We start from the raw sequence: 137,767 nt of genomic DNA, 5'->3' as shown, positions 1-137,767 counted from the left end.
TGATTCTAATTAGAGAGATTTAAGCAGGGAATAAATGTTCTTGCCTCCCCCAACAGATTGCCTCCAAGATAATCTATATCACAAAAACAATGAAACCCCATGTCTGGTCGCATGCTGAGACTATACAAGATTGTGTGTAACAGTGTCACCAGCTGACTTCTGCCATAACATTATTGTAATCTTGACACAATCCTAAGAGTTTGACCAACTAATGAGAACCCATAGTAAACATCTCTTAGAGTTAGGTAGCATTACAGTATATCACTCAATATTTTTTCAAATCATTATTTAGTGTAACCCTTCTGCCCCTCTGAGTTGGCAGCAACAAGGGCCGGGTTCAGTATCCAGGGGTTCCGTTTCAATAACACCATGCATAACCGGCTCGAGCCCCCACCCAGTGACCTGGGACACTCACCTACCACGCCCCCCTGGGCGCTTCTAGGAGGCAACACTTCCCCTCTCGCAAGCACGGAGTCTGAGTGTAGCAAAATCTTTTTAATAAAGGAAGGAATCAATTCGGCATCCCATTGGAGAAACACCACAAACAGGGTTATAACACAAACCATAAACAAAAACCCACCTCCAAGTATGTTTGGCAATGTCCTTTTTCCCCTTAGGGTTTTAAGTCCAATCACCCCAAAGTCCAATAACCCAAAAGTCTCTGGTCAATGCCACCCCAGAGTTTATCTGTAGAGGTCACTCCCCCCAGCCTGGATAGAAAGGGACACCTTACGTGGTCCGGGGCCAACTGCCCTGCCTCTCCGTGGGTTCTGCTTCCGCCTTCTCCACAAACTGCTCCGCTTTACCAGCCACTCCACTCTGCTCCTCCAGCCGTCCTCTCTGCAAACTGCTCGGCTCCGCTCGCTCTGTGGGCTGCTCCAGTTCTCTCTGCAAACTGCTCAGCTCCGCTCGCTCTGTGGGCCGCTCCAACCGTCCCACAGCTACTCCGCTCTGCCAGCCGCTCTGCTGCCACCAGCTGTCCCGTGATCCGCTCCAGCCGTCCCCACAACTGCTCCACTCTGCCAGCCGCTCTGTTCCACAGCATATCTTCAGGCTCCCCCACTAGTTAGCACAGTACTCAGTGCTCTCAGCTCAGTTATTTCAGCTCTTAGTAGGGGAGCCCCAGTGCGAGTGCACCATTAGCCCAAAGTTCAGCTCAGTCACCTGTATCTAGATTCTTGAGGGAATAAAAAAATCAACTCTGACATTCCACAGTGGAGAGAGGAGGGGATGGAACTGGTGCTTCTGGCTCCACAGGGAGACTGCACCACCAGGCACAAATACCTGTCCCCAGTCTCTCTCTTCACTGGGTTTTGGAACCCAGGTCCCTTGTCTAGCAAGTACCACCCAACTGAGGGTGAGTCATTTGTCATCAAGCAGTCCCACAGCTCGGCAGTCTGGGATAGGGTAGGCGTGCCTATGCAAATACACTCTCTGAAATTCTTTCCACCAGATGTCAGGGTAGAGCTTATCCTGACTCTGCTTACATTAGTATAGATAAATCACAATAATAAAGACTTGACAATTTTTTGTTTTGTCAATGGAAGCTAAGAGTCTGATATCATCACGGAACTCCAGGAGCTGGGGATCTAGGCCTTGTTTACACTCACAAGCTGCATCTGTTTAAACAGAAGCAGTTTTAGCTCGACTCCTGCAAACCTCTGTATGTAAAATCAGTTTGCTGATATTTATGACTGTAGATTTTTATCTGTAAATGCCAGCGGACCTCGATTCCACCACACACACAAACCAATGACAAAATATTTCCGTTGATAATGAAAATTTACAGACAGGCAAAGTAAGCAAAATACAGCTTGCAAACTTAATAGAGTTCAATTGAAGGATATTGACTTTGTATGGTTTGACTTATAATGTTGACAGTTTGTGCTTTAACAGTTACAAAGCTTTAGCGTTTTGAATTTCAACGTTTACTGCCATTAATTAATTATTCTCTGACCCCCTTCATATTTTTGGGCAACTGTGAAAATTCAAATCAATACAAATAAAAGCTTAAAGCCCATAACTTTGCACAACTGTGAAAATTCAAATAGATAAAAATAGAAAAAAAATGCTAAAAATAAACATCAATATTATCCATCAAAATTATTTAAAAAAAGAAAATTGAATTCTGCCAAGCCTACTTATACTGTTTAATCTTGCATCTTTAAAGTTACAGAGATAAGCCAAACTGCTACAAATTAGAACAGGTTGGAAAATGGTTATTTTTTTTCCTCCCCACTGAAAATGTTGACAAAATTAAATTTCCATTTCAACCATTTCAGAAAAAAAATCGACTTTTTTTCAAGACAAAAAACGTTTCTCAGAACTGACCCTTCCCTGCAAAAGTTTTCGTTTTGACAGCTCGGTATATTTCCATGACAAAACAATTTGTTAACCAAAAGAAAATCGTGACTAGTGCTAACCATGAGTGTCAGACACTTCTCCCTGCTTACCAAGAAGTAAAGCGTGACCCAGGAATCAGCACATTCAGTGTGTGCATGGCAGGGGAAGCAGGAAGGAACTGTGTTTCTGTATTTTTGTTATTAAACAAAACCACAACGCTTTGACTCAAAATCAAAGGCTGAGAAAAGGAAACGTTTTATCAGCTTCCCCAGCCACCTTGACGAGACAGAGCCTCATTGGGCTACATCAGTGAGATCTGGGTGCAAACTGATTTAAAACAGTAACACCCAGTTTCACTAAACTGACTTAAAAATGATTTGTCTTAAACTGGTGCTACTTTTTGAGTTTAGGCAAGTGGACCTACAGAGAATTAGAGAGCAGCAAACCACAGCTCAAGGCTCACTTCGCCCCCTCCCCACTTACCTGAATGACACACGCCAGCAAACCTCAACCCGCTGCTTCCTTGCCGCTTGTTTTACTCTGTGTGCACACAGTCGTGTCTCAGAGGTCACGCTTCCTCTCCCCGGGTGCCCAAGCACATACAGTTGGGGAGACATATTTTTTAAAATGGCCACCTCTAGCCAGAGATTACAGGTGTGCGTAGTGCCCAGTGATAGGATAATTATTAATAATGTTAAGGGTAGAACGGACCATCAGCTCATCTGACTTCCTGTATATCCATCACAGGCCAGAGGATTTCACCTACTTACCCCTGTTTTGAGCCCAATGTTGGCTAAAGCACCTCTTCCAGAGTGGTATCCGATCTTGATTTGAAGACTTCAAGAGAGAGAGAAGCCACCACTGCCCTTGGGAGTTTTTCCAATGATTAATGATCCTCACTGTTAGACATCTCAGCCGTATTTCCAGTTTGAATTTCTTTGGCTTCAGCTACCAGTTCCCGTTCTGCCTTTTTCTGCTAGATTACAGATTCTGCTAGTATTTTCTCCACATGAAGGTACTTACACCTAGTAACCAAGTCACCTCGGTTTCCTTTTTCGTAATCTAAATAGATTAAGCTCTGTAAGTCTCTCTCATTAGGAAGCATTTTTTCCAAACCCCCATTGTCGGCAGGCAGAATCAAACTTGGGACCTCTGGAGCATCGTGCATGAGCACTACCGCATGAGCTAGAAGCCAACTCCTTACCTCAGATATTAGGAATGGCAATATACAAAAACCTGTAGGAGAACCCTTCAATCTTCCTGGCCACACTATAGCAGATCTTAAGGTGGCCATCCTGCAGCAAAAAAACTTCAGGACCAGACTTCAAAGAGAAACTGCTGAGCTTCAGTTCATCTGCAAATTTGACACCATCCGCTCAGGATTAAACAAAGACTGTGAATGGCTTGCCAGCTACAGAACCAGTTTCTCCTCCCTTGGTTTTCACACCTCAACTGCTAGAACAGGGCCTCATTCTCCCTGACTGAACTAAATACATTATCTCTAGCTTGCCTGCATATATATACCTGCCCCTGGAAATTTCCACTACATGCATCTGACGAAGTGGGTATTCACCCACGAAAGCTCATGCTCCAAAACGTCTGTTAGTCTATAAGGTGCCACAGGATTCTTTGCTGCTTTTACCTGGTAGCTAAGGCTTAGAGCAGACTCATTTTCTCTCTCTCTCTCTAAGTGGTCTCAATGCCACTGGATGGCACAGAACACCACACCCAGAAGGTGTGTGGGTTACACTTGGATCATTGTTCTGGTGCTTCACTGCACCCCCTCCAATTTTCCAAAGTCCTTTTGAAAATATGGACACCAGAACTGGCGCATTGTTGTTATCAGTCTCCCCAGTGCCATCCACAGAGGTGAAATAACCCCCTAGCCCTTGCTCACGTCCCCCTTCTTTATACATCCAAGAAGCATCTGTTTGGCCACAGCATCGCACCCAGGACTTCACGTTCAGCTGTTCGTCCATTATAACCCCTAAATTCTTTTCTGGGTCCCTTTGTGCTCAGGCCCTCCCCCACACACACTTTCCACATCCCTCCTCTCCTCCAGCCCCTTCTGCACAGAGGCAGGGCGTGAGGAGGGATGCAGCAAGTGGTGGGTCTCACTGGGGAGGATGGTGGGAGAGAGCTGCAGGAAGGGACTCAGCCAGGCAGTGGTGGGTGGTGGGGGCACTGGGGAAGGGGCAGATGAGGGAGGGGACGAGGCGGAGCACGGACGGGGCCACCATGGCCCAGGCATCCGGTGGCGGGACAGCAGCAGCTCCACCAAGGAAGGCTTAGCCTCCCCTGGCCTTTTATAGCTGCCACCCATGAACACCTCCATCCAATGATATTCCCCTTTGACAACTGCTTTTTGACAGCTGTCAGTTCACCCGGAAGCAGATACTTTATTAATGTTGCGTCATCCTAGATTTGTAGTGACACTGGGCCAGATTCAAGCTTCCAGGCACGTGGATGCAGCTATGCTTGGCAAATGTGTTTATCATGGCTAGAGATTACTCTCCCCAGAGTGAAGGCTAGAACTTGCTTTTTAATATGCTTCTGATTCTGACACCCATCATTTTCCTGGGAACAGAGTTTTAGCTTTCACCTTGCACCTGTACTGACAATAGGGAAAGGACCTTGCATGACTGATGCATGTGTAACCCAAGGTCCAGTGTGCTTCCCCAGCAGCCCTGGGAATGACAAGTTGTGGACTACAAATGATGGGAGAATGTCCTGGTTCCTGCCAGGATGTACCCTCTGCCCTCCCAGCCCGGGATCTCAGCCCTGACCGGGCTGGGAGCACGTAGCAGGCAAATAGAGAAGAGGCTGCTGGACTGTAATCCTGTTCTATGTTCCTTACAGAATAAAGCCTTTTCCTGGTGGTTTATCTGAGTGGGTCAGGTCTGAGGTGGACACACACTGACACACAACGCAGAGCACACAAAGGAGCCTAAGGCCCACTTCCCTTAAGTTGTGTAAAAAGTCACAAGGCAGGCCAGGCGTCCCTTCTCTTAAACAACCTCATACTGGGCCAGTGAACCAGAGGAAGGGGCTACGCATGCATGCTGCAAGATGCCAGGCACATGCATGGATGTGACCAGATGCAAGAGCCAGGAATGGAGGCTGTGAAATGCTAGGACCATGCATGGATGTAACGAGTTGTGAGGACCATGCTTGGAGGATGTGACATGCCAGGACCGTGGTAAGGACATGGCCTCACTAGGCATGACCATGGCACCTTTCCTTCATTAAACTTAGAATTAATTTGTCGTTCCATGGCTTGCATCATGCATGTGTGACCGCTGCACACTTGCCTGGAGGCAAATAGTGGGGGAATCTTCAACCCAACTCTTGTGGCCAAATTTTCATTTGATGCCTCAATTTAAAGTGTCCACCTTTGATAAGTATCAGAGGGGTAGCCATGTTAGTCTGGATCAGTAAAAGCAGCAAAGAGTCCTGTGGCACCTTATAGACTAACAGACGTTTTGGAGCATGAGCTTTTGTGGGTGAATACCCACTTCATCCGATGCATGTGGTGGAAATTTCCAGGGGCAGGTATATATATGCAGGCAAGCTAGAGATAATGAGGTAGTTCAATCAGGGAGGATGAGGCCCTGTTCTAGCAGTTGAGGTGTGAAAACCAAGGGAGGAGAAACTGGTTTTGTAATTGGCAAGCCATTCACAGTCTTTGTTTAATCCTGAGCTGATGGTGTCAAATTTGCAGATGAACTGAAGCTCAGCAGTTTCTCTTTGAAGTCTGGTCCTGAAGTTTTTTTGCTGCAGGATGGCCACCTTAAGGTCTGCTATAGTGTGGCCAGGGAGGTTGAAGTGTTCTCCTACAGGTTTTTGTATATTGCCATTCCTAATATCTGATTTGTGTCCATTTATCCTTTTCCCTAGCGACTGTCCAGTTTGGCCGATGTACATAGCAGAGGGGCATTGCTGGCATATGATGGCGTATATTACATTGGTGGACGTGCAGGTGAATGAACTGGTGATGGTTTGGCTGATCTGGTTAGGTCCTGTGATGGTGTCGCTGGTGTAGATATGTGGGCAGAGTTGGCATTGAGGTTTATTGCATGGATTGGTTCCTGAGCTAGAGTTACTATGGTGCGGTGTGCAGTTACTGGTGAGAATATGTTTCAGATTGGCAGGTTGCCTGTGGGCAAGGACTGGCCTGCCACCCAAGACCTGTGAAAGTGTGGGATCATTGCCCATATGGAAGGAGTGGGAGATTCAGAAAGACGAACATGGACAAGAGACAAAGAAAGAGAGAGACAAGGCTCCATTTGCTTCTTCAATGCAGACCACATCCAGGTGGACTTCAGTTTTCTAACAGGAATAAGCAGTTAGAGATGGAGATAAAAGATACAGTAAAGCACAAACACTAGAATCAGAGTCAGGACACCTGGGTTCTATTGTCTGTTCCCCCACCGACTCAGGCAAGCCATCGAAACTCTCTGTTCCTCATTTAACTCGTCCGGGGCTAATGTTAGCTTCCCTTTGCAAAACAAGCCGAGGTTCTCAGCTGGAAAGAGCAGAGCAGGAACAATGTTTTGGTTCTGTCTCTCAGCTCCGCATGACTGCAGACGTAGAGACCACAGACCTCCGTGCTAATTTGCCTGCGGTGGTCTCTGAGGTTTCCTAAGGCTGTATGAAGTCTTAAGAGAGGTTCGCTCTCGCAGCCCTGAAGACAGTTCCTGTAATACAGCAGCTCTCCGAAGCCAAAGCCATCCCTCTTTGCCCTCCCCCTGCCTTTCTCAAACAGGGAGTGTCCAAAATGCTGGTTCACAACTTCGTACAAGCAGGATTTTCTTTCCCACCTTAAGGGGCGTCTGATTTTGAGCCCAACCTCATGGGCGGTGGGTGTCAAAGGCCAGGACAGGCTACACCTCCCGTGAACCAAGCCGAGGCCCCGCCCATGCTCCCTCTCTACCCACAAGCCAGCAGGGGCTCACTCAGCTCCGGCCAGTGGCCCAGGATGGCACTGCGGCTGGCCCAGTACTGGGGCCAGTGGCTTGGGCTGGCACTGGGGGCTGGCCAGCATAGCTGGGGTGGGCAGGCTGAGGGTCCGCCAGCTGTGGTGGGGTGGAGGATGGGAACTTGGGGCTCTGGCAGGCAAAGGGGGTGGGGCCTCAGGACAAAGGGGCAAGGCCAGCTAGCCTCCCCAAAGTGGGGGGGTCACCCAGGACCATCCAGAGGGGAGGGACAAGTGGGGCAATTTGCCCCAGGCCCTGGGCCCCGCAGGGGCCCCCATGAGAATATAGTATTCTATAGTATTGCAACTTTTTTTGATGGAAGGAACCCCCGAAATTGCTTTGCCCCAGGCCCCTTGAATCCTCTGTGCGGCCCTGGGTTCACTCACTGTCAATGTCCAACCTCCACCCCACCACTCCATGCAATAAATAACAGCCCATCTCCTGATTCTGTCATTGACCATTAGAAGTTGCTCTGAGGTCTTCGAATAGATTGAGCTTTTTGAGGGGGTGAATTTTAGAGACAGGAAACAGATGAGTTAGAGCAAATGGCTCATTTTCATCAGGGCCAGGAGCTTAGCAGTGGGGATATCTCCTATCTAAGGGACTTATCTGTCGCCCATCTCTGTAGCCTCTGAGCAGCTTGCCGTCTTTAATGTATTGCCTCTCCCAATGCCCCTGGGAAGCAGGAAAGTGCTGCAAACTCAATTGTACACATGGGGCACTGAGCGAGGCTAAGAAACATGCCCAGGTTCATACAGGGAATCTGTGTCCCAGCAAAGACTTGAATCTCGGTTATCCAAGTCCTAGGCTAGTGCCTCAGACTATGTCTACACCGTACACGAAGCCCAGGCTGGAGCCTGGGGCCTTTTAGAGCAGAGATGGGCAAACTATGGCCCGTGAGTGACATCCGGCCCATGGGACCATTCTGCCAGGCTCCTGAGCGCCCGGCCTGGGAGGCTAGTCCCCCACTGTCCCCCTCCACCCCGCAGCCTCAGCTCACTGTGCCGCCGGCACAATGCTCTGGACGGTGGGGCTGTGAGCTCCTGGGGTAGCGCAGCTACTGAGCCCGGCTTGATCCGGTCTCTCTACTGCGCGGCGCAGCTGCCTGTCCTGGTGCAGCCATGCAGCCAGCCACCGGTGCTCCAGGCAGCGTGGTAAGGGGGCAGGGAGTGGGGGTGGGGGAGTTGGATAGAGGGCAGGGGAGTTCGGAGGGTGGTCAAGGGGCGGAGGTGTGTATAAGGGTCGGGGCGGTCAGATGGCGGGGAACAGAAGGGTTTAATGGGGGCAGGGATCCCAGGGGCGGTCAGGGAGAAGGAGTGGTTGGATGGGGCAGGAGGTCCAGGGGGGCAGTCTGGAAGAAGAGGGAGGGTTGGATGGGGTGGCGAGGGGCAGTTAGGGGCACGAGGTCTGGGGCGGTCAGGGGACAGAGACCAGGGGGGTGGATAGGGCAGGGGTCTCAGGGGGGCCGTCAAGGGGTGAGAAGCAGGGGGGGTCGGATAGGAAGCAGGGGCTGGGCCATGCCTGGCTCTTTGGGGAGGCACAGTCTCCCCTCACCAGCCCTCCATACAATTTCTGAAACCCGATGTGACCCTCAGGCCTGCCCCTGTTTTAGAGCTTTCTAAGTCAAACTCAGCACCTTCAACTCCATTCTGAACCTGGTCAACATCCAGTGCATCTCCCAGAGCACTGCTGTCACGCACTTCCGGTGCGTTCCTTCACTCCTTTCCCGAGTGGGTTGCTGTATTCTGCACCAGCTGCCTTTTGCAACTGAACTTTTGGTGGTCGAGCTAATCTGGAGGTGACAAAGACCTGGGTCACTGGAGCAAGGTCCATGTCGGAGAGAAACGCTACCTATGAGGTTCCAGGTAGCCATGGAGTCTGCAATGTCTTTGTAAAGACTCTAGTGAAAATTTAGGCCACTTTGGATGACCATTATAAAGATCTGACCTTGTATCTCATGAAGAGAAGAAAAAGAAATCAGTTTCATTTTCCCTCTGAGTCACTGATACAAGTGGTTCTCAAGCTCTGGTTTGCAGTAACACTCAGATCAGTCAAGGACACAGAGGCAGGACAAGAAACTGGAGTATATGGGATCTCTGGCTTACAAAGGTGTCTGGAGGATGGAAGACACGAATACAAACTGATCCACACGCAGTTGGAGTTCAACTGGTGCAAGGTAACAAGCTGAATTCAGGTCAAAGGCTGGATTCAGTCATTAGCTTCACTATACTTCCCTTCACTGTGTCTGTTGATAGTAGTAGATCCAGTTCTGTTCGGATTATTTTTTCCCTTTTATTACTAGATTTGCTGGGGGCACTTGGAGGAGAATCTTGAGACAATTCTCCCAACAAACTGACGGCTGTTTTGGGGTGATCTCTCCCTACCTCACATGGCATCACCATCTGTCTGGATGGTGCTAAGTCATCATTGGTATAAATCTCTTACCCAAAAGGTTTACTGGAATCATTCATCCGAAGAGCAATTTTTTGGTGCTGTTGAAATGATCAAATCAAGGGTCAGTAGTTTAAAAACCTTCCCCTTTAAGCCTCAACCAAGAAGAAGCCTTCCCCAGTTCAATCAAACAAAATAAACACTGTCCTATGCTCTCTATACACTTAAGAAATCCAAGATGACGGGAGTTTTGCTGTTGACGTCAATGGGACCAGAATTTCTCCCACGGGTGGTTGTATTTTCAGGATCAAAGTAGGAAATATTTGCAAGAGCTCTTAGCAGCTGCTGGTCCGTAGGCTGCTGTTGCTCTCTTATTCATCGTGGTTACGTCCAGAGAGTTTTTAGCAGAGAGGTTCAAAGCCAGCTGGGGGAGAATTTGGATTAACAAAATCAATAGGAATTGGAGGTGCAAATCCCTTCCCACTTGCGATTGACTGCAAAAAGTGAGTTCAAAGCAGTTTCAGCTCCTAAACCCAGCGCTGACAGGTTCCTTCTCTTTTTGATCAACATTGTGGCTTAATTATAATGACTCAGTTTTTGCTTTCAGGATATTACCTAACGCATCTCAGTGACTAATTCCAGTGTTGTGCTTTGCTGTCACTGATGGCGTATTCTATTTTGAGCTCGTGACACTGTTACTTTCACAACTGTTGATTTATTTGGGTGATTGTTCGGGGTGAGTGTCTGACATCAGTCGTTATGAATGACCGTGACGAAGTTAATTTCATGTTCACAACCTAAGGCTGTGGATTAAATGAAGTTTTTCCTTAGCAAGATGATGATGATAATAATAATCTCTAGCTCATATCTAGCATTTTGCATCAGTACATCTCAAAGTGCTTTACAAAGGAAATCAGTATCTTTATCCTCTGGGGGCGGGGGGGAACTGAGGCACAGAGTATGGCTGGTGACTTGCCCACAGTCCCCCAGCAGGCCCATGGCAGAGCCAGGAATAGGAGCCAGGTCCCCTGAGTAGCCGCCCATTTATTATTTACTCCCACTTTTCTGGAAGAGGGACCTTACCCCAGCTGGCTTCAGGCCTACCCGTTGCCTCAGTTTCCCTTGAGATGGGTCTCTCAGGTCCCAGCACTGTTAGGCCTTAACCCTCTTGCTAAGGGCTTGTCTGCCCATGGAAGTTTACCCACATAGTATTCCAGAATAGCTATTTTGGTATGACCCCCCGCCATGTAGACACTCTTGCTCAAAATAAAAGCTACCACACAGGGGTTGCTATTGAATCAGCCAGTCCAGTCCAGAATCATTATTCTAGAGTCATTACTTCAGTACATTTTCAAGTGGAAACAAGCCTTACCTGACAAAAAGCCCGTCCTTTCTGGAGTTCAAGTCCAAATGGTCAAACACACAATCAAAATATTCCATCTTAGCCCCTTCGTGACCCAGCCCTTCCTTCTTCCTCTTCCTCATTTGTCAGCAGCCTCTGTCCTGGGTTTGGCTTGCAGCCCACCTGCTCACCCCCTCCAGTCCACTCCTTCTTCTCCCCAGCACCGGGAAGCCTGCAAACCCCCACCTCCAAGGGAAACGTCCACCCACCTCTACGTCCCAACAGCTGGGCCTTTTGCATTCTCTAAGATTTCCTCTTTGAACTCTGGGTGGGACTCGCTGACTCCTTGGATTCCACAGAGCAATAGGTGCAATGTCCGGGATGCTTTGCTCGGCATTCATTGTCCAGTGCCTGTTTTTGAACTCTCCCATTCCTGTTTTTACTTTCCTTTTCTCTTCGTCCCACACGAACAGTTATCTTCTGTGGCCTGTAGCCCCATCCCCACTGAAAGGGGCGGGCCTTGAACTCTGGTGGGCTGTCCTGGGTTTCAAACAGGCCAGGAAGGAGAAGCGGGAATTCATGGGGGCTCTCTGTGAAGGGGGGTGGTCTTTCCCATTCACTGGTTCCCGCACACATCCGGACAGAGCTCCTCTGAGCAGCATCCACGGAAGTAGCTTTGCAAAGCAGCGGGCGTTGTCTGGGATTCTCTGCTCGGCGTTCCCATCCGGTTCCCCCGTTTTGTTCTCACACTCTATCCCAAGTATTTCATTTATTTCTGGGATCTATGGTGCCTCCTTCATCTCCCTTCTGTACTGATGGGGTGCTTAGGCTGCTCTGGAGGGTCATAGGTCAGCAGTGAGGGGGCTGACGGGAACGGTAGCTCGCAGCTTGGCAGATACATCAGATCTGTTTTTATTGTTGCATAACTCTAGAGAGTCCCACCTGTAGTTTTTTTTTAAATGGTCTCCTACTAACATTTGCTAAGACGAGTGGGGTACAAAGTGTCTCCATCCTGATAGCAACAAGTGCTTCTCAGACCCTCTTTCTGGGAAGCTCAGCCCATAAAGGCACATCCCCCACCGCACCACCCTCCTGCTCTAAGGATAGTGGTTTCAGGATGGATTCCCCGCCGTCTGAGCTCTTCTGCTGGTAGGAGCTGTTATTTAGTGGGATGCACAGTTACCTCATCCCCAGTTCACGTCACCGAGGCAGGGTGAGGTTAACAAAGAGAAGGTTAAGAGGTGACTTGATCCCAGGCTATGAGTACTTACACAGGGGGACAAATATTTGATAATCAGTCAGTCTAGCACAGAAAGGTCTGGCACGGTCGAAGTTGAAGGTGGACCAATTCAGACTGGAAGTAAGGTGTACTTTTTTTAACAGTGAGGGTAATGAACCAGCACAACCATTTAGCCAGGAGTCGGGGTGGATTCTCCAGCACTGGCAATTTTACCATCAAGATTGGATTTTTTTTTCTCTAGTTCAAACAGGAATTAATTGTAGGAAGTCCAGTGATCTCAGGAGTCTCTTGTGACTTATTAGAAATCTCTAAATCTCTCTGCGTGGCTGACATCGGCGGTAGGGAAGTACAGAGTCACGCAAGAGGAGTTTCCTCTTCCATATTTATTGATATTTAAAGCCAAGCAGCCGCCCCTTTCCAGTTTCCCTGTTCAAACACGGAACATTAACTTCAAGGGAGCTCTCTGGATCTGGGCGTACGACCGGCATCTGCACTAAACACAGGTAAGGGACCCCCATCACCGAATGACCCGATTCTCTGTCCCACACTCATTTTCCCTCCTCCAGCCCCGAAGCTGGGATGAGGGCACATAAGAAAAGGGAGGGACAAGCAACTTAGGGGGAACCACTGGGGAGGTAGTGATGTGTGGAGCTGGAAATGGGCAGTCGTGGGAGGCGGAAGAACAATGCAGAGGATGGGCAGTGGCAGATTACCGGTCCTGGGGCCATAGTGGGATAAGAATCTAGTGGGGGTGGGGAAGAATGTGGTGGGGCCCTGAGTGGCATGGGGGCAGGACTGTGGGGAAGGGAGAGAATGGGGTGGAATGGGGGCAGGGCCACAGATGAAAGGGCTGGGGTGGGGCCGCGGTTTTCTATCCCTCTCCCCCACTTGCTCCAGCCTAGGGCCTCAGGAGACCTTAATCCACTTCTGATCATGGGATGGCGCAAGCAGCCAGGACATGCAGCTCCCAAATCCAGTGGGTTGGATCCTCAGTGGGTGTTACTAAAGCTAATAAACGTACCTAGTGCTTTCCATCGGGAGATCTCAAAGCCTCATGAATAGCTGATCTTCCCTGGTTTTACTGGAAGTCTCCTGGGATGTTTCAGATATGGATTGGGAGTTTTCTCTGCCTGTAACTGAATGGGGCAGGGCTGTGACACCGTTAAAAGATTTTTTTCCAACTTCTTTCTCGGACACCCCCCCACCTCCAGGGAGGTGGGCCAACCCCCATGGCTTGGAAGTTTTCAAACAGGACTGTAACTGATGTAAATGAGAACTGGTCTGGAAGTGGCTCTCCCTCCCCTCAACATGGAAAATGTTGACTTTACTGAAAATCCAAAAAAGCTGTGTATAGTGGGGAGGGAGGAATCTGGTTTTGAGCAGCGGAAAATATTTTGCTTTTCTGAATTAAAAGTAAAAAATGTTCAGGGCAAACACCGCAAAAAAATCATTATGATGAAAATCCAATATTCCCTTGAAAGCCCGTTTTGATGGAAACTTTTAAACCAACCCTAATATGGAACCCAGCCTGACCCCATGGCAGTCAACGGAGGCCAGGGCTGGATTCTTAACTCGTTGCCCTCTCCACCCCAGTAAACCCAGAGTGACCCCAGTGGAGTTAATTGAGTCAGGGCTGGATGCTGATTTAATTTACCCTGGCACAAATCTGAAGTTACTCAATCTCCCATAAGTAGAAAAGATACTTGTTATATTTTCTTTATCATCCGCATTACACACACATTTTGCCAGTGAACAGCCCCAGTAACGTGGGTTGCTTTCTGTGACTTTCCATCTCTCCAGTAACACATCCAATTTCTGTTTTCGGTCTCTCTCTCCATCTAATATTTTGCGCTCCTTCTAGCGTCTAACGGGATTTTGGTTGTTCTCCTGTCCCAGGATCGGCTTATCCAGTTGAAGGATTCCAGCTCTCATCCCCTGCTATGGCTCCCGTGCACAGGGTTGCACAGGCGGGGCACTTCTGGATGACAATCCCCAAGGGTTTGCTGCTCAGCATGCTGATTTACAGTGCTGTCTCTGATATCCGATGTCCAGAGGAGGCGCCAAGTAAGGAGGAAGCTCGGTACAACGCCGATCCCTTGAGTCCACAGCACAGGCGCTGACTTTTATTTTTCCCTGGGGGTGCTCCACTCTGCTCTGCCCCCACTCTGCCCCTCCCCCTGAGTCCCCGCCCTTGCTCGCCTCTTCCTGCCCTGCTCCACCCCTTCCACCAAGGGCCCACCCTTGCTGCACCGCTTCCCACCCCTTCTGCTCCCTCCCCCTGAGGCCCTGTGCTCACTCTTCCCCGCTCCAACTCCTCCCTCGAGACCCCCGCCCACCGCTCACTGCTTTATGCCCTCCCCCAAGTGCCTCCCACAGCCGCCAAACAGCTGATTGGTGGCCCTGCCGAACAGCTGATCTGCAGCCCCACCAATCAACTGTGGCTGATTTTTTCTGTGGGTGCTTCAACCCCGGAGCATTCCCGAAGTCAGCACCTAGAGTCCACAGAGCCCAGACTCCCAGCCCCCTCACCCCCCACTCTAACCCAGTAGACCCCGGTCCCCTCCCAGATCCAGAGAGAGAATCCAGGAGTCCTGTCTCCCAGCCCCCCCCCCAACACATTAGACCCCACTGCCCTCCCAGAGCTCCAATTCGAACCCAGGACTCCAGAGTCCTGGTTCAGTGCCCTGTTGGTTCTACCATGTTCTCATCTATGTTCCAGCTGCCTGCAACAGGCTGTTTCTGCGCTGTCCCAGGCTTCCTCCAAGCAACCCAAACTCTGTTTTCGCTGTTCCGTCTAGGCTTTGGATATTGCTCCTATGTGTTCAACTCTGTCGCCCAAGGGGACTTGGTGAACATCTCACTTGGCACATCACAAACCACCCTGGATCTCTGCAAGCAGAACACGTTGACTTTAAAATGGGATCCTGTCTACAGTTTCTTTAAGGGGGGCCAGATGAAGCTCAGCAGCGACTTCCAGGAGCAAGTCTCGGTCTCCCGTGGCATCTTTGTGGTGCAGAACGTGAGCCAAGGGGCTGATGGGAATTATATATTTCAAGACAGCAATGGAAAGTGCCTGGTTGAGATAACGCTGACAGTGGGTAAGTTCTGCCTGCTGGACTCTGTGTCCCAGTTTAATCCTTGGCGTGGGGCTGGAAGTTGTGAATTTTCTGGAGTAAGTGGGGGGCTCCCAGCACTGGAACCATGGCCCTATCCCACCCCTTCTGCCTGCCATCCCGCCCCCACCCCACCCCTTCTACCTGCGACCCTGCCCGCAGCCCCACGCATCCCACCTGCCATCCTGCCCCCCTTCTGCTGGTAGCCCCACCCCCTTCCACATGAGGCCTAACCCACGGCCCCACTCTGTTCCACCCCTTCTACCTGCAACCCCATTTACTGTCCCATCCCATTCTACCTGCAGCCACCCCATCCCTCCCTTCCCCTGTGTCTCTGCCCACTGCTCCGCCCCATCCCACCCTTTCAATTTGCAGCCCCACCCATTGCCCCACTCTATTCCCCATGGCTCCATCTCTGTTCCACCCGCAGCCCTGCCCCATTCTGCCCCTTCCTCAAGGCCCCCCGCAACTCACTGTGTCCCCGAGACCTGAGGAGCTCTGTGTCCCCACCGCAGCCCCAGTGTTGCGGTGGAAAGAGAGAGATCCTCCAACCCCGGGGCCTCAATGGCAGAGGGAGATTTTTCCAGGGGCCCCAAATTGGCTGGGGCTCTTGGCCACAGGCCCTGTTAGCCCATGTGGCAATCCGCCACTGCCTTGCTGTATTCACTCCACTTGTGTTGTGCCTCCCGTGCAGCATGGAGAGCGTGTACAGCTCATGAAATCCTTTAATTCTCTCTGCCTACCTAACGCCACATCTGCCCTGCTCTCCCCTGCAGCGCTGCGTGGCGCCGAGCAGCCGCAGAGCCCTGCCTTGCACTAGGCAGGGCAAACTTGTGATCTTCCAGAACAAGAGGACCCCCTCCTGTCCAAGGCAGGCCGGGAGCCCAGTGAACTGACTGGAGAATCATTCATAGAATCATAGATCATTAGGGTTGGAAGGGACCTCAGGAGATCATCTAGTCCAACTCCCTGCTCAAAGCAGGACCAATCCCCAAATGGCCCCCTCAAGGATTGAACTCACAACCCTGGGTTTAGCAGGCCAATGCTCAAAGGACTGAGCTATCCCTGCCCCACCAGTTCAGTCTTAGTCCGTGGGATTCCTCCGGCTCCTCGTGATCGGACACGCCCTGAGACACCTCTGCTCCTTCTTGTCTCCTTCCAGGCTCTTCTGGCAGCTGGTCCCAAAGCAGTGCTCATCAGAAGGGTGAGTGAAACCGAGGGAGGGAGGGAGGGGAGAGCAAGGCGGGGGGCTCAGGGCAGTCAGGCTGGCTTTGTAATGAAGGCACCTGGGTCATGCCCAGCTCTGTTATAGGCACCTTCTATGATCTGGGGTAAATCACTTAATCTCTCTAGGCTGCAGTTCCATCCAGCTGTAAAGTGAGGAGAGGAATCCTTCCTTTATCTGTTCAGACTGGGGCAATTTACACCATGTCTGTGTGCAGCACCCGGCACAACGGGGCTCTGATCTCAGCTGGGGCAGGGACTGTCTCTCGCCGTACGTCTGTGCAGCGCCCAGCACAACGGAGCCCTGATCTCAGCTGGGGCAGGGACTATAGCACACAGTGTAAGAGATTTGCCCAAAGCTAAAAATAAACCAAGGTCACCCTGCCTGGATTTTTCCCTGCATTTGTATGTGGCATCCGCTCTAGGGGAAGATAACAGCTGGACCTGAGTCTCTGGCAAGAAGTAACATCAGCCAGAGGAAAAATACTGTCTCCCGCCCCCATAGTTCAAAGAGACGTAATGTCCTTCTTGCCAATGTGGTGTTCACTCTGAAGTCTACTACTGACAATTTAAATGACACCCTGGGTAAACACTTTGTGACTTAGCCCAGGTGGCCTCAGCAAGCCCAGACAAAAGAGAGAACTTGTGGCTAGGTAGACACCATTAAGGTACTTGCCGGTTTAGTTTCAAGAGTCAGGCTTGCAACGGCGCTCGTGCCCTTCTTCCTTTATCTGCAGGTGCCGTGGCGGCCTGGTACTGGTGTATGTTTCCTCTCTTGAGTCTGCTCCAATGGCCGTAGATTTGCATCTCTGCTCATGAGCTAAAGCATGAACCTGAGAAGCGTAACTGGGAGCAGCGTCACCGTACGAAGAGTTCATTCCTCGCCCACAAACACCCAGAGCAGTAACCAAACGACTCAGCAGGAGTCAGCTCCCTGCAGCCCATGGGCTTCCTGAAAGCTGATAACCACATATGGCCTGTGTCACACGGACTCTGTCTCATGCACAGGCCCTTTCACACTCACCTCCCAACACTGACTTGTATTATTATTGTTGTTACTACTCAATCCACGTGTATTCTCTGTCATTTTATTCTTTCAAAGGGTGCTATTTTAGTGTTTTGACTGCTCTGTGCATTTCATCATTTTTATTTCTCTCTTACACTTACATTTAATTCTTTGAGTAGTGAGTTCTAAAATGCCGAACCTGGCCTGGCCGGAGTAATTATCCTTCTGGTAAATTTTAATATATGTATATATATAATATCTAGGTTCTTTGTTTCCACTTGTGGCACACAATGTATTCTGCACATGGATGGAAAAAATTAGAGGCAACATTGATGACTGAGAGTCCTTAAAAAAACACGAAAACGTATTGTAAGAAAGCCCTGGCGGTCAGGTCTATATTGATTCACCGGCCACTCAGTACTTCACAGCAACCCTGAGGGAAGGAGGCCTGTTACTGGAGAACTGACCCGTGGAGCCAGGAGAATCTCTCAGAGCCATTAGCAGCTACACAGTAGTAGCTATCATGCACTTTTTGCAGATTCCTATTTCGTTCATTAGACTAGAGGGTGGTAGAGTAAACACTAATTATGTTAGTAATTACACATACACATACACAGACCAGGTCTGCTTCCTTCCAGCAGGGGACAGTAACCGACACAGAGTAAGTGCAGATGGCACACACACAGAAGGTCTGATTTCCCCAGCAGGGGGCAGTAACACAAACATACACACACAGTAGGGCTGATTTCCCCCAGCAAGGGGCAGTAACACACACAGAGCAGGTCCAATTTCCCCCAGCAGAGAGCAGTAGCACACACATACACACACAGACCGAGTAAGTCTGGGTGCGCACGGACACAGACGCGCACACGCACACAGCATGTCTGAGTCTGCCCACCAGGGGGCAGTAAGGCACACAGAGAAGCAGGCTGATTTCCCCCAGCGGAGGCGGGGGGGCAATAACACACAGGAAATCTGATCCCACCCTGGACACACACACACACACACACACACACACACACACACACACACACACACACACACACACACACACACATATATCCATCAGATGTTCTGCAGCTGCTGTATAGTTTCCAGTCCTGAACATACCTTGAGTTCGTGGCTTGATTTTGCAGCTTGGGTTTGTAGCTCGTGGCAGCTAACTGGCCAGGAAAGCCAGACACAAGGACGAGCTGGATCTTTGTTGGGCCTGCACCGATGCCCTTCCATGTTGGCCGCAGAATGTTACCCTCCAAAGTCTTCCAACTCACCCATCCTTTTTTGTAGGCTTTAGTTTGAATCCAGAGTCTATAGGTCTTGCTGTGTCACGCTGCCTCTGGGTTTGGTGATTGATCACCCATCAATTGCAGGCCTGGCTTTCAGCCTGGGACCTGACTTTGATCTTCCTTCTATTGTACCTTTTCTTTTTAGGGTGGAATCTTCTTACTTTGTTAGGGCTCTTGTCTGCATCTTCAGCCGGTGGGGTTTGAACTTTATTTCATCAGGACAGGCTTGGGCTGGAGGTTGATTCCATCATCCATACATACTTCAGTCACACGTCTAAACTAATAAGATTACAGCAGAGTTTGCAAAAATGAAGGTTGGAGGAAACTTTTACAAAATGGAGTGAGCGTTTTAAAATGGGGTTTGAATTACAATATGGCAAACAGTGAACAGAATTTACAATATAGACACGTTTAGTGAATGCCAAACAGTAGACAGAAGTTATATTGATAAAAGGAACAATTAAAAACAATTTCATTAATCCGTTCTACAGGGGCGGTTGGATGGGGCGGAGGTTCTGAGGCGGGGGCAATCAGGGGACAGGGAATAGGGGGGTTCGATAAGGGGCAGGGAGTCCCAGTGGTCTGTCAGGGGTCGGGGGGGTGGATAGGGGTCGGGGCAGTCAGGGAACAGGGAGCGGGGGGGGGGGGCTTGAGTAGGGAGTGAGGTCCTGGGGGGATTGTTAGTGTGGGGGGTCTTGGGAGGAGGTGGTCAAGGGACAAGGAGCAGGGGGGTTTAGGGGGCTGAGTCCTGGGGGGGTGGTTAGGGGCGGGGAGGTCTCAGGAGAGGGTGGTCAGGGGACAAGGAGCTGGGAGGGTTGGATGGGTCAGGGATTCTGAGAGGGGCAGTCAGGGGGTGGGAAATGAGAGGGGGGTTGGATAGGGGGCAGAGCCAGACTGTTTGGGGAGGCACAGCCTTCCGTACCCCGCCTTCCATACAGTTTTGGAACCCTGATGTAGCCCTCAGGCCAAAAAGTTTGCCCACCCCTGTGCTAGATCATCTCTTCCATCCCTGTTATACCATCAAGTAAACAATCTAACTGTAAGAGTGGGAATTACTCTGGCAATACCAGGAGTATAAAATAAAAATGAATGGATCACATGGAAAATGTTCTGGAGATACACAGAGTTCAAACTAAAATATCCAGCATCTGTCACATCAGAGTTGTTTTCATGAGGTGCAAACTGTGTATAAAAAAATGACCATATTTGTTCTTCATGTAACTCATTTTTCTTTTAGAAATCTCCCTGATTTTCCTGTAAACAATGCATTGTATCTGACTTTCCTCTCAAAGTGGTCTTTCTAAAATGCGGATTAATGCATATTTGGATGGTGTATGTTCATATTATTAAATTTGCTGACAGTAGAATTGTTACTGGTGTAACTGTTGCCTGGTACAAGTCACCACTGAGAGTGCACATTTCGGGACGGGGCACATACACCCCAAAAACTGATGGTTTATTCTATAACTAAATTCATCAAAACAGTAACAAAATGCACTCTTATATCGCCACACTGGTTAGCAGGAAACCAAAGCACAGTCCCCTCTCGACATTCCAGCTCTTCCTGGCCAGGGCCGGCTCTAGCTTTTTTGCCACCCCAAGCACCAAGAGCGCAAATGCTGAAGCCAAAAAAAGGGCAGCCGGAATGCCAAAGCGAAAAAAAAAAATGGGTGGCCGGAATGTGCCGCCCCAAGAATGGCTGGAATGCCGCCCCTTAAAATATACCACCCCAAGCACATGCCTAGAGCCGGCCCTGCTCCTGGCTTCTCTACCCAAACTGGTCTTTTGTGATAAATGATTATTGAAATCACAAATTACATATAAAGTTCTTCCAATCCCAAAACCACTGTCCTCAGGTCAATATACACTTTAGATCTTATCCAAAAATCACACTGCAGCCAATCCCCTTAATAATTAAAAACAAAAGTGATACATCTGATGAAGTTGTTTTAACCCACAGAAGCTTATGCCCAAATAAATTTGTTAGTCTCTAACGTGCCACAAGGGGACAATCTACACTCATTGCTATATTTGCTTTCCATGAGCTACTGTTAATATAACCTTTTATGAGTGATGTACCCAAATATTTGGATGCTAATATCTAAACTGTATCGTTAAATGTACTAACCTAATTTGAGATATAGCAGATTATGGACTATAACTATTTTAGGACTTTTAAATCAAACTTTGTACTTTTGGATAATTTAAGCATTATGGCCTGATGTATAAACACTTTCTTTAACCAGTGTATTAGATAATTTTAACATCAGTTCTCCTAGTAATTAATTTTCTATTTCTTACCATTAGAGGTTTCATCCATCTATATGTTTGTTCCTAATTCAGATATTTGCTCATTGTAGCAAGTTGTCTATCCTTCTGCTACCAGTAGATGTCCATGTCTATCCATATTCCATTAATCAAACCTATTTATTTATTTAGAGGAAACATTATTTGACCCAAAATGGTCTTCTTTCAAAGCTAGAATTCTTTTTAAAATATTTATATTTTTCTCAAAATTTTTCAATTTTCTATGCAAATTTGCTTTGTGTTTTAATTTCCTATTGCCAATTATGACTGGTTTTCTTAATCCCAAATTTCTTAATCCCTTCTAAAATCTATTTTTTTAAAAAAATGAATATATTAAAATAATTGCAAAAAAGGCAACAAAAATTGATAATGCGCAGGATGAAACAATTTTCAATTTTTTGTGAAAAATTTCTGTTTCTAACCAGGTAAATTTCAAAAAATGAGTTTTTGTTTGGTTTTGAAAATTGCTGGGATGAAACTATGGGCTGTGGGCATTGGAGGCTGGGGAGACTGTGCCTCCTGAAACAGCCTAGCGTGGCCCCGTCCATGCTCTGCCCTCACGCCAGGCCCCCTCCTGCTGTTCCCAGCACTCTGCCCTAGCTGGCCCAGGGACTCTGGCAGCTGGTGCTGGGGCCACATTACCTGCCCGGTGCTCAGACCATGCCTCCTGGAGCTCTGGGGCTTGCTGCCCAGAGTGCCGGGGCTGGGGGCGCTGCAGGCATGCCGCCCAGGGGTGGGGGCACTGCCACCAGATCCTTGCCCCCTGGCTGAGAGTCTATGAGAAAGGGGGGCTGAAGGGGAGTGGCAAGGCCTCAAGCACAAGGGGAGGTGCCGGGGCCAGCCTCCCCACAAAGCTGGGTCACCCGCCACCCATGGATGAAACCATTTTTGTATTTTAGGCCCTTTTGTAATGGGACTGTCTCTTGCTTTGTGTCTGGACAGCGCCCGGCACAACAGGGCCCTGATCTCAGCTGGGGCAGGGACTGTCTCTCGCTGTGTGTGTGTGCAGTGCTTGGCACAACAGGTCCCTGATCTCAGCTGGGGCAGGAACCGTCTCTCGCTGTGTGTCTGTGCAGCACCCGGCACAACAGGTCCCTGATCTCAGCTGGGGCAGGGACTGTCCCTCGCTGTGTGTCTGTGCAGCGCCCAGCACAACAGGGCCCTGATCTCAGCTGGGGCAGGGCCTGCCTCTTGCTGTGTGTCTGTGCAGCGCCCGGCACAATGGGGCCATGATCTCAGCTGGGGCAGGGACTGTCTCTCGCTGTGTGTCTGTGCAGCACCCGGCACAATGGGGCCCTGATCTCAGCTGGGGCAGGAACTCTCTCTCGCTGGACATCCTTCTGTGAGGTTGATTAATGCTTTACAATGCTTTTCTGCTCACATCCCTCCTCTAGACTCTGAGACCTAAACACCAGATAAATGGCATATCAAACAGCTAGAGGCCTTCCATATGCGATCTCCATTATGGGGATCCACTGGCAGGAAAAAATTTCCAACCTGGAGGTTCTCCAAAAGACAAATGCGATAAGCATCAAGGTCATGCTGATAAAAGTCCAACTACGCTGGATTGGACACGTCATTTGGATGCTTGAACATATACTCCTCAGAAAAATGTTCTATGGAGAATTGGCACAAGGACACTGGAATCAAGGCCACCCCAGAAAGTGTTACAAGGACGGCCTCAGGAACAGCACACACTTCGAGAAGGCTGCGTTAAATCGATCAGCCTGGCAGCACACAACACTCAGAGCTTTCCGAGCCTTTGAAGAGGACAGAAATAATCGATTGTTAGCTGCCAGGGAAAAGCGTCACACTATGGCTATAGCTACCAAGATGCTCATCTGTCTGCCTGATCTGCTCACGACACTGTGTGTCATGCTTTGGACTTCAGAGTCACTCCAGAATCCACAAAAAGAGGTAGCATGAAAATGTCATCGTCGAACCGATGGATTAAACGGAGCATAGCAAAGGACCATCCTTCCGCTCCACAGCTAGTCTGATGATGCCTCCCTGCCCCCCTTTTCCTCTCCACTTTTGCCCAAACTACACCCACATGCCTGAAATTTCTCAGAGGTCACATTTCAGGGAGCAACTTTCCAAACGAAGGCTGCTGTGAAAGTGCAGAGCATAACTGCATTGTTATTTTCTATCTTTCAGGCCTACAAATTGTAGAGAGAGAGAGAGAGAGAGAGAGAGAGTCCACAGCCAGACACCGACTCATCTGTGCAGCCAGCGCCGCTTTCTAAGCATTTGCAGAGTCACATGACCAGTTCATTCGCACAGCCTGAGTTAACACAAGCCTGTCTGAGCTCTGATGCTCAAAAGCTGTCTGCCTCTCGTCCTCCCACCACCCCGCTTTCTCACCAACCACATCAAAAATGCTGCTTCGAAACATCTTCAGAACGATCTGCTCTGCACATAAAAGCTGAGTCTGATTTCGAGTCCCAGGGTAATTCCAAGAAATCCTGGTGATTTTTAGGGTTAAATCTCACTAACAGCTGGATTGTGGTTAACAGATCAGGGCTATTTCAGCCCAAATGGGGACCCAGGTGCAAAGCTGAATATCCTACCAGCAGCAGCATGAACTTTATAATACTTGGTGTTTTTCTTAAAGCCCAGCTCCTGTGGGCTCATCTGATTAAGCGAGACTCAGGGCTGGTCTACACTACGGGAGAAAATCGATCTTAGATACGCAACTTCAGCTACGTGAATAACGTAGCTGAAGTCGAAGTATCTAAGATCGAATTACTCACCGTCCTCACAGCGCGGGATCGATGTCCACTGCTCCCCTGTCGATTCCACAACTCCATTCGGGTTGGTGGAGTTACGGAATCGATATAAGTGCGTTCAGGGATCGATATATCACGTCTAGATGAGACACGATATATCAATCCCCGAGCAATCGATTCCTACCCACCGATATGGAGGGTAGTGAAGATGTACCCTCAGTCTTAGCTTTCATTAAAATACCTCTCTAGGCTTCATAGTTGTGGGGAAAACCTGAAAACATGTGACTCTTAAAGGCTCAAAATCCAAGTGGCAAATAAACAGAAACTCATTGATTTTAAAAGAAAAATCTTGTGGGTTTTTTCCAGCCAATCTCATCATTTTTGAATGCTTAGGGCTGACCATTCTGATGCTCCCTTTTTAAAATTGCAGATGCAGCAGCATGGCAAAGGGTAGAGACGTCTCCCAGTCAAACAGTTTCCTTCTTCAAGGTGCATCCCCTCTGCTTACCCCACACAGGTCAGGATTGGTGATGTGGTTTAGCCCTCTGGCCATGTTTAACCCCTTCCAAGATAACAAAAGTCCAACCTAAAGTGGCTGGCAGTTAATTATGACCCAAGCAGGACTGACCCCATTTTGCCTTAAAGTGGCCATTCCCTCTGTGCTTATCATAAGCACAATGATACTGGTATCACTGCATTCACCCTGTGGGGTTCTACAGGTATAGTTATACCATCATAGCTACGCCAGCCAAACCTTCCTAGTATAGACGTGGCCTCAGGCGATGTCTACATTAGGAGCTCTCTCTAGGTATACGAATACCAGGATACTATACTGGCAATGTGCTTCTGGTATGGACGCAGCTAATAGCAGCAAACTACTCTTGGTATCCATTCAGTAAAACAACCCACCATGAGCAAAATCAGCTGTACTGTTTAAAGTGCAGTTTTGCCGATCTAGCTCGGTCTACACTAGGGACTTTTGCCAGCCCAGCTCTGTCGGTCACAAACCCACCTCTTCACTCCCGACTCAATTAGCTTTGCCAGCAGAAGTTTGTAGTGTTGACCAGCGGTTCTCAAACTGTGGGTCGGGACTCTAAAGTGGGTCACTACTCAATTTTAATGGGGTCACCCGGCTAGCTTAGACTTGCTGGGGTCCAGGGCTGAAAGCTGAGCCCCACCACCTGGGGCTGAAGCCCAAGCCTCGGGGCTTTAGCCCTGGGTGGTGGGGCTCAGGTTATAGGCCTCCTGCCTGGGGCAAACCTTGGAGCTAGTTGAATTATTCAGTATAAATAATACCCTGTGCCAGTGTGGGGCCTGATCTCCAGTACTGAGTTCAAATTCACTGTTTAACCATTCGCTGCCGACCATTTCAGAATAAAGACCCAGCTAAGATGATGTATTGCACAATTCTGCTTCCCAAGCATCAGAAATCCTAAATATCCTCTGTCCAGACAGCAAAACCTGCAGCTTTCCTTCAATATCCATTTGATAAGCAACATCCACCTATGCAGTCACCAATCATTTAAAAAACCCTGCAGTTCTTTGAAAGAAGAACATTTAGCATCAAAATATATAACCCAAAGGAAGCTTCACCAAACTGGATTATTTACATTCATGTTTTTCAGTGAAAAAGCATTTTTAATATGCAGAATCTGCTGCTGAACTTTTAACTCACCCACGCCTGTGGAACACTGCAGAAACCAAAGGCCCTTGCTTCCGCACTTAGGTTGAGTCTGCTGCTAAGTGTTGCAGCTCTTGTTTATACCCACACAGGAACGCACAAACACAGAAGTGAGAGAGGCAGAATTGATTGAAACATGACACATTTTTCCTTGAAGAACTCTTCTTACAGGGTTGGTTGTTATGGTCCTGATTTTACTGAACCAACTCAACCTTCCTCCTTCCCCTAATACAGGGGTTCTCAGACTTTTGTACGGGTGACCCCTTTCACACAGCAAGCCTCTGAATGCAACCCCCTTATACACTAAAAACACTTGTAAATATATTTAACACCATTATAAATTCTGGAGGCAAAGCAGGGTTTGGGGTGGAGGGTGACCGCCATTGACCCCCCATGTAATAACCTTGTGACCCCCTGAGGGGTGACAAGCCCCAGTTTGAGAACCCCTGCCCTAATACGTGCCACTGCCACCTATATACAGCAGCATCTTTCACTCTCATGAGGGTTCACACCAGATTTAGAACTTGATTTCATTATGCTGGTGCTTGCCCTCCTCTATCTTTGTATTTTTGCATGAGAAGACCTGGTGACATTTACTCAGTGCTCTTTTGGCTTGCAGGGCAAGTCTGAGGAGAACATTCTTAGTCGCCACCATCATGCTGTACACACTGCATAGCACATAGTTCCTGCTGGCTATTGTCCAACCCTGCTCTCTCTCCATTGTACCGCTGACCTCTATCTGCTCCTGCCTGCACTGCTACATGGAAGACAGGACATGAATTTCTAACACAGCAGCTATGGCTCAGCGAGGAGGGTACTTAAATGGCATGCTGGAATTGTGCGATCTGGTCCTGGTCCTGCAACTGACCTACTGTGTGACCTTGGTCAAGTCCCTTCATCCCTCTGTGCCCGTATAAAATGCAGCTAACAGTGCTTCATAACAGACCTGTGAAATAGTGCAGTATTGCGAAATGGGAGACTATTTTATATCGGTAATTAATAATTAGGAAAATGGCCACATTTGGTGGGATTTTCTATTAATATTTGAGAATTAGGATGGAAATGGGGCAAAATCTATGGCCATTTTACATCAATATTCAATTATTTGAAAGAGAAAGAACAAAATCTAAGGGCATTTTCTATCAGTTTTTGGAAATGAGACCAAATCTGATGGCCATTTTGTCAATAATCGATAATAGGAGTGACAAGGAGTTGAATCTGAGGAGATAGCTGATCGTTGGAGGATTAACCCCCTCCACACCATCTGTCCATAATGTGCAGTAATGACTCAGGCCAAAAGATTTGCTCCAAAACCTGAAATGGCTGCAGTTTATTGCTGGTGAGGGAAAAAAAGCCCCCAAAAGAGAGAATTTTTTAATCCATATTCAAGAGTTAGAGAGGAAAGTAGGTAACATTAGAATGGACTAAACAGTGTAAATATCTGAGGGGATTTGGGGTCAGTATTTGATCATTAAAGATAACAGTGGCAGTATCTGAGGTAGGGATTGTGGGAGTTTGAGAAGGTGATGTGTGTTATGTAGCTGGCTGGTTTTAACTCTTTATTGCCTGGCTTCTGTAGTTCTAAATTGGGAATTATTTGCTCTATGCAACTAGAACTATTTTAAACTAAGTTTTTTGTTTGTTTGAATAATGCAATGGGTTGCCAGGAGTGGTCACTGATGGAATCACCCCACCTAGAACATTTTTAAAAAGTTTAAATGGTTTAATCCACTTGATCTTCCTCATACAGTTAAAGCTTTGACACCCCTTTTGGTTGGCTGCGCAGGGTGTGGTGTGTGAAAGGGGAGGCCAGGTGGCCTGAGCCAAGAAGCCTGGAGCAGAAAGGGGTGGCGCCTGCCTCTCAGGTTGTTTACAGTTTTAGCAACTCACTTTAATTACCTGTTACCACCCTCACTGTTTTTAGTTCCTAGAGGAGCCATGGTACCGTCCCCTGTGGAGTCAGACACAATCATACATAAGCCATTTATAAATTTAATACAGTGGTCCCCAAAGATACTGAGTGGGGTTGCAATATATGTCACACATGATGTCTAATGGGCAGTCAGAACACAGGACTTTCTAAAACTGTTTTGTAATTTCCTTTAAATGATAGATTCACCCTTCTCCAAGGATAGGGATGGGCTGGACTTTAGCCTTCAGATTTGCAGCGATAAAGTGAGACGAAATCATAATGCCCATAAGCTCTTGCCAAGCCATATGATGGTTACTTGTCATATTAACTCGATCCTCAAAATGAAACCTCCTAACACAAAGTACAAAGTTGAATGACTTGTTTTAAAACTTGGAAGAGCAGCTCAGAGACCTCTCTCCTTAACCTACAGAATAGACGCTTGTGGCAGCCTGCATGAAAAAGTCCTCAGAGCAGACAAAAAATTGCAAACCACTGCCTATGGGATCCTCCTAGGAAAAAAAGAACAAAGCCACTCACCAGTGGTACTATGAGTTACAATTCATCCCAGTCAGCGTATCAAAGGCACGTGACAAATGTTAAAGAGTCAGCATGATTGATTTGATCTTCCCACATAATCAGAAGGTGGCCCTTTATCAATGTAGTCTGTGTACTAAATGCTGGTTAACAACCAGATTGACAACACTCAAGGAAATCACCTGAGTTGCTGTCATAAACAGATAAGTAAGAGTTAATAGAACAGAAGTACTTCATATCTCTTTTGCCTGTAAAGGGTTAACAAGATCAGTGAGCCTGGCTGTCACCTGACCAGAGCAGCAATCAGGGGACAGGAGACTTTCAAATCTTGAGGGAGGGAAGTTTATGTGTGTGCTGTGAGTGTTTGGTTGTTGTTCTCTCTGGGGGCTCAGGGGGACCAGACGTGCAACCAGGTTTCTCTCCAATCTCTCCGATACAGGCTCTTATAAGTTCAGACTAGTGAGTACTAGGTAGATAAAGCGAGTTAGGCTTATGTTTGTTTTCTTTATTTGCAAATGTGTATTTGGCTGAAAGGAGTTCAAATTTGTATTTTGCTAAAAGGATTTTAATTTGTACTTGTATACTTAGGCTGGGAGGGTATTCCCAGTGTCTGTAGCTGAAAGACCCTGTAACATATTCCATCTTAAATTTACAAAGATAATTTTTACTGTTTTTTCTTTCTTTAATTAAAAGCTTTTCTTGTTTAAGAACCTGATTGTTTTTTTACTCTGGTGAGACCCCAGGGGACGGGGTTTAGATTCACCAGGGAATTGGTGGGGAGAAAGGAGGGAAGGGGAAGAGAAAGGTTAATTTCTCTATGTGTTAGGATTACTTTCTCTCTCAGGGAGAGTCTGGGAGGGGGAGAGGGAAGGAGGAGGGAAGGTGAATTTTCCTCTCTGTTTAAAGATTCAAGGAGTTTGAATTACAGTGATCTTCCAGGGTAACCCAGGGAGGGGAAGCCTGGGAGAGGCAACGGTGGGGGAAAGGGTTTTCTTTCCTTTTGCTAAGATCCAGAGGGTCTGGGTCTTGGGGGCCCCCAAGCAAGGTTTTGGGGGGACCAGAGTGTACCAGGCACTGTAATTCCTGGTTGGTGGCAGCGCTACAAGTTCTAAGATGGTAATTGAGCTTAGAGGAATTCATGCTGGTACCCCATCTTTTGGACACTAAGGTTCAGAGTGGGGAATTATACCATGACAGTTGCCTTCAGAAAAAATTCTTCATAAAGTTTCCCTTAAAAAGGAGAATATGGACAGAGCAATAACAGAGAAGATTTTTACTGTCAAAATAAATTCTGTAGTAAGGCCCTAATGGTCACTTCCTTGCCCTAAATCTCTTCATATGGCCCAGTGTCTCCCAGCCAGATTTCATTAGACTCCAACTCACAGGTTATAACCCAAAGAGTGGTAGATACCTGTTACCTTGGCAAGTGACAGTGGCTCATACACAGGCAGAGATGACAGTGTTTGTCCCCCCAAAATAAATCCCACTACTCTGGAGTCTGATAATGTGATCTGAATCTGCATGTTATTTTCTGAGAAATGGGTTAAAAAACCTTCACAGTGAAAACTATTTGATTGCATATGTCACTGGAAGCAACACAGATCCACCAGCCCTTTTTGTCACTTGGAATAGCTTTGCCAATCAGGACTTTGCAGAAGTTAGATGGAGGCTAAGAAGCCATCTGTGCCTCATGCAAAGCCCTTGTCACAAGATTTCAACATGTTTTCGTGCTGCAGTTGGTAAGAATCAGGCAGTGACTCTGGCTCCCACGATTCCAGCCACACGTTTTCCCTCTTCCTCTGTCACAGACCATCTGTATATACCCTGCTGACCTGTGAGAACATGGCTAGGAAGACAGTATTTAGAAATTATAGTATCCATCACAGAGGGCAAATATTAAGCAGAAATAAAGATGTCAAACAACTGTTCTGCAGAGTGGCCAGGCTGCACCATTGCAGGGACCGACAGCGTCAGGTGCTGCCACTCCACAGTCTGTCATGGTGCTTCCTCCAGGTGCTAACTCAGATCAAAAGGAGTTTCCAGCCTCCCAAGAGTAATGAGGCAATGCATACACAGGAAACACCTGTTTGGTGTGCAAAGTTCAGAATCAGCCCCTTTCTGAGAACAGTAAAAGGAAACTAAATTTGTCTCTTCCCTGCAGAAGCAGCTATGGCTTCTGCGAATCCAGCAAAAATGCTTCTAGGTGAACTGGCTTGTTCGGTGTGTCTAGATTATTTTAAAGATCCAGTGTGTCTAGATTGTGGGCACAATTTCTGCCATGCCTGCATCACTCAGTGCTGGGAGGCATTGAGTACAAACTTCCACTGTCCTGAGTGCAGAGAAACCTTTTCCCAGAGAAACTTCAAACCAAACAGACAGCTAAGGAATATTGTAGAAGCTTCCAGAAAACTTACACTGGAGTCAACAAAAGAACCAGAAGTTGAGAGAGTGTGTGAAAAACACAAGAGGGCTTCAGATGTCTTCTGCCAAGTGGAAGAAATGCCCATTTGTATGGTTTGCCATGTGTCCCAAGATCACAGAGAACACACTGTGGTTCCCATAGAGGAGACTGCTGAAGATTACAAGGTAAGAAATCACGGGACGGTGTAAAGTCTGGAATGGCCAGGAACGGTATTTTAATTTAAAAAATTATGGCAAAAAACAGTGGATACGGTTAGACACCCTTACAATTAATACTTTAGCAATGAGAACAGACTTATAACACACTGTTATTAACCTCTTCAAACCCAAAACCATTTTTAACACCAATAAGGACCCAGACAAGTCAGTTCTGATGTGACCTGAGGGGTGAAATTTATACCTATAGCCCAGTACAATTACAGTGGAACTGCTGCTGACCTGGGACACATATTCTGCTAGAAATGAAAAAACATCTTGTGTGCATGTGTTGTGCGCTTGTCATGAGTCAGTGCAGCCACAGGAATTGCTGGATTTTCCTGAAAAAGGCACATTAAGGGGAGAGGAAAAGTCTCCTAGTTGAATCGTGGCATATGAAAAAGTGTAGTTGGCTTCAATATTGTCACCTCTTAAAAATACCGATAACTTCTGGAAGATCCAGACTTACAGAGATTTCAGGGACCTGGCAGTACTGACACACAAACCCTTCCAGGGCACAGTGAAGGCCACACCACATAAGTCATTGTGACTGATTCCGCTTTTCTGTTTTTCATACATTATTTTTCATTTGTTGTGTATTTTTGGGAAGAGTCACTCTCACATGTGCAGCTGAGACATTAGAGTCTGTTATTTTTCACTGGTAATTTTTAGATAGGCCTAAATGTTTCTGCTCCAGAACTTTTGACAGTACGGATGGCGTTGTATGAACATGAGATCTCAAAGGATCTTTTCTCCTATTCCTATGGGGCACACTTGAGTCAGGTGTTTCATCTTGTCCCAAATAACGAACAATCACTTTGTCCACATTTCCGTCAAGAACTTCATATCCGTATCTGTGACACAAAACCTCATCTATATTCATCTGTCTTCCAAAATATCTCTTCCTTACCAGGGAATCCTCTGTTGGGGAAAGATGTCTTCCTCTGTGGACCCATTTGTATTGATCACACCTCCAGTCATCTTTTTTGTCCTTTGGCCCCTTATAACTGTATGCAAGCAGCTGCCCATTTTTTGGCTTAGAAGCTGGAAGAGTCGATATTTTGTCTTTCATAGGATTTCTTAAAATATCCAGTGCTTCTTGCAGTGAAAGTGGTCCCAATTTATACATATAAACTAAACTACACATACTGGAGAAAAAAAAAGATTAAACAATCTATTTATTGTATTTGTGCACCTGTGAACTTTAGGTTTTGTTAAATCTTCTGCGCAGATCAGATTAGAGTTACGGGTGAGACATACACCCACTGGACAATTGTTGAGACGCAACTGATGATAGAGTAGGATGATTGAAGTAGAATAATGTATTGTATTTAAGCAACACACACTACCAAGTCAGTGATTGGCAACAATGAGAGGGACCTAGGAGGTTAGTGGCCTATTCTGAGCCTACTTATGTGCAATGGTGAGCTGGAGCCTCTTCAGACTGGTTCCCGGGAACCAGTTGTTAAATTTAGAAGCCTTTTTAGAACCGGTTGTCCTGCGCAGGACATCTGGTTCTAAAAGGGCTTTTAAATTTAACAACCAGTAAAGCTCCAGCAGCTCTCCCCTTGTCCCCAGCCCCAGTTCACCGCCGCCTCCTCCCCTGAACGCTCCACCCCTCTCCTACTCCCCCTCCCCTGCTTCTCACCAATCACCTGTTCACGCGGGAAGACTGGGAGGGCTGAGAAGCAAGCAGAGGCTTCACACAGGTGAGCTGGGGTAGGGGGCACGGGGAGGGTTCCACGGAGGTGCAGCCCGGCCTGGCCTGGCCGAGCGGCTCCAGCCCAGCCCCAGCCCCAGCCCCAGCCGACCTGCTCCGGCCCTGGCCCAATGGCCCCAGCCCAGCGGCTCCGAGCCTGGCCGACCTGTCCACATGCACCACAGTGGGGCTGCTGGTAAACAGCACCAAATCCATATTGGTACCGGTGCAACGCATAGAGTTCATTGGTGCGATTCTGGACGTGACATCAGCCAGAGCCTCCCTCCCACCGGACAGATTTGAAACCTTGAGGGAGCTCATCGGGTTGGTTATGAGGTTTCTGTGATGACCTCCAGAGTGTGCCTCCAACTCCTGGGTCATATGTCGGCGTGCACGTATGTGGTTTGTCACACCAGACTCAGGATGCGGCCACTTCAGGTCCGGTTGGCCTCAACATTGTCCCAGTCCAGAGACAGGATGGACAAAGTCCTCACTGTGTCGAAACCTGTGCTAGCCTCCCTCTGCTGGTGGTACACCCCGGGGAACATGTTCCATGGGGTTCCGTTCAGAGGCCGGCTCCCGTCTGTGGAATTGGTGTCCGATGTGTTCGGACTTGGGGTGGGGATCCCATGTGGGAAACCTCCAGACACCAGGTCTGTGGTCCGTGCAGGAACTAGCCCTGCACATAAATGTCAAGGAGCTCAGGGCGGTCTGTCTAGCCTGCGTGGCCTTTCGCTCATGCCTAGCAGGCAGGGTGGAAGAGTTCTCATGGACAACATGGTCTCGATGTTCTACATCAACAGGCAAGGCTGGGCTCGCTCTTCAGCCCTGTGCCAGAAAGCCCTCAGGTTGTGAGATTTCTGTATAGCCCACAATATCGACTTGGAAGCCCATCACTTACCAGGCGTCCAAAACTCTTGGGCAGATCTGCTGAGCCGGGACCTCTCCTCTCAGCACGAATGGTCGCTGCACCTGGAGGTGGTGCACAGGATTTTCCAAACACGGGGCACTCCCCAAGTGGATGTTTGCAACCCGGCAGAACTGCCGGTGTCCCCTTTTCTGCTCCAAGGGAGGGCTGGGCATGGGCGTGATCTCCAAAGCCTTTCTTCTTTCTTGGTCTGGTCAGCTTTTGTATGCCTTCCCCCGATTCTGCTGAGCAGCAAGGTCTTGGAGAAGATTAAGATAGACAGGGCTCACATCCTCCTGATCGCCCCAGCGTGGCCCAGACAGCATTTGTACGGGACTCTCACGAGCTTGGCAGTCACCCCCTTGTGGCAGGTGCCAGCCCACCCGGACCTTCTTGCCCAGGACCAGGGCTGCTTCCTCCACCCCAACTTAGCAGCCCTCCACCTCACGGCATGGTTGCTCAATGGTTAGGCCAAGAGGAGAGGCCTTGCTTAGAAGGAGTCCAGTGAGTCCTCCTGGAAAGCAGGAGGCCCTCCACGTGTCTGGCCTATCAGGCAAAGTGGTCTCAGTTTTCCCAGTGGGCTGCTGATAGGGGCATCTTGCCAGTGGCTGCTCCAATCCAACTTATATTGGAATAGCTCCTTCATCTCAGAGCCCAGGGCCTCACGCCCTCATCCATCAAGGTGCATCTGGCAGCCATATCGGCCTTTCACCCGCCAGTACAGGGCCACACAATATTCCCTCATGCCATGAGTGGTCGATTCCTTAAGGGCTTGTATCGCCTCTTTCCTTATGTTAGACCCCCTGGTCCCTCCGTGGGACCTAAACTTGGTTCTGGCCAGGCTAACAGGACATCCATTTGAGCTGCTTGCTACATGCTCCTGGTCCCACCTCTCATGGAAAGTAGCCTTTCTTGTGGCAATCATGTCTGCTAGAAGGGTCTTGGAGCTCCGGGCCCTGATCTCCGAAACTCCGTACACGGTATTCCATAAGGATAAGGTCCAGTTCTGCCCACACCCTTTGTTCCTCCCTAAGGTCGTCATATGGACCAGGACATTTTCCTGCCGGTGCTTTGTCCCAAGCCTCATGTGTCCAATGAGGAGCACTGCCTCCACATGCTGGATGTAAGATGGGCTTTGGCCTTTTACCTGGAACATACAAGACCCAGACACTCACAGACACTATGTCTCCAGAGCCCAGGGATCCAGAAGGAGAAACAGCTTGATGCTGGATCTCAGCTTGCAGAGTTTCCTGCTTGCTGCTGCCCCCTTCCTTCCCTCAGGGCATGCTGGCAACTGCAACAGCTGCTGGGAACACTCCAGTTCCCTCCCACTGGCATTGTCTTTTATTTGCGAGCTGGGCTCTGCCAAGTCCAGCAGCCCCTAGTGGCAGCCAACATCTCTGTAGCCCATTTCTGTGGGGAAAAACAGAAATTCTGCGTGCCCAATATTAATTTCTGCAAAATTCTGCATTGCGCAGTGGCGCAGAATTCCCCCAGGAGTACAATGTGTTATGTGTCTGTTCTCATTACTAAAATATTGTTCTTAACTGTCTGTACAAGTACCTGTTGGTTTTTGCAACAATTTTATTGACTAAAATCTTGTGCTGGGCCTTTCTGGCTCGTTCCAGCTTTAAAACCATCTCTATATTTCTAGGCATGCACACTGCAGTGCTGCCTCCCTCTAGGCATCCAAACACCTATTTCCCACCTAAGCCCTAGAGCGATTCAGTCTGGAGGAAGACAGGCATTTGGCTGCCGAAGTAGAGTGTGGGACCCAACCTGGTAGGTGGCCTCTGAACAGACCTGCCAGATCAGGCCCCACATAAGCTAATACACACAGAGGCAGCCCTCCCTGCTGACTTTTAGCCCTGGGGTTAGGGTACTCATCTGTGAAGTAGGAGACATTGGTTCAAGTCCCTTTTCTATCTGATGAGAAGAGATTCAAACAGGGATCTGCCACCTCTTGGGTGAGTGCCCTAAGCATGGGCTATTGTGATGTGGGGCTCCCTCCCTTTCCCCTGTAGAAGCTGTTCCACTGGGGATAAAGAGTCATTTGGGCCAAAGAGAGAGAAACCACAAACATGAGAATGACTGTATAGCCATGTGGTTAGAGCACTCATCCATTTTATTATGTATTTGATATTCTTGCAAACATAAATAAATGGGAGGAAAATCCTCCAAAAACAACCAAAACTACCCCAGTTTTTCTTTTGTCAGGACCAAATTCGGAGCCGTTTGGAGATTTTGAAGAAAGAGAGAGAAGAGATTCTGTCATTTAAACTGAGTGAGGAAAATAATAGCCATGAACTGCTGGTAGGTGCCGTTATTACTCAGAAGCAAATGTGCACAGGGATATTATCAACACACAGCTTAGTCTGAGTATCGTAAGAGGAACAGTGAGTAACACGCTCTCATCTGTGAAACGTGATCACTTCTTTCTTCTCATTGTAAAGAAAAACTTCTGCTTTAATTGAGAGTCAGCAGGAAAATGCTTCATTTAAGGAAGAGTTTTAATCACCCAAATATTTTCACTGATAATTTGAGTGTAATTTGTTTACTAAACAGTAGTTTCTCCTTTAGTCTTTCAACTAAAGCTGGTTGAAAATTTTCAACCAAAAAGATCTTCCTGCAGATAAAAGGGGTTTAGTAGAAAACAATTTTTTTCATGGGAATAAGTCACTTGCAACAAATTTTTCATTTTTTTGACAGGAAATTTCAGAATTAAACAAACATTTTTGTGTCATTTCAAACTGAAATTTTCATTTTGCTTTTTTTATCTCTTTCTTTCTCTTTTTCATCCTTTTTTCTACTGAGTGCACTAAAACGAATAATTTCCAGGGGTTTTTTTCCCTTCGTTTTTTCTTTTTCTTTTTGCCACTTTTTCAAAAGTGGGAGATCTTTTGAAGAGGTACAGAGAGGAAGTACTAAAAAGAAAAATGGGAGGAAATCAACATTATTTTGTTCCATTTTGGGAAAAGAGAGAAAGAAAAATGTGACATTTTTCAAAAGTTATTTTAAAATATTTTTCAAACAAATCAAAAGAAACTCCATTTTGAAAACTGAGAAATGGAAACAACTTTGAAATTCAATTATTTTTGCAAATTTCCCCACCCTCCATTTTTTGTCCAGCTGTACTTTCAACAGAGATAACCACAGCTGGACAATCGGTGCAGCTGCTATAGGAATCTGTTGCCCCAGAGGAGGAGGTTCACTTAGTGCAGGGCCGGCTCCAGTTCTCTAAACACCAGTTAGGACTCAAAAATCTATTGGAAAATCTTCCGTCTACTGAGCATAGAGTATGTTCTCCATAAAATGTCAGAAGATAAATTCTGTGGGATTGCAATGACATGCTGCCTCGTGCATAAAATGTCCCATGACTCTCTCCGTACTCTTGTCCTTGACCTGTGCTTTTCCTGTTCGTATCTCGTCATTTCAGAAAGAGCTAGAAACTGAGAAGCAGAAGATTGTGTCTGAATTTCAGCAATTGAGCCAGTTTTTGAAGGAACAAGAGCGACTCCTGCTGGCCCAGTTGGAAGAGCTGAATAAGGAAATTGAAAAGAGGAGGGATGAATATGTTGCCAAATTATCTGAGGAACTATCCTCTTTCAGTTCCCTGATCAGTGAGATGGAGGAGAAGTGCCAACTGCCAGCGAGTGAATTCCTGCAGGTGAGACAGTGTTAGAAACACCCCAGAAGCTTTCACAGTTGAAGAAAGTCTCCTAACTCTTCACTTTTGGAGTGTAGGAGTGAATGGTCAGAACATACAGTGTTGCTAAAATATACATTATATTTCCTTAAGGGTTTGATCCAATGCCCAGTAAAGTCAATGGAAATATACTTCCTGAGTACAACGAGCATTGGATTGATCACTAAATGAAAAGAAATTCTTCTTTTGAATTCTAGTGGGAGAAGACTCCTCCAAAAATGGCAGACTCCAAACTCTGTTCTCTCCGTCTCCTAATGCAAGAACAAAGGGACATTCAATAAAATCAGAAGGTTACAAAGTCAAAACTGATGCAATGAATGCTTTTTCACACATCACGTAATTAGACTGTGGAACTCATTGCCAACGGATGTTGTTGAGACCAAGCATTTAGCAAAACTCAAAAAGTGATTGAATTTTTATATGGATAACAAGAATATGCAGAATGATTTTAAGCCCCATGCTTCATTGCTTCAACCAGTTGCTAACTGTTAGAGAGAAGGATGAGAATGTGGGAAGTAGATCATCCTACACCTTCCTCTGAAGCATCTGGCACTGTTCACCTTTGGAGAAGAATACTGATTAGATGGACCTCCGGTCTGAGCCAATCTGGCATTTCCTGTGTTCCAAATACTAACTCCAAAAGATTAAAGATGGAACCAGTCTTTAATTATGGAAATAGCTAAGACTGAAGCTAAGATTCCATTTAAAGCCTGATTTTGCCACTTTTCCTACATATCACAAAAAGGGAAAATACAGGCCTTAAAATTGGTACATGAGGTCTGAGACTATGATGATTTTTCTGCCAGAACTGAAGTTAGTTAGGGAAGCTATTTGTTACTTATGGTAGCCTGAACGTGTAAGTAGTCGTTAGAATTCCAAGAGCCTTCTAATGATTTTATTTTTCAACAAAATGCCTCTAACTAGCAAAAAAAAGAATAAAAGGTGAGAAATAAAATGTAGCATGCTGGACTTCTCTAGCTAATATTTAGGGTCAAATTATCTGTTGCAACCAGTATCTGCTGTGTGCAGCATTCTTCACTCCTTACATTTCCTGCATTGAACCTGGGGTGTAGGATAGTGATTGGCCCTGTGTTACTCTATACCCCAAACCCATTGTTCTCACGCAGCCCCAGCTTCCTGTGGATGTCAGCTAGTCCCCAGGACAGGCCTTCATAATATTTGTGGGAGAGTGAAGGGAGAGTTTGCAGCATGGGGGCAGCACAGGATGGGGGCATCCCTCCCTCTGGACCCACTGGAGTCTGCAGGAGGGGATCTTCCCCACACCTGTGAGTGTTAGGAAGTTCCTTGTTCAACACATCGCAAGACTGAGCCCTCTGATTCCATGTGCCGGGTGGTCTTCCAAATGTCATTCCACAGAGAGCCTGTGTGCCTCCTTATACAAACTTCCTGGGCCCAGCTCCTGCAGTCAGAGCCCTTATCCAAAAGAGCAAAGGCAGCACATTTAATGCTTTTGTTTGCATTAATAAATAACAAATAATTTTCTCTTTGAACCTCAAACTGTGAAGACAAAGTGAGTCCCCTCCAGAGCAGGAGGGATCCTTAGTGTGAGAGATGGGACTGAATTTCCTTTTATCTCTCCTCTCTAGGACATCAAAGGCACCTTGAGCAGGTAGGTGGCTCCTTCTCACTCTCCCTTTCATTTCCCAATGCAGAGAGGTGATTTTAAACATGAGACATTGCTCCCCATGGTCCAACAATGCAGAACGTGGGGCTGGTTCCCAATCTCTCTCTGTTAAATCTAATCTTGAGCCTGTTGTCTTTTTGACTAGAGTCCAGAGTAGACCAGCCTGAGAAAAGAGTGACTGACCTACAGACGGGGTGTTATTTGTAGTGTGGCTGGTGGAATGGAGACCTCAGGAGATTGGGGCTGGAGAATGGGTCTCTCATTTCTAGGTCACAGACTCCAAACTCCACCTAGGTTGGTAGGGATGGAAAGTTAGTGCCACTTGAAGACTATTCAGTGAGCTGTTTATTAATTGTTTCTTATTATGCAGTGAGCTCTAGCCGTGTGCTGAGTGTGGCAAGAGATCTCATGGAAGAGACGTTCTCTGCTCTAAGGAGTTTATAACATGCTATTAACAGTAGCGCTATGGCAGTGCCTAGAGGCTCAAGACAAAATCAGGTCCCAACATGCTGCACAGACACACAGACACAGACAGTCCCTGCCCCAAGGAGTTTACAATCTAAATCAGAGGTGGGCAAACTACGGGCTGTGGGTCACATCTGGCCCGTTGGACCATCCTGCCTGGCCCCTGAGCTCTCAGCTGGGGAGGATAGTCCCTGGCCCCTCCCCTGCTGTCCCCCTTCCCCAGCAGCCTCAGCTCACCGGGCTGCCAGCGCTCTGGGCGGTGGGGCTGCAAGCTCCTGCCGGGTGGCATGGCTTCCAGTACTGCTATTCTGAGTGCCATGTTAAGGGGGCAGAAAGCGGGGGTATGGATAAGAGGCAGAGGGTCCCAGGGGCAGCCAGGAGACAAGGAGCGAGGGGGGTTGGATGGGTCGGAGGTTCTGAGGGGAGCAGTCAGGGGGCAGGAAGTGGGAGGGGGTGGATACAGAACGGGGGCCAGGCTGTTTGGGGAGGCACAGCCTTCACCACCCGGCCCTGCATACAGTTTTGCAACCCCGATATGGCCCTCAGGCCAAAAAGTTTGCCTACCTCTGGTTTAAATTAACACAATAGAAAAAGAGCAGAGGGAGGAAGGATTAAAATCATTTTAAGGAGACAGTCAATAAAGTCAAAATGCTGCACTTTGGAGGGAAAACTCAAACATACAACTACGAAACGGGAAATAACTGGCTAGGCAGCAGGACTGCAGAAAAACATCTGGGGGTTGAAGTGGATCACGCAGTGAGGGAGGCGGCAGTGTGATGCTCTTGTGGAAAAGGCAAATGTCATTGTGGGATGTTGTCCCAGGTTGCTGTAGTCACGGCAGGTGATGCCTCCTCCTGGCTGCTCTGGGGATTAGCTCTCTTCCAGGTCCAATCCCTCCCCTTGCGTCTCTCCCCGAGTTGTGCTCTCTCTCACTCTGGCCTGGTCTACACTACGCCGTTAAACCGATTTTAACAGCGTTAAATCGATTTAATGCTGCACCCGTCCACACTACACTGCTCTTTATATCGATTTAAAGGGCTCTTTAAATCGATTTCTGTACTCCTACGAAACGAGAGGAGTAATGCTAAAATCGATATTACTATATCGGATTAGGGTTAGTGTGGACGCAAATCGAAGTTATTGGCCTCATTATTTTACAGTAGCTACCCACAGTGCACCGCTCCAGAAATCGACGCTAGCCTTGGACCATGGATGCACACCACCGAATTAATGTGCCTAGTGTGGACGCGCACAATCGATTTTATAATATCTGTTTTATAAAATCGATTTAAGCTAATTCGAATTTATCCTGTAGTGTAGACGTAGCCTCTGCAGCCTCATCTCTCTCTCCAAGAGCTGCAGCTTCCTCTTCATGTCTCAGCCTCCAGCCAGGTCACTAAATGGTTTCCCCTTCTGGGGTACAGAGTCTCACTGGTCCCACTGTCCAGGCAATGCCACTCCATCAGTGGCTGGTAGGGGAACTCGAGTCATCCACTGTGCCAGGTCCCAGTCCAGGAACCCTCCACGTGCAGGCAATATCTGTTCAGTCCCCAAAGTTTGCTGCTTTCTCCCTAGGGTGCTTCCCACTTGCCTTCCACAGGGTGTCTTCTCAGTACACCCTTCTCTCAGGGCCAGGCTCCCAGCATCCTACTCTTTCCCTGGATTTCCTTCCTTCTCTCTCTAATGCATAGGAGGCTGCATATTTCCTCACCGTAACCATTTCTGTTGTCAGCTTCCTGGCTTTATACTAGCCCAGCCCCCACTTGCTCAGCTGAGCTTCATCGTCCGACCAGGGGTTACTTCTCCCGCCTAAACACTGCCTCATGTGTGGCCTGTCTCACTAACCTCCTCTTTCTCAGCTTCCTTCATACTTTTCGGGGGCTGATGTGGTGTGAACACCCACCACAGCTGTATTAACAGGAGTGTCATATGTAAGACACTTGCAGACATTGTTCCACCCTTCTTGCCACTGGGAGGCCTCAGCTGGAAAACTGTGTCCAGTTTTGGGCAGCGTACTTTCAGAAAGATGTGGACAAATTGGAGAAAGTTCAGAGCAGAGCAACAAAAATGATCCGAGGCTTAGAATGGATGAGCTGTGATGAAGGTTGAAATAAATAGGTGTGTTTAGTCTAGAGAAGAGAAGACTGAGGTAGGGCCTGATAACAGTCTTCAAATCTGTCTGAGGCTGTTCTGCAGAGAGGCAGGGCCTGATAACAGTCTTCAAATCTGTCTGAGGCTGTTCTGACCAGTTGTTCTTGAAGTCCCCTGAGGACAGGACACGAAGGAATCAGTTTAATTTCCACAAGGGAGATTTACATCAGTGTAACAGGTTCCCAGGGTGCAGCCTGGACTGTGGGACTGCTGAGCCCTCCAGATCCCCAACCTGGGCTGCCTGTCGCCCCGTGATGCTGATGTCAAGCTACAAGCCTGACAGGCCCTGTGCTGACACAGACACCTACAGGCAGGGACCCGCCCAGCTGTGTTACATGAATCATCTCCCAGCCATTGATGAACCAGCAATAGAAGGCACCAGCCAGTTCCCCCCAGCTCCAGCCCTGCCCCCCAGAACTGCACCGACTCGCACTGCTCAAGGCTCCCTGGGCACTGCAAGTTCATTCAGTCGTTTGCCGTTCCCCAGTGTGGAGTGGACACACACTGGCCTTTGTAAGCTGAGAACCCCTGTGCTAGTGGACCGACCATTGTATGTATCCAAAGAACTAGATAAGAACATAAATTATCTTTGAAATGGGTTAGTGGGTCTCACTCCAGGTCCTGGTACGATGGGTATCTACATCACCACAAGGATTGTCACTAATTATCTCCTTTCACTGGCGTACAGGATATGTTAGATGATCCTGCTTCCCACACTCACAATACAATACTGAGGGGATGGATGTTCAGTGCAACTGAAACCAACTAGTGTAAAGCTGAGAAAAGGAAATACTTTTTTTTACACAATTCATTATTAACCCACAGAACTCATAGCCACATGGTATTACTGAGTTTCATAAATGCATAAAGTTGAAGACCAGGGAGGACCGTAAGATCATCACATTTGACCTCCTGTATATCACAGCACAGACACCGACTTTCTCATTCCCCCAGGGCTGTTCGACCCCTGCTCTGCCCCAAGCCCTACCCCTACTCCACCCCATCCCCCAAGGCCCTGCCCCGCCTCTTCCTGCCCTTGCTCCAACCCCCCTCCCCCTCACCAGCGCATCCTGCTCTTTGCTGAACAGCTGATCCATGGTGGGTGGGAGGTGCTGGGAGGCAGCGGGAGGAGCTGATCGGCAGGGCCCGCTAGTGGGTGGGAGGCACTGGGGGAGAGGGAGAAGCTGATCTAAGGGGCTGCTAGTGCATGCTGAGCACCCATTATTTATTTTCCGTGGGTGCTCCAGTCTCAGAGCACCCACAGAGTCGGTGCCTATGTATCGCATTCGCAGGTCCTTAAATTTCACCCAGTTATTCCTGTGTTCAGCCCAATAACTTTTATTTGACTATATCCTCGCTTGCGTTGACTAAAGTACCTTCCAGAAAGCCAGTCAGTCTAGATTTGAACACATCAACAGACAGTAGCCCCTGAAACTCTCTAGAAGTGGGGGGGGGCACTGGTGCCCAAACCATGGCCCCACCCCTGCTCTGTCTCTTCCCCCAAGACCCCGCCCCCTCCTCACTCCTCTCTGCCCCCTTCCCCCATCACTTGCCTGTAAGGCAGGTACCAAGGCAGAGAGCAGAGCTCTCCCACTTTTAAAAGTGATGGGGCCACGGCCCCCCTGTTCTGGCGCCCCTGTCAGGAGATGGAGAATCCACCACTTCCCTTGGCAGTTTCTTCCAATGGTTAATCCACCCGCACTGCTAACAATGTCTGTCTGATTTCCCATGGGCATCTCTCTGGCTTCAGCTTCCAGCAATTGGTCCTTGTTGTGCCTTTGTTTGCTAAACTGAGGACCCCTTTAGTACCAAGTCTGTTCTCCCCGTGACGGTGTTTATACCCACACTCAAGTCCCAGGGTTCTCTCAGGGCAAGGCATTTTCACAAGCCCTCAAATCAGTTTTGTGGGTCTTCTCTGCACCATCTCCACTTTTTCAACATCCATTTTAAAATGGGGACACGGGAGCTGGATGCAGTTTTCCAATATCGGTCTCACCAAAATGAAGGGAAAGCTTGTAGTGTCCAAGCTGGTATTGTAACTATTCCTGGGGCAATAGAGAATGTAATCCTCCAGGATCTGCTGATCTACAGCCATTCACTACAATAAAATACATTTTAGTAAAAAATATGAACGAACTCCACAACGAGTAACACTGGGTTGTTCTTCAGATGCGAGAGGGAGACGTTTCAGAACCCAGCAGCCTTTTCTTCTGAACTGAAATGGAGAATCTGGGAATCGTCTCAAAGAAATGCATCTCTGGAGACCATAATGAAGAAATTCAAAGGTAATAAACAGTCACCTGGGGAATTTTCTCACCTATATTACATTGATAATAGATAGAGCTGGGGAAATCTCTGAGGGAAAATAACTGTGGATGGAGTTAGTCAACTAATCATTTGGAACCTATGAATTCCCTACTGTGACAAACTGGGAAAGTTCTTAAGTATCTGGCAGAGCAAAGGGCCAGTGCACCTAAATGCCTGACACTCTGTCTCTTAGCAACTGATGGACGGGGCCCCTCCTCTGCAAAGGTGCCAGCTGAAGGTGTTGGAGACAAAGGGATCAGGTGACCTCCTGGCCCGGGAAAGGGGCTGAGCAGAGAGGAGGGGCTGGGGGGGTGTTAGTCTGGAGCGGGCTGAGGGCAGACGTGGGGGTCTGGCTCACTGACCCCCAGAATGGACCCGGCCGAGGGGTCCGGTTCTCTGTACCTACAAGCTCTGTTTTAGACCCTGTTCCTGACATTGAATAAACCTCTGTGTTACTGGCTGGCTAAGAGTCACGTCTGACTGCAAAGTGGGGGTGCAGGACCCGATGGCTTCCCCAGGACCCCGCTGGGGTGGACTCACTGTGGGAAGCACACGGAGGGGCAGAGGATGCTGAATGCTCCAAGGAGAGACCCAGGAGGTGAAGCCGTGTGAGCTTCTTGCCCTGAACAAGTCTGCTCCAAGGGAGAGGAGGCTCCCCAAAGTCCTGACTGGCTTGGTGGTGAGCAGTTCCGGAGCATCGCCCGGGGACTCCGTGACAACTGGTGGCAGCGGTGGGATGTACTGCACCCCGTGAATGGCGCTGCTTGCAGTAAGTGACTGGGGAGCAGTAAAACAAAGGAGGGATAATGAGGACCAGGCGCGCTGAAGGCTCAGAGAGGGACGGTTTCAGGGGGCGGTTAACCTCTGGGAATGTGTGACCAGCGAGAAGGACTGTTGGAGTAACGGGGTCCCCCTGAGGACTGCAGCGAGCAGTCTCAGGGGCGGAAGAGCTTGCCGCTCGACCCTGGGAGAGAGAAGGATTTTGCAGTAGCAGGGTTCCCCTGGGGATTGCAGGAGCAGTCCCAGGGGCGGAGGAGTCTGCAGCTCGACCCTGGCAAAAAGGTGGTGATCACGAGAAGGGCTGGCACACCAGGGGTTCTTCCTGGAAACCATGGGGGAGCCAAGAGCACACAGGCCTGTGAGTCCAGAGCCACTTGGGAACGGTGAAGTGATGGCCTATCACCATCTCCTTGAGAAGAACATTGTGATCCTGTGCACAAAGAGAGGGTTATGCATGGGGAAATTCACCAAGGCACAGTTAATCGTGCAGTTGGAGGAGAAGCACCGCTCTGAGGAGCAGATTCCTGGCCCAGATGGGGCTACAAGAGGATCTGAGAGCAGCTGGAGCATCAGCCAGGCATCCCCGGGAGTCTGGTCCCCAATCAGACGAGGGTCTTCACGATTGGGTTCCCCATCAGGAGATTGGAGACGGATGGGATGGGAGCAGAGTCCGAGAGAGCGAGAGGATCATGAGAGAGAGCAAGAGCCCGAGGAAAAGCTGCAGGAGAAGCAGCAGCAACAGGGACTGCTGATGGTGGAGCGGAGAGACATAGGGGGCTGCCCAGGGGTCAGTGGGGAAACACGCCTGGGGGGGGGCGAGACCCTGGGACAGAGAGAACTGTAGTGGTGCAGCCCCAGATGCTGAGGGACTGTGGGACCTGGGTAAAGTTCCCTGGGGTGAAGCCCCTCGCCCTGCCTATGGCCCAGATCCCTGTGCAGACCCAGGAGGGGTCGGGCTGGCTGGTGGTTGGGGTTCTCCAAGATATCGGCTGGGAGGCCCTGTTGGGGGGTGACTGTCTCCCCATGGGACAGGATCCAGGCCCCGCTCCTGTAACGGCCGAGGGTTTGAATTCAAATCCAGGGAACCAATTGGCTAGGATGGAAATGGTCAGTGAAAATGCAAATGACCTGGCTGGCAGGGGGGAGGGGCTGCTGGGCTCAGGATACCTGCCTACCTGTAACCAGCCCCCTGGGGCTGAGTGGGAGGGAGAGATGCTCCCCACCCCCCTGCACACCGGAGAGGGGGCTCACACTGTCTCTGATGCTGGGACCAGAGCAGAGAGCTCACTGCCTGCCCCCACTGGGACAGCAAGGGCAGCGCTGAGCACAGGGGGAGCTGAGACCCCAGCTGAGTGGGGGGACACCCGGGCAGGGCAGGTCAGCTGCCAAACAGGTTTGCCTGGTTCAGACGTGCTGCTGGGAAGTGATTGCACAGCAGGGAGGGAGCTACCAGGGACAGGGCTCAGGAGGGCTGTGACCCCAGGTCCAGCCAGCGAGAGGGAGCAGGTCCCACTCCCTGCCCCAGCAGCTGGATCCCAGACCGAGCTGCAGAAGGATCCCTCCTTGGAGAAGCTGAGGGAACTTGCTGGCCACAGCATTGCAAACCCCCTTGGGGAAGGCTGCAGGGACAGAGTCCTGCAGGAGGAGGGATTCCTGTCTCGGGAATGGGCTCCCCAAGGGGAAGTAGAACTGGGGGGAATCGGGAGGCAGCTGGTGGTACCCCAGGAATCCACAAGGTTCTTCCCATTTGAGCTGCTGGATGGGAGGAGAGTGAGGGGACCCCTGGACCTGAAGAGGGAGGATTGGATGGAGAAGGGGGAAGACCTCCAGGGGGATCTCTTCCCTGAGGTGGGAGCCAATCTCCCCATCAGGTGTTCCCCATTCAGAGTCACTGGGAAAGCAGCCCAGAACCTGGAGAGAGAGGTCAAGGACCTGCTGGCTTTAGATGGGATCCAGCCATTTTACAGCCCATGGGCCTCACCCATGGGGCTGATCCCCAAGCGAGACAGGATGATCTGGTTTTATGGGGGCTATCAGAAGCTTAAAGCCATCACAGTGTCCGATGCCGACCCCATGCCTAGGCCTGGGGAGATTATAGACAAGCTGAGAGGGATGGAGAACTTGGCCCTGGCAGACACTGATAACGTGCATCTTTAGCCAGACCTGGGAGGAACAGGTGTCCCAGGTGAAGAGGGGGCTGGGCTGCCTCAAGGAGGTGGGACCTACGGTAAAAGCTGGAAAGTGCAAGGGGGGACGGCAGAGGTGTTGTGTCTGGGCCACAAAGTGGGAAGCGGCTGCCCAAGCCCAGAGCTGGCAAAGGCCAAGATGGGGGCTCTTAACCAAGGGAGCCCGAATCACAGACCAGAGTGCTGGGAAAAGACCCAATCCCAGCTTGAAGCCCAGGGGTACTGGGGTGGCAAAGGGTGTGGGCTGCATAAACCTTCCCACATGCAGCCTGCAAGTGCCATCAAGCACACCCGACCTAAGGGAGGGCGTAAGACTGGACTGTCCTGGTGTAACTCACACCAAGGGATGGGAGAGATGCTGGGGCATCCATGGGAACTTTGATGGGTTCGAACTTCCCCAGGTCACTGGCTGAAGTGACCTCGCTCAGTTCGGTCTCGAAGGGGGGAGAGATGTGACGAACTGGGAAAGTTCTTAAGTATCTGGCAGAGCAAAGGGCCAGTGCACCTAAATGCCTGGCACTCTGTCTCCTAGCAACTGATGGCCTGGGCCCCTCCTCTGCAAAGGTGCCAACTGAAGGTGTTGGAGACAAAGGGATCAGGTGACCTCCTGGCCCGGGAAAGGGGCTGAGCAGAGAGGAGGGGCTGGGGGGGTGTTAGTCTGGAGTGGGCTGAGGGCAGACGTGGGGGTCTGGCTCACTGACCCCCAGAATGGACCCGGCCGAGGGGTCCGGTTCTCTGTACCTACAAGCTCTGTTTTAGACCCTGTTCCTGTCATCGAATAAACCTCTGTGTTACTGGCTGGCTAAGAGTCACGTCTGACTGCAAAGTGGGGGTGCAGGACCCGGTGGCTTCCCCAGGACCCCGCTGGGGTGGACTCGCTGTGGGAAGCGCACGGAGGGGCAGAGGATGCTGAATGCTCCAAGGAGAGACCCAGGAGGTGAAGCCGTGTGAGCTTCTTGCCCTGAACAAGTCTGCTCCAAGGGAGAGGAGGCTCCCCAAAGTCCTGACTGGCTTGGTGGGGAGCAGTTCCGGAGCATCACCCGGGGTCTCCATGACACCTACTCAGCTCTCAATACAGCACATACACACTGGGTTAGGGTCCTAAATTCGGACTCCCTTTCTTAGCAGCTATGAACGTTAATTTCAGCTCGAGCCTTCTGCTGAATTAACTGTTTTTGAAGTAAGTTTGTTTGGATTTTTCGTCTGCAAGGCCTCCCGGGTCGTCATAGTCCCTCTCTTGCTTTAGAGAAGGAGTGGGGAATCTTTCTTCTATTATGGGCCATTTGCTCACATTAAAAAATCAATTCTGGGCCACTCACCCGCGGGGGGACAGAGAGGGGGCGTGGAGGCTCGAAGCTTCCCCTCCCGGAATGCTGAGCCAGCGCACGTGGCTCCAGCCCCACTGGCAGTGGCGCTGGAACAATTTTTACAGTGGGGGTGCTGAAAGCCAGTGGTCTCCAAACTTTTTACCTAGACCCCCTCTTACTCCTGTGTGTGCCCCCTCTCCTCAGAGCTGGTGCCAAGATTGGGCCATCGCTCTGGGAGGAGAGTGGCGAGACATGGAAAGGGGGTAAGAGGGCTGAGCCTAGGACCACAGCTAGGGGTGGAAGTAGAGCCCCTGGTGCAGGGCCAGCAGATGGGAACCCTCCTGCGGCGCCGGGGGCAGAGCCCAAGTGGGGGTCCAGCAGCCAACGCAAAACCTGGGGGGTGTTGCACCACCCTCTGCACTCCTAGTTCCCACAGCTCTTGACAGAGGCTCAGGGCTTTCCCCTGCAGTGGAGACAGGTGGTGGTGCCACAGGCCAGATGAAATTTAGCAACAGGCCAGATCTGGACCGTGGGCTGTCAGTTCCCCACCCCTGCTTTAGAGATTCTCCAACTTTTATCCTCCTAAGCTGGAGTCTGTCAGGAAGGATGAGCCAGTTTTACTAAGTACTAATGGTTCAGGGGCAGATTTAAAGTTGATTGAATGCTAATCAGTGAAAAAGTTTCTGTGTATTGGTCTGTCTGTGAATTATGTGTTGGTTTCAGAGGGTTTGTCTACACAGCAATTAAACACCTGTGGCTGGCCCATGTCTCCTGACTCAGGCTCACGAGGTTTGGGCTTGGGCTGGAGCCTGGGCTCTGCAACCCTCTCCCGTCACAGGGTCCCAGAGCCCAAGCTTCTGCCCAAGCCCGAGCATCTACACTGCAATTAAATAGCCCCATTGCCCGAGTCCTTGGGTTTTAACATCTGTGGTTATTTTTTAGTGATGTGTTTAATGGTTTGTATTGGTCTGAATTGCACTTAACCTCCCTAACTATAACTTAACAAAGTTTGTTTTCTTTTCATTTTGCTTTTGTGTTAGAACATGTAAGTATATTAATAAATATGACACGAGATTTTGTCTTTTTCACCCTTTTCTTCCTCTAGACTCACTGTCGTCTAGACAGAGGTTGGACAAAGGTAAATTTCTCGGATCAAAGGGGGAGTGAAAACTTTCATATGAATTATGGTAGCTCATTGGTAGCGCCATAGTTCAGGTTTTGTTTCAATTTTGCATTTGACAGGAGCTGAACACCATACTATTGGTGGCTGCACAAATCTTTCCTAAAAACAGAAAAGTAGATGCTTTTCTCTATTATAATTTAGAATGTTTAAGTAGTGATTGGCCTAACCAGATGGTCTGGGGTGGGGGAGAGAGGGCGAGCAGTATATCTCCATAGAGATCTAAAAGTTTAAAAATGAGCCTTTAGGAAAGTCAGAGAGGAACATCTCACCTCAGTTGAAGAACTCTTTAGGCACATACATCACATCCTCTGGCAATATTATTATTATTAGCAAGTGCACAAGAGGTACAATGAAGAATGGGAGAATTCAACATACAAAAAATAAGACATTTCTGTTTTATCTCTCCACTTTATAAGTCAAAAGAAAAAATGTTAAAAATGTCAAAAAGGGTAAGGTACACATCAGCTATTAGCAGACATGTCAACTCTCACGAATTAATTGTGAGAGATGCGATTTCTGAGTAAAACTAAGCCTCACTCACGGTCTCGCAATAGAACTGTGGCCAGAACAAAAATCCCAACATTTGAGAGTTCTAAAATTTAGTCTTGATTTTACTTAGAAATCCTATCAGTTACCCTGGGTGCGGCCGGAGCTCCCACTGTCAGCCACCCCACTGAGGCTGCTCCCCTGAGAAGTGGGAGAGGGGACCCCACTGTAGCCCCCAGGCTTAGGGAGAGCCCTAGGAGGAGCAGAGGTGAGGCTGGGAGGGCTTTATTATGGCCTGGGGGCTGCAGGGGGCCTGAAGTGAGCAGGGGGCTGATGGGCTGGGGAGGGGGCTGTATTGATGGTGGATTCTGAGCAGATAGGGTGTGTGCTAGGAGGGTGAACTGAGGGAAGTGGGGTAGGGGTGCTGAACTGATGACGAGTGATGATGGCGATTGCGGGACTGAATTGAGGGGGTTGGATGGGGCAGACCTGATGGGGATCTAGGGGACAGGATTAATTGCTGGGCAGAAGAGGGGCAGATGTGGGATGAGAGCTCCTGCAGAAAGAGCCAAAATCCCCTTCTCCAGTACATGTGGGAGAGTGGGCAGCACTAATTGTCACATGCGCACATCCTCTGGAGGGAGTTCAAACATCAAGAGGCTGACCTAAAAACCACAATAGAATCCTTCTTAAAATGTCATGATTTTTGGGCCAGTCTCATGACATTGGATCTCTTGAAGCTGGCAATACTGTATTAGCCATTGCATAGCCTTGGGGCCAGCAATGTGGAGTTTAGAAAGTCCCCGATAGACCAACAAAAGAAGAGCAGCCATTCAGGAAGTGTATGGAGTCCTCAGCCACATCACAGCTACACAGAGTCATGGGAGGCCAGTGATGTCTCTATAAAAGCAGTTTTTCTAGTGCTCGGCTGCCTGATTATTAGGCAGGAGGGGGCTCTGCAAGGAGACGAGCTGTGAAGAGGTGCATCATTGGACAGGGGGGCTTTGGATTCCCTGTAATCTGCTGGGAGCCTCCTATGATGCCAGGGTCTCTAATCACATCTGTGGGGAGAGGTGGGTGCAGATGGGGAAAGATTCCATGGGCCTGATTGTCAGGGGGGCCAGGACCATCCCTAGGGGGCTGCACAGCAGAAATGATGGATTTGTTTCTTCTGGTACCAACTATGCCAGCCAATTGCACCAGCCCTCAGGGCCCCCCAAAAGCTCGAGACCTGGAGTGGTCGCCCCGATTCGCTCTACCCAAGGGACGGCTCTTCTGGGGGCACAGACAGGATGCATCACACTCTGGCTGACTCTGCTTTGCAGCCCTGAGGCCCCTGGAACTAGGGGCCAGGGAGACTAAAGGAAGGACAAAGGTGGTTTAAAACCACCTCCTTCTAACCCCCCTTGTCTTTCCCCCAAGCACAAGGATGGAATCACTGAGACTCAGACTCTGGGTCTGGGGGCCTGGCTCAGCGGAGCTGATCCTTTCACTCTGTCCCTGAACTGGCTCTGTCAGGGGTGTGAATCTCCCCTGCCCATGGCTGAGATCTCAGCGCTGCTCCCCATGCAGAACTGGGTAAATCCTGGAGGCAGGAGGTTGCCTCATTCACCCCGCAGCTTGAGCAGGTTCTGTCACCGACATGATCAGACCCTCCTCCAGGGCTGAGCTCTGCCCCTCACGCTCTGATTCTCTCTCTGCAGCGAACGTGACTCTGGATCCAGACACGGCCCATCCCTACCTCATTGTGTCTGCGGATCGGAAAAGTGTGAGAAGGGGAGACACATGGCAGGATCTGCCCAACAACCCGGAGAGATTTGACACTGAGCTCTGTGTGCTGGGCTGTGAGGGATTCACCTCGGGCCGACATTACTGGGAGATAGAGAGAAAGGAAGGTGAAGTCTGTATTGTGGGGGTGGCCAGGGAGTCTGTGAGCAGGAAGGGAGATATTGATTTTAACCCTGAGCGGGGGATCTGGGCTGTGCTGTGCAATGCGGATCGGTACTGGGCTCTCACATCCCCTGACGAGCTCAGCCCCTTGTCCCTGCGCCAGGCGCCCCGCAGGATCCGGGTGTATCTGGACTATGAACCGGGGCAGGTGGCGTTTTTCGATGCCGGCACCGGGGACTGGATCTTCACTTTCCCGCCGGCCTCGTTCGCCGGGGAGAGAATCCGCCCGCTCTTCTCTGGCCCGTTGCTTTTCATTCCCCTTCCCTCCCCCCCGGGCCCATGTGCTTAGTGTGCGGTTCACACCGTGCCCCGCCTGTGCCCGTGAAACAGGCCCCTCTAGCCCCCACCCTCCTGATCTCTATGACCCTGGAGGACTCAGTCAGTCTTCCTCCGCACAGACAGGGCTGGAGGGGTGTGACTCTCTACCCGCAGCTCTATGGCTGTGGAGGTCTGTGTGAGGCTCTAGGCTGGGTCTCTATGCTCCAAAGAGGCCGACTCTGTGTGGAGTGGGGGGGGGGTCCCACCAAGGAAGGAGGGAGCCCCCTGTGGAGGGGGGAGGGAAAAGCAGGGGGGAGGCCTGGCTGAAGTGGCTGGAGGGAAGGGGGGGTGGGTGTTAGTGTGTGTATGAGGCCTGGTCCACACTACAGCGTTAAATCGATTTAAACAGCGTTAAATCGATTTAACGCTGTACCCGTCCACACTACAAGGCACTTTAAATCGATTTTAAGGGCTCTTAAAATCGATTTCTGTACTCCTCCCCAATGAGAGGAGTAACCCTAAAATCGATATTACTATATCGATTTAGGGTTAGTGTGGACGCAAATCGAAGTTATTGGTCTCATTCTTTTACTGAGCTACCCAGAGTGCACCGCGCCGGAAATCGATGGTAGCCTAGGACCATGGACGCACACCACCGAATTAATGTGCCCTAGTGTGGACGTGTAAAATCGATTTTATAAAACCAGTTTTATAAAACCGGTTTTAATAATTTCGATTTTATGCTGTAGTGTAGACGTGGCCTGAGGGGCAAAGGCTGGAATTTTCAAAAGAACCAAAGTGACATAAAACGAATTGATTTTCAGTGGAACTTGTGCTGCTAAGTAACTTCAGGTGGGATTTTCAAAAGCACCTAAGTCACGTTTACCATTGTGCTAGTTTTAATGGGTTAATATATTTTCTAGAATAATGAATTTTCCCTGTGTAGGCAAACTGCTTGTGATCTCCTGTTCTCCTTATTCACCCAGTAAATGGACCTGAGAGGGCAATTTGTCTATTAAAACTTTTTGGGAAGCTGTGGTTTGCTGTGTGAGCTGTATTTTGAGATAGAAACAAAACGTTGATTTCCACATGAATTTTACCAAAAGTTATTTAAAATGAACAGAGCCCTGAAAGCCCAATCAGTTCCCTTGTGTCTGCTGCCCGGTACAGGATGTCGAGGCAGAAACAGATGAGAAATGTAGGATTGATTCATAGATTCATAGACTCTAGGACAGGAAGGGACCTCGAGAGGTCATCAAGTCCAGTCCCCTGCCCTCATGGCAGGACCAAATACTGTCTAAACCATCCCTGATAGACATTTATCTAACCTACTCTTAAATATCTCCAGAGACAGAGATTCCGCAGCCTCCCTAGGCAATTTATTCCAGTGTTTAACTACCCTGACAGTTAGGAACTTTTTCCTAATGTCCAACCTAAATCTCCCTTGCTGCAGTTTAAGCCCATTGCTTCTTGTTCGATTCTTAGAGGCTAAGGTGAACAAGTTTTCTCCCTCCTCCTGATGACACCCTTTTAGATACCTGAAAACTGCTATCATGTCCCCTCAGTCTTCTCTTTTCCAAACTAAACAACCCCAATTCTTTCAGCCTTCCTTCATAGGTCATGTTCTCAAGACCTTTAATCATTCTTGTTGCTCTTCTCTGGACCCTCTCCAATTTCTCCACATCTTTCTTGAAATGTGGTGCCCAGAACTGGACACAATACTCCAGTTGAGGCCTGACCGGCGCAGAGTAGAGCGGAAGAATGACTTCTTGTGTCTTGCTCACAACACACCTGTTAATGCATCTCAGAATCATGTTTGCTTTTTTTGCAACAGCATCACACTGTTGACTTAGATGTGGTCCACTATAACCCCTAGATCCCTTTCCGCTGTACTCCTTCCTAGACAGTCTCTTCCCATTCTGTATGTGTGAAACTGATTGTTCCTTCCTAAGTGGAGCACTTTGCATTTGTCTTTATTAAACTTCATCCGGTTTACCTCAGACCATTTCTCCAATTTGTCCAGATCATTTTGAATTATGACCCTGTCCTCCAAAGCAGTTGCAATCTCTCCCAGTTTGGTATCATCTGCAAACTTAATAAGCGTACTTTCTATGCCAACCTCTAAGTCATTGATGAAGATATTGAACAGAGCTGGTCCCAAAACACATCCCTGCTGAACCCCACTTGTTATACCTTTCCAGCAGGATTGGGAACCATTAACAACTACTCTTTGAGTACGGTTATCCAGCCAGTTATGCACCCATAACTGACAAATATATGAATGATGCTGGATTCTATCATGCATGACATTTCCCGCTAGATCATCTCTTCCACCCCCGTTATCCTGTCAAGTAAATAATGTAACTGTAGGGGTGGGAATTACTCTGGCAATACCAGTGTAAGCAGAGTCAGGATAAGCTCTACACTGACATCTGTTGGAAAGAATTTCAGAGAGTGTATTTGCATAGGCACGCCTACCCTATCCCAGACTCCCAAGCTGTGGGACTGCTTGGTGACAAATTGCTCACCCTCAGTTGGATGGTCCTGGCTAGACATGAGACATGGGTTCCAAAACCCAGAGAATTGAGAGAGGCTGGGGGCAGGTATCTGTGCCTGGTGGTGCAGTCTCCTTGTGGAGCCAGAAGCACCAGTTGCACCCCCTCCTCTCTCCACTGTGGAATGTCAGAGTTGATTTTTTTATTCCCTTAAGGATTTAAATACAGGTTACTGAGCTGAAATCACTTTGGGCTAATGGTGCACTTGCACTGGGGCTCCCCCACTAAGAGTTGAAATCACTAAAGAGCTGAAATAACTGAGCTGAGAGCACTGAGTGCTGTGCTAACTAGTGGGGGAGCCTGAAGCTATACTGTGGAACAGAGCAGCTGGTGGAGTGAAGCAGTTGTGGGGATGGCTGGAGTGGATCACGGGACAGCTGGTGGCAGCAGAGCGGCTGGCAGAGTGGAGTAGCTGTGGGATGGGTGGAGTGGCCCACAGAGCGAGCGGAGCCGAGCAGTTTGCAGGGAGAACTGGAGCAGCTCATGGAGCCGAGCAGCTGGTGGAGTGGAGCAGTTTCTGAGGACGGCTGGAGGAGCAGCGTACAGCGGCTGGTAAAGCGGAGCAGTTCATGGAGAAGGCGGAAGCAGAACCCACGGAGAGGCAGGGCAGTTGGCCCCGGACCACGTAAGGTGTCCCTTTCTATCCAGGCTGGGGGGGAGTGACCTCTACAGATAAACGCTCGAACTCTGGGGTGGCATTGACCCGAGACTTTTGGGTTGTTGGACTTTGGGGTGATTGGACTTAAAACCCTAAGGGAAAAAAGGACATTGCCAAACGTACTTGGAGGTGGGTTTTTGTTTATGGTTTGTGTTATAGCCCTGTTTGTGGTGTTTCTCCAATGGGATGCTGCATTAATTCTTTCCTTTATTAAAAAGATTTTGCTACACTCAGACTCCGTGCTTGCGAGAGGGGAAGTATTGCCTCCTACAGGCACCCAGGGGGGTGTGGTATGTGAGTGTCCCAGGTCACTGGGTGGGGGCTCGAGCCGGTTATGCATTGTGTTACTGAAACGGAACCCCTGGATACTGAACCCGGCCCTTGTTGCTGCCAACTCAGAGGGGCAGAAGGGTTACACCAGGAATGTGAAATAAAAATGAACAGGCAGCAGGCAGTTACATGTCACCTCTGTTGCCCACCTAGGGTGACTAGATGTCTTGATTTTATAGGGAGAGTCCTGATATTTGGGGCTTTTTATTATATAAGCTTTTACCCCCCACCCACATCCTAATTTTTAACACTGGTCAGCCTATGCCCCCCCACCAGCCCTTTACATACTCCCCCTCTCACCATCCTCTCCCTGCTTTGCCCCCCACCTCAATGCTCCTCCATATCCAGTAGGACACATCCTGCTCCCAGTACTGGGTGGAGACGCAGGTCCTGATCAGAGCACTCAGCTCACCAGCAGCTGGGCCAATAGGCTCTTTCCTTCCTCCACTGCCTCTGTCTGAGCTGCCACCCCAGGAAAGCCCATGACCCTCTGGCTTAGGGTGCTGTCCATGAGGTGCTAAGATCTGCATGTGCCAAAGCTCCGCACAGCACTGGCTCGGGGATGTCTCTTCACCCCTCAGCTTAGCTCTGGACTGGCTGGGCAGAGTGGGTGAGGGGAAAGCCATTTCCAGCCTGTTCATGCCCCAAACCTGCCACCCTTGGGGCAGAGGCTGATCACCTGTGTTCCATCTAAGGTGCATGTGCCTGCGTGGCCGCACATCAAGGATCACGCACCCGATGAGAACCACAGAGGCGCACAGCCAGAGGGGTCTGGAAGGGGGAGAGGTGTAGGGTAAGCTGGGGAATAGGGGGTGAGCAGGGAGTTTGCAGCATGCAGGGCTCCAGCTGGGAGAGACACCTGTCTCGCAGCCCCAGTCCAGAGCTGCAGCGATCTGGGAAGAGATGCCTCTCCCACAGCTGCAGGGGCGGGGAGAGGGCTGGAGGCAGTTCTCTCCCTCTGCCACAGCCTTGGGCAGCCTGCACCCCAAACCTCTCATCCTCAGTCCCACCCCAGAGCCCACACCTGCAGCCAGAGCCTTCTCCCTCTGCCCCAGCCCTGATCCCCTCCCCACACTCCGAACCCCTTAGTCCCATCCCTGCCACTCGTCACCTCATTATCTGTGCACATAACAAAATTCATCTGCCCATTACTCCTGGGGGGATTCTGCATAACTGCGGGCGCACATAATTCATGTATCAGAGGGTAGCCGTGTTAGTCTGGATCTGTAAAAGCAGCAAAGAATCCTGTGGCACCTTATAGACTAACAGACGTTTTAGAGCATGAGCTTTCGTGGGTGAATACCCACTTCCTCAGATGCATGTAATGGAAATATCCAGGGGCAGGTATATATATATGTGTGCTAGCAAACAAGCTAGAGATAACGAGGTCAGTTCAATCAGGGGGGATGAGGCCCTGTTCTAGCAGTTGAGGTGTGAAAACCAAGAGAGGAGAAACTGGTTCTGTAATTGGCAAGCCATTCACAGTCTTTGTTCAATCCTGAGCTGATGGTGTCAAATTTGCAGATGAACTGAAGCTCAGCAGTTTCTCTTTGAAGTCTGGTCCTGAAGTTTTTTTGCTGCAGGATGGCCACCTTAAGGTCTGCTATAGTGTGGCCAGGGAGGTTGAAGTGCTCTCCTACAGGTTTTTGTATATTGCCATTCCTAATGTCTGATTTGTGTCCATTTATCCTTTTCCGTAGAGACTGTCCAGTTTGGCCGATGTACATAGCAGAGGGGCATTGCTGGCATATGATGGCGTATATTACATTGGTGGATGTGCAGGTGAATGAACCAGTGATGGTGTGGCTGATCTGGTTAGGTCCTGTAATGGTGTTGCTGGTGTAGATATGTGGGCAGAGTTGGCATCGAGGTTTGTTGCATGGATTGGTTCCTGAGCTAGAGTTATTACGGTGTGGTGTGCAGTTGCTGGTGAGAATATGTTTCAGGTTGGCAGGTTGTCTGTGGGCAAGGATTGGCCTGCCACCCAAGGCCTGTGAAAGTGTGGGATCATTGTCCAGGATGGGTTGTAGATCCTTGATGATGCGTTGGAGGGGTTTTAGCTGGGGGCTGTATGTGATGGCCAGTGGAGTCCTGTTGGTTTCTCTCTTGGGTTTGTCTTGCAGTAGGAGGCTTCTGGGTACACGTCTGGCTCTGTTGATCTGTTTCTTTATTTCCTCGTGTGGGTATTGTAGTTTTGAGAATGCTTGGTGGAGATTTTGTAGGTGTTGGTCTCTGTCTGAGGGGTCAGAGCAGATGCGGTTGTACCTCAGTGCTTGGCTGTAGACAATGGATCGTGTGATGTGCCCGGGATGGAAGCTGGAGGCATGAAGGTAGGCATAGCGGTCGGTGGGTTTTCGATATAGGGTGGTGTTAATGTGACCATCACTTATTTGCACCGTGGTGTCAAGAAAGTGGACCTCCCGTGTAGATTGGTCCAGGCTGAGGTTGATGGTGGGGTGGAAGCTGTTGAAATCATGGTGGAATTTTTCCAGAGTCTCCTTCCCATGGGTCCAGATGATGAAGATGTCATCAATGTAGCGTAGGTAGAGAAGAGGTGTGAGTGGACGAGACTTGAGGAAGCGTTGTTCCAGGTCAGCCATGAAGATATTGGCATATTGTGGGGCCATGCGGGTGCCCATAGCAGTGCCACTGATCTGGAGATATATATTGTCATCAAATTTGAAATAGTTGTGTGTAAGTATAAAGGCACAGAGCTCAGCAGCCAGTTGTGCTGTGGCATCATCAGGGATAGTGTTCCTGACAGCTTGTATTCCATCTGTGTGTGGGATGTTTGTGTAGAGAGCCTCTACATCCATGGTGGCTAGGATGGTGTTTTCTGGGAGGTCACCAATGCATTGTAGTTTCCTCAGGAAATCAGTGGTGTCACGGAGATAGCTGGGAGTGCTGGTGGCATAGGGTCTGAGTAGAGAGTCCATATATCCAGACAGTCCTTCAGTGAGAGTGCCAATGCCCGAGATGATGGGGCGTCCAGGATTGCCGGGTTTGTGGATCTTGGGTAGTAGATAGAATAACCCTGGTTGGGGCTCTAGGGGTATGTTGATTTCTTCTGGTGTTAGTGTAGGGAGTGTCCTGAGTAGATGCTGTAGTTTCTTTGTGTATTCCTCAGTGGGATCTGAGGGAAGTGGCCTGTAGAATTTGGTATTGGAGAGTTGTCTGGCTGCCTCCTTTTGATAGTCAGACCTGTTCATGATGACAACAGCACCTCCTTTATCAGCCTCTTTGATGATAATGTCAGGGTGGTTTCTGAGGCTGTGGATGGCATTGCGTTCTGCACGACTTAGGTTGTGAGGCAAGCGATGTTGTTGTTCCACGATTTCTGCCTGTGCACGCCGGCGGAAGCATTCAATGTATAGGTCCAGGCTGTCATTTCGACCCTCAGGAGGAGTCCATGTGGAGTTCTTTTTCTTGTGCTGTTGGTGGGAGGGCACCCGTGTATCAGTGCACTGTTCAGTGTTGTCCTGGAAGTATTCTTTGAGTCGGAGACGGCGAAAGTAGGCTTCCAGATCGCCACAGAACTGTATCATGTTGGTGGGGGTGGCAGGGCAGAAAGAGAGTCCCCGAGATAGAACAGACTTTTCTTCTGGGCTGAGTGTGTAGTTGGATAGATTGACGATATTGCTGGGTGGGTTAGGGGTACCACTGTTGTGGCCCCATGTGGCAGGTAGGAGTTTAGACAGCTTACAGTCCTTTTTCCTTTGAAGAGAGGTGAAGTGAGTAATGTAGATCTCCTGTCTTATTCTAGTGAAGTCCGTTTGTATAGAAGTTTGGTTATTAATGAGAGTCTCCAGGTTGGAGAGCTCTTTTTTGATGTTTTCCTGTTTGCTGTATAGGATGCTGATCAGGTGGTTCCTCAGTTTTTTTGATAGAGTATGACATAATCTCTCACTGTGGTCTGTGTAGTATGTAGATAGCAGTGGATTTTTTACCTTTAGTCCATTTGGTATGATGTCCATCCGTTTGCATTTGGAAAGGAAGATGATATCTGTCTGTATTTGTGCAAGTTTCTTCATGAGGTTGATGGTAATAAAGAAACAGATCAACAGAGCCAGACGTGTACCCAGAAGCCTCCTACTGCAAGACAAACCCAAGAGAGAAACCAACAGGACTCCACTGGCCATCACATACAGCCCCCAGCTAAAACCCCTCCAACGCATCATCAAGGATCTACAACCCATCCTGGACAATGATCCCACACTTTCACAGGCCTTGGGTGGCAGGCCAATCCTTGCCCACAGACAACCTGCCAACCTGAAACATATTCTCACCAGCAACTGCACACCACACCGTAATAACTCTAGCTCAGGAACCAATCCATGCAACAAACCTCGATGCCAACTCTGCCCACATATCTACACCAGCAACACCATTACAGGACCTAACCAGATCAGCCACACCATCACTGGTTCATTCACCTGCACATCCACCAATGTAATATACGCCATCATATGCCAGCAATGCCCCTCTGCTATGTACATCGGCCAAACTGGACAGTCTCTACGGAAAAGGATAAATGGACACAAATCAGACATTAGGAATGGCAATATACAAAAACCTGTAGGAGAGCACTTCAACCTCCCTGGCCACACTATAGCAGACCTTAAGGTGGCCATCCTGCAGCAAAAAAACTTCAGGACCAGACTTCAAAGAGAAACTGCTGAGCTTCAGTTCATCTGCAAATTTGACACCATCAGCTCAGGATTGAACAAAGACTGTGAATGGCTTGCCAATTACAGAACCAGTTTCTCCTCTCTTGGTTTTCACACCTCAACTGCTAGAACAGGGCCTCATCCCCCCTGATTGAACTGACCTCGTTATCTCTAGCTTGTTTGCTAGCATATATATACCTGCCCCTGGAAATTTCCATTACATGCATCTGAGGAAGTGGGTATTCACCCACGAAAGCTCATGCTCTAAAACGTCTGTTAGTCTATAAGGTGCCACAGGATTCTTTGCTGCTTTTACATAATTCATGTGTCTCACGTGCTGCAGTTCCATTTGTTCCCACCAGAGGCCGCTGTGCCGCAGAACAGCTGCATTCATGCTGCTGTTCTAGCGCCACAGCGTCCCCTGGTGGGCAAAAGGCGGAACCGCAGCACTTCTTAGGCAAAATGTATTTTATGCTGGAAAATGCAAAATTCTCTGCTGGGTGCTGCAGAATTTCACCAGGAGCAAAAGTTCATCGCAGCACCTGCCCATGAAGCCATGTTAGGACAGAGTGGGGCACATGGGGCTGCTGGGGGAGGGTGGGTCACAGGCGGGGGTTCAGAATGGTTGGTGGGGGGACAGACTGGGGCGTGGGCTCAGGAGCTAGTGGGGTGACAGCGTTGAGTCTGGGATGGCAGAGCGGCCTCCGGGGGCACATAGGGTTGGGGGAGGAGGCTGAAGAGACCCATGGGTGGGGGAGGGTGCAGGGACAGGGGCACAGGTGCCTGCCTGAGTAGGAGAGGCTTGGGGGTCAGTCAGGGTTTGCTTGTGGGAGGCTTCCCGACGCTCACAATCCCATCCTTCCCCCAAAGAAAAACCTCCCACCTCCACTCAACACCCTCCAGGTTCACTCCCAGTCACCTTCGCTCTCCCTCAGCTCCTCCCTTACCCCCGACTCCCCTCAAGCCTTTGCACTGCTTCTGAGGGGTGCAGGAAATACAGTTCTGCAGTGTCCTTTAAATGAATTACACAACGTTCTGTATTAATATGCCTCGTGAGGAATCTCTTTGTCAAAAAAAAAAAATCAGGTTTGTTTTTTTTGGTCTGTATGGTTACGGACAGACTCGCTGACAGATATTTTGAACTAAATCACCAAAATAATTGTGACTGGCATGATTATACTGTGTTTTTTTGACAAATAAAATATTCAGATTTTTGCAGAATTTTCAAACATCGCATGCAGAATTTTTTAATTTTTGGTGCAGAATTCCCCCAGGAATAGCACATGGATGTAAAAAATTCCAGGGAACATTGCTTAGCCCCCTCTTCACCCCCCAGCCTCCTGCCCCGGGTCCTGCTCCCAGTGAGTGCGGGGCTGCTCTGTCCCAAGGCATCCTTCCCTGTTGAATCACTTCTCTGGCTAGATTTATTGAAGCCTCTGCAGTCAGGTTCCCTGGACCCTAATGCACAATGCATCCTTAGGGCTTAGGCCTGGTCCACACTACAGCGTTAAATCGATTTAAACAGCGTTAAATCGATTTAACTCTGTACCTGTCCACACTACAAGGCACTTTAAATCGATTTTAAGGGCTCTTAAAATCGATTACTGTACTCCTCCCCAACGAGAGGAGTAACCCTAAAATCGATATTACTATATCGATTTAGGGTTAGTGTGGACGGAAATCGAAGTTATTGGTCTCATTCCTTTAATGTAGCTACCCAGAGCGCACTGCTCCGGAAATCGATGGTAGCCTGGGACTATAGACGCACACCACCGAATTAATGTGCCCTAGTGTGGACATGTAAAATCGATTTTATAAAACCTGTTTTATAAAACCAGTTTTAATAATTTCAATTTTATTCTGTAGTGTAGACATGGCCTTAATCTGTTTCTGCCTGCACTGTAGCCGGGGTGGGGAGGGGGGAACAGGAGGCAGCTGGGTTATGTCGGTGGCCAGCAGCAGACTGGAGGCGTTAGCTGCCTTTTGACACTCTGCAGGCCAGAAGGAACAAGCTGCTTCCAGCCACGAGGTGGGAGCAGAAGAAATGAGCTCTGCAAAGACATGGGCCAGGCCACCCCTTCCTCCTCCCCTGCAGCTGGAAGCAGATCCCTTCCCTTCCCTTGCACACAGTATCGAAAGGCTGCAGCTGGCCACATTCTGTGTGAACCCTGGCAGAAATCTGTGGGGGCATGTGACCCTGATGAAACCAAGACACTCCCCCCCACCCCCGCCGGTGTTGCCTTGGGAAGACAGCCCCAGGTATCAGGAGAGGCACATCCGTCCCGGGGGCCAGCCAGGCATGGAGAGTGGAGAGCGCCAGGCAGCGAGGGTCTGATCTGTCAGTCACTCCACGCGTGAGAGAGGAGTAGAGGAATGTGTGTGTGTGTGTGTCACCTCTTGTCATGTGCGTGTGGAGGAGTGGGGGTGGTAGGAGTGTGTGTGTCACCCTCCCTGTGTGAACCCCAATAGCTTAAAGATAAGAAAAGAAATAAAAAGAATCCAACTCCACAGTTTATTTTTAACGGGGGCTCAGTCAACTCAATGTTAATTTGAAGGTTTGTATGCAGAGTGCTGACTGATTGCTGTTGAACTCACTTGAATACAGGTAACTTTACCAGTGTCCTGTATTCAGGATAGGGAGATATGGTCACCCTATCTATGAACATTTTGCTTTAAGTGACTTGCCTAGAATCACACAAGAAGTCTGTGGCAGAGACAGAGATAGAATCAAATTCTCTAGGATGCCATTCAGCTTAACCACAAGATCGTCCTTTCTTTGCCTGTAGTCCCTGCTGCAATCATTACTCACCTTCTGACTTTTGCAACAAATGAGGCAGGGGCCCCACAGAAAATAGCTTCTATTCACTGTGCAACTCTGATTCATCTCCAAAGCACTGTCCATGCAGTGCACTGAGTGAGTCCTGGTCCACACTACGCTGTTAAACCGATTTTAACAGCGTTAAATCGATTTAACGCTGCACCCGTCCACACTACACTGCTCTTTATATCGACTTAAAGGGCTCTTTAAATTGATTTCTGTACTCCTACAAAACGAGAGGAGTAACGCCAAAATCGATATTACTATATTGATTTAGGGTTAGTGTGGATGCAAATCGACGTTATTGGCCTCATTCTTTTACAGTAGCTACTCACAGTGCACCGCTCCAGAAATCGACGCTAGCCTCGGACCACGGACGCACACCACCGAATTAATGTGCCTAGTGTGGACGCGCACAATCGACTTTATAATATTTGTTTTATAAAATCGGTTTAAGCTAATTCGAATTTATCCTGTAGTGTAGACGTACCCTAGGATGCCATTCAGCTTAACCACAAGATTGTCCTTTCTTTGCCTGTAGTCCCTGCTGCAATCATTACCCACCTTCTGATATTTGCAACAAATGAGGCAGGGGCCCCGCAGAAAATAGCTTCTATTCACTCTGCAACCCTGATTCATCTCCAAAGCACTGTCCATGCAGTGCACTGAGTGAGGCAGGGATCCTGTTTAAAAAAATAGAATTTAATCATGTGTAAGCAGAGTCAGGATGAGCGCTACCCTGACATCTGGTGGTGAATTGCAGGGAGTGTGGAAAAAATTCCAAGAATTTCAAAGAGTGGGGAAAGATTTGCATTTGCATCCACCCCCGACTTAGCATGAGCCCACAGCAGACTGGGATGGTTATTTTAACAGCTCTGGGATCCCCAATTTCTTTGTTATTGGGGCAGGAGGAAAAAAAAGTTTGTCACCCTGATTGTGTGAATGGGGAGCTGTGGGACTGCTTTGTGACAGAGATGACTCAACCTCAGTTGGGTGGTACTTGCTAAACATGGGATATGGGTTCCAAAACCCCCTGAATGGAGAGAGGTTTGGGTGCTTGCCTGATGGAATGGGCTGTTTTTGAGGGCCTGGAATACCAATTGCATGGTCTCTTCTCTCCACTGTTAAAGAGTAGAGCTAATTTTGCTTCCGTTAGATGGTCATCAACAGACTGCTGAGCTGAATTCATGTTGAGCCAATGGTGCACCAGCAGCAGGGCTCCCCTATTAAGAGCTGAGATCACTGAGTGCTGTGTTAACTAGTGGGGGAGCCTGAAGACCTATCGCTAAGCGGCTGGCAGAGTGGAGCAGTTTGCAGCATGTTGGAGCAGCTCATGGAATGGTGAGCAGAGTGAAGTGGTTTGCAGGGACAGCTGTGGGGTTAAAACTCTGCAGATAAACTCTTAGACATTTTGGAGCATGCATGAAAGCAGGGCCATCCTTAGGCATAGGCAGAATAGGCAGCCGCGTAGTCACTCTGCCTGGGGGCACCACTCTCCAGGCAGCCCAGACAGTGTAGAAGCAGGGCTGCTGGGTCCTAGAGAGAGCCGAATGCAGCACAGTCTGAGGGACGGGATTGGCTGCTGGGGTCTCTGGGAAGGGGAGGGGGTGGGGGTTGGGGAAGGAGGTCACCTGTGAGTGTGACTCTTTCCCCCCGGCTGAGGTCAGGTGAGGCAGGCTCTGTGGCTCTGGAACCAGTATCCTTTGTTGTGCCCCATAACATCCATTCTTCTCCCCCTTGCCCCACGGAGCACCCTCTCCTTTCCCCCTCCTCCCCAGGAGCACCCCTCTCTCTCTCCTCCCTCCCCTCCATCAGGGCTGGGTTGGGTGAGGTGCTGGGGGGGGAGGGGAGGCTGGCTGCCTGCTGAGGAATGAAAGTGAAAGTAACTCACTTCCTGGGCAGGCAGCCAGAATTGGAATGTCACACAGGGCTTGGCTGGGGTTAGCCAGATGTGTGACAAATCAGGAGAGGGGATTGGGGTAGGGTGAGCAGATATCCCTATTTTATAGGGACAGTCCCAATTTTGGGGTCTTTTTCTTATATAGGCTCCTTTTACCCCACGCCCCACCCCCACTCATCCCTGTCCTGATTTTACACACTTTCTGTCTGGTCACTCTAGGTGGGGATAATTGGTGCCTATATAAGACAAAGCCCCAAATATCGGGACTGGCCCTATAAAATCAGGACATCTGGATCTGGCCACCCTAGCTGGGAAGCGCCTCTCCCCTGGGCTGGCAGCGGCCAGCGATCCATCTCATCCGGGGGGAGCTGCACAGGGCAAGATGAGCTGCTGTGGCTCCATGGGTGCCCCGTCCCTGAGATCAGATGCTGTGCTAACTTCACCATGGCCTGTTGGGCTGGTGGCGGTGCCCATTGGTGTGTGATTGGACCTGAGGGTTTGCTGCTGCTGTTGCCACTCTGCACCCCAAGAGGTGGATTTTGGGGTCCTGCAGTTTTCCACCTATCTCCTCCTCTACTGCAGCTGTTGGACCAGCAGGCTGGGGGGTGAGCCAAGCATGAAAGCAGTACTGTGTTGCCATTTAGATTGTCATTTAACAACTTTGTTTGCCAAAAATTCTTGCTAACAATCCTGAATCCAATTTCAATGTTTTTTTTTAAATCAATATCTTAGCCAAAAACAGAAAATTAAGTTGTTGACAATTATTAGTGACAGGTTTGGTTTGAGGCAGGGAGTGGGTCAGTTTTCATCAGAGAAACAAAAATTGTTGACTGACTTTCCTATAGCCTGTTACTCCTGATAAGAGCCCTCCAACAACTGTAATATGCTCATCTCCTTACTAGTGTATAAAGCAGGGTTCGGCAACCTACAGCACACGTGTCAAAGGTGGCAGGTGAGCTGATTTTTGATGGTATGCAGCAGCAGGCTGAGCGGCTCAGCCCATCACTGCTCTGGGGTTCCGGCTGCTGCCCTATTGCCAGCTGGAATACCAGCCATCGGCCCCACTCAGCATCTACTGCTGGCCTGGGGACCCCCAAGGAATCCCAGGCTGGCAGCGGGCTGAGCAGGCCAGTTGAACCACTCAACCTGCTGTCAGCCTGGGGTTCCATTCACTCAGCCGGCAGCGGGCTGAGTGGGCTGGTGGCGGGCTGAGCAGGCTTGTGGCGGGCTGAGCAGGGCCGATGGGGGGTTGAGTGGCTCAGTCTGCTGCCAGTCTGGGATGCCAGCAGCACTCAGCCTACTGCTACTCTGGGGTTCCGGCTGCCGGGCCCTTGCCAGTCAGGAGCTCAGCCGCCAGCCCCACTCTTCTTCCTGCCAGCCTGGGTGAGCAGAATCCCAGGCTGGTAGCGGGCTGAGGGGGGGGGTTGGCAGCCGGGATCCTGGCTGGCAGGAGTTGGTGGTCAGAAACCCAGACCAGCAGCGGGCTGAGCAGGGCCTGGGATCCTTGTCTAGGGTTCCAGCCACCAACCCGCTGCCGGTTTGGGGTTTCATTTACTCAGCTGGCAGTGGCCTGAGCAGGACCGGTGGCCAAGACCTCAGATAATAACAATAGTTTATTTATATAATATAGACATAGAGAGAAACCTTCTACAAACATTAAAATGTATCACTGGCACAAGAAACCTTAAATTACAGTGAACTTGGCACACCACTTCTGAAAGGTTGCCGACCCCTGGTATAGAGTGACCATATGTTGTACTAAGATTCTCCTGCTTTTTTTTTTCCCTGTGAGTCAGTATAACTTTTGCCAGCCCAGAAGTTGGGCAGCCAATGTTTTACGTTTTCACAATGTTTTCTCCAACTTTCATAAAGGAAATACATAGTTAATATGAGTTAAAAAGGCCAGGGACACTTCTTTGTGAAGAATCTGTACAGCAGATCGTGCCCATAGATGATCCAGAAAAGAAATTTGAGGTTGAATTTTTTAATGTTGTGATGGATAAAGCAGTATCTGCTGTTGATGAAAGGTTTAATACCTTGCAAGTACACCATGAATAGTTTGGATTTTTGTATGACATAACTAAATTCAACAAAATAGGAAAACAAGAGCAACTAATGACAAAGTGCAAGAATCTAGAGAGCCTCCTGAAGCACGGTGATAGTTTTGATTTAAATGGACTTGAACTGTATGAAGAATTGAGTACACTGTCATCAATGTTGCCACATGCAAAATCGGTGATGGACATTGTACAGTTTATTCATACCCGCAAACTTGTTGACATATATCCTAACGTGTACATTGCCACTCATATTCTACTGACAATTCCTGTAACAGTAGCATCAGGAGAACGGAGTTTCTCAAAACTAAAGCTCATTAAAAACTATCTCCGCTCTACAATGAGTCAGGAACGCTTGACTGGTCTTGCTATTCTTGCGATCGAACAAGACACGACTTTGTCTTTGTCATACGATGACATTATTACTGATTTTTCAGCCAAAAAAGCCAGAAAGATTGCTTTTAATTAAAAACAAATCTTTATTTCAATACCTCTTCATATAAATTTCCAATAAAATTTTGATAAATTAAAAAAATATATTATTTGCATCATTCTGTCATATCAGAATTTTTTCTATAGTGCTGCTTCTTTAGTGCTAGTCCATCAGCATTACAGTGTGCTTAATTAAGTTAAACTGGTTTTAATAATGTGAATGTGGCAAGTTTTCCAATACTATAAGCTTATGTTTATGTTGCTAAGAGCAGATCAGGCACAGGGGCACCAGTTTAATAACCTCGCCTAGGGCACCATAAATCCTAAGGCCGGCCCTGCATGAAAGCTCATGCTCCAAAACGTCTGTTAGTCTATAAGGTGCCACAGGACTCTTTGCTGCTTTTGCAGATCCAGACTAACACGGCTACCCCTCTGATACGAGATAAACTCTTGAATTCTGGGGTGGCACTGACCAGAGACTTTTGGGTTGTTGGACTTTGGGGTAATTGGACTTAAGACCCTAAAGGGGAAAGGACAGATGTACTTGGAGGTGGGTTTTGTTTACGGTTTGTGTTATAATCCTGTTTGTGGTGTTTCTCCAATGGGATGTCGCATTGTTTCCTTCCTTTATTATAAGGATTTTGCTACACTCAGACTCCATGCGTGCGAGAGGGGAAGTATTGCCTCATAGAAGCGCCCAGGGGGGTGTGGTATGTAAGTGTCCCAGGTCACTGGGTGGGGGCTCGAGCCAGTTATGCATTGTATTACTGAAACGGAACCCCTGGATACTGAACCCGGCCCTTGTTGCTGCCAACTCAGAGGGGCAGAAGGGTTACGGAGATAACAGTGGCAGTATCTGAGGTAGGAATTGTGGGAGTTTGAGAAGGTGATGTGTGTTATGTAGCTGTCTGGTTTTAACTCTTTATTGCCTGGCTTCTGTAGTTCAAAATTGGGAATTATTTGCTCTTTACAACTTGAACTGGTTTAAACTAAGTTTTTTGTTTGTTTGACTAATGCAGTGGGTTGCCAGGAGTGGTCACTGATGGAATCACCCCACCTAGAACATTTTTTAAAAGTTTAAATGGTTTAATCCATTTGATCTTCCTCATACAGTTAAAGCTTTGACACCCCTTTTGGTTGGCTGCGCAGGGTGTGGTGTGTGAAAGGGGAGGCCAGGTGGCCTGAGCCAAGAAGCCCGGCGCAGAAACAGGTGGCGCCTGCCTCTCAGGTTGTTTACAGTTTTAGCAACTCACTTTAATCACCCGTTACCACCCTCACTGTTTTTAGTTCCTAGAGGAGCCATGGTACCGTCCCCTGTGGAGTCAGACACAATCATACATAAGCCATTTATAAATTTAATACAGTGGTCCCCAAAGATACTGAGTGGGGTTGCAATATATGTCACACATGATGTCTAATGGGCAGTCAGAACACAGGACTTCCTAAAACTGTTTTGTAATTTCCTTTAAATGATAGATTCACCCTTCTCCAAGGATAGGGATGGGCTGGACTTTAGCCTTCAGATTTGCAGCGATAAAGTGAGATGTAATCATAATGCCAATAAGCTCTTGCTACGCCATATGATGGTTATTCGCCATATTAACTCGATCCTCAGAATGAAACCTCTGAACACAAAGTACAAAGTTGAACAGCTTTTTTTTAAACTTGGAAGAGCAGCTCAAAGAGCCCTCTCCTTAGCCTAAAGAATAGAAGCTTGTGGCAGCCTGCATGAAAAAGTCCCCAGGGCAGACAAAAAATTGCAAAGCACGACTTATGGCAGAGGTGGGCAAACTACAGCCCGCAGGCCACATCCTGTCTGCGGGACCCTCCTGCCCGGCCCCTGAGCTCCTGGCCCAGGAGGGCAGCCCCCAGCCCCACTCCTGCTGTTCCCGCTCCCCTGCAGCCTCAGCTCACTCTGCCGTTGGCGCAATGCTCTGGACGGCAGGGCTGTGAGCTCTTGCCGGGCAGCAGAGCTGCAGAGCCGAGCTCTGTGCTGCGCAGTGGTGTGGCTGGCTCCAACCTGGCAGCACAGTTGACTGTCCTGGTGCTCTGGGAGGCGCGGCTGTAACACCACCAGCCACCAGTGCTCCAGACAGCATGGTAAGGGGGCAGAGAGCGGGGGAGGGGGATGTAAATAGAGGGTAGGGGAGTTCAGGATGGTGGTCAAGTAACAGGGGTGTGGATGGGGGTGGGGCAGTCGGGGGGGGGGGAACAGGGGACTTGAATAGGGCAGGGATCCCGGGGTGGCAGTCAGGAAGGAGATGCGGGATTGGATGGGGTGGCGGTGGGAAGTCAGTGGCAGGGCGTCTGGGGGCGGTCAGGTGAAAGGGAGGAGTGGATGGGGCAGGGTTCCCGGGGAGAGGATCGGGGACAGGGAACAGGGTGGGGGGTTGGATGGGTCAGGAGTCCCGGGGGAGCCGTCAAGAGGCGAAAAGCAGCGGGGCTCGGATAGGAGGCAGGGGCTGGGCCACGCCTGGCTGTTTGGGGAGGCACCGCCTCCCCTAACTGGCCCTCCATACAATTTCAGAAACTAGATGTGGCCCTGAGGCCAAAAAGTTTGCCCGCCCCTAACCTATGGGATTCTTCTAGAAAGAAAAGAGCAAAGCCACGCAAGATTAGCACTACACATTTTCATGATAGTTGTGCTATAAATTTTCATAAGAGAGTATCAAAGGTATCTGACAGATGTAAAAGAGTCAGCATGATTGACTTGATCTTCACCCATCATCAGGAGAAGATCCATTACCAATGTAGATTGTGTACGAAATGCTGGCAAGCAACCGGACTGACAATAGTCGAGGAAATCTGAGGTCCCCTAACTAGCACTAGAGCTGCCTTGACAAAAAATTCTTCATAAAGTGTCCCTTTGAAAGGGGATTATAGATAGGGTAATAACTGAGAAGATTTTTAGGTTAAAAAAATGGTTTTTTTTTAGAAAGGGCCTAGCAGTCGGTCCATCGCCCAAAATATCATCTGATAAGAGGCCCAATGTCTCCCAGTTGGGTCTAATTAGAGTACATCTAAGATTCTAACCCAGAGAATGGTAGGTATCTTGGTGAGAGACAGTGGCTGATACTCAAGCAGAGATGACCGTGTTTGTCCCTCAAAGATAAGTCCACTGCTCTGGAGTCTGAAAATCTGGTCTGAATCTGCATGTTATTTTCTGAGAAATGGGTTAGAAACTCCTCACAGTGAGAACCGCACTTGATTGTGTACGTCACTGGAAGCAACACAGATCCACCAGGCCTTTTTGTCACTCCGAACAGCTTGGTCCATGAGGACTTTACAGAAGTAGATGGAGGCTAAGGAGCCATCTTGCCTCATGCAAAGCCCTTGGCACAAGATATCAACATGTCTTTGTGCTGCAGTTGAGAAGAATCAGGCAGTGACTCCTGCCACCAGTGTTTCAGCCAGGGCCGGCTCCAGGCCACAGCACGCCAAACGCCTGCTTGGGACAGCACGCCATGGGAGGCGCTCTGCCGGTCACCGGGAGGGCCGCAGGGGGCTCCGATGGACCTGCCGCAGCTGGTCCCGTGGCTCCGGTGGAGCATCCGCAGCCATGCCTGCTGGAGGTCCACTGAAGCCGCAGGACCACCGGACCCCCCGCAGGGAAGCCTGCGGGAGGTCCACCGGAGCCGCGGGACCGGCAAGTGGCAGAGCGCCCCCTGCGGCGTGCCGCCGTGCTTAGGGCGGCAAAATTGCTAGAGCCGGCCTGGTTCCAGCCACCTGTTTTCCCTCTTCCTCTGTCACAAACCATCTGAATATACCCTGATGATCTGTGGGAACATGACTAGGAAGACAGTATTTAGAAATTATTGTATCAATCGCAGAGAGCAAACATTAAGCAGAAAAAAGATGGTTACTGTCACAGTTATTGGGTTGTGGGGGGGGAATGACTCTAGGATGTTCCCCCTTGTTACGCACACAAAATTCTCTGTCACTACACACTCTAGGGACACCCACCTTTACCCGCTCCTAGCATTCAGGCGTAACCCTGTTCATTTAAATACCCACCCATACCCAATTCTTAGGGCTCTCAGGGTGTAACTTCCTGTAAGTTTGCAGGACCTATTACCAGTGAAAGAGCCTGACACAGTAATATCTTTACTCTCTATTTATTAACAATTATCAAGCAAGCAGAATATACATGCTAAACATACAATGGTATGCGCACCAATCCTGATCAGGCAGGCAAACTTTCACTGTTGGCCTGGCAAGGTCAGTCTCATCTGGATTCTGGTTGCTGCACGTCACGGTCATGCAAAGGATTCTTGGCAGCTCTGATCTTAGGCTGTGTCTTGGAGGTGAGTTCTTCTTTTTCTTCTTCCAGGTCTTTTCTTATTATTCTTCTTCTGTTCCTCCTTTCTGCTGGTCTCCTTCTTGGACCCCAGTTTATATAGTGAAACTTGAGTCCTGCTTAGCTAGACCTTAGCCAATTACTTTACTAAATCTTACTAACGAATCCTAACTTATTGTAACATAATTCTCTAACCAGTTATACCTCACCACCTTAATTGATTTATACCTAGCAAAATTAATTATACAGCAGACAGAAATAATTAAAGGGCCAGATAGAAATCATACAGACAACCAATAAGGAAGTATGGACCATCACGGTAGAACAATAAAAAAATGAGGATTTCACAACCTCAACTATTGATAAGTGATTTCTTGCCAGACAGGATGCCATCAAACTAAGTTTTCTTTAACCATATTAAGATCTGTTTCTTTATCTGGTGATGGTGAGTGCCATTAGGAGGAGGTCTCCTTAACAGCCTGATATTACACTATTTTAATGTAATTTAGATGGAATGTGAGGATGTGACTTCCTGCTTCGCAGCTAATGGCTGCTGCTCTTTCAGTCTGGCTACAGACAAAGGCCATAGGCTTTAGGCCAGGGGTCGACAACCTTTGGCACGCAGCCTGTCAGGTATTACCAGAGTAATTGGCTGGCAGGCCATGAGAGTTTATTTACACTGACTGTCCGCAGGCACGGCCTCCCACAGCTCCCAGTGGCCACAGCTCCCACTCCACAGTCTGTCATGGTGCTTCCTCCAGGTGCTAACTCAGACCAAAAGGTGTCTCCAGCCTCCCAAAAGTAACACAAGACAATGTATACATAGGAAACGCCTGTTTGGTGTTCAAAGTTCAGAATCAGCCCAATTCTGAGAATAGCAAAAAGAAACTAAATTCCTCTTCTCTCTGCAGAAGCAGTCATGGCTGCTGCAGATCCAGCACAACTGTTCCTAGGTGAACTGACCTGTTCAGTGTGTCTGGATTATTTTCAAGATCCAGTGGCTTTAGATTGTGGGCACAATTTCTGCCAGGCCTGCATCAATGTGTGGTGGGCAGGAGTGAAGACAGACTTCTGCTGTCCAGAGTGCAGAGATACCTTTTCCCATAGAAACTACAAACGAAACAGGCAGCTGAAGAATATTGTGGAAGCCTCCAGAACACTTAGACTGGAGTCAACAAATGAACCAGAAGTCAGCAGAGTGTGTAAGAAACACAGTGAGGTTTTAAAAGTCTTCTGCCGAGAGGATCAAACCCCCATTTGTATGGTTTGCCATCTGTCCCGAGATCACAAAGACCACACTGTGGTTCCCATAGACGAAGCTGCCCAGGATTACAAGGTAAGCAATCACTAACCATGGATTATTAGAGAGAGTCAGCAGTGGCTCTGTAGCAAAGGTTACAAGTGAGTTTTCATGATAAGCGGAATTTGCCTCGTGTGTCTGAAAAGCTCACAAAAAGGGAATCTCATCTTCAAAATTGATAGCTATCTGTGGATGAGGTATAATTTTCACAAGGAGTTCAATAATTATGATACCTTAAATGATAAGCATTCAGAGCCAAAACATTTGACATGTTTGTGTATTTCCCTCCACCCCTCATCCTTTTCAAGGGATTCACATATATAGAAAAAAATCAAACCCTGTTTACTGGACTCACCTAGTTGAGATTCTAGTGCCCAGGGCCAAAGCCAAGTTCACCGAACACTGTCATTAAAAATATTAATATTATAGGCAGTGATGGTTAAGGTTAATGGATGGATAGTTAAGGTTGTTTCAAATAAATTTCTACAGAATGTTATACTGAAAGGGCATGAATTATTTTTAGCTCAATGATAGGTCTGCAGGCCTGAGCAGGTAGGTTGAGGAAGCCTGGAATTTTTCACTTGTCGTGTCAGATGCATAAAGCCCAGAGAGTCGGTTGGGCAGAAATTAGAGCAACAACAGACTGATTTGCCGGAGATTTGAGACGTTCAGCAAATGTCATTGTGTCAGCTCTCTTGGACATCCTGAGTCCTTCAGAAAGGAAGCAGAATTTGAAAATGACAGCTGTGGATTTCAATGTGAAAGTTTTGGCCCTGATTCTAGGATCTGTCCAAGATATCCTTGACGTAGGACTTGTTAGGGGGAGGGCAAAGGGAGCTATCTGCCACCTTTGCCTCCTGGGGGCTAGTTTGACCACCAGCATAATTTAGGGCTTGTCTACACAGGGAAATTGACCAACATAGTTGTTTCAGAATTACTATTCCTCTATAGCTATGCTGGAATACTCCCACATGTGGACACTCTGTTCTGGAATAGAGATAACATTATTTTGGAATAACTGTTCTGCTTCCAATGTGGAGCAATAATTCATGAATAAATTCACTTTTATTGCAGAATAGTGTCCACACAGGTAGTTATTGTGGAATAGTTTTTTTCCAGCATAGCCATGCCAGTTAGTTTCCCTGTATGGAAAAGCCCTTAGTGTTATTCTAATCAGAGCTGTCTGAAAAGAGGCAATTCCTTTTTGAAAAATATTTACTTATTTATTTATTTTGCATTTTTGGAAAAAGTATAATCCCCTGGAGTAAGGGAGAAGGCAGAACAGAGCTCCTCTGGCAGCAGGCTGGGAAAGCTTTTGTCAGTTTCACTGGATGAATGTGAAATTGACAAGAGCCTTCTAGGCAAGCAGCCTGGGATCTTCATTTCACCTTTTTCCTCCCCTCAGAACTGAAGTTCTCATGAAAAAATGGGTATTTTTACCAAATGGGTATTTTTCATGAAAAAAATTCAGTCCCATTAATTTTTTTTTACCAACTCGAATTCTAATATACTGGCTTATAATGACCCTAGTGGCTTTTATGCTGATAAGTCACTGCCAGAGCACAATGCAGTCCAGCCACATTCAGCACACTCCGATGCTGCTATAGGTGGTCCTATTATCAAATTATCATGGTTCTGTGCTAGCCAGGGATTCACCCACCTCAGAGGAAACCAGCTTTATGACTCTAGGCAAAAAAAGAAGCCAGGATCCACTGAGGTAAAATATATCTCAAAATACAATTAAAGCAAAAATATTTTCTCTTTTCTTAGGATCAGATTCTGAGCCATCTGGAGACTTTAAAGAAGAATCGAAAAGAGGTTCTGACATTCAGATCGAACGAGGAAAAGAAAAGCCAAGAACTACTGGTAGGTGTTATTCTTGCCCGTCGGAGTAGTGCACATGGACATTATTGACACTGAGTAGCCTGGGAATAATAATTCCCCTTCATGAATGAAATGTTATTTATTTATTCCTCTGTGCAAAGCAAAGCTCTGTTTTGGTTTAACAGAAGTTAAGCAGATAAATGGAAAATACAAGAAAATCTGCCTGCTTGATTCTCTCCATGGATGGAAGACAACATGGATTTCCAAAACATTGCAACAGCTCTTTCTTTAAAAGTAGTTATACATTTACAAAGAGAAAACAGTAAAAAATAATTATTCAGAAGCAAAGCAAATAAATGCATCTTTCTTGACTAGATTTGAGCTTTGCTATAAACTAGTGCTAGCCAAGTTCCTTTACCTTCAAGTTGCAATTTCAGAAACAAGATGAGCCCTAGGTGTCTCTGCAGTGGAGGCTCTCACCTCTGTAGCACCCCCCTCATATCCAGCTGCAGTGTTGCAGGGATTCTTTCAGTCTAGAATCCGCTTTTATTCATCCTGACTCCACAACCGTCTATGTCCATGGCCTAACCCTGCAGCCAGCTCAGCTCATTGTTCATTTCCCATTTCAGGGTTTACAGAAATATCCCAAATAAGAAACCCCAAAGTTTAGTGTCATTTAAGCCTGGTCCTCACCTGCTTCTGGGACTCACAGTTCTTGGCCCCTTTTTCTTTCTTGTTCTCCTACCTTCCTTCTTTGTCTGTGGACAAAGGCCCACCCTCTCCTCTGGGTTCCAGCCCAGGAACTTTGTTTTTAGGCAGATAAGGACTGTTTCTTTCATCCTTCGACTCCTTCTCTGGGCTGCTCACTCCTACCTTCGCCCTGCTGGTCAACATCATCACCAGATCTCTGGACTCTGCTATCCCAGCCTGGATCTACTCCCCCGCAGCTTATGACCCTGCTTCCTCAAAGCCCTTCTCTGCCGTAGCTGTGATATGTTGTAAGCAGTCCCTCTGTCTCTTCCCTTTAGAGCAGTGGAGAGCTCCTCCCCAGTCCAAACAGTTCCCCCTCAATTGTCTCTCTGGACTTGTGTGTCATGTACTTCTAGTACACAGTAGCTTGCAGGGCTGCTGCTAGTAGGTCAGGCTTCTGTACCAGATATGGACCAGTTAGCTTCCTTTATAGAGCAATACAGCAGATAGGTTCACTATAAGATCCTCTGTTGCACTGCCAGGAATGGCTGTTATGAGCTTAAGTAAGGTACGTTGCATACACCACCACCAATTAGTGAGCAGTGTAATACAGTTCAGCATCCATTGTAGGCTGGGAGCTGCATTCCATGCTGTTTCAAGCCATATTTCCCTCCTCCCTCAGCCCCCTCCCTGCAGCTGGAGTTATATCTCAGGCCTCTCGCCTTAGGATACTCTACTTGGTCCTCCCCCTTGTTGTATCCTTGGGGGCAGCCAGTTTAGGAAGAAAATCACTTAAGGCCAGAGATCAGACAGCTAACACAGCTATTTATTTACAGACACGGAACTCCCCTGACCAGCGCAAGCTAGCTGGGCTATCCCCTAATAATCTAACTCAGTTGGCATAGGAACAAAAACCATGACAACCAAATACACAACACCCCTCCTTCAATCAGTTCTCCCTCCACCCTCTCCCGGATGCTGGAGATGTGCCTCCAGTCAGCTGCACAGCCTTTGCCAGCTTCCTTCAGCTGAGCAACAGCCTTAGTGGCAGGCTCGGCTGTAGGTATTTTGCCGCCCCAAGCACGGCAGGCAGGCTGCCCTGGGGGCTTGCCTGCCTGCGAGAGGTTCCCGGTCCCACAGATTCGGCGGCGCGCCTGCGGGAGGTCCGCCGAAGCCGCGGGACCAGCAGACCCTACGCAGGCATGCCGCCAAAGGCAACCTGCCTGCCGCCCTCGCAGCAACTGGCAGAGCATTCCCTGCGGCTTGCCGCCCCCAAGCACGACGCCTGGAGCCGTCCCTGCTTAGCGATTAGCTTTCCAGCCTGGCAGGTTCAGCCAGACTTCCCATGTGAGGAAGGGGGGAGAAGCCACTCCGATTAGCAAGTATGAGGGAGGAAGTTTGAGCCATGCCTCAGGGGAGGAACTACACTAGCTGGCTCTAATGCTGGAGCAGTGAAGCTGCCTCGGCGTGTGCTTCAGCATGGTCCGGGGTGCTGGAGCAATTTCTATAGTGGGGGTGCAGTGAGTCACTGAACCAAACTGTAAACGCTGTATATAATGGAAACCACTCTAAGCCAGGGGGTGCTGCAGCCCTTCCAGCACCTATGGCACGGGCTATACAAGCCCATCTGGAGCCCTGGGAATTTACTCGCAGTGCATGGCGAGTCCATGCTGCAGTGCACGTAGCCATGCAGACCTGAGCTAGCTAGATTAAGGCTGGCTTGGGCACATCTACTCAAGCTGCAATCGCAGCCTGGGATTGCAGTATAGCCATACCTTTCGTCAGTCATGTAGGGTGCCCTGTCTGCTTATCATTGTCCTGTAAGAAACTGGCCTCTGCTTCATTCTCCTGGCCTGTTACTAGGGGCTTTCTTCACTTGTCTCGACCCATCCAGTTCTGAATTCCACTTTCTGCCAACGATTCTGAAGTCCCTGCTGGTCCAGCTCTAGGTTCCAGTTCCTGCTGCCCTTCCTGATTTACAATGACCTAACGACCTTGTTTTCTAGAGCCCACTGACATCTAAGCCTGAGATGCAAAGGTGTTTAGGTGCCTAATTCACATTGATTTTGGTAGAAGTTTGGCAGGTAAATGCCTTTGTATCCCACACTAAATATTCTAATCGTGTAAGAAAAATAACCTCCTATTTAAAGCACTCGGGGTTGCTAAGGAAGCTCTCTGCTGAATAGTAAGCATGTTTTCATGACACGTCAGGCACTGAATTCTTAGTGGTCACAGTGAACTAACCACTACGGCACATAGGGAGCTTTATGAAATATCCCATGACTCTCTGCCCTCTCTCTCTTTGTATCTGTCCCTTACAGAAGAAGACAGAAACCGAGAGGCAGAAGATTGTGTCTGAATTTCAGCAACTGCGTCAATTTCTGGAGAAACAAGAGAGATTCCAGCTTGCCCAGCTGGATGAGACGGAGCAGGACATTATAAAGAAGAGGGATGGATATATTGACAGACTAAATGAGGAAATATCACTTCTCAATAAGTTGATCTATGAGCTATACAAGAAGTGTCGGCAGTCAGCAAGTGAATTTCTGCAGGTGAGACTATGATGGAAATACCCGAGATCCCTATACAAGGAGGGGAGGGCCTGCATTATGTGTACTGGATTTCAGAGCCAGAGGTCTCAATATAACTTAATGTGTATTTTGTTGACATCTAAATTATATTATCCTGTGAAGGAAAGGTCACAGAAACATAGATCTGAGACATGGAAAAACCCTGTTAAAAAAGCCCATCTTCCTGGAGCTAGTAAAAGATCTGGACTTCATGTAGTAACTAAACTTTTCGTTATTTTTGTTTGTATTATTTATCCAGACCCTTACTGTCATGTTCAGGATCACTGCTATTTCTATACTTATGAATATCATATAAACATACAGAAATCGTACAATTTGCTGAACAAAAAAATTGTAACAAAATATTATTCAAAATGCAAATTGCAGGCAGCTTTACTTATTAAACTACATAAACTAAATACCCTAAAATGAGCTTTTGAAAATCTAATGCTCTTGTATGGCTACGTTGTGTGGTTCTCTGCCGTGTTCCACACTGCTCAGTAGCTAAATTCCAGTGGTCACTACTCCAAGATTTCCTTGTCACACTCAGACGAGTAAAAAAAAAAAAAATCTGCACATTTTGAGTGTTGGAGAAAAGTTCTCTAAAACACTAAACTCCAAAAGTGATCTCCAGGGCTGTGAAAAGTGAATAGAGTGAAATGGGAGTCAGAAAATAACGTAAAGCTGCCTCTTATATCTCAAGGCAAAGTAAATCCTCTTCGGTGCAGGATCCCAGTGTGTGGCATGTTGACTGAGGTTCCTTTTCTCTCTCTCTTTCCCCCAACAGGACATCAGAAGCACCTTGAGAAGGTATGTTGCTCCTTTGCACTCCCCCCTCACATGTCATGATTCTGGAAAGGTGCTTGGGCATGTTGATGAAAAGAGTGGGACCATCAATATACCCTACATTTTAAAATGCATTGAAGTGGTCAAGGTAATAGGTTTTAAGGCCAGAAGGAACCATTAGATCATCAAGTCTGTCTGACCTGAATAACATTGAGATAATTTCAACCAATTAGCCTGTGCTGAGCCTAACAACTTGTGTTTGGCTAAGGCATGTCTTTTAGAAAGGCATCTGGTCTTGACTTGAACAAGTCATGAGATTAAAGATTTATTACTTCCCGTGGTAGGTTGTTCCAAGGTTAATAAACCTCACTGTAGAGTGTACGTGATAAAAGTCCAGTAGGTTAGTCCCTACCTGTTCTGACACCTGGTTGAGCTCTGGAAGCAGCCAGCAGCAAGTCCGGTTCCTAGGTGGGGGGGCTCTGGGGCTCCGTGTGCTGCCCTGCCCCACCCCAAGCACCAACTCCACACTCCCATTGTCTGGCCTAGGAAACCTGCTGTAACAATCCCCACTGTGCCACTGCCCAGGAGCTGCCGGGGCTAAGCCTGCACCACACCCCCACACCTCAATCTCTTGCCCCAACCCTGAGCCCACCCTAAACACAGAGCCCCCTCGTGCGTCCCAAAGCCCTCATCCCTAGCCCCACCCTGGAGCCCTCACTCTAGACAAAAGATTTAATTATGTAGGGTCATGAGCATCAACAATTTTCTTCAACTGTATCACAAGAAAAAGAAGTTTGAAAAACACTGATTTATACTGATTGTTAAAGAATGGGCACTGTAATTCAGAGGGAAAAATGTCTCCTGCAGTTAATGCATTATCTAAAAATAAATTATAAGGGACATAACTTCAGTTAGACATTCCAAAACCAACCTTAACTCTGACCCAGAAGATGGAGATATTAAAAACTGTCACACACTTCACTTTTTGAGTGATACAACAGTAAAATTAAAGGACTTAAAATGCTTTCAGTTACAGATGGACTGGGAAATAAACACTCATCAGGAGAGCTGAGGAACTTAAATCTGGACTCGGCAGCTTTGATCACTGGAGACTGAAGATTCAGATAACATTCACTAATAATAGGTCATTTTCTCTAGATGTGAAAGAAAGACGTTTCAGAATCCTTTGTCTCTTTCTCCTGAACTGAAATGGGGCAGCTGGAATTTCTCTGAAAAATCCACAATTCTACACAACATACGGAAGAAATGCAGAGGTAAGGAGCCCTGTTACATAGACAGACACTGTTCGCTAGGGCTGAAAACGTATCACTGATCTTGCTTAAACCTGGCAGGTTATATGCATCCTCCTTCACAGCCATGCAGGGCCTTGGCTTTGAGATAATAAGAAATCAAGGGTTCATGTTACAGTTTTTGGGAAGAGCCCAGTTTAATTTGTAACTACAGGCAACAGTGCTTGTCAGGCCGCTACTGAGGTCATTGGGAGCAATAACAGGTCCCTCCAAGTTGATTTGCTATATTTGAGCCAGTTACGCTATTGAATAGCTACTGCACCTTCTAGTGACAGAGAATGGGCAGCTTAGTAGCATGAGACACCACACTGTCTTGTGAACTAAGCACAGGACTAACGCAGGGGTAGGCAACCTATGGTACAGATGCCGAAGGTGGCACGCGAGCTGATTTTCAGTGGCACTCACACTGCCTGGGTCCTGGCCACCAGTCCGGGGGCTCTGCATTTTAATTTAATTTTAAATGAAACATCTTAAACATTTTAAAAACCTTATTTACTTTACATACAACAATAGTTTAGTTCTATATTATAGATTTATAGAAAGAGACCTTCTAAAAATGTTAAAATGTATTACTGGCACACAAAACTTTAAATGAGAGTGAACAAATGAAGACTTGGCACACCACTTCTGAAAGGTTGCCAATCCCTGGACTAACGACAGACTCTTGCATTTCTAGTCCTGGCTCTGACACCTGCATGGATACATCTCTCATTGATGTCAATAGGAAATTGCACTAATGTCACTGATGGAAGAATTGTGTCCTTTGTGACTATGATTAAACACTGTCACTCTAAAGATCAGGCATAATCTTTCATTATGAAATGGCAGCAGTTGCTCCATAGTTACTACTACAATTTCTACAATAAACTCCATTTTGCTAACTCATCCACCTGTTCTTAAATCCACTAAAACTTTCATACTGATCTCAAAACCTGTAGACAACGATAGAATTTTTTCACACAATTTGACAGGTTTTAGACAATGGGTTTCTGAATTACATCACCTTAAAACAGAACAACCCAATTCTCTGTTTTCTCACTCTAGTGGGAATGGGGGTGGGTGAGCAAAGATGGCTTTAAGGAGATCACAAATCATACGCTGCCCACCACAATGAACATATTATTCTTACTAAGTATAAAGAAATGTATATTTAATCACAATAATCTTAAATGTGAAAGAATACTTTTCATTTTGGGTCAGAGTTGTTGTAGTGTGTGCATTACTAGACTTCATTAGATTATCTGTGTATTATGCAGGTAGGAGACTTTTGATATCTTTAGCTATTCATTTCCTTACTTTTAAGTAATCAGATTTTATAAAATGAAGTGATAGGCAAGTACATTGTTATCACTCAACAAGTTCTATTTGTTTGAAATAAAGTGTTTGATTGTATTAATATATACACCAGGTATACAATAAAACCAGTTATGTTCACAATAGGCATTTCACCATTATTGTGGCAACATGAAATCTCATCTTTCACCTTTTTTTCCTTCTTTTAGAGTCTTTCTCATCTGAATGGAAACTGCACAAAGGTAAATTTTTGGCAACTGAAGATTATAGGCATATTTTCCCAAAATAAAGAGAAAAGAAGTTAATTTAGGACTCTGGCTTTTTGGTAGATCAGCATCTAAAAATCACATTAGACAAAAAGCTGTGAGAATACATAGAGTAAAAGAAATAAAAGAGAAAGGAGATTGCCTCAGATCCATGTGTGACGATGTGCTTCTGGCAGGACCCAACTGAGAGTGCCAATTCAGGACCAATTGCTTAAACAGGGCAGTTACAGCCCTAGGCTAGGGTTTTTCCACCTCTAAGGCAAACCAAACCAGCCAGACAAAAATGACTTCAGTTTCACCCCACTGGCTAACCACAAGTCACACAAGCAATTTCCTGAGACACTCTAGTCTCCCAGTATCACCACCAGTGCCACTCGTCCTGGGCATGAATGGTTATGAAAACCAACATCCCAGTAAAAGAAAAAGGTTCTCTCGATCCCAAAGGACCAAGCCCCAGATCCAGGTCAATATACACATCAGATCTTACCCACAAATCACACTGTTGCCAATCCTTTAGAATCTAAAATCTAAAGGTTTATTCATAAAGGGAAAAAGGTAGAAATGAGAGCTAGAATTGGTTAAATGGAATCAATTACATACAGTAATGGCAAAGTTCTTAGTTCAGGCTTGTAGCAGTGATGGAGTAAACTGCAGGTTCAAATCAAGTCTCTGGAGAACATCCCCAGCTGGGATGGGTCATCAGTCCTTTGTGTAGAGCTTCAGTTTGTAGCAAAGTCCCTCCAGAGGTAGGAAGCAGGATTGAAGACAAGATGGAAATGAGGCATCAGCCTTATATAGGCACTTCCAGGTGTAAGAACACTTCTTTGTTCTTACTGTGGAAAATTACAGCAAAATGGAGTTTGCAGTCACATGGGCCAGTTTCTGCACACCCTGCTGAGTCACAAGGCGTATCTGCCTCCTCTCAATGGGTCAGTTGTGTAACTGATGGTCCTTAATGGGCCATCAAGCAGGCTAAGCAGAGCTAACACCCACTTGTCTGGGATCTTTCCCAGTAACACAGCACAAGTTTGAAATATAGACAGTATAGAGCCAATACTTATAACTTCAATTACAAAATGATACAGACATACAGACAGCATAATCATAACCAGTAACTCATAACTTGGTCTTAGACACCTTATATGACCCCCTTTACATAGGATTTGGTGCCACTACAGGACCTTGGTTGCAACCCATGTTCTATATGGTCCCAGTTTATATCAATAACGTCACACTATGGATATTTTCACATAACAGAGTAACCGTGAGGATACATTGAGGAATTAACATCTCCATAGTTCAGCTGTACAGTTGTACTGGGATTTCCACTCAGTGTCACTAAAGTTCTTAAGTTTTATATATATTGATTGAATTGAGTCTTCAAACGAGCACAATGGCTCTCTTCAGAGAGGAAATGAATTTTCTCTCTAATTTATTTAATAAAAGGTTTCATTATATTTGCAAATGAAACATTCAAAAGGTTTTCTTGGTAAATTGTGCCTTGTTTTGCTCACATGTCTTTGGGTTCCTCTAGCTATAAACTCCCACACCTACAGTCTGCTTTGAGAGCTCATTACACAGGCCCCTTTTGACTGTAAAATGATTAAACACATCTAGAGCTACTCCTCTAAACCCGAATAGCCTGAGTTTTGCAAAGATGAGCTAATGGACTTGCTCAGATCTACCACCTCTGATGGAAAGGAGAAACAAACTGAATTTTTTGTTGCCGTTTCCAACCTGACTCCCAGCCCGCTGTGACCTTGGTGAGCTAGGGACCCAGGCTGTCTAGAACTTGGGTCTATGGGAAGGAGAGCAAGCAGGGATGGGGCAGGATGGAATTAGTGACTCCCAGACCAGGTCAGGTCCCTATCCCTTAGACCACAGAATGGCCACGTAGGCGTTGAGCATGGCTTTGGAGGCACTGGGGGTGAGCAGGGATATTTGAGGGGCCTGGAAAGGGGAAGTTGTCTGTGTGAGTGGTAGCAAGGAATGAGGTTTGAGTCTGTGCAAGGCACTTGCAGGGTCTGTGTCCAGTGTCTCTGTGACAAGCAGAGGTGGCTGAAGAGCTCTCCGAATGGCTGGCTGGCTCTGCTCTCAGGTAGAACTAGGTGGCTTTTCTGGGGGATCCTGGAGTCTCTGTGCCAAGCCTCTGGCACATCCAGGCCTCACCATGGCACTGTTGCTTCATATGCTGGGAATCAGAGGCAGCTGTGTCAAGGGAATCCTCCAAGTGCTGAGGACAGCTCTCATCCCTGTTCCCCTGCATGAGCCTGGTCCCTATTAACACAATCCCTCTTCCTGCCTTCGGCTTCCCCAATACCCCTATTCAGTCTTCCCAGCTCAGTTTCCCCACTGGCACACCTGGCAGGGTGGGGCATAGTGCTGAGGAGGCAGGGTGGGGCATAGTGCTGTGAGAAGACTTGCAGAAATCAGCAATAATATGGAGGACTAAGAGGAAGGAGACAGGATTGTGGGAACAGCGCATGAGAGGAAAGTGGCATTTGAGCCAGCCAGCGTCTGGAGGTGGGGAGAGATGTGAATGGGAGGGGAGCTCTAATATGATGGACTATAGTTCAGGGGATGAGGATCACAATGAGGTGCTTGGAGAGACATTTGGTTTTACTACAATCTACTAGGATCTCCAGTCCCTTCCCTAGAGAGAAGTGGTGCAGACTGGGAAAGGCTCTGAGTCTCTGCCCTGGATTGATCCCCTGGCTCTGTCACTGACGCATCTCGGCCCAGAGGGTGGATCCCACCTGCACGTGGCTCAGATTTGCTCCCCATTCAGAGCAGGGTAAAGCCAGAAGGGAGGCCATTCTTTGATTCGCTCTCCAGCTGGGACAGGTTCTGTCCCTGATACAATCAGACTTTCCCACAGGGCTGAGCTCTGCCCCTAACCCTCTGATTTTCCCTCTCCAGTAAATGTGACTCTGGATCCAGACACGGCCCATCCCGAACTCATCGTGTCTGAGGATTGGAAAAGTGTGAGACGGGGAGACACAGGGCAGGCTCTGCCCAACAATCCTGAGAGATTTGATACCGAGCTCTGCGTGCTGGGCTGTGAGGGATTCACCTCTGGAAGGCACTGCTGGGAGGTGGAGGCAAAGGGACTCTGTGCTGTTGGGGTGGCCAGAAAGTCTGTAAGCAGGAAGGGAAAGATCAACTTTAGACCCAAATACGGGGTCTGGGCTGTGGAGTGGAGCGGGGAACAGTGGTGCCGAGCTCCTACCTCCCCTGTGACCTCCCTGTTCCTGATCAAGGCACCTAGCAGGATCCGGGTTTATCTGGACTATGAAAGGGGGAAGGTGGCATTTATCGATGCTGGTAAAGGGGACCCAATCTTCACTTTCCCAACAACTTTTTTCGCTGGTGAGAGAATCTGCCCATTCTTCCGAGTTGGATTCAGCAGCCTCTCTGGTCCGTTCCATCCCAGTTCCCAGCTCACACTGTGTCCCTGAGATGCCCTGTCAGGCCTAGGATGACCATCTTTGTTGGCTGGAAAGAAGGGAAAGCCCACATGAAAAATAAGGGACAAGGCTTTATTTTAAAGGACATGGAAGGGAAACGGTATTTCCTTTAACCTGTTATATATATTTCTCTCTTAAGTTTACCTCAAGAATACAATGCAATTATCATAAACTTCAATGTAATGTTTTAAATGGTCAGGGACATCTCTTAAAATAAGGAATGGGTGGTCACCCTAAGAGACAAATCGATGAAATAAGTAACAGTCCATTAAAAGAAGGGATGAGTGGTCATCCTAGTCAGACCCCATGCAGCATGCTCTGCTAGCCCCAGCTTCTAAGTCTGTATGACCCTGCAGAACACAGCCAGACCCTTTCCCGCCTGACTTCCAGCCATCAGCCACCCATCTGTACAACCATGGAGACAGGGATAAGAGAGGGCTGTGGAGCTCTGTGTGAGGGCAGAGAAGTGCTCTAGGCTGGGACTCTATGATCCAGGATGTCAAATCTGTCTGGAGTGAGACCCCGATGGAGAGGGAGACCCAGACAAGGCCCTGGGAGAGGGAGGCCTGGCTGAAGAGGGGTTGTGCTTAAGTATCAAATATGCAAGTTTTAGTATTTGGATCAAATCTCCTTACTTTTCCCCTGAACAAATTTGTCTCAAAATATTATGATTCTGCAATAGGAAATTAAGTGCTTCTGTGGCAGAAACTAGAAGAGATGATCCTTCTTTTATCTTTGACAGATCTTGCTGTACATATAGGGTCAAATTCCCTCCTTGGTTTTGTTTAAACTGGAAAAAGGCATCCTGGTTAAAAAAACACGTTAACTAATGTTTTTTAACTAACATGAAAGTAAACTTGGCTTTGTGCCTAGCGCAGACATGGGCGGTTGTGTTTAAAATCATGTTAGCTGCTCATTCATTAGCCACAAGCAGCTAATATATTTTAAATACAGCTATTGCTGTGTACATAACGTACTAAGGCTGAATTTTTCAAAAGAAACTAAGTGACTTAAATCTCATTGATTTTCAATGGAATTTGTGCTCCTAAATAACTTAGGATGGGATTTGCAAAAACACCTAAGTCATATGTATCAGGGTTAGTTTAAATGTGTTAATCTATTTTCTAACATAATGTGTAGACAAACTGCTTGTGTTCTCCTGTTCACCTATTAAAATTGCCCAATGGAGGCACCTGGGAGAAGAATTTGTCTGTTAAAACTTCCTGGAAAGCTCTGGTTTGCTGTGTGAGGTGTATTTTGAAATAGAAACAAAGGTTGGTTTCCACATGGATTTTCCCCAAAGAAATTTTAAATAAACAGAGACCTGAAAGCCCAATCAGGTCTGCTGCCCAGTATAAGATGTTTGGCATAACACGATGAGGAATGTAGGAGTGATACGAAATACAGGAGTGATTCTAAAGTTCCATCATGCACTGGTGTCCTAGGGTTACTGCCGAAACAGCAAATACCTGCACTGAATCAGTGAAGCCTTTTAAAAAGAAAATAGCATTTATTAGTCAACTGGAATACAGCATCTGGAAGTCCTTAGGTTTTACAGAGAAGCCAAGTTTCAGTCACAGTCTATAATGGTAGAAACAATCACCCATTCATACTAGCCAGATAGTCCATGTGCAGAGGGACTTCCTCAAAAGGCTCTTTGCCCTCTGGGAGCTCAGATGCGCTGAGAGAGCAGAACTATAAGTGGGAGGAAAAGGGGCACCTTCCCCTCTGGTGACATGAGGGCCAATAAAGGGGCAGAAATTGGAGCCATCTGTAGCCTCCCATACAAATACTCCCTATCCTTGTACAATTCCTACCTATGGCTGTGGTAGGGACTCAGGGGTTCCCCTTCCCCCCTCTGCTCCCCAGTTGGGGAAGGAACCCAGAAACCTGCTCCCTCCCCAGGCCACCCCCATCAGTTTGGAGAGAACTCCAGGCTCATCGTCCCAATCCCCCCTCTCCTCTCCATGAGGGCAGGGGACTGGACTCGATGACCTCTCGAGGTCCCTTCCAGTCCTAGAGTCTATGAGTCCTCCCACCATGCTGCTTCTCCTAGGCAAAGGGGGAGGTCAGAGCAGTGCAGAAGAGTAAATGGTGGGGGGTCAGAACTGTGGGGGAATGTAAGGGGCTTCAGCTCTGCCCCCCATTTCTTCTCCTCTTCTAAAAATGCTCCCATACACTCCTTGTCAGCCCCTCCATCCTCTGCCAAGCTGAGACCCCCAACCCCTGCCCCTCTGTGAAGAGTGAGGGCTGGGGCAGGCAGTGAGAGGGAGAGACCGGGATTATGCAAAGTGTGGGCCATTAATGGTGGTTTGGAATCTTGATGACTCCCATTAACCAGGACAATTGTCTGTAGATGGCTCTGTTTTACTGGTAAGTCTTCCTGTATACCTGTGTGCTGGCAAGTGAGTAATGAAGTCTTACAGTGACATATGATCATGTCACCTGAACTGGAATCCATCTTTAACCTGGTGCTTTTCCATTGCGAAGGAGGGGTGGGAACCCAGAGGGACAAAGGATGCCCTCCTTATGCAAAAGATATATAAATGGGTGGAAGAGAACAAAGGAGGCAGCCATCATGAGAAATCCCCTAGCTACCACCTGAGCTGGAACAAGGGCTGTACCAGGGGAAAGGACTGTGTCCAGACTAGGAAGGTGTCCAGTCTGTGAAAGAAACTTATTGAAACATCCCTGAGGATGAGATTTTATCTGTATTCAGTTTTATTACTGTATTAGACTTAGATTTGTGTATTTTATTTTATCTTACTTGGTAATTCACTTTGTTCTGTCTTTTACTACTTAGAACCACTTAAATCCTATTTTCTGTACTTAATAAAATCACTTTTTATTTATTAATTAACCCAGAGTATGTATTAATACCTGGAGGGGGGGCAAACAGCTGTGCATATCTATCAGTGTTATAGAGGGTGAACAATTTATGAGTTTACCCTATAAACAGACTTTATACAGCATAAAACAGATTTATTTGGGGTTTGGACCCCGCTGGGAGTTGAGCATCTGAGTGTTAAAGACAGGAACACTTCTGTAAGCTGTTTTCAGTTAAGTCTGCAGCTTTGGGGCATGTGGTTCAGACGCTGGGTCTGTGCTGGAGCAGACGGGCGTGTCTGGCTCAAAAAGATAGGGTGCTGGATTCCTGAGCTGCCAGAGAAAGCAGTGGCAGACGTAGTCTTGGTAGCTGGCAGTTCCCAAGAGGATTTCTGTGATCCAACCCGTCACAACCTGTTCCCAGATTGCCCATCTCCACACTTCTATTTCGTAGGATGCTACATGGGAGTGCTTTTTCTCATGGGGAATGGCAGATACAAGGGATAGGGGTGTTTCTGAAAATAAGAGGTGGGATCAGTCTGGGCTGACTCCAGACAAGAGTCCCACCTGCTCAAAACCCACCCTGATACCCAGACTAGTGCTCTTTATCCATTCAACATCCCAAGCCCTTAGAAGAAGCCAGTGTTCTGAGGGTTAGCAGGTTTTCCATTCACCCTTCAGATGGGAGATTTCTGATAGTTTGATAATGTTAGTATGGATATATAGTGACGGTTGGTAGTAGAAGGTATATCTTTTAGAAGCATAAGTAAAACATCAGTTGTGGAAAGAAATTCTTGGCTAGTACATTTGAAATTGATCCAAAGAAACTCTCCTTCCACATACATACAGTAGACTAAGTCACTGTTGCCACAGGTTATTAGTATTATTTAATGTTCATATTAATATAATGACCAGGTGTCTCTGACAGGATTGAACCCCATTGTGGTAGGTGCTGTATAAACATATGTAAAGACATTCTCCCAGCCCTTAAGAGTTTGTAGTCTAAGAAGACAAGTGACATAGGAAAAATGTAGGTGAGCATATGCAATCAAATATATACAATCATTATATACATAGATACATGTTAAGACAAATAAAACTATTATCATAAACAGATAAAGTGCCAGTTCACCCCACATGCCCATCAAATGATCTTTAATTAGTTGTTTTCTTAAAGGCATGATAGAGATGGATTTTGAGGAGCTATCTGAAGGAGGCTGCATTTATCTATTTGTTCCACGCATAAGGGAAAACAGGGAATGTCAAGGTGCTTGCGTGAGAAGCTAATCATAGATAGTTGTGAAGCATCAGCAATCTTAGTGTGTGCGTAATCCATTATATAATCAATGACAGCTGTAGCTAGGCACAAGCCAGGATAATCAATTCCGCCACTTCAGGACATAAAGTGATTGTTGCAGACATGAAGAAAATGCTATTTTATGTTTCCAACAAGTATGCTAGGGATCCCTTCTCCTATACACCACATATGGAAATTTGCCTAAGTGCATTATAGACATTTTCCTTCTTCTGGAGATGCTGGTTTTGCCAACTTTCAGAATCTGGACATTGGACTAGATGTTTCAATGGTCATTAGTGATGCAGGTTCTGCAGGAGTGAAAGTCTATCTAAAGTTGCTTGATGCTCTGATCAGGAACCATTCTTTGATGCACGCTGGAATGAATCGGGGCTTGGCATATTTACAGACTGGTGGAGAGCAGAACAATTATCAGATAACCTAGCCACCTAACATACAATGTGTGTTTGGACACTTCCCACTGTGATCTGTGTCTGGGCCTGTGCGAGAGATGGCAGAGTCCCCCGATATTCATGCTTCTTGCTAGATTAAGCAACATCATTCCCCTTTGGGGGAATTCTCTCCTCTTCTTTTATTTCCCCACTTCCCTTCATGGCCTTGCAGAGGGGTGAACCTGTCTAGCAGAAGAGAGCTGCAGTCAAAGGAGGGTGGAGCTTCCTTCCTTACCCCAAGATGAGCAGCTTGGTAGTAGCACCCCAGGTCTCTGCAGTCCAGATGCTCTGAACCTGGACTTGAATTCAGATCTCTCCCATGGTAACATGAGCATGGGTCAGGCCATAATCTAAACAAAACAGAGATGTCAAACTCATCCAAAATAACTAGGTCTCTGATTCAATGGGGTCTATTAAACAATGTGCAGACACTTGCAGTGGAGGGCAGTAATGGACCAGGGGTACAGTGTGTCCGTTACAGCTATTCCCCTATTCCATTTTGTTTCCCCAGACTCCATTTTGTTTTCTGTTCTCCTGTGGCCGCCCTTCCCTGGCTGTTAAGTTATTTACCAGGGCCACTGCCCTTCTCAAAGGGAGGGCCCCTTAAGTTGTTTAACAAGAGCCATTGCCCTTCTCAAAGGGATGGCCACTTGTGCTGCATGCTAAATGGGACCACTGCCCTTTTCAAAGGGTTAGTCCTGTTATCACCTCGTTGAACCTGGGCTTGGTGTAGGGTAGGCAATGTCCAGAGCTGCAAGGCCTATTGTGGTTTTAAGATCCTGGGCATGAGTCATAGTCTCATGTGCTCTTGAGTCACCTATTGCACAGGACTATGTCCAGGCATGTCTCTGGGCTTACCTTCAGTTTTTCCCCTGTGACAGAGGGAGCCTATCAGGATTACTGGTGGGAAACTGCCCAAGTTTGCCTTTAAAACCAGACATTTTTGAAACACACCTCAAAAAAGGTTCCTGCATTGCTGCCTGGTCTGATCAGCCAGGGGTTCTGGGGGGTCCTTTCTCCGCTCTCGTTTTATTTTTGAGCGTACCCCCGTTTTTGAAAACCCCTCCCCACGAAAAACGAATTGCTACCTGAGAGATCTCCTGATTATTGAGACTGTACCGAACCCTCCTTGCCTCTTCTGATGTTGCTGCTGCTTCTGCCTTTGCTGCTGCCTTGGGGACTGGTAAGAATCCCTCTGTAAAACTTTCTATACTTTTATTTTATTATTTTAGCTGCTGGCTCTGTTTCCCCAGCACACAGACTCAAGCTAAACCTTGGTCTGTGTCTTAAAACCTCTCTTAAACTACAGGGCTCTTTGCCACTGCTAAGCTCTGCTCCTGTGCGCTTTGCCTTGGGGCTCTCTGCTTTCAGCTGTATCCACCGCTGTAGCTACCATCCCTTGGCTTCCTTTGGAGCTGGGTCCTGGATACATACCACTCTGCCCTCTGTAACCTCCCCATAGCATAAGGTGCACCATAGGTCTTGTTTTTTTTTAATAAGTCATAGTTTGTTAAGATTGTAGAGCTTGTAAGTTTCTGTGATATTTGTTGTGTTGCCTAATTGTTGGTTAAGATAAGTTTAGAAAATCATTGCCTGGTTGTATTCTGTAGCTGCTTGTCATTTTATATAAGTTTGATTAAGTTAGGGGATAGATAAGGTTTTTACTATTTAAATTTGTCTTCCCACTGCCCCAATTTCCCCCCCCCGAGCTCCCCAGTCACTCATTGCAGTCTCTCTGCTGTTTAAACTTGCAGCCTGTCTGCTCTCTGTGTCTCCCTGAGTTTAAATCTCCCTCTGTAGCGCCTCTATCTTTGGTTTCTGCTCCACCACGTGCTCCTCTTCCCCCATCCCCTAACCTCATTCCTCTACCACTGCCTTTCTCTCTCTCTCTCTTTTAATCCCTTCCCCCATGTGTTCACCCCGCTCCTACTGCTGCCAAACCTCAATTGTATTACTGAAGTCTAGCATAAAACCCCATTGGTTACCCTTTTTCTCTCTCACACACCTCACATTTATATTTACACCACTGTGACACATTTTTACCTAAAGTTGTTGGTTATTTAACACATTTTACCCATAACTGTTAGTTGGTTATATGCTGCTGTGACACACCCTTTACCTAGAAATTGTTAGCTACCTGTTACATTTATACTTCAGTGTTAGTTGGTTACCAACTGTATTGTACCCCACTGTATTGTACCCCACTATTGAAACCCCCTATACTATACTAAAAGAACTCCCTCCCCAATTGCCTACCTTAACAAACCCCATACCCCTCACTATTAAATTTTCCCTGTTTTTGCATTTTCTTAATAAAGTTTATTTTGCACCCCACCTGTGTGGTAATTGCTCCCCAAGATCCCATATACCTGCAGGCAGGGACATGGCGTCACGAACAGGATCTTGGGGTAACAATTACTGCCCTCCCTGTCCCTGGAAAGAGGCCAAGACCTCTGGGACAGAGGAAGATCAGACCAACCACCTACAATACCACTTGCTGCAAAGTAAACAGCAGCCTAAGGCCCTAGAATGGGTCTGTACTATTGGCAAAGGCCAGAGCTCCAGGGTGTATACCACCCACCTGGGGCTCACTGATGTGGGGTGCCTCTTAACCTGCCACCCCACATTCAGGGCCAGCCCTGCTGATTCCAGCCTCCGGCCAGTCTGCACTAAGGCAGGAGAGCCAGCCGCAGATTCAGATCCCACTCGCCTCTGGAGAGAGGTGGGAAGGGTTGTGAAAGCCTGTGGCTGGGCTCCATCTAAGCTCGCCCCTGAACCTCGAATTTTGCAGGGGTCCCCCACCCACCAGATATTAACAGAACTGGTGCAGAAGCTGGATGAAATTCGAAAGCCCAAGAAACTGTGGCATGACATATATAAGCCCCAAAAGGTAGCCACAGTTACCTATGAGATCCTGGCTCAGGCCCTTGATAAACTAACTGTTTTCCATGGGGCCCTAATGACCTCAGCCAAGGAGGCCACTAGCCAGGCTAGCCAGGAGGGACCACCGCTGACCTGTAGCCTGGCCAGTCCCAATAAATCCCCTGAAAAACCACCCCCATATACCCACCCAGAGACCTCATCTCCCCTCAAGAAAACCCCACTATACCCAGCCCTACCTTCAGCCCCTCTAGAGGCCCAAGCCCATGAACCTGCACCCACTGTCACCTCTGGTGAAGCCCTGCCGGTATCCATCAGTCATATAAAGATTGATAACCAGGGCAATACCACACAGGTGACAGAACTCCGACCTCGCTCCAAAGCAGAGATGAAGGAGTTCATCTCGGACACCGCTAGGGGGGCCAATGAGCCACCACTACTGTGGCTAGGCCGCCTGGCTCTGGAAAACGGACAAGAGTTAGTGGATAGAGAAGAGGGCATAGTATTAGCCAGGACCAGTAGCTGGTCCAGGGGTCTCTCAGGGAGCCTGGTAATATCTAACACTGCATGGCCCCTGACCGCCCCAGCACTGGCCTTCCTCCATTTACAGCACTCCCTTCAAGGGATCCAAGTCCCCAGAGGAAGCGTCAAGGACATCTCTTCCCTCAGATGTGCCATCGCAGGGGGGTCCATCATGCTGTGGTCCCCTACCCAACACCCTCTGGGGCTCACTCAGGCTCAGATTAACCAGGTCAATGCCTTCAGACACGTTATTGACCCCACTGAGATACCCATAGACGAAGCTGCCATTGACTTAGCCATGGATAGCAGTACCACCCCTGACATTGGGGCAGTTCTGTGGCTAAGGGGGTATGCTAGGCGCCCCATTGGGCGACTCTATGAAGCCCTCAAGAAAATAAGATGGCCCTCAGCCCAAGCTCTACCCATCAGTCCACCCCCACCACACATCAGTCCACACCCCCCACATGCCAGTTCACAACCCAGGCCCCAGTACTCACAGCATTCATTTACAGAACGCAAAATTTTTGGGTTCTTATTGTACAAGGGCCTCACTAAGGAGGTTGTACGTAAGCTCAATAGTGAGCAGCAAAGAGCCTTGGCCATAGCTCTGGGATGGGAAGAGCGCTACAAGGGGTGGGACCGGGTCCTGCCTCAAGCCCTCATTTCCCTTAACACAGCATACAGCCGATGGCCAGAAATTGCTCCTAAACCACGGGAACCTTGGAAACCTGCCTATAGTATTTCTCAGCCAGTGTGGGTCTCTATTCCCAATGCCCAGGGAACCTGCACTCCACTAGCAGCCATCATCATCACACCTGGCTGGTTCCCTAACACCTATCATAATCAAATAGATGGACGGGGCAAGCCTGACCTGGTCCACCACAACTGGCTTAGTGTTCGGTCATAACAGGCCCTAAGAGGGGCCACCTTTCTTTTATGTCTCCGTAGGAATCAGTCGCCATGATTGCCACCCCGCCTTGAGAAAACCCTCTGGTTGCCTGGTTGAGAGCCTACGCCCTACAGGAGGTCCTCATCGGGAACCTGTCAGATGTCCCCCATCACACGATTGCGTTGCCTGTACAAGACCAAAGGCCTCAGAGGGAGGGTCCCCCTTCCTCTGGGAGTTCCTCCCCCTCACGAACCTGACTCCACAGCATCCAGCTTCAGCCTGCAACAACACAAACTGGGTTCATCGGCCTCTGTTCACATGCAACACCACCAGCGACGACCGAAGACCCAACTCATTCGCCCCTGTTGCGGTGACAGGACCACTCCCAGCAGCCCCCTGCATCGTGTTCTTTGGCTTCTCCAATCCCACTCCGTTGGGGCAGTATCCCAATTGCACCCAATGGTTCATAGGACCTCGGCCTAACTCAAACCCCAAGAAAGGAAGCTCAAGATACCGCACTGAGTTCACCAGGTTTATTAATCATCTTTCAACAAGTAGAGTGTTTAACCCCACCCAATACTTATCCACAGCTCAGACCCATGTAGAACTGAGACAGGTCAGAGCCGCCCACCTACTATGGATGGAGGTCGATATACCACCTGGCTAGAAATCCCCCCAGCGAAGCTCCATCCATGACCAGTTTTTACCCTCTTCCCCAGGACAAGTGTGGCTCTGTGGGAACAACATTGCCCGGACTGCTCTACCCGCATTCCCAAAGGGGGTATGTGCCATCGGGCAACTCGTCATAAAGGGAGGAGGGCTCTTTCACCACCGTCGCCCCTTCTTCTCCTCACCACGCAAACGACGAACAGCCACCGCATGGGAGCGACTCAAGTCAGCCACCGAGATGGTCATAGGAGGGTACATACAGTTTAACCCCCTCTCATACAGTTTAACTTTACAGCAAATCCGTGGACTGTCGCTTGGTCTGGAAGCCCTCACCAACATCACAGCAGAAGGACTTCGTCGAACCAGCGACGCCCTCACTATCCTAGCCAACTACGCCGAGAAGAACCGTCTTCTGATCCAGACCATCCTACAGAAGGACTTTTGTGTCGCCTTGGAGGACCTCGATCCTCGCTTTAAAGGACAATGTTGCCTGCGCCTTCAGCCTGGGTGGAACAATGTCTCAGCCGTGGCTGACCAACTATCCTCCCTCGCCGTCCAGATTCGTGAAGAGCGTAAGCAGTGGGATTGGTGGCAAGCTCAGTAGTCCAGCTGGGGGTTGGGGACCTGGGCTCAGTCCATCAAGCAGTGGCTTATCACTGTGGCTATTGTTCTAGTGGCCTTTCTGTTGGGGATAGCAGTGGTCAAGCAGCTAATTCATAAGGTTGTGTCAGCCCTGCCTTTGCAGGTGAGGTATTCCTCCATCCCCTTGGACAGCAGCAAACCACCACCTCCATACTACGAAGACGATGACTTGTAAAACCTTTTTTTTTCTCTTTTTTTTGTTCCTTTTTTTGGTCTTTGCATGGGACATCCCCCTCACAGCCCGTTCAGGTCGGCCAGGGGGGCATGTCCGTTACAGCTATTCCCCTATTCCATTTTGTTTCCCCAGACTCCATTTTGTTTTCTGTTCTCCTGTGGCCGCCCTTCCCTGGCTGTTAAGTTATTTACCAGGGCCACTGCCCTTCTCAAAGGGAGGGCCCCTTAAGTTGTTTAACAAGAGCCATTGCCCTTCTCAAAGGGATGGCCACTTGTGCTGCATGCTAAATGGGACCACTGCCCTTTTCAAAGGGTTAGTCCTGTTATCACCTCGTTGAACCTGGGCTTGGTGTAGGGTAGGCAATGTCCAGAGCTGCAAGGCCTATTGTGGTTTTAAGATCCTGGGCATGAGTCATAGTCTCATGTGCTCTTGAGTCACCTATTGCACAGGACTATGTCCAGGCATGTCTCTGGGCTTACCTTCAGTTTTTCCCCTGTGACAGAGGGAGCCTATCAGGATTACTGGTGGGAAACTGCCCAAGTTTGCCTTTAAAACCAGACATTTTTGAAACACACCTCAAAAAAGGTTCCTGCATTGCTGCCTGGTCTGATCAGCCAGGGGTTCTGGGGGGTCCTTTCTCCGCTCTCGTTTTATTTTTGAGCGTACCCCCGTTTTTGAAAACCCCTCCCCACGAAAAACGAATTGCTACCTGAGAGATCTCCTGATTATTGAGACTGTACCGAACCCTCCTTGCCTCTTCTGATGTTGCTGCTGCTTCTGCCTTTGCTGCTGCCTTGGGGACTGGTAAGAATCCCTCTGTAAAACTTTCTATACTTTTATTTTATTATTTTAGCTGCTGGCTCTGTTTCCCCAGCACACAGACTCAAGCTAAACCTTGGTCTGTGTCTTAAAACCTCTCTTAAACTACAGGGCTCTTTGCCACTGCTAAGCTCTGCTCCTGTGCGCTTTGCCTTGGGGCTCTCTGCTTTCAGCTGTATCCACCGCTGTAGCTACCATCCCTTGGCTTCCTTTGGAGCTGGGTCCTGGATACATACCACTCTGCCCTCTGTAACCTCCCCATAGCATAAGGTGCACCATAGGTCTTGTTTTTTTTTAATAAGTCATAGTTTGTTAAGATTGTAGAGCTTGTAAGTTTCTGTGATATTTGTTGTGTTGCCTAATTGTTGGTTAAGATAAGTTTAGAAAATCATTGCCTGGTTGTATTCTGTAGCTGCTTGTCATTTTATATAAGTTTGATTAAGTTAGGGGATAGATAAGGTTTTTACTATTTAAATTTGTCTTCCCACTGCCCCAATTTCCCCCCCCCGAGCTCCCCAGTCACTCATTGCAGTCTCTCTGCTGTTTAAACTTGCAGCCTGTCTGCTCTCTGTGTCTCCCTGAGTTTAAATCTCCCTCTGTAGCGCCTCTATCTTTGGTTTCTGCTCCACCACGTGCTCCTCTTCCCCCATCCCCTAACCTCATTCCTCTACCACTGCCTTTCTCTCTCTCTCTCTTTTAATCCCTTCCCCCATGTGTTCACCCCGCTCCTACTGCTGCCAAACCTCAATTGTATTACTGAAGTCTAGCATAAAACCCCATTGGTTACCCTTTTTCTCTCTCACACACCTCACATTTATATTTACACCACTGTGACACATTTTTACCTAAAGTTGTTGGTTATTTAACACATTTTACCCATAACTGTTAGTTGGTTATATGCTGCTGTGACACACCCTTTACCTAGAAATTGTTAGCTACCTGTTACATTTATACTTCAGTGTTAGTTGGTTACCAACTGTATTGTACCCCACTGTATTGTACCCCACTATTGAAACCCCCTATACTATACTAAAAGAACTCCCTCCCCAATTGCCTACCTTAACAAACCCCATACCCCTCACTATTAAATTTTCCCTGTTTTTGCATTTTCTTAATAAAGTTTATTTTGCACCCCACCTGTGTGGTAATTGCTCCCCAAGATCCCATATACCTGCAGGCAGGGACACAGTGATGCTGAGAGGGATTGGATATAGATAGTGGGAGTACTAAATCCAGATTCCTTGCTTCAAAAATCCAGGGTCCTGATGCATAAAACTGATTTAATGTGCCTCCCAGGTAAGAGCTCTTGTTACCAATACACCTATGGCACCTGCACACTTCATGTACTCTTTATATCCCTTCTAATGTATCTCACTAAGGACTGGAAAACCAGAGAGAAAACAACAGCAATCACTTACCTCTCTGACTAACCGCTCTAACAGGCAGAAAGCCAGGAAAGCTACTCCTAGCTGAGTGGCACTGGACATCATGCAGTTTCCCTTTCCTCTTCCTCCAGATAAGTCTGGTGGTCCAACCATGAAAAAGAGAGAGAGGGGGGTTTCTTTGAGTCATTTCACTGTATCTTTAAATTACCCAGCTCTAGGTCCTTGCATTTATCGCACAATGAATCAGAACTCAAAGAAAGGCGATGTAGGGAGAGAAAGAGGAAGTCTCTGAGTGTAGGGTACATAACTCCCAGTGTGTCCCTGGCTGTCATTGAGCACATTGAGTTGTCATTGCCATCATTATGCACCTCAGAAGAGGGAAAGAACAACCCACAAACACTGACGATCAGAAAGGAAAGCAGGACTGGGAAAGAGGAGCAAGACTGAGTAGTATTTTTAATAATTCCTTAAATATCCCTCCCTCTTTTTATCTTAACCAAGTAAACTTGTGGATTTATCTCAATATCCAATCTTCCTCCAAAAGATTTCAGCATAATTCTCTTCCTTTCCTCCATACTGCCACCATGTCTCCTTTCTTACCTGAGACCCTACACTGGCCTCCCATCTTCCTTCCTGTGAAATTTACACTTCTCTATTAAATTTACACCTCCCGCTCCCTTTGAACCTCTATTTTTCCTACTCCTTTCTTCTCTTTCCCTCTTTCCATCCCTTCACTAGCTTCTTTCTCTCTCTATCCTTTTCACTCTTTTCTTCCTCCCCTTCCCCTCTGTTTTTCTACTTTCTCTTCCATTCACCCCCACCCCTCTCTGATACCATGTAAACTGTGGCAAGTCTCTCTCTCCTTCCCCTTCCAATCTAGCTGTCCAACACTGCACAGCCCCCTTGTCCAATATTTACCTTCCACCACTGTCAGGTTCACTGTTGCATCTGCTGAGACATCTAAGCCTCGCACTATTACCCGGTACATCCCAGCGTCCTCAGGCTGCACACTCAGGAGCACCAGGGAAGCATTGTGGAAGCAGAGCGTTGCCCGCTGCTGATAAAAATCTGCCATTTCCATGCTGTGCTGGCAGGTGCGCTTCTGTGACTCAAGGGAGCTTGTGCAGCTGTCCACCATATAGACCAGGATGGGACGATTCCCTGTCATGAAATACCACTTGACATGGTAGAACTCCCACGCCGAGTTTGCAAATTGGAGGGAGATGGGCAGGACAGCAGTCTGGCCAGGGGAAACCCAGATTGGGTTCTGCAGTGTAAATACAGACAGCGCCGCTGTGGTGTCTGCATGGGAAAGAGAACAAGGAGGTTTAAAGGGAACATCAGCACCTTCAATAAGATGCCAGATTGATCTCCCCTGAAAACCAGGGCCAGCTGAAACAAACACAACTCCCCTGCAAACCATCCAGTTGGCTTCATGCTTGGATGGTTCCAGCAGCCACACACTGAGAGTCTGTGTCAGGCAGCTAGTCCTATGCACAGGGGCGGCTTTAGCTATTTTGCTGCCCCAAGCACGGCAGGCAGGCTGTCCCCGGTCCCGCAGATTTGGTGGCACATCTGCAGGAGGTCTGCCGGTCCCGCAGCTTTGGGGTACCCACCACTGATTCCCCACCTAATCTGCAGGACCGGCGGACCCTCCACAGGCAAGCCGCCGAAGGTTGCCTGACTGCCGCCCTCGCAGGGACCGGCAAGGTGCCCTTCATGGCTTGCCACCCCAAGCACGCGTGTGGAGCGCTGGTGCCTGGAGTCACCACTGCCTGTGCATAGTGGCAGCTAATTAAATGTCATTGGTAAAACCATAGCTTTTCTGACCTCAGTTGCATTTTAATTCTCATTGCCAAAAAAACTTTGCTGTTGCTATTATTTGGCTGGAGACATTTCTTTATGGAGTAGCATATATAATTTTAGACACTGAAAATGCTCAAACTGTGGATTATGACGAGGGTCCTTTGCATTTATCAGGCACCTACTAGCTGGAGGAGGATATAAAAGATGAGCCTCTGACCTAGATTCAGGACAGCTCCTGGGTAAACTTTCCCAAAAACTGGGGGCAGGCTGATTTTGGCTTCCTACAGCAGCAGTATTGCTGTGGTCAGAGGGTCTCCAGCCTTTGTCTTGTCCATTTAATACTCCGGTTCCTAGGTATCTCATCAAATTTCCAACCCCTCCCTCTATGTGAATGAATGTATGGATGGTGTGACAAAATGGCCAGTGCTAGTATGGTGGGTCACCAAGAGCCCTGCTAGTGACCCAGAAAAGTGGTAGAGAAGGGAAAGAGGGAAGGGGTCTGGGTTTGAACCCCAAACTCTCAACCCCTGAGGTTACCCTCAGTCCTTGATGCTGGGGACAGGGTCTTCCTTCCTCCAATTCTCTGGTCTCTCAGATATCAGCAGCATACCTCCAAGCTCCAGTCCTCTCTCCTCCTTCACTCCACACTGTCCGTCTGATGAGTGTGCGTGTGTATTGGGTTCCCTGCAGGGCCTTAATTGTCTATAGGTGCTTCAGCTGGTCTACAGGGAATCACATCTTAATTAGCATGCTGTATCATATTAGGTTCCTGACAGGGCCTTAATTGGCTACAGGTCCTTCAATTATCCTGTAGTAGCCTTCCCTAGTCTACAGGGAACCACACCTTAATTAGCCAATGTACATTGGTCAAATTGGATAATCTCTGCACAAAAGAATAAATGGAAACAAATCTGACATCAGGAATTTTAACATTCAAAAACCAGTAGGAGAGCACATCAGTCTCCCTGGTCACTCAATAACAGACCTAGAAGTGGCAATTCTTCAGCAAAAAAACTTCAAAAACAGACTCCAACATGAAACTGCAGAACAGGAATTAATTTGGGAACTGGACGCCATCAAATTAGGCCTGAATAAAGACTGGGAGTGGATGGGTCATTACAAAAACTAATTTCCCCATAGTAATTTCCCCCTACTGTTACTCACACCTTCTTGTCAACTGTTTGAAATGGGCCACCCTCATTACCACAACAAAAGTGATTTTTCCTCCCTTGGTATTCTACTGTTAATTGAATTGCCTCATTAGACTGACCCCCTACTTGGTAAGGCATCTCCCATCTTTTCATGTGCTGTGTATTTATACCTGTTACTGTATTTTCCACTCCAAGCATCTGATGAAGTGGGTTCTAGCTCACGAAGCTTATGCTCAAATAAATTTGTTAGTCTGTAAGGTGCCATAAGGACTCCTCATTGTTTTGGTTTTTTTTAATGTAGAGAAAGGGAAACCAGAGAGATAAAGAATTCAGAAAGAGTGAAGGAAAAGGACGCTAGACCATTCAAGAAATGATCCATAGTACTCTATTATAGGAAAGAAAAGAGAAAAAGAAGAATAAAGCCCAATAGAAAAGATGGTTAAACAAAGTAAATTACACTTTATAAAATTTTTTGAATAGAATGTTGAATAACAATATGTTACTGTTGAATACAGTGCACAACTTCAGTACCCCTTTAAATTGCAGTGGGAGAGGTGGATCCAGTATTTCTCACCGTGGCTACTGGGCTTAGTTCTTGGGCAATTTTTTCAAGCCTCAGCAGTAAGGTGATCAGGTTGTTAACCAGTCACTGGCAGAAATCAGACAGGATCCCCTCGATCCCTATTTACAGCTTTGGCCAGATGTAACAAGGAGGATTTCGTTAAACGCTGTACACTACCAGACATAGGATATGGGATTAGATAGAGCAGGGCTAGGCAATCTATGGCAAGCGTGCCGAAGATGGCACGCGAGCTGATTTTCAGTGACACTCACACTGCCTGGGTTCTGGCCACTGGTCTGGGGGGCTCTGCATTTTAATTTAATTTTAAATGAAGCTTCTTAAACATTTTAAAAACCTTATTTACTTTACATACAACAATAGTTTAGTTACATATAATAGACTTATAGAAAAATGTTCAAATGTATTACTGGCATGCGAAACCTTAAATTAGAGTGAATAAATGAAGACTCGGCACACCACTTCTGAAAGGTTGCCAACCCCTGAGATAGAGTCTGATATGCCAGTTCCTAGATAAATGGTGCAATGGAATTTAACTAATATTTATTTACATTAATAAGAAATCCTTCCCCATTTTCACTGCTGCTGTGTAACCATACTCTTCTGTGTCGCCACTTGTCCTCCTCCCACCCCTCCACTTGGCTTCACTCCAGGAGCATTGTAGCTTCCAACGCAACAATACTCACCTATAAGGGCCCAGAGAAGTAAGATTCTAGTCATTGCAGCAGGAGAGATCTTGGAATCCTGAATACAGCTATGAACTCTGCCTCCTGGCTTTCAAGGAGAAAGATTCATCTCTGTCCCCTCCCTTCCTTAATTCTGATCCTTGCAACTTGGAAAATCTTTGGGGGTATTTTAAAAGCCCTAAAAGCAGAAATAGCTGGTTGCTGACGTTAGTGTCCTTTACTTGCTGACTTGAAACAAAAAAACAAAAATATTGTTTCTTCTCTTGTGTCTTTAGGGAACTTGATAGGTACTTTCCAATCTCTCATTAAGAGTGGAAGTTTGGGATTTGCCTTCATCATGCCTCACCCTGTTAGCAATATGAATTTCTCTCTTTTTCTTTAATCACTTTGCTCCCTTCTGTGCCTTTGAGAGAAAGAAATAATATCCCAGTGCCAGCTGAGAGTGCTGAAATGGTAATATATCTGGTGGAAGACAATAAAACTCACATGCACTAAGAAATAGCTACATAACCACTAGACAGAGGGTTTTAGCCATTTTGGGCTCAAGACCCAGTTGTAAATGTTTATGGCCTGTCACAACCCAGTAAACAGCCTGGAGCTGGAGGCCCTGGGGTGGTTTCTGTCAGATCCTTCCCCCAGGGGAATCGGGTCCTGCCCGTCACTCACTCCACAGTGGCAGCTCCGGCAGCTCCTGTGCTGTGTGGCTAGCTGGTCTTGGCTCTCCGCTCTGGGTATTGCAACTTCCAGGGCTGCAGTGCCACTCATTTTTAGCCCTGTGCCCCTGACTGGACCAAGTTTGTGTGAGTGCAGTTGTGATCTGGGCCTGCAATGCCACTCACTTATATTTGGCCAACCCAGGCTCCCATCGTTATGACAGCTGGGTCTAATCTGAGTGGTGTGAGTACACCAGATGTTGCAGTGCCTGGAGCAGAGAGGTGAGCCCAGTCAGCCCCAGGGGACAGGAGCTGCCACATAACCCTTTGAAACATTCCGGCACCCCAATTTTGGATCCCAATCCATGGATTAAGAAACCCTGCACTAGAGGTGTCATAACCAGATAGTTAAGGGTTAATGTCTCTTTTACCTGTAAAGGGTTACAAGCAGTGAACCTGGACCACCTGACCAGAGGACCAATCAGAAGACCAGATACTTTCAAATCTCGGTGGAGGGAAGTCTTTGTTTTGTGTTGTTTGTTTGTCTGTCGTTCTCTCTGGGTTCTGAGAGTGACCAGACGTCCCTACAGGCTCTCTAATTTTCTGTTCAAATAGTGAGAACAAGTAGAAAGGCCGTTTAGTCTTTTTGATTGTTTTTTTTATTTGCAAATGTGTATTTGGCTGGAAGGATTTTAATTTGTATTTGTGCTGGGGGGAAGGCTTCTCTCTAGTGTCTATAAGCTGAAAGACCCTGTAACATTTACCATCTTAATTACAGAGACAACTTTTACTTTTTTCTTTCTTTTATTAAAAGCTTCTCTTTTTTAAGACCTGATTGATTTTTTCCCCTTGTTGAGGCTCAAGGGAATTGAGTCTGTACTCACCAGGGAATTGGTGGGAGAAAGGGAGAGAGAAGGGATGGGGGAAGGTGGAATTCCTCTGATTTTAGATTCACGGAGCTTGAATCTCTATTACCTCTTGGGGAGGGGGAAAGAGGAGGAGGTGGAGGTGGATTTTCCTCTCTGTTTTAAGATTCAAGGAGTTTGAATCACAGTGATCTTCCAGGGTAACCCAGGGAGGGAAAGCCTGGGAGAGGCAACGATGGGGGAAAGGGTTTACTTTCCTTGTGTAAGATCCAGGGGGTCTGGGTCTTGGAGTCTTCTGGGAAGGTTTTGGGGGGACCAGAGCGTACCAGGCACTGCAAGTCCTGGTTGGTGGCAGAACTACAAGATCTAAGCTGGTAATTAAGCTTAGGGGGATTCATGCTGGTACCCCATCTTTTGGACGCTAAGGTTCGGAGTGGGGGTTATACCATGACATGGGGCACCCAAGGAGCCATTATGCAGATACTGGAACAAGGCAAACAGGACACTTGAGTGCCACCTAACAGAGGAATACCAATCAACAAACCAAAGAAAAGTCTTGAGCCCCACTCTCCACACCTCCTTTGGCCCAGGAGGCCTTGGTATCTTTAGCATTTACCCTTTGGGACCATGTTCTCATAGTCAGCCTTTAGGTTTTTCCACCTGCAGGACAAGCACATATAGATCTACTGAACCTGTTACTGGAGGGAAACAAGGATGTGAGAGCTGACCAGCCAGAGTCTCCCATCAGAGCTTACTTTAGATCTCTGATATAAGAAAAGGGGCTTTACTCCAGCATCTGATTGTCCATTGTATTTACCCTGATTCTGGCCATTGTGGCTTTATCTTCACAATTGTTTCCCTCTTGGGCCTGGAGATTGACTTGATTTGGGTCTCTGTTCCCATTCCATTCCCTTTCAAGAGAGACCCCTCAAATGACACTGCTAGTTCACTTCATTATACAATGTGAAAGCTTAACCAGAGGATTAACAATTGCTGTGATTTTTTTAAAAGAAGTTTTCTTCCCCCCTTCACCTGCTCAAATCTTTCCTGACTTGACCATCATGGGAAGTTTTTTTTTTTCAATTACAAGTAGAACGCAGGAGAAGAGGAGATTATATTCATCCTAAAATTAAATGTAACAAGGATATAACTCCCACACGTGTGGCTTGATCTGTGGAACTTGCTGCAGTAGGAGGTTAAAGAATCAAATACTGTGGGAAGGTTTTTTAAAAGGCTGAATAAAACGAGGGGAAATAACATTTCTATGCCAACCTCATTTCATGATATATGGATAACTCCAGCTTCAGGACTTTAAATGATAGATTGGCTGCGAGCAGGAAGTAAAGAAATAATCATACACGGTGCACTATAGGCATTTTCCTCCTCTCTCTGAAGCATTTGGTGCTGGTCATTGTCCGTGGAAGGAAGCTGAAGTAGATGAAACAACAATTATGTGTTGTGTGGGCCCAACCAGGGTTGCACCTCCATCTGGCGTCTCGGGTGGACCCAGTGTCTCCTCACACTGAGTGATGTTGCTGCCTGATGCATGAATATACTGCAGAAGAGGAGAAATACTATCCGTTATATTTGACTATCAAACCTGTAATCTATGTCCAAGTGATTGGCAGCCTGCCCTGAATGACACTTCTGTCACCAGATAAACTTAAGCCCTTTCTCTTTAGGATGTCCCCTACTCCCATCCTCTTAATTTCTCAATCTATCTCCAGCCAAACAGCCTGATTCTTAGACTAACTCCTATCACCACAGTGTCTCAGCATCTCTCCTGTCCCTTTAACTCAGGGGGACTTGATGTGTCACTTGCACACATGCCAACCCATCACAGTTCATGGTTAAGATAGAGTCCTAGTCACCAAGGGTTTGTCTTCTCTAGATAAATCACATCAAGTTCTAACAGACACGGAAGGAATCAGATTAATGACTGAAATGTTGTGATCAAAATTTTGATAGTTCACATGACTTCTCAAAGTTGTGTTCTAACTTGATATAAGCCTTAGTGTGCAGTGGACTCACACACTCATTCAGTACAACACCCAGTGGGCCCCCCTCCATTATGTGTCTCTTCTGATCTCTTCCAACATGTTTTGCTGGGGATGGAAAGATGGCAGCAGCAATCACTCACCTCTCCCACTATCAGTGCCAAAATGCAGAGAACCAGGCAGGCAAAGACCATACGGATAGTGTTAATGGTGCTGAGGCTTTTCCAGGCAAATTTTCCTGCAAATAAGGAGAGGTGAGATCACCACAAAAAGACCAAGAAGATAATGGGTGTAAATGAATCATTCATTAAACCATACAGCTTCAGTTCTCTAAGAGTGTCACTTCAGCACACAGTGAATCAGGAATGGGTTGTGGGCGTATGAAGGGGATAATCTTGCTGGATCCTCTGGGTTAATCTTTCTCTGTGGTTAATGTATAGCTGTTAAAAGAGTAGTGTATAGGAACTGGGTAGTGTCCCACACGAAGTCACCAGTTGTTGGGACTTTTGCCTTTCAAAAAGTATACATAATACAGTGTGAAGGAACAACATGAGCGTGGTGAGGTCCAAAGAATAACCATGTTTACTAAACATATATAACACGAAGGCCTAGCACTGCGTCATATACACACTGCTGCTGTCTGTGATAGGGTTTTCCTGTAACATTTGTTAGCCTTCTTCAGCTCACCTTAGCTCCCCTCTCCTGTTGTATGTCTGCAAATGTGTTTCTCCTTGCCCCTGTACTGCACCGCCTCACCTCAGCCTCGGGCAGTCTGAGCAATTTATCATGGGACCATTTCTTTTGTCTGAAGACTCGAGCAGTGCTGTTGCCACCGTTTCACAGTCACAGTGAAATATGAGTACTCCACACCATCTCAGACTCCTCCACTTGCTCTCTCTCCCTTCTGCCCCATCAGTCTCCCTGTCTCCAATCCCACTTTTTACTCATCTTCTCTATTCTACCTTCTCTTTTTCTCATTGCACTGCTTCCTTTCTCTCCTCTGTTTTCTTCTCTTACCGTCCACTTCTCTCCGCTTCCCCTCTCTCTTCATTTCCTCACTTCCTCCAAGCCACTTCTGACTTCAATCTCCTTATTAAACAGATACTCTATCTCACCCCTAATCCTTTGATACCTTCAGTCACCATCAGGTTCACTGTCGCATTGGCCCATAAATCCAGGGTTCGTACTGTCACCAGGTACATCCCGGCATCCGCAGCCTGTACATCCCGTATCACCAACGTAGCATTCTGGCAGATGTCTGCCTGCTGCTGATATTTCTTTGCCACCTCCTTAGTCAGCTGGCAGGTTCTCTCCCACCAGTTGTGGGCGGTCCCAGTGCAGTTGTCCAACATATACACCAAGATAGGGTGATTCCCAATGCCTCTGATGAACTCCCACTTGATGTAAATGAATTCCCAGGCTGAGTTCAGGGATTGGAGGGAGAAGGGCAGCAAAGCTGTCTGATTGGTGATGGCATGGACTGGGTCCTTGGGTGTGATTATAGAGAGGGCAGGCAAGGCACCTAAGTGTGATAACAAGGGGGAAAATTGCATGGATCTTTACCTGTCTGAGGGGTGAAAGCCTCCCTAGCTGATTCCCCAATCACCTGACTTCCTGGAGTGCAGCTGGAATTGCCATCTACATGGAAGTCTTTGTAGCCCATTCCCCACCCTTCTAATCTATGCAATGTCCTTATATAAAAGTTACCAAGGGCGTATACTAGTGAACACAAACATGGTATTTATAACGTGGTCACTTTTTTACTTTACTATAACTAAGGCTGTATTTTAGTCATGAGTATTTTTAATAAACGTCATGGACAGGTCACAGGCAGTAAACAAAAATTCACGGCCCGTGACCTGTCCATGACTTGTACTATATACCCCTGATTAAATCCGGGGGGAGGGAAGGGGTGCTGCGGGTGCTGTGGGGGCAGTCTGGGGGTGACACAGGTGCTTGGGGGGCAGTCTGGGACCCCTGTTGGTGCTGAATGGGGTTGTATGGGCTGGCAGACTCCCTACCCAGGTCCTCACAGCTCCCCGGAAGCAGCAACATGTTCCTCTCTCAGCTCCTAGCTCCGCACGCTGCCCAGCCCCAAGCGCTGGCTCTGCAGCTCCCATTGGCCAGGAACTGTGGCCAGTGCAAGCTGCTGGGATGGTGCCTGCCGAGCAGAGACAGCACGTAGAGCCATCTGGCTGCGTCTCCATCTAGGAGCTGAGGGAGGGATATGTTGCCACTTCTGGGGAGCCCCCCCGAGGTAAGCACTGCCCAGAGCCCTCATCCCCTCCCACACTCCAACCCCCAGTCTCCTTTTACACCCAAACTGCTGCTGCTGCTGCTGGGAGGGCACGGTGGCCCTAGACTTCCCCAGCAGCAGCTGGTGCAGTTGGCCTAGGGGCTGCCCGAGCTGCACAGGTGGCCCCCAGGCCAGCTGCACTGGCCACTGCAGAAGTCACGAAGGTCTCGGAAAGTCACGGAATCTGTGACTTCCGTGACAAACTCACAGCCTTGACTATAATTCACATTAACAACTCATTACTACATATAAGGTAGAAGAATAGTTGAATTCACACCTTTGCTGTTGCTGTGGTTTGCTGGAGACAGCTTTCTGCAAGGTTAGATTCAACCACTGTATTGGTTTTATAGATCTCAAAGATTCTAGTTTGAAATTCAGAAAGGAATTAATTGCTGTTATTATATACAACACATTTCTGATTTTTGCTCTGCCTTGATGGTGCATTCTGGGCATCTTGACACCAGAAAGATGCCAACCAATTGTGAGGTAGTGCAGAGCAGAGCAACAAAAAATGATGAAAGGCCTGGAGGGATCGACTTGTGGGGAAGAGATTAAAAGAGCTAAGTAGACCAAAGCCTTGGCTGCAGTCAAACTTCACAGAGCATAGGTCAGTGGGTGCTGTGCACAGATGGCTCCAAGCTCACCGTTGTACTATCTGGACTCTACTGCTGCTCTTTGCAGGCTGTTCCTGATGCATTATATTAGAGCCGTGCCTGAGGAGGGCACAGTGCTTCATTTGTAATGAAAAAGGTGCCGGGACTAAAGCAATTTTTTTACATTCATAACTGATGTGGCAAGCCCAGAGATGCCGGGACTATGAACTGCCACGCCTGGAGGAGCTGGGGCTCAGCCGTGGCAAGTCCTGACACAAATTAAGCATTATGAGGGCATCTCCAGTTTATACCAGTTGTACTTGTCAGAGGGCTGCCAGCTGCAACTGTGCCCTCCAATTCCCTGAATACTGTGTGGAGACCTTAAGTCCCTCTCTGTGCCCTTCCCACCTAAATATCCTGATGTGGAACAAAAACCCATTCCCACCTTCTTCTTTGTTACCTCCTGTCACCAGTGGGCTGGCATCCCGTCGGTCACTTTTTCTCATCAGTGGGCTGGCCTCCTCTCTGTTACCATCAGTTGACAGTGTGGTAGTTTCCCCTTTGTTACCTCCCATCACCAGTGGGGTGCCTTCATCTCTGTTATCTTCTGTCACCGGTAGGGTGGTTTCCCCTATGTTACCTTCTGTCAACAGTGGGGTGGCTTCCCCTATGTTACCTCCTGTCACCGGTGAGTTGGCTCCCTCTCTGTCACCTTCTGTCACCAGTGGACTGGCTTCCCCTATGTCACCTTCTGTCACGGGTGGGCTCATTTCCCCTCTGTTACCTCCCATCACCAGTGGGCTGGCCTCCCCTCTGATACCTTCCATCACTGTTGGGCTTGCTTCCCCTCTGTTACCTTCCACAATCAGGTTCACTAGAGCAGTGCCCGATACGTCCAAACTTTGTACCGTTATCTGGTACGTCCCCGCATCCTCTGGCTGCACGCCCTTGAGCACTAGCGAAGCACTCTCGAAGGAGACATTCACTCGCTGCTGATAAAATCCTGCCAGCTCCAGACTGTGCTGGCAGGTGCGCTCCCGTGACCCTGGGGCTCCAGTACAGCGGTCCACCATGTAGACCAAGACAGGACGATTCCCTGTGATGAAATCCCACTTGACATGGTAGAATTCCCATGCTGGGTTCTGGAACTGGAGGGAGATGGGTAGGACAGCCGTCTGACCAGAGAAGACCCGGACTGGGTTCTGCAATGAAATTATAGAGAGTGCAGCTGAGGCGTCTGCATGGGAGAGAAAAGTGAAACAAGTTACCCAGGGAGGTTCCAAGGGAATCAGTTCAAACAAATACAGAGCCCCGTGAAGAAATTCCTCTGGGCACCAGGATGCAGCACCTAAAATGCAGTGAGATCTTTTTCCAGCCAATTGACTTCAAACTGCGCTGCCATTCCAGATGGGAGAAGGTTTTAGATCCATATGCTGGGGACTGGCAGGGAATGGGTCCTTAACTGGTGACTTAAACAGACCCCACAAGGGGAAAACTATCTCCCCAGAGCTCTCAGTCAGCTTGTATCCCACACTGGGAGGTAATAAAGAGATAAAATCCCACTACCATTTCAAGCCATCCCTGGTAGGGTGGAGTCCCTATGAATCAGGGATCATGCCACTGCCTGTTTGGCTGCACTGAGTGAACAAGCCCTGCTACAGATTGCGGCTGTCTACTTTTAGGGCTACGTGGTGGCTCTAAAGCTCATGCGGGACTATATTGAGTGCAAGCCCCTGGGGGGAACTGCAGCTGGCTGCATCAGAATTCCTTCTGCCTCTCCCTGGGCAGGTGGTGCAGGGTGCCCTCCCATGAAAGGAAACAAGTGGCTACCCCATCAATGGGGAGTTTAAACACTGAACAACAGGACAATGCCGCATTGGCCCCTGAGCAGCATGGATCAGAAAAGACCTGATGGGGTTTTCCCCATTTCCTAGAAATATTCTGAGCTTCCTCTTTTCCTCCGCTCAGCCCCCTGAAGCAGCAGCTACTGAGATATAGCCTCCTAGATCCCTTACTTACCTGTGAAAGCCCAGAGAAGTAGCATACCAGTCATTGCAGTGGAGGGACACATGGCCGAGCACCACATAATCCTCATTCAGACGATAGACTCAGCCTCTGAACTTCAGAGAGGCACAAGTCTTCCTCATTTTGTTTCATATCTTCTTTAAAAAAAAGGCATTTCTTTAAAGCTGTTTCATTATGAAAATGTCTCCACTTTATATATTTAATTCAGATTAATATCCTCACTGAGAGAAACTGGCAGTTCTGCAGTTCTAACGTTACGGTCAGTTCAGGTCTCAGCAAGAACGGATGTGGTCTCAGGCCCCCGTGACTTTTGTGTTCATGGCAGGCTATCCTGTGTCCTAATTTGGCCAGGTAGAGGCGGGGCAGAAATTATCACCAGCACTTTTTCAAAGAATTGTGTACTACAAACCGAGAATGTTGGAAAATTGTCAAAGCCTCACTGCCTCACTATTATATGTAATGAACAGCAGTTCCCAGAAGCAGGGAATTATGTTCTCTGTTGCTGATCTCCTTGCAATTACATGGCCTGGCAGGTGGGAGTAGATCTACTGGGAACCTGCAGAGGGCACCAGCAGGTATGGAGGTTGTTGGATATGTGGAGGGTGAGAAAGGATTAGGGGTAGGGGGTGGGTAAAGGGGAGCAGGGAGCAGAAGAAAGGTTCATTTTGACATTTCTTCCCAAAATTTTTTTTGTTTGTTTGTTTCAATGTAAACACCTTGTGAAAGTTGACATGAATCTGTAAAATGTTTCTGTCAACCCGGATCTGCAATTTTCATCTTAAAAATGTTTGCCTGGCTATATTTGGAGAAGTGTGGAAGGAGTAAACGTGCTAAGCAGACCAGGCCCTTGGATACAGCCAAACTGCACAGAGCACAGGTCAGCGGGTGCTGAGCAAAGGTGTCTCCAAGCTCACATTTGAGCTATCTCACTGCTGCCCTGTGTAGGCTGTTCCTACTGCATTATATTAGAGCCGTGCACAAGGGTTGCTCCAACTCATACCAGTTATATTGGCCACAGGGCTGCCAGCTGTAATAGAATCATAGCAACTGTGGCTGGAAGGGACCTTGAGAGTTCATCTAGTCCAGCCCCTGAACTAAGGCAGGGCCATGTTCACCAAGGCCACACCTGATAGGTGTTTGTCTAACCTGTTCTTAAACAAGCTCATTGTGAATTCTCATCCTATCCTCCAAAGTGTTTGCTCCTCTTTATAAGTATACTCTCCACTCCATTATCCCAGTCATTGATTAGTACAAGACCCAGGACACACCCTTGTTAGACTCCACTAGATACATCCTCCCAGTTTGACAGTAAGCCGCTGTTAAATACTCTTTGAATATGATTTTTTGCACCCTCCTTATAGTAATTTTATCAAGACGATATTTCCTTAGTTAGCCTATGAGAATGTCACGTGGAAATGTATCACAAGCCTTACTAAAGTCAAAATATAGCACGTCTACAACTTCCTCCCTATCCACTAGGCCTATAACTCCATCAAAGAAGGAAATTTAGGTTTATTTTGCATGATTTGTTCTTGATAAATCCATTTGGCTATTACCTATTAGCCTATTGCCCTCTAGGTGCTCACAGATTGATTGTTTTAACAATTTGTTCCAGAATTTTTCCAGGTGTAGAAGTTTAGATTGACTTGTCTATAATTCCCTGGATCCTCTTTGTTTCCCTTTTTCAAGATAGCTGTTATATTTGCCCATCTCCAGTTGTCTGGGACCTCACCATCTTTCATGAGTTCTCAAAGATAATTGCTAATGGTTCCGAGATTGCTTCAGCTAGTTTCTTTGTACCCTAATATGAATTTCATCAGGCCCTGATGAATATATCTAATTTATCTAAATATTTTAACCTGTTGTTTCCCTATTTTGCATTCCTTCCCCCTTGTTGTTAATATTAATTGTGTTAAATATCTGGTCACCATTAACCCTTTTAGTAAAGGCTGAAGTAAAGTAGGCATTAAACACCTCAGCCTCCTTGTTGTCATCAGTTATTAGCAATTCTTCCCTGCTAAGTAGTGGACCTACAATTTCCTTCATCTTTCTCTGGCTCCCAATGTATTTACAGAAGCTTTTCTTATTGCCTTTTATGTCCCTTGCTAGATGTAACTCACTTTATGCCTTAGCCTTTCTGATTTTCTCCCTATATGCTTGTGTCATTCTATTGTACTTCTCCTTATCAATTTGTCCATGTTTCCACTCTGTGTAGGATTCCTTTTTGATTTTCAGGTCATTAAAGAGCTCCCCATGGAGCCATATTGCCCTCTCACTATACTAGCCTTCTCAGTCAGAAGTTTCCTGTTATAACTTTAATAGTCTCTTTTTGACAAACTGCCAGCTATCCTGAATGCCTTTTTCTTTTAGATTTTCTTCATGTAGGAGTTTACCTACCCATTCTGAGTTTTAGTCTACTTCTTTGACATTCATTGTCCATATTCTGCTGCTCTCATTCCTTCCTTTCCTTAGAATTATGAAATCATATCATTTCATGATCACTTTCACACGAATTGTCTTCAACATTCAGATTTGCAACCAATTCCTCCCTGTTAGTCAGAATCAATTCTAAAATGGCTGCCTCCTGGTTACTTCCTCCATCATCTGAAACAAGTTATCCCCGATCCATTCCAAGAATTCACAGGACATTTTGTGTTTTACCATATTACTTTTCAATAGATGTCTGGGTAGTTAAAGTTCTCCATTACTGCCAGGTTGAGTGTTTGGGATATTTCTGTTATTTGCTCTAGAAATGCCTCATCCACCCCCTCTTTCTGAGTTGATGGCCTGTGGTAGACTCCTACCATGGCGTCACCCCTGTTTTTTCCCCTTCTATCTTCACCCAGTCTTCCTCCGACCTCTTTCTATTCTCAGTGTATAGTGGAACACCTCCTCCTTTTTCTCCTTGTCTGTCCTTCCTTAACAAGCTATATCCGTCTATACTAATATTCCAGTCATGAGAATTACCCCACCTAGTTTCAGCGATGCCAATTAAGTAATAATTTAGCTTATGTACTCTAATAGTTCCAGTTCTTCTGTTTATTCCCCAAACTTCTTGCATTTGTGTATAGACATCTAAGATATTAAGAGATTCACCCACTGATTTCCCTCTTATTGCTTCTGCATCCGACAAAGTGGGTATTCACCCACGAAAGCTCATGCTCCATAATGTCTGTCAGTCTATAAGGTGCCACAAGACTCTTTGCTGCTTTTACAGATCCAGATTAACATGGCTACCCCTCTGATACTTGCTCCTATGATTCTATTGTAATTTTCCATTACCCAATCCCCAACACATCTAGCCCCCTCTGTTAAGATCAGCTTTTTTATATATCTACCTGTAATGGCTCCCTCCAGCTACTGCACACTGTGTAGAGACCTCTGGTCCCCCTCTGGTCCCCTCCCCACCTAAATATACTGATGTTGAACAGAAATCCATTTCCTCCTTCCCCTCTGTCTCCTGCCATCACCAGTGGGCTGACTTCCCCTCTGTTATCTTCAGCTTCTCCTCTGAAGGAGCCATTGCTAACCTCCCAGACACCTTTACTCTCCCACAAATGTCCAGGGCAGTACCATACCTATTATTGCAATGATCATTGGAGGCCTCAGCGACAGAGGATGTGGTCTCAGGCCAAGCACAGGATACTCTGAACACTAATTCAGATAGGTGAGGGCAGAACGGAAATGGCCACTAACACCCATTTCAGAGAAGGACAGATTTCAAACAGAATGATGGAGAAACTGAAAAGCGCCCAGCATCTGAGGTGATAAAAAACATTTCCTGGCAGCAGAGTACTGTTGTCTCAGCGGCTGTTGTAATTTGTTTGCATATCAAGTGGTAGGAGACATTAAAGGATGCTGAGAGAAGAAACAGCAGTTGGAAGGTAGATTGGATCCAAATAAATAGCTGTGGGGGTGGTAAGTTAGGACATAAGTATACTGAGGGGGAGAGATAGACTCTCCAGCAGCAGAAAAGAGGTTGGTCTGGGTAGCTTTTACAGTTGCAGTGCAGTAAGCCAGAACTAGAAGAATTGAGGAGAGCAGGGATTCAGCCGTGCACCTGCCCAGCCCCTGGGATATGTTCTTTTTTCCAGCTTGCCCTGACGTGGATGATTTTTGGCCTCCTCCAGATGGATTCTGAGTTCTGTATTGCTTATTCTTTGCAGCCTGCAGCTCCCCAGGATTGGAAATTAGAAGTGGGAAGGCCTGTTAGGGTCACATGATTTCAATAGATAGATCCGTATCCATGAGCAATTCCTGGACAGTATCCATGTGGAGACAGCTGACGTAGCTGTCCCAATTCACAGGACTACCGACACACCAGTGGAGGTGGACATGGCTCAGGGTGTATCTGACACACCAGTGGAGGAGGAGATGGCTCAGGGTGGACACTGGCAGCTGGTTACTTCTGGCAGCAGGCAGTGCTCCACCCCTGCTGCGAACCCTCCTGCTGTGGTAATAGATAACGATTATGCTCTTCTTGATACAGGAGAGAAGGAATAACCCCCAACAGTTAAGGAGGCAAAGCCTCGTACCCCTAAGGCTGGGAGATCTGCTGCCACCACTGATAATAAGAAATGTAGGGTAGTGGTGGTTGGAGACTCTGCTGAGGGGGACGGAGACACCCATCTGTCGCCCTGACCATTCATCCCGGGAGGTATGCTGCCTGCCAGGGGCCCGTATCCGAGATGTTACAGAGGCATTGTCGAGGATTATCCGGCCTTCTGACTACTACCCCATGCTACTCATCTATGTGGGCACAAATGATACTGCGAGGTGTGACACTGAGCAGATCAAGAGTGACTACAGGGCTCTGGGAGTACGGGTTAAGGAGTTTGGAGTGCAGGTGGTATTCTCTTCGATTCTTCCTGTTGAAGGTAGGGGCCCGGCAGAGATAGATGCACCATGGAGGTGAATGCCTGACTGCGAAGATGGTGTCACCAGGAGGGCTTTGGCTTCCTTGACCACGGGATGCTATTCGAGGAAGGACTGCTAGGCACAGATGGCATTCACCTTTCGAGGAGGGGAAAGGCCTTATTTGTGCACAGACTGGCTAACCTAGTAAGGAGGGCTTTAAACTAGGTTAGACGGGCCAGGTGCGCAAACCCCACACGTAAGTGGGGAACAAGACCTGGGAGATGGGTTGGAAACAGGAGGGAGCACGGGCTATAATGGCAGAGAGAAAGGAGGGTCAGGGCAAAGCTGGGAGGCAAGATCAAACCAGTATCTTAGATGCCTATATACAAATGCAAGAAGTATGAGTAATAAGCAGGAAGAACTGGAAGTGCTAATAAATAAATACAACTATGACATTGTTGGCATTACTGAAACTTGGTGGGATAATACACACGACTGGAATGTTGGTGTGGATGGGTATAGTTTGCTCAGGAAGGATAGACAGGGGAAAAAGGGAGGAGGTGTTGCCTTATATATTAAAAATGTACACACTTAGACTGAGGTGGAGATGGACATAGGAGATGGAAATGTTGAGAGTCTCTGGGTTAGGCTAAAAGGGGTAAAAAACACGGGTGATGTCGTGCTGGGAGTCTACTACAGGCCACCTAATCAAGTGGAAGAGGTGGATGAGGCTTTTTTCAAACAACTAACAAAATCATCCAAAGCCCAAGATTTGGTGGTGATGGGGGACTTCAACTATCCAGATATATGTTGGGAAAATAACACTGCGGGGCACAGACTATCCAATAAGTTCCTGGACTGCATTGCAGACAACTTTTTATTTCAGAAAGTTGAAAAAGCTACTGGGGGGAAGCTGTTCTAGACTTGATTTTAACAAATAGGGAAGAACTCGTTGAGAATTTGAAAGTAGAAGGAAGCTTGGGTGAAAGTGATCATGAAATCATAGAGTTCACAATTCTAAGGAAGGGTAGAAGGGAGTACAGCAAAATAGAGACAATGGATTTCAGGAAGGCGGATTTTGGTAAGCTCAGAGAGCTGATAGGTAAGGTCCCATGGGAATCAAGACAGGGGAAAAACAACTGACGAGAGTTGGCAGTTTTTCAAAGGGACGCTATTAAGGGCCCAAAAGCAAGCTATTCCGATGGTTAGGAAAGATAGATAATGTGGCAAAAGACGACCTTGGCTTAACCACGAGATCTTGCGTGACCTACAAAATAAAAAGGCGTCATATCAAAAATGGAAACTAGGTCAGATCACGAAGGATGAATATAGGCAAATAACACAGGAATGCAGAGGCAAGATTAGAAAGGCAAAGGCACAAAATGAGCTCAAACTGGCTATGGGAATAAAGGGAAACAAGAAGACTTTTTATCAATACATTAGAAGCAAGAGGAAGACCAAGGACAGGGTAGGCCCACTACTCAGTGAGGAGGGGGAAACAGTAACGGGAGACTTGGAAATGGCAGAGATGCTTAATGACTTTGTTTCGGTCTTCGCTGAGAAGTCTGAAGGAATGTCTAATATAGTGAATGCTTACGGGAAGAGGGTAGGTTTAGAAGATAAAATAAGAAAAGAGCAAGTAAAAAATCACTTAGAAAAGTTAGATGCCTGCAAGTCACCAGGGCCTGATGAAATGCATCCTAAAATACTCAAGGAGTTAATAGAGGAGGTATCTGAGCCTCTAGCTATTACCTTTGGGAAATCATGGGAGACGGGGGAGATTCCAGAAGACTGGAAGGAGGCAAATATAGTGCCCATCTATAAAAAGGGAAATAAAAACAACCCAGGAAACTACAGACCAGTTAGTTTAACTTCTGTGCCAGGGAAGATAATGAAGCAAGTAATTAAAGAAATCATCTGCAAACACTTGGAAGTGGTAAGGTGATAGGGAATAGCCAGCATGGATTTGTAAAGAACAAATCGTGTCAAACTAATCTGATAGCATTCTTTGATAGGATAACGAGCCTTGTGGATAAGGGAGGAGCGGTGGATGTTATATACCTAGACTTTAGTAAGGCATTTGATACGGTCTCGCATGATATTCTTATAGATAAACTAGGAAAGTACAATTTAGATGGGGCTACTATAAGGTGGGTGCATAACTGGCTGGATAACCGTATTCAGAGAGTAGTTATTAATGGCTCCCAATCCTGCTGGAAAGGTATAACAAGTGGGGTTCTGCAGGGGTCTGTTTTGGGACCGGCTCTGTTCAATATCTTCATCAACCATTTAGATGTTGGCATAGAAAGTACGCTTATTAAGCTTGCGGACGATACCAAACTGGGAGGGATTGCAACTGCTTTGGAGGACAGGGTCAAAATTCAAAATGATCTGGACAAATTGGAGAAATGGTCTGAGGTAAACAGGATGAAGTTCAATAAGGATAAATGCAAAGTGCTCCACTTAGGAAGGAACAATCAGTTTCACACATACAGAATGGGAAGAGACTGTCTAGGAAGGAGTATGGCAGAAAGAGATCTAGGGGTCATAGTGGACCACAAGCTTAATATGAGTCAACAGTGTGATACTGTTGCAAAAAAAGCAAACGTGATTCTGGGATGCATTAACAGGTGTGTTGTAAACAAGACACGAGAAGTCATTCTTCTGCTTTACTCTGCGCTGGTTAGGCCTCAACTGGAGTATTGTGTCCAGTTCTGGGCACCACATTTCAAGAAAGATGTGGAGAAATTGGAGAGGGTCCAGAGAAGAGCAACAAGAATGATGAAAGGTCTTGAGAACATGACCTATGAAGGAAGGCTGAAGGAATTGGGTTTGTTTAGTTTGGAAAAGAGAAGACTGAGAGGGGACATGATAGCAGTTTTCAGGTATCTAAAAGGGTGTCATCAGGAGGAGGGAGAAAACTTGTTCACCTTAGCCTCCAATGATAGAACAAGAAGCAATGGGCTTAAACTGCAGCAAGGGAGATTTAGGTTGGACATTAGGAAAAAGTTCCTAACTGTCAGGGTAGTTCAACACTGGAATAGATTGCCTAGGGAAGTTGTGGAATCTCCATCTCTGGAGATATTTAAGAGTAGGTTAGATAAATGTCTATTAGGGATGGTCTAGACAGTATTTGGTCCTGCCATGAGGGCAGGGGACTGGACTCGATGACCTCTCGAGGTCCCTTCCAGTCCTAGAGTCTATGAGTCTATCGATGGAAGTACTAGTATATCTTACCTACCTCTGGGGCCTTGGGCTGGATTTTTCCTCCAGGGCTTGCCTGCTCCCAGTTTTGATCCCACAATAATAGCTTTCTTATAAATATCTCAGAGTTTATGTTGATTGACCATTTGAAACACATCCAGGATGGGGCTCCCAGTCTATGCCTTAGGCAGCTAGATGCTCACAGACCCTTAGAGCCAGGGGTCTTAACCTCTTACATGGCCCCCTTGAGTGTAGTATCTAAGCCACTGACAATCTTTAACATATTATCCTCACAACATCTCTGTGACATAGGGAAGCGCTATTGCCCCCCATTTTTTTACAAATGATGAACAAAGACAAAGAGAGAGTAAGGGCTGAATGCTTAGAAGGATTTAGGCATCACAACACCTAACTGGAAAAATCACTGTGATCCTGCAGATCTGAGTTTGGTGCCCAAATTCCATATACTATGAATGGGGAGAGATAGGCACCTTAGACTAAGCCAGCCAATGGGCAATGCTGACCACAGAGATGTGTGCTAAGCCCCACCCATGTCTCAGAGATAAATGCCTATCTCTGCTTGCGATCCGTCTCTCCTATTGAAGCTGTTGCACTTCAGATAAAGAATTAGAACCATCGGAGTGAGGAGACAGGATCCTGGATGTCCCACATGTTAGGTGTGTGCTGTAACCACTGGGCTAAAAGTTTTGAGGGAAGTCTTTCCCCTCCCCCCCCAGCTGTTTTGTGTGGAGCCAGGCAGCCCCTGAGCATGTCTGTCGGATTGGGCCTACCCATGACTTAGGCCAGTGGTCTCCAAAGTGGGATGCATGCACCCCAGGAGGTGCGCAAGAGGATCCTTGGGGGTGCGTGGCAGGAGGAGCACTTTTTTTTTTTTTTTGCTTCATCTGTTTGGGCAGCAAAAATGGTAGAGCCGGCATGGCAGGGAGTGCATGCTCAAAATTTTTTTACAGATAGGGATGCGTGATCAAAAAAGTTTGGAGACCACTGACTTAGGCGACCAAATGCCTATCTTCCCCCCGTTTGGGAATCACTCTGGGCCTTAGGCAGGAGGTAGGCCACTGGATGCCCCTAGGGGGCAGCAGTGTGCATGCCCAGAGGCAGAAACTTGGGCACCTTGGGAACATTTACTGCAAAATCTTAGGCCTTGTCTACACTACCAAGTTTTGTCTTTTAGTGACAAAATAGCCAAAGTGTACAGACTGCAATGCAACTTTTGTCTCAAAAAACACCCAGTTTTGGCAACAAAAAACTTCCATCCCTGCGAGAGACTTCTGTCTTTTCCCCTCCCCTTTCAAAGCTCCGGAAAGTGTCTGTGTGCTGCTCCATTTGGGAAACAAAGAAAGAGCAAATAATTGGAATGCTCCTGTTCTGCCCTGCGCTAGGAACAAAGCAGCAGGCAGACTGCTGTCCTGGGCTTTGCTGCTTTGAGATTCCTCAGCACGGAGAGCTCACAGAGCAACTCATGATGCTGCTCTCGGCAGCTGAGGGCGGGGGCTGTGGGAGAATTCGGAGAGAATCCCAAAATGCTCTTCCTTTCCACAACACTGCAGTGTGGAATACATACCCATAGTGCATTTCTCACCCTGTTGTCATAGCATTCCTTCTCAGATCTGAACCTTAGAGTTCAGAAAATGAGATACTAGCACCTGAATCCTCTAAGCTTAATTACCAGCTTAGATCTGATAGCCCTGCCACCACCCAAAGATATAGTGTTTTGGGGCACTCTGACCTCCCCAACCTTCCCTGGGGACCCCAAGAACCCAGATCCCTTGGGTTCTTAAAACAAGGAGAAATAAACCATTCCCCCACCTTTCCCCCTCCCAGAATTTCCCTCCCTGAGCTATCCTGAGAGATACTGATCCAACTTCTTAAATCACCATACAGAGAAGCATCTCCCTTCCCTTCCACAAAGAGGCAAACAGATTCAAGGAAAACAGAGAGAGATTCTATCTCTCCCCCCGTCCCATCTCCCCCACCTGTCCTTGTGAGTTATCCCAATCCCCTGGAATAAAACAAGGGAAACAAGGGGAAAAAATCAATCAGGTTCTCTAAAAAAGAAATCTTTTAATAAAAGAAAGGAAAAAGTAAAGAATTATCTCTGTAACTTCAAGATGTAAATATTACAGGGTCTTATAGCTTACAGCCACCAGAAAGAGACTTTCCCCCCAGTACCAATACAAATCAAAATATTCCCAGCAACTACACATATAAAAGTTAACCAGCCAGATCCACAATTGCAAATAGAGTAAAACAATCAAAAAGCCTAAACCGCCTGTTTTTACTTACTATTTGAAAAGAAACTTAGAGAGCCTGTAGTAATGTCTGGTCTCTCTCAGACCCTCTGAGAGAAGAACATCCAATGGACAAAGAACACACACAAAAGCTTCCCTCCACCCAAATTTAAAAGTATATTGTCTTCTGATTGGTCTTATGGGCAGGTGTCCAGTTCCCTGCTTGTAAGCCTTTACAGGGAGAAGAGACATTAACCCTTAACAATCTGTTTATGACACCTGTCAATAATGGTGCCCCCAATGTGGACAAGATCTGTCGACAGAGGAAGCAAGTGTGAACACCCTTTGGTGATTTTTGTTTTGTCAACTTTTGGGTGTCAACATAAGTTTTGTCAACAAAACTTGGTAGTGTAGACAAGCCTCCAGCCTCTGAGTGAGTTAAGGCACCTACCTACAGGGTTTGTGCATTGCAGTGGTGCCAAAACTGGGACTTAGGTGCCTTATTCCTTTTGAGCTATCAGCCCTAAGTGACTTGGGCAAAGCCACACAGGAAGTCTGGGGCAGAACACAGAATTGAACCCAGGGTACAGGCTTACACCCTAGCCACAGAATATCTTTTCTATCTGTTGGCCCAGATTTCTGCGCTAAATGCCCCTCCCTTTTGAATTCCACCTAGTTTTAACCCCTTGGCCGCCGTCTCTCTCCTTAGAGTTCACATGCTGAAGTGACTTAAGGATGGTGAACTTTGCCTGGAAGTCATTCAGCGCCTAGATCAGGAGTCGGCAACCTTTCAGAAGTGGTATGCCGAGTCTTCATTTATTCACTCTAATTTAAAATTTTGCGTGCCAGCAATACATTTTAATGTTTTTAGAAGGTATTTCTCTATCAGTCTATATTATATAACTAAACTATTGTATGTAAAGTAAATAAGGTTTTAAAAATGTTTAAGAAGCTTAATTTAAAATTAAATTAAAATGCAGAGCCCCTTGGACCGGTGGCCAGGACCCATGCAGTGTGAGTGCCACTGAAAACCAGCTTGTGTGCCGCCTTCGGCACACGTGCCATAGGTTGCCTACCCCTGGACATTTCTATATTTCAGTTGTCCTCATGGAACACATAGCTGCCCATCACCAGCACAATTGTGTAAAGAGCATTGAGATCTACAGATGAGAACCACTGTATACGAGCTAGGTATTGTATTCCACTCCTTTCCTAAACTTGGAATAGTTCAATGCAAGAAACTTCAGGCCCATGGCACAGACAGATCTTTATTGGTAACCATGATTTTTCCCTCGAAAGATAATGAACCTCTGTTATCAGAACATCATCAGCACCATAGCAAAGAGCCCAACAGGAATGGTCCATTTCAAAGCCTTCAATCCTGTAATTAGAAAAAAAGAGAGAGTCTGGTAGATTAACCGTAACTTACATTTCTCTAACACCTTAAACCCAATTGGATCCCAACATACTTAAACGTCACTAGAAAAGTCGAATGGGGGATTGGGCTTGTGTCCTTTTCTGCATCTTTATGATGGAAAAGGGCAGCCTGAAATGTTTTTACATGGAGGAAAACAAAAAACAAAACAAAACAAAAAAAGAGGTGATTGGCTTGGGGTTCTTTTAACATTAGAAATTCAGGAAGATTCTATTGTGAGAGGAGATATAGTGAAGTGATGACATCAGAGGAGTGAAAAGATTTCAGAAGATGAAGCTTGGCACATAGGAACAACTGACTGCCCTTGACAAGAAGAGAGCTGACAGGCCGTAAAAACCCTGCTTTCTTCACTTTGGGCCTCAGCACAGTTATGGAGATTCCTGAAGTTGCCTTGGGTGCTTGTGCCCATTTCTAGGAAAGGATTGTCTTCCTTTTCACTTACCCTCTTTTCCACTCTTAGTGGTGGGTTCCTCACTCACTCTGGGGGTTTGTGGTGTGGGAGGTGGGGATGAGGTGGGCTCTGGAATAAGAATGAGGAAAGGAAATTTAGTGAAGGTTCAAAATGCAATCACAAGGTACATCCCAACTCTGCAATCCTATGGTGTCTGGCTCTGCTTCGGGCATAGAGAACCACTCCTGACACCATCATTAAAAATGTGTTCCCTTCTGTGCAAGATATTGGTCACTGCACACAACTGGGAATGCCAGACGGACAGTGCTTTGTTCCTCCTTGGTTCAAAGTGGGTACTTAGCACAGATCACAGGAGCACAAACCTTATTGACAGAAATGTCATGTTTGTGGGATGAGTAGGAGGGTAAGAGGCAAGAGTGCAACTGGCAATTTGTTCACTCATTGACTTATCAGAACTTCCAGTAAGCTCTCTGGGGCATGGACTGTGACTTATACATAAAGTGCATGTGAGGATAGGAGAACAAAAATCTGCCAGCTATCATAAGAAGTGTTTCCATTAAGAAGTCATATTTATATGGCATATTCTGCATCTACATCCATGAGTAGAGTTAGTGAGTGGTACTGAACTGGAATCACCGACACTCCTGGGGGTAGAGACAGTGCATCTCCTGGAACATCAGAAACAGAACTAACCTGCACTCTCAGATGTATACAGGCCACACACTTTCCAGATAGTACCAATATCACCTTATAATATCCCTCAGCTGCTTTGCTCACGTTTTTCAGATTGAAATATCCCCCACACACAGAGACCTGCTCTTTGATGGGGCCATTGAGAGACTTTGAATTCCCCATAACAGAGATGATTACTTCATCCCATCGAGAAGTGAAGTTGTTCCATTTTTCCACACTGAAAGACACTTTGGAGATATTGAGGGGGACATGCCCAGACGATCTTTCTGTTACCAGCAAGTCAGTATAATTAGAACAAACTTCACAGCCTGTTTAAAAAGAAAAAGAAAAGTGAAATTTAGTTTGGAGGACACTGTGAAGCTGGCATGGGGCAGATGGAGACCAACATTATTATTAATTAGTTTTATAAAGCTCTAGGTTCTAGAATATATTAAATCGAAGAATTCCATGTTAGGCACCCAACCTAGTGGCCTGACTTTGAGGCGCTGATCTCTCCTCTTTTAATTGATCTCAGTTGGAGATGCTGGATACTCATTACTTCTGACAGTCAGCCCTGTGCTGGCTGCTTCACTGTGGGAAGGGTGTGCGGGGACTGTGTTTGAGAGTGGTTGTTGGCATCATCAAGTACCAGTGGCCTCTGATTCCAGTGCCATCTCAGTGAGAAACCTGATTGACCCATGTAGGGCCTCTGCATTGCTGTGGGGGTGATCAGTATGTTAAGACAAGCCCATCTTAACCCCATCCCACCCAGGATACTTACAGCAGAGGAAAACAGATTAGATGCAAAAATTAAAGATACCTTGCTTCCTTGAGTCCCACCCCTTCCTCATGTTGAATTTAAAACTGCATCCTTACTGACCCTGCAGTGTTACAAAGGCCATCTAAAAATTAATAACTATCCAGGACACACCATACATTGAGCATCCCCTTAAAAAGCTCACTCCCAAACATTTATCCTAGGCTTGCTACAGCAAACAATACCTCCTGCCAGTCTTCTCTCTTTGCTTCTGGATATCTCATCTCCACAGGCATGTCCTAATCCTGACCTTTTATTCACACAGGCAAACGCACCTCCAGGGGAGTGAGTCACTACTACCATGTTCCCCCTCCCCAGCCTCCTGAATCCCTCCAGCAATTGCGGTCCCACCCTAATGGGTCTCTCACATCCAAGTCACTGAGCTGATGCTCCCTCCCTCTGCCACTTGGGCAAAGGTGATTGCATATAGAATAAGGTGCAGATGCTGAAGATTCTCTTCTGAGTCTGAAAGCCTCTCATCTCATAAGTCAACACCTCTGTCTCACAGGGAGATGGGCCCAGCCCCGCCTGAGACTCATCAGCTGTCTCCCTTCTCAGGCTGTGGAGCTAGAACTCAGGTAATAACCTGAGGGACAACGAGTCCTTATAAAGGCCAGCATGAGTTCAACTGAACTAGAGAACTGTAGAGCAGGTAGGCTCTGGAGCAAGGGAGAGAACCTGGCTATTAGGTGACTTCCAGCAGATGGCTTGGAAAGCGAGAACTTCAGGGAGTAAAATGGCTTCTTTGGGAGTCCCTGGAAGGGCCGGCTCCAGGCACCAGCCAAGCAAGCTTGTGCTTGGACCGGCAGATTCTAAGGGGCGGCTTTCGCCCAATCCTAGGGCGGCACAGCTGCCCTATTTATTTATTTTTTTGCTTTGCCTCTGGGTCCGGCCGCCCTGTGCCTTGGGATTTATTTATTTATTGCTTTACCTCCAGGTCTGGCCGCCCTGCACCCAGGGTTTTTTTTGCTTTGCCTCTGGGTCCAGCCGCCCTGGGCCAAGGGGTTTTGTTGTTGTTTTTGCTTTGCCTCTGGGTCCAGCCGCCCTGCACCCAGGGGTTTTGTTTTTGTTTTTGCTTTGCCTCCGGGTCCAGCCGCCCTGCACCCTGGGGTTTATTTATTTATTTATGTATTGTTTTGCCTTCAGGTCCAGCGGTCCTGCACCCAGGATTTTGGGTTTTTTTTTGCTTTGCCTCCAGGTCCAGCCACCTGGTGCCCAGGGGTTTGGGTTGTTTTTTTTTGCTTTGCCTCTGGGTCTGGCTGTCCTGTGCCCTTGTTTTTTTGGTTTTTTTTTTTTTGCTTGGGACGGAAAAAAAGTCAGAGCTGGCCCTGGTCCCTGGATCAAGGGAATGATCTGGAGGGGCTGAGGTGATGGAAAAGCCTGTCAAACTATACTCCATGTTGGGCAGAGGAACTACCTTATTTTAGTATTTTTGCCTAAATTTTCTGTTTCACCAATACATCGGCAGGTGCAGGTTGTCTCTGAGCCCATGGGTATACGTCCCGAACCCAACCAACACTGAAAATCCTATCCCTTCTACACAGATCTCTCATTCCCATGTGGGTGAGGCCCCTCACTGCACCCCACCTGGGTCGGCGGAACAGCCAAATTTCCTGGGGCGTGAGGAAGAGAAACATCTTCTATGGCTATCTCATATTCATACATAATTAAATGAATGCCTCCCCTCCCCTCCTTGTCCAAGAAATAAACATTTAAATAAACTGCTTCAGCCCAACAGGCAAATGGAGAACTGTTCAAAACAGACAGAATTGCTACAACCCCACCCCCCACCATTTAACGAGAAGATCTGTACAAAGGTACTACCTTGTGAAAAGCTAATAAATATCAGTATTAAAGGGGAGAGCGGGGGAAAGAAACTAGGGTCACTGCACGTTGGCATTATCTGTGCATGAGGTATTAAAAGGAGGGAAGAAGATAGTCTCTTACTTCTCCAGCTATGTCTACCTAGGGAGGTGTGATTACAGCTTGAGTAAACATATCTGTGCTACCATTGATTGCTAAACATAGCAATATAGTAGTGGCGGCACAGGCTAGCCATTCAAGTACAATCCTGCCCAACCCCCTGGGTAAGTACTCAGGCAGCTATCCCATGTCAGCCCCCATACCATTGTGGCTACACTATTATTTTTACCAAATCAACTTGATCAAAGTCATGGGCCTCTTCTGCTCATGCACCCGCCCTGGAGCTCGAGACCCCCTGTCCCTCCTGCAGCCAGAGCCATGAGCCCGGCCCCCACCCAGAGGAGCCCTATGTCCCCCCTGCCCTGTGGCCAGAGCAACCCTGGGCTAGCTGGAGCCCTGAGGCCCCTCCCAACCTGATCCCAGGCGTGCCAGAGCCCTGAACCCCCCTGCTACACACCTGCCTGGAGAAGCACCGGACTGGCTGGAGCCCAGGCCAGGCACAGTCGTGCCTCCCCCATCCAGACCCCTAGCTGCCCCACAGGAAAATTCAAAAGCTCTTCTCTTCTTCTCTCTTCCGGAAGAAGAATCTGAGCTTTCAACATGCGCCATGACGGTACCATCTCCTCAGCCATCCCAGAAACCTGCATGGCGCATAATAATAAGCAAAAATGTCTCCCACCAAACCCACAACCAGCGTCTGGCAGCAGCAGCAGCCGCACCAGAGAAGACTGAGTTTAGTCGCTGGCTTAGTATACCTACCGCCCATGATCAAAGCTAACTGAGGAACACTTAACGGGTGCTGCAGTCACGCCTCTCGATTACAATGTAGATGTAGCCCTGGAGGCTCTGGGGCATGTTACAGGGCTACATGGATGGTATGGGAATAGGGGCTCTTACCTTTGTTTGGGGAAGAGAGCACTGGAAGACCGTATAGGACAACGATTCTCAGCATGATTAAGAAAAAGGCCGCCATTATGGCGCAACAATAACGGATGTGACGTGAAGGTACGTCATTTCCTTTCCTTTCTGCCAGTGTCTACCACAGCAGTTGCTATCATAAATTCAGAAATTTGGAAGAGAAAACATCTCTAGCCCAACAATATCAACTCTAATGACCATGTCAACACTTTGTTTGGTCACAGTGAAAGCACCAGCCTCACTTTTTCCACATGCGAAAATGCTGAATGGAATCCCTGTGTTTCTTGCTGTCGTTTGTAAGAAGAAGAGAATGTAATAACAGTATCATAAGAGAAGTGATGTATAGCACATTTAGGTGCCCCTGATAAATTTAAGAGGAGGGGTAGAGACCTATACACATGGCTTAGAGAAGAATAGGGGAGTTTTGTATTCCGCCATACCAAATTTAAACCACAGTAACAAGAAGATCACATCTGTGGGGGACTCTAACAATGTAATTAAATTTATACAAAAGTGAGTAATGTCACAAGATCCCAAACATTCCCAACTCTTCATTTCAATCATGTCATTCCTTAGATGCCTCTTATCAGCAGGAAAACTACAAAAGGAGAAATATCCATTCAAGGAACAAACTCTGTTTTCAACATGGCTCCATGCTCAATTTAGCTCCATTTCACACTAACACTTTGAAGGGAAAACACTCCTATGCCAATATCCTTATGCACTCCAACTGCCTTTGAGGTGTAAACCCCACCTCATACTTAGCTGGGATAGCCTCAGAGTCCCCATTTCTCACTGTCACACCTTCAGGGAGGAGACACAGCAAATCCCTTGTACACTTCCATTGCCTCATACTCAGTAAAACAGCCTCTGAGTCCCCATCTTCCACAGTAGCACATTCTCATAGGAATTTACAAATATAGGAAATATCTGATCAGACTAGAGATCTGTCTGGTTCCCTATCTTGTCACCAACACTGGCCAGAAGTAGCTTCTTCAGAAGAAGATGCAACAAACCCCATAGTGGAAAAATATGAGTCGTTTATTTCTTAGGGGAAGTTTCTTTCAAATCTCTTACCTGACAAATACAGCTTGCTTATTCCATATGGGAAGGTTCTTTCTAATCCTGCTAATTAGAAATTGACTCTTGTGCCTTGAAGCAGGAGTATTTATGTCCCTCATATTTTTAATCCCATTGTATGTAAATGTACATGCTCACTATACACATAAATGTCTACCCCTTTTTTTATTTCTACAAAGCTTTTGACCCCAATGACTTCTGACTCCAGACACAGATTGCATATTTTTGCTAGTCTTAGGACTCTTCAGAACTCTGGGATGTAACCGTCTGGTCCCAGTGATTTATTGCTCTTTAATGTATTAACAGTTTGTTCCAACACCTCCTCTCATGACATTCCAATTTCTGACAGTAACTCAACTTGATTACTTGACAAGGGCAGGACTGGGGTAGAAGATATGGCCCCAAGATCCTCTGAAGTGAAGATGGATGCAAAGAAATCACTTACTTTCCTTACAATATCCTTACCCTCCCTTATTTCTCCATTGACTCCCTAGTAGTCCAGCTGAGTCACCAGTTCTCTTGCAGATCTATAAACCTAAAGAATTACACATTTCTTTTTATGTCATTGGCTATTTACTCTTCAAATGTTCTTTTAGCCCTCCTAATTTCCAGTTTACTTTTTTTTTACTGAAGATTATGTTCCTTTCCCTTGGCTCCAGTAGGAGTGGAATTCTGCTTTCTGAAGGCTCTCTCTTCCACTTGAATCAGGGGTCTCAAAGTCCCAGCTGAGTATAAGAATTTTAATTTTCTTACTCTTGACTTCTTGCACTTTTGACGTACACATTTCTTGAAATCTCTTCTTCCATAGTTTATCTAGTTTTTAATAAGATTCCTCTCCTGATGATACTGAGCTTAATTATATAGTTGCAAATAATACTTAATCACTCAACTACTGTCACTTGAATTAACTGAGGTGTGTTACTTAGAACTAAGTCAAGAACAGCCTCCTCTCTTGGGTGCTTTAGAACTGGCTGCTCAGAAAAAAGTAGTCATTCAAGGTAGCCAAAAATTGCTTCACTAAACACGTCCTATTGTTCTCCATCTGTTACAGTGACTTACACAGTAATTGGTTTTCTCTCCATGCCCCTGTGATCTCTACCACCCAGAATCAGTCAGACAACAATTCCTTTTCCAGTGTCCTAATGGAAAATCATCTGTAACCTTTTTCCTCTTCCCTCCTAGAATAAGAACACTGGGCTGTCCCTCCTCAAACAACCTTCTATAATTCTGCTTACCTGCTTGGCAGGACTGGGGTGAGCCAGAAGACTCCCAGCTTCATAAGGCTGATAACTGTTCATCTTCCTTGGAACTCTGACTTCCCCAGCCAGTATGACAAGCTAATACCAACCCTAAATTAAGAGGAAGAGAAATAGGGATGTTAGTCATTACAAAATGACCCTGAATCAGCAGACAATGAGGAAGCAGAATATGGGGTGGGAGAGGGGAAGAATAACACTGAGAGAACAGAATCTTTGGGTGCCTCTTTGGATCTATATGCAGGCCAAGAAAACCTTCCTTTCAGACTCCTTTGAAGCTGCCAAATCCCAAGGATCTGAGCAGGGTGGTAACCCACGTCCTCAATCCTGAACAGGTCTCTGTGTATAACTGATTTTTTGATTCAGTGGCTGAACTGAACAACTGAGAGAAAAAGTGGTATGGATCAACCTGATTTTTTTCTCAACTGACATAGCATTTTGAGTTGGATGAAATGGTTTGGCTGACCCACACCAAAACATATTGTTTCAATGTTGGGTATTTTTACCAAAGCAATGGAGATAAGGGGCTAAACGTAGGTACCATTCACTGTAGTGTGTATGCCCATCTCCATCAATAGCCCAGTGGATAAACACTCACTCAGGCCAAGGGAGATCAGGGGCTTGGCTACACTGGAGAGTTGCAGCACTGGTGGTGGGTTTACAGAGCTGCAACTTAGTAACTGTCCACACCTGCAAGGCCCATCCAGCGCTGCAACTCCCTGGCTGCAGCGCTGGCTGTACACCTAGTCTGCTTGGGGTGTAACGATTGCAGCGCTGGTGATGCAGGGCTGCTCATCAAGTGTGACCACCAAAAGCGCTGTTATTGGCCTCCAGGGTATTAGGAGGTATCCCAGAATGCCTGCTCACAACAAACTGGAAGAATGGCTGAACTCCAAGCTCTCCGAGCTCCCCAGAGCTACTTATCTAAAAAACAAACACAGCTGCTCTTTGCTCCAGCGAGTGACGAACGGAGGCAGGGGAATTGCTTTGAAATGTTCACAGCTGTTTGCTTGAGAAGAGAGGGGAGTCCATGTTGAGCAGCTGCTTATGTGGTCTGAAGGCTATTTAGGAGTGCATAATTTGCATATAGTGAATAAGAGATGGGTGGGGGAAGGGGTCAAAACTTTTAAAATGATTGAAGGTTGGTGCTGTGTATCTTCCAGTCCTTAGAACTTGCAAGGCAGGGAGCTGAGAACAGTGTCAGCTCCAAAAATCCACTCTCTCTGTCTCCCCCACGCTCCCTGTCACACTCCACCCCATCCCCATTTTGAAAAGCACGTTGCAGCCACTTGAATGCTGGGATAGCTGCCCACAATGCACCACTCCCAACAGCGCTGCAAATGCTGCAAATGTGGCCACACTGCAGCGCTGGTAGCTGTCAATGTGGCCACACTGCTGCACTTTCCCTACAGAGCTGTACGAAGACAGCTGTAACTCCCAGCGCTGTACAGCTGCAAGTGTAGCCAAACCCTCACTCTGTAGGTTAGGAATGCTCCTGGATTCCTCCCAGAGGCTGAACCCTCAAAGCAACATCTAATACTTTCTACCATCTCCAACTGGCTAGGAGGCTTTGTCCTACCCTGGCAGACAATGATCTGGTTTCAGTCATATCCCATCTGGACTACAGCAATAATCATACTTGGGACAAAGCCCTCAGCCCTTAGGAATTGCCAGCTAATACAGAATGCTGCAGTTTCTGCTCAGCAGCACAGACTACCATGAACACATCAGACCTGCACTGTGCTCTCCGCACCTGCATCCCACAGAATAGAAAATCAAGTTCCAGGTCTTGGTTCTTATCTTCAAGGCACTCCATGGCCTGGGCCCAGGATATCATAAAGAGCTGAAAACTCCAGGATCCTTACTGGTATACATTGGTGGGGGTGCCTTCTCATATACTACTGTCCCTAAAGGTAAGAAACCTCACCCCATTCCCTGCCTATAGCTAGAGACTGAATTAGTGGGGAGAACAAGAGACGCAGGTGACCCTGGTAGGGAGGACATGAGTTTGGAAGCAAGAAGGGGTGAATGTGGAACTGGTAGAGAGAGGGACCTGGTAGAAGAGGTGGGAAAAGGGAAAATGCAAGTGGAGTAAGGATATCTGGTAGGGTAATCTCCTGGCCAGGCTCTCTTGAGCTGTGGGGCTAGGCCTCACTGCCGGGACAGAGGTGGTATCTGGGGAAGTCCTAAAGTTCTTGCCTTACTCTTTTGTTTACAGTCTTGAAACTGGGAAAATGCAAATGTCTGTCTGGGTTTTTCTCTGAGATTCCTGTACATTTGCTCCAGCACCCACTAAAATCTCTCTCCGGCAACCAGCAGGGCTGCAGTGACTGAGCAGGGATTTCTCCTGCAGTGTCTCTTTTCAGCCTCCTGTCAAGAGCTGCAGTAGGGTTGGCACCTAGGCTAGTTAGATTGTGTTGCCTCCTCTCTTCTTGAGGCCCCCTTGCTGGTGTCCAGCTAGCATGGAACCATTGTGGGGAAGAGAGTAGGGAGGGGGAGGAGGCAGCAGCACCCAGCAACATCAGGGTCCTGCCAGCAGTGAGGAGAAGGGGCTCTAATGGGGAGACAAGAGCTCAAGGAGAAGAATGGGCTTCCTCTTTGATTTGCGTCCATCAGCTCAACAGCAATGATAGGGCTGAACGAAGTCTCTCCATCACTTTCTGTACAGCTTCATGGCTTCATTCACCTTCAAACCTTTTGTTCTGCCACTCTTCACTGTGTCTATCCAGTGCATCCTCACTCTTCCTCTAGTTCTCGGGGAGAGACTGGAGGCTCGTGTGCTACTGAGGGAATGAAGCTGGGGCAGAGTAGGCCAAGGGGAGGGATAGACGGGACTAGCTAGGAATGGGATAAGCTGGGTAACAGGAGGCTCATGGAGGTAATGGGAAGCAGAGACAGAGTAAATGAGGTTGATCCAGAATCTCTCCTCAGTTCACCAAGGCTGCAGGTGTAACAGTGACAGAGTCTGGTTATCAACCGTGGGATTGAACCTGGGGCCTCTGGAGCTTAGCATATGAGCCTCTACCACATGAGCTAAAAGCCAGCTGCTTCTTAGCTAAGACTACAAGGAGTCCAGTGGCACCTCAAAAACTAGCAGATTTATTTGGGCATAGTCTTTAAGGTGCCATCGGACTGGTCGTTTCTGTGGATACAGATTAACATGGCTATCCCTCTAACACTTAGCTAAGGCTGCAGTGCAGACTCATTTGAGCTCTAAGTGGCCTTAGGGCCACTAGACGGGACAGAACACCACACCCTCAAGGTGTGTGGGTTACATAGGCACTGTTCCTCATCCTTCCCCTACCCTGATGCTGTCTAATGCCCTACTCCCCACTGGCTGCCCCCAACACAGGCCATTTTGCTCTCTTGTCCCAATGCTTGGGGACTCTCTCAGGGGTGAATCAGTGACTGTTCTTCACTGAGGAGATATGTCATCTGTTGAGAGGCACATTTGACTGCTAAGGGGCTATGTGTGTGGGAGGGAAAGAAATGAATGCCTTGTACTTTTCACTTTGGCATTTTGGCAGCAGATAAGTAGCAGTGAGTGAAACCAGTTGGGCAGAACAGCATTTGGATTCTCCAATATCTCAGTAATAGACACATGTGAGCATTATCCCTAGTGCATGGGATGCTGGAGGTTGAACTCACATGCATTGTGTTGAGTGTGATAGTAAAAAGTTTGAGGACTACTGTTACAGCAGCTTTTTAACCTCATTTTTCTCCTTACTTGGGCTTCAGTTTGTTTTGGAGTTTGTTCTGTTTTCACATCTGCCTCTTTCAACAGCTTGCTTTTAAATTTTAACTAACTACTTCAGCTTTACAGAAAAGAAAAGAGGAACCAATACCACAAAGAGAACATTGCAAGTCATGTTTTATTTCTCTCTTCCTTGTGGATCTGGGCTCTCAAAGGTTCAACGCAGCCCCCTAAAAATCGTGTCAGGTTCAGCAACCCTGTAAGTAATGAGCTAATTAATGTCTAGGGACAGATGGGTTAATTGTATGTGGTTACAACAATATAATAGCAAAATGTATAATTGTATCCCTCACCTCCCGCCTTTTGTCTGCTTCTTGTTGGGTTATCGAGAAATGAACTGGTGGGACTGGGTAGTTGCAGTGATCAGCAGTGCAGTGTGTTCAGCGTAACCATGCTCTTTTGGGTGCTGACCCAGCAGTCACCTAGCATTACACTGCACGATTACAATGTCCTCTGGGTACATGTCCCATAGTTCCATGCACAGGCTTTATAACCATCGAAGACAGGAGGAGAACCGGTAAAAATTCAAACGTGGGGAAACCATTTCAGTGAATGATAAAGTAGCCATGGAAGGATTTCCTGCTAAACCTACCAACCGGATTGTTGTACTAATCCTGGTCCATTCCCTGCAATTTCCACATCTAGTTTTGTTGGCCTCACTTGCAGGGTTAGCGCGACCATCTCAGTGTAAGATCTTTGGCGTAGGAATTGGGGTACACAATTAATAGAAGTAATACAGTAGCACCTAGAAGGCCCAGCTGAGATCAGGGTTCCATTGTGCCGGGTGCTGCACAGACACACAGAGAGAGACAGGCCCTGCCTAGCGGACCACCTTCTATAATTAGACTAGACAGACAAAGGGGAAAAAGAGGCACAGAGACTTGACCAAGTTCACAAGCAGGGACCTAACCCAGGTCCCCTGGCTTTTACCCTACCCAGTATGCCATGGCACGCCAGAGGGATAGACTGCTATTTCAGGCCAGGCCAGCCAACAGTTCTTAACTTTCCCCCCCCCCCCAATTACTGTCAAGAGAACCAGCAGACAATACAATTAAGCAGCCCACTGTTTAATCCCTCCTTGTCTGTCCGGGTAGGAGCGTAGGTGTTATCACACTGGATCAGAGCATGGGTCCATCTTGTACAGTCTCCTGTCTCTGATAGGGACCGATGCCAGATGCAGTCGAAGGTGGTATAAAAAACTCATAGCTATAGCAACCAGTCTGGATGCTGAGATCTCTGACACTTACCCAGCTCCCTGACCAGTCTCCTTTACTGGTCTCTGTGGCGCTATTCTGAACAGCCGCCACAATAATTTTATACCATTGAAAGCGCTGTCGGAAAAACACTTGTTCACTCCCTCCTGGAGCTATTGAAAAAAAATGTTGCAGCCATGTCAGAAAATGTGGATGAGTTTTTCATGAGTGTTTATGAAAGGGAACTAAAAAGGGCCAAACTGGAGTTTGAAAAGCAAAGAGCTAATGGTGTCAAATCAACAAGATGCTTTAAATAGAGCAGAAGCAGGAACAATCTCTGCAAGGGCCTGGTCCACACTACACAGTTAAATCGACTTAAACAGCGTTAAATCGATTTAACTCTGTACCCGTCCACACTACAAGGCACTTTAAATCGATTTTAAGGGCTCTTAAAATCGATTTCTGTACTCCTCCTCAACGAGAGGAGTAACCCTAAAATCGATATTACTATATCGATTTAGGGTTAGTGTAGACGGAAATCGAAGTTATTGGTCTCATTCCTTTAATGTAGCTATCCGAGAGTGCACCGCTCCGGAAATCGATGGTAGCCTAGGACCATGGACGCACACCACCGAATTAATGTGCCCTAGTGTGGACGCATAAAATCGATTTTATAATATCGGTTTTATAAAACCGGTTTTAGTAATTTTGATTTTATGCTGTAGTGTAGACGTAGCCAAGAATAAGTTAGTCTGCTGGATAACTGTGATTTTAAGGAAGATAAGGACATTTCTGAGAAGCTAAATATCTTTCTTTGCATCAGTCTTCACTACAAAGGGCATGGGGTGGATTCCTACTCTAGCTCTGCTCTTTGCTGATTGATAATAATGTTGAGTTCCGATCGGAGCCTGATGTGAAAGCTGGCTGACCCCCCTTAATAGATTACAAGCGGCCAGTAGGTGCAGGGGGAGTGAGTACTGCTCATGGACACAGTAGCCTGAATTTTTGCACTCTCTCTTTTCTTCTGCCTCAAAGCAGGAAGATCCTGCTCCAAACCAGTTAGTACTACTCAGATAACGGGAGCATGATATTTTACACTTACCAATCAAGTATTAACACGGAAGGGTCTTTGTCTGAATGTGTATAAAAGGTTTACGAAATTTGTGTAAGACAGAGTCTTTTGTACCAAGGTACAGGCTCTCCTTTTTCTGCAGAATAAAGCATTTTTCCTTATCCCTGTCAGGCTGTTAATTGGCTCTTAGCTAGGCAGACCCGATATTTCGGTAACACTGAGAAACAAGAAGAGGAAACCGATCATTTAAAAAATGTCATAAAATCACTCAGCTGTGGTTGAGATTGTTAACCCCTTTTCTTTTTAAATGGCATTTTTCTGGTTTGAACCAAAGCCCTCCATCTGACTCTGCTGACCTACTGAAATCAGGACTGAAAGAAAGAGATTTTGCAGAACAACTAACAGGCAAAACATGTTTTGTCTTCAAGTTTCTGATCACTTTTTTTTAAACTGCAGGAGTTTGGACAATAAAATCAAAATGTTTTTGCAAAAAATTCCATATTTGAAATGGGGCAGAAAAGGCCATTTTCTCCCAAGGAAAACCTGTTTTTGCTGGGACAGTTTCCAATAACCTTTGGTTGTGCCCTCACTGAAACCTAAAGGGCAAACACCTTACTGAGTGGACAGTGTAGGTTGGTTTATAGAGCAGTACCTTGGCTCCGATGCTGAGATGGCTGTGTTGAGTTTATCCTCTTCGTCATGATAGCGTAACCATCTTCATCCTCCATCTTCTGATGCCTGTGTCGGGTTTGGTTTCCACAAGCCTACAGAGGAAGTACTGGCTCCTCCCCAAGAATCAGGTGTGAAACCACAACATGCAGAAATGCTGGTGCCTGATGGATCCAGGCATGACAGTGGAGCCAGAGGCTAAGGAGGTATGTGCAGGTGTCACATGGCTGTATTCCCGACCTCGGGGGCCAGATGTTCTTTGGGAATAAGGCAGCGTAGCTCTGCTGGATTCAGTAGAGCTGTATACCGATTGACACGTGCTGGGGGTCTACCCCATTGCTTCCACAGAGCTACAGTCAATTCACCCCAGCCAAGAATCTCATCACATGGACTCCAGTGGAGCTATGGCCCATTGACCCCTGCTGGGGATCTGGGCCCATTGACGCCAATTGAGTGACAGCCGATTAACACCTGCTGGGAATCTGGGCACACTGACACCAATTGAGTGACTGCTGATTGACACCTGCTGGGGATCTGGGCACATTGACTCCACTGGAGCTATTGATGATTGACACCAGTTGAGTGACAGCCGATTGACACCAGCTTGAGATCTGCCCCATTGATGCCAGTAGAGTTATGGGTGATTTATACCAGGTGGGGATCAGGTTCAGAGCAGTTTATGGGGAGGAGACATTGATAAGAACTAGCTGATAAGAACGGTCATACTGGCTCAACCCAATGGTCCATCTAGCCCAGTATCCCGTCTCTGACAGTGGTCACTGTCAGATACTTCAGGGGGAGTGAATATAACAGGGCAGTTTATTGAGTGATCCATCTCCTGTCATCCTGTCCCTGCTTCTGGCAGTCAGAGGCTAGGGACACCCAGACCACGGGGTTACATCCTTGACCATCTTGGCTAACGGCCATTGATGGAGCCAGAGGTGACAGTGGGCTGGTGCAGCACTCCGGTATGAGCCAGCACATGGCCTGCACGCACACAGCCGACTTATGGCTCCCTACTGTTGGCAGCATTGTCAGAACCTACTGGCAGAGTACCGATGGAGGGAGGAGAAAAAGGGGCAGCTGCCCCAGACCCCAGCTTTGGGGGCCCCTGTGGAGCCCAGGGCAGCCCGGGGGGCTAGTGGGGGACCTGCTTCCAGCTGGGAGCAGGGGTCGAGCCCACCCCTGCACTAACTAACGGCAGTAGGAAGCGGAGCAACCCAACCCCAGTCGCTTCCCCACCGTGGCACTCACCGGCAGTGGCAGGAAGTGGAATGTCGCAGCTGGGAGGCGGCAGAGCAGAGGGGTCTGGGTCCGGGTCTCTCTGCTTGCTCCCCCGTCCCCCCATCAGTGGTAAGGCTGCTGGGCCCCGTGTAAGGTGCACTGGTAAGTCTTGGTGTCTACTTTCACTCCTAGTTTAATTCAATTTTGAACCCTGTTATACTTCCGGCCTCCACCACTTCCCTGGCAATGAGTTGCACAGGTTGACTGTGCATTGGGTGAATTACTTCCTTTTGTTTTAAGCCTGCTGTCTAGTCACTTCACCAGGTGACCTCTAGTTCTTGTGTTATGTGAAAGGGGTAAATAACGCTTCCTCAGTCACTTCTCCAGCCCAGTCAAGATTTTATAGACCTCTATCATCTCTCCCCGCCCCCCCACCCCAGGTTTTTTACCCTCTGCTCACACTTCAGGTGTTTCACACTCATCAGTTTGATCATATCTGCATTAGCACCCACTGCTGCCAACCACAGGGCAGCTGCGATGAAGCTGGCTTCCTGTGGGTCAGCCTTTGCTGATGTGTGGGAAGCCCGTTTTCCATTTGCTCACCTTCGAGCCAGCGCTGATTGGCTGGTATTCTCCTGTTGGTTCACTTTGGGCACAACCCATCCTTCCTGTGTAAACAGCCATCCGGGGGAAGAGGACAACACTGCAGCTTCCTGCCTGGAGTGGGGCCCAGCTCATCTATCTGCAGTGGAGTTTGCTTCCTTGCTTGGGAGGCTTGAACACTTGGATCCAGAGAGATGTGCCAATGTCAGCCGATCGTCCAGTGGCCATGCACAGAAGCCGCATGTCTACCAGTCCCAGGGCAGTCTGTCT

The 137,767-nt window shown here is 47.5% G+C and overlaps 2 protein-coding genes across 2 annotated transcripts; one reads left to right on the top strand and one right to left on the bottom strand.

Moving 5' to 3' along the window:
* Positions 1-30,253: 30,253 nt before the first annotated feature.
* LOC115640701 lies at positions 30,254-84,941 on the top strand. The gene is made up of 15 exons (XM_030543576.1): positions 30,254-30,670; positions 35,524-35,619; positions 36,743-36,973; positions 38,620-38,642; positions 43,443-43,558; positions 48,959-48,991; positions 51,226-51,753; positions 70,516-70,689; positions 72,356-72,780; positions 74,515-74,610; positions 77,580-77,810; positions 78,616-78,638; positions 79,773-79,888; positions 81,427-81,459; positions 84,403-84,941. Exons 1-15 carry the CDS (start codon positions 30,254-30,256, stop codon positions 84,939-84,941), a joined length of 3,081 nt encoding a protein of 1,026 aa, XP_030399436.1.
* Positions 84,942-104,612: 19,671 nt separating this feature from the next.
* On the bottom strand, positions 104,613-110,188 carry LOC115640873. Its single transcript, XM_030543950.1, has 4 exons — positions 110,151-110,188; positions 108,988-109,368; positions 105,386-105,480; positions 104,613-104,800 (listed from the first exon to the last, which is right to left on the bottom strand). The coding sequence occupies exons 1-4, from the start codon at positions 110,182-110,184 to the stop codon at positions 104,654-104,656; spliced, it is 657 nt and encodes a 218-aa protein (XP_030399810.1). The 5' UTR covers positions 110,185-110,188; the 3' UTR covers positions 104,613-104,653.
* Between the last annotated feature and the right edge of the window lie 27,579 nt (positions 110,189-137,767).

Source organism: Gopherus evgoodei, unplaced genomic scaffold, assembly GCF_007399415.2.
Source record: "Gopherus evgoodei ecotype Sinaloan lineage unplaced genomic scaffold, rGopEvg1_v1.p scaffold_32_arrow_ctg1, whole genome shotgun sequence".
Classification (NCBI taxonomy): Eukaryota; Metazoa; Chordata; order Testudines; family Testudinidae; genus Gopherus; species Gopherus evgoodei.
This window is presented reverse-complemented; position numbering and strand designations above follow the sequence as displayed.

Coding starts and splice junctions, on each gene's coding strand:
- LOC115640701 (XM_030543576.1), top strand. CDS start 30,254: ATGGCTTCTGCGAATCCAGCAAAAATGCTTCTAGGTGAACTGGCTTGT. Junction 48,992..51,225: donor TAGACAGAGGTTGGACAAAG/GTAAATTTCTCG, acceptor CTCTCTCTGCAG/CGAACGTGACTCTGGATCCA. Junction 74,611..77,579: donor AGAAAAGCCAAGAACTACTG/GTAGGTGTTATT, acceptor TGTCCCTTACAG/AAGAAGACAGAAACCGAGAG.
- LOC115640873 (XM_030543950.1), bottom strand. CDS start 110,184: ATGACTGGTATGCTACTTCTCTGGGCTTTCACAG. Junction 105,481..108,987: donor AGTGAACCTGATTGTGGAAG/GTAACAGAGGGG, acceptor CCTTATTTGCAG/GAAAATTTGCCTGGAAAAGC. Junction 104,801..105,385: donor TGGCACTGATAGTGGGAGAG/GTGAGTGATTGC, acceptor CCTCTTCTGCAG/TATATTCATGCATCAGGCAG.